Source organism: Durio zibethinus, chromosome 6 (genome assembly GCF_047325235.1).
Source record: "Durio zibethinus cultivar Kanyao isolate XHJ-2024 chromosome 6, ASM4732523v1, whole genome shotgun sequence".
Classification (NCBI taxonomy): Eukaryota; Viridiplantae; Streptophyta; class Magnoliopsida; order Malvales; family Malvaceae; genus Durio; species Durio zibethinus.
The window spans coordinates 26,376,185-26,519,366 of record NC_143167.1 but is presented as its reverse complement, the minus strand read 5'-3'; the positions used below and the strand labels follow the sequence as shown (position 1 = coordinate 26,519,366).

The window sequence follows — 143,182 nt, the reverse complement described above, 5'->3', positions numbered from 1 at the left end:
ATTATGAATCAAGATATATGTATTTTTTCATACACACTATCACATGCATATGCATCACATGAACTCTATACCCAAGTTTTATCCTCTTCAGGAGGGAGTAAAATACATATGCTCTCATGCGATGATAATCTCTGTAATGGCTAGCTAAATACTCTAACTCAAATTGAATCATTTTTGTTTGTAGCCTATGATGGGTGATGATTATAGTGTCTTACTAGTTTGTAATGGATAATAATGTAAGAATAATTTGGGAACCTTTAGATTTAACCTAAACTACATGTAGTAAAACATGAGAAGCCAATCATAGGATAAAGCCATATCTATCCATCATTAGAATGTAACCCTAGTTAGGACATATGAGGGACCTTTTGAGCTTCATTCATATCACTTCTATGACTAATATTATTTTATCCTTATTTATTGCTAAGCTAACATATGTATTCATCCACGTATCATAATAAGACAAACATAGGTACATTTATTCATACATTGTTATGCATACATGCATGTGTTTATGTATCATAGTTTGTTGTGTCAAGCATTCAATGCATTTATTCATTCATATAGGATTCTTTAAAAAGTTAGGTTAATTTTGAAAGCTTTTTCACATGCACATTTAATAACATAAGCATGCTAATTGTGGTATAAGGTTCAAAGATAGCTCAACCATCTAAAAACCCAGTTCAACCCATTCATTATCAATACAACACCAAAGCTCGAGTCAGGCAAATGGAACAAGAAAATGTAACTCGTCTGAAAAAATAAAGAAAGCCTAAGCAAAACTCGAAGAAAAATTGAGTAAAATTTTAGAAGCCTTTAACAAGTTGAACAAAGGAAAGGCCGTAGAAAAAAATGCTAGCCAACATAACCAACCATCACAAAATGTGGCTAACCCTCATACCTTTTTGGTTATGGGCTACATCAAGCTCAGTCTTCACAAAATGCACCACCATTATAATTCACATGCCCTATAAGATATACATACCCTAAAATACTATCAGCTTCAAACCCAAGGCACTACTAGAGTTATGTAAATCCTATCTTTACTGAGAAGGTAGTAGAATCAATATCAATCCCTAAATTGGAAGATCCAAAAGAGAAAAAAAAAGCTAAGACCGAAGGTGGTAGAGATTTTAGAGGGCTCAAAAGTTGAATAAAAGATAAACTTGTTAGAGGAAAGGTTTCGAGTAGTGGAGAAATTTGATTTTTATGGTTTTATGGATGCTGTTGGACTTTATTTAGTCCCAAACATCGTTATTCCTCTGAAGTTTAAAGTATTAAAGTTTAAAAAATATGATAGTAGAAAGCATTCAATGACTCACATTATCATGTACTGCCTAAAAATGACTATCTATGCTAATAATGAAAAGCTACTACTGTACGTATTTTAAGATAACCTTACTTGTTCTATTGCTAGATGGTATGTCTAACTGGACAAGATTTACATCCACTCCTGGAGTGAGATAGCCCGTGACTTCATCAGTCGGTACCAACATATAATAGATCTGGCTCTTAATCATTTTTTTTTATAGAATATGAAAAAAAAAGTGACTGAATCATTTAAAGAGTATACTCAAAGGTGAAGAAAAATAGCTATCAAGTTTAGCTGCCTTTGATTAAGAAATAGACTATAATGTTATTTATGAGCATTTTAAAATCTTCATATTATAAAAAGATGATAGGAATGCAATGAAAAACTTTGTTGATATAGTGATTTCATGAGAAATCATTGAAAATGTCATTAAGAGTAACAAGTTTCAAAAAAAAGAAATCACCAAAAAAGAGAGTTAACTAAAAAAAAAAGAAACCAAAGCCCAAGTTATAAATTTTAATAGGTAACAATTCAAAAGCTATGCTCCATATCCACCATATGTTTATCTTGCTAACTACCTTATAGTTAATGGTATTACACAGATCATTTACCAACTTGTTTCATAACCATCTTACCTACCAATCTATCAACCAACTTTTCAAGTACCTACATATGGGTCTAGTCATATCACTACATCAACTTTAAGGCCTAACAATCAAGTGAATAGTTTAAAGAAATCTCAAAATAACCAAGAAATATCCACATTGATCCTATCCCTATGACTTACACTAAAATATTTTCAGAATTGGTCAAGAATGACTTAGTATCTCTAGTTATTCTAGAACCATTGAAGCTACCCTATCTTATATGGTATGATGCTAATGCCAGATGTGATCGCTATAATGGGAACATGGGTCATTCTATAAACACTTACCCTATTTTCAAACATAGGGTGCAAAGTTTGATCCAAAATAACTTGGTGAGCTTTGACGAATCCAAAATTGCTACCCCTTTTGAGCATATTATTATTAATTTTTTAAAGAATCCCAGCCAAAGATCACCCTCTATACTAGGGCATAAATTTTGGGAAGAACCTATTTTAAAAAAATATATGCAAAAGATCACAAAAGGTCTTAAAGATAATGAGTTAAAAAAATTGAGAAAAAACCCTTTACAAAAAAAAAATGAATGCCACAAATGATTTTGGGCAAAGTAATAAGAATTTTTTTATGAAGAATAAGATGAATGAAAAAAAAAATTAGTGAAATGATGTGGAATGGGGCAAAATGCCAAGTTGCATTATGATGAGAAATGATCCTTTAGTTTGAACCCTTTAAACATATATTTTAAGCCTATTTTATCTATTTCTTTCATAACCCTTAACCATAGCCTATATTGTAATCTTTAAAAGTCTATTTTGATTAAATATGAATGCTCGAATTGAATAATCATATATTGAGCTAAGGTCTACTTGTAATAAAGTAATGAAATTACGCTGTCCTCATGTTTTAGAGATTGATGTGTAGGAGATATCACTAATGGATGAAGTAAAAAAAATAAAAAAGTGAAAAAGTAAAAAATGAAAATGGAAAAAATGTAAAATAAAAGAAAAGGATAACTCAAATTGAAAACCCAAAATGACAATTTGGGTAGAAAAACATTTGAGCTAAGAGTTAGAAGGGCAGTCAAATATATGAAAGATCAAAGACATCTAAAGATTCTTCAAAGCAGAGGTAAAGTTTGATGAGCTCAAAATAATTTTAAAAGTCAATGAAATGAGTTTTTGAAAAAGAATTCTAGATTAATGTTAAGAATTGTCTGAATATTTATTGTTTGGACATTGTTGTACCATTCAATACCATCCCTAGTGATATACTTTGAATTTATTCTTTTGCCCATTTATTTTTTACCAGACTCATTCTTATATTGATTACTTTTCACCCAATTCACCTTATATTCTCTTATTTTTGCATCCCCATAATAAATCGAGAAAATATATTATTGCATTATATTTGTCAAGAATTGAAATGATAATGAATAAATGATAATATTTAGAAAAGATTCATGCATTCTTTTGGAAAAGAAATTCAGGAGGCATAAAAAATGAAAAGATGAAAGAAACCAGAAAAGATGATTTGAAAAGACACATGGGATGCCAAGTGATGAATATGGTGATGAAGCCTATGAGTTGTCATCAGATTATGGAAATAATGAGGATCAATGAATAAATTTTGTTCTAAAATGGTTAGTGCTAAGAAGCTAAAAATAGAAAAGATGAGATGGTAGAGTCTTGAGAATCATATTACTACAATTAATTAGAATTTCGTGATATAAATGTTAGTAACATTTGCATTCCATGCATTGTGTTTGCATTTTTGTTTGAACAATACATATATATAATTTGGTGAATATTTAAAAATTTAGTTTGGCTATGCGCTTGCATCATGTTGTGAATATTGAATCAATGTTTAGAGTATGACTTTTATAGAATCTAGATTGTTACATTTGCATCATTAAGAAAATATTTGCATCATTATCATGACATTCTTTATATACAAAAGTTTGACTTGAATGAAAGATTGAGAATTTTCATGACAATTTGAACTTTTTGAGAAAAGCATTTTAAGATAAGGTTGGGAATCCTCGAATGGAAAATGTTTTATGGGGAAAACATTTAGAATTCTAAAGTTGTGGAGTTTTTTAAATGAGCATTTTTTATGTTAAAAATGATAAGAATCTTCAAGTTTTGAATGAGAATCTTTGAGTTTTAAAAAAAAAATCTTTAAGAAGTTTTGAATGAGAATATTTGAGTTTTGAATGAGAATATTTGAGTTTTAAATAAGAATCTTTAAGAAAAATTATGACAATATTTTAGTTTTAAATGAAAATCTTTGAATGAAATTTTTTGAATGAGAATATTGAGAATTTGTGTGAATCTCCAAAATTTTTTGAATCCAAATCTTTGAAGTATTATATGTGAATCATCAAAAGTTTTCAAATGAAAAGCTTTAAAATTTTGGATGTGAATCCCTAAATATTTTGAATAAGAACCTTTGAATTTAGATGTGAAACTCTAAAATTTATCGAATATGAATATTTGAACTTGATTGAGAAGTTTTGAAATTTTGGATGAAATCTTAAAGTTTTTAAATAAGAAATATATGATGTAAAGCACTAAAATTTTTGAATGAGAATCTTTAAAATTTGGGAAGTGAATCCCTAAAGTTTAAAAAAAAAAATCTTTAACTCTTGGGTGTGAATCTCCAGAATTTGAATGTAAATCTTTAAATGTTGGATATGAGCCTTGCAATTTTGATGTAGATCATTAAATTGAACTTTGGATGTGAATTTCTTAAATGCAAATTAAAATCTTCAGAATCAAATTCTTACGAATCTTTATCCTTGTGAAACTGAAATTTTGGTAATCAAATTCTTGCAAAATTGAAATTTTGTAAATCTAAATTCTTGCGAAGTTGAAAAATCTTGCTAAGCTGAAAAACTTTGTGAAACTGAAATTTTGATAATCAAAATTTTGTGAATCTGAAAATCCTTGCGAACCTGAAATCCTTAAGAATCAAATACTTGCAAGTCCAAAATCCTCGCAAATTTGAAATTTTGCAAATCAAATCCTTGTAAATCTAAAAATCCTTGCGAATCAAATTCTTGCAAAATTGAACGTTACAAATCTTTGAATTGCGAACTTTTGAATTTTGAAATGGTGATTCATTGAATTTAATTTGAGAATCTTTGAGTTTCAACTTGCATTAATAATTGTCATAAGCTCTTGAATATTTCGAATTATGAATCTTTGAAGTTTTGAGATTTTGTAATTATTCTTAAGCTATACCTGAACATAATAGATGTCTATATCTTTGCACAATTCCTATTGCATAGAAAATATACAAAGAGAGACAGCTGTAGACACCTAATCTAGTCCATGATCTAAATCAATTGGGCTCAATTTAATTTCAAGGCCAAAGGCCCAAATCAATTGGGCTCAGATTTGATCCAAGCCTAATTGTCAAAATTATGTTTTTACTTTATTTATCTATATATATTTTTTATTTATCCTTTTTATTTTATTTTATTACTTACTTTATCTTGCTTATTTGTTGTTTATCTTTAATTGTATTTCCTTATATTTATCTAATTTTTTAAAAATGTATCTAGATATTTCAAGAAAAATGGATAATTGAAAAAAAAAAAAAGAATAGCCATAAATTAAAAAGAAATGGTTGGTGATACTATAGTTTTATTATGATTAAATTTAAAGTTAAAATTTTCAAAGATAAATTTTATTTTTTCATGATAATCCTAATTTTTAGAGTTGAAATCAATCTAAAATTCTCCTTATTATACCTTATAAATAGATCTTTAAATCACAGAACAAAAAGACAACAATCAAAGAGCAATTGGAAAGAAAAATAAAGGAAAAAGTGAGAGCAAGAGTTTGATAGTAATTGAGCATAAAATTCCAACGATCAATCCTAGAATCCAGCAACCTACACCTAAGCTAAGTTGAGTCACTTCCCAAGCCTTTCTAGCCAGTTTCGTGCCTGCAGTCGGGCTACACACACCAATTCAGCCAAGCTGATTCCTGTTTTGGTGTTTTTATTTTATTTATTTTATTTTGTTTATTTATCTTTAAAATATTTTTGCATGATTAAATTTTTTAAAAAAATTAGAGAAGAAAATTAAAAATAGAACAAAATTAAAAATTTATAATTTTTTTAGAATAAATAATAATTATCCAATAATGAAATTTTTAAAAATTATAAAAGGTTAATTTCTATAAAATTCTTAGGTGAGAAATTTTTTAAAATTTGTCCCAAATTGTGGAATAATTTAGATAAAATTTCAATAATGATAATTAATATTTATTTTCAATTTTAAAAAATAAAAATAAAAAACTAAATTTTAATAAAAATTTTAAAATTAAATACTAATTACTCAATAATGAGAATCTTAAAAATTTTAATTGGTAAATTTTTTAATAAATTTCTAGGTAAAAAATGTCTCTAAATTTACTCGAAATTATGAAATAATTTAGATAAAATTTTAATAAAAGTAATTATATTCTTTTCTAGACAATAAAAATATAACTTAAAATGTTGGTTGAAAATATTTGATAATTTATCCAAGGATAAGAATCTTAGATATTGCAAATGGTAATTTTTCTAAAAAATCTCCAAGTGAGAAATTTTTTTAAATTTATCTCAAATGGTGAAAAAATTTAAATGAAACTTCAAAAATAATTATCATATTATTTTTTTTTCCAAAGATTAAGAAATTAATAAGAGTTTTTTTCTAAATAGACCCAAATAGTAAAAAATTTAAAAATAAAACTTGTTAAAAATTCTAAATTGACCCAAATTGTGAAAAATTTAGAAATAAAACTTGTAAAATAAAAAAATTAATTTCGACGATGAAATTTTTTGTAATCACAAATGGATAATTATCTAAGATATTTTTGGGTGAGAAAATATTTTTAATTTGGCCTAAATCGTGGAAGAATTAGATATATTTTCAATAAAAAACCAAAAAAATGATTAAATCTTTTTACATCAATGAAGCCTCTTCAAGAAAACAAATAGGATTATGAATACTCTTAAAGTGAGAAAGTATTTTTATGAATTCTACCAGATTGATGGAAAAATATTCAAAATTATTTTCAATATTAAATTTAAGACCATTAGAATCAAGACTTTTAGATAATTTAAAGTAAAATGGTATCGTCCTTTGGATAGGCATATGAGGGTGCTATAACCTTCCCTATATGTAACCGAACTCTTAAACTTGGTTTTAATTAGTAGACCAGAGCCTCTTTTTTAGGAACCCTTAGTTAAGCTTAGGAGCTCCTTTGAAGAATAGATTCATTAAGTGGCTAATCACACCTTAATTAAAGATTAGTGGCAACTCTTTTTGTTAAGTCTAGCTATAGATTTACGAATCTATATGTTATAACAACTCTTTAAAGCTAAGTCAAGTGTCTTGATAGACTTTAATATCTTCTTGGCCAAATAGATTAAGCTTGTAAAGTTCAAGTTCTTGCAACTTTTTCTTCTCCTTTGCATGGCCGAATATGCTAGAGTCTTTGTGCAATTCATTCTCTTCATGGCTAAGCAAAGGAAGCATGTTTATCTTGAAATTTCACCTTGGCCAAATGTGGTGGAGTCTAAATGAACTTGGAAGTGCCTGAATATGGGCCGATATGGGTGGCATTGAGCTTACATGATTCGACTAAATGTGGTCCTTACATGTTTGCATGCATGGCTTGTATGAAAATGAATCTTGAGCTTGAAAAACCTATAGCCATGAAAACAACATGAAAAACATCAAAAATCATCTAAAATTTTAAATTTTAGCACCATTTTGACTTCTAAAAACTCTATATATTTTGATGTTATTACACCCTCACATTTGAATTTTTGCTTGTCTTCAAGTAAAACTTTAAATCAACAAAACTAAAGAACACTATAAATATCCTCAAAGTAAAAAATTATACAAAACTCATATCATGTACTGTAGCATAATACAAAGTTAAAAATAAATATAGAGTTACAAAAATGTCCTTCAAAAGCAAGCTTTTAATATCTTATGCTATTCATACATACAAATCTACTTAATCTTTAATTTATGCATATAACTCAAGCAAATAGTATGTAAAACATTTCATCACATTTTAATTAAAAGATAAAAAAGGCTTCATATGTTCACTTTCTCTATCCTTCTCCACTAATGTTAAACTTATATATTCAACTCAAGATCAAAAGGGTTTTTAGGCTTGTAATATAAAGCTTGGGTTAATGTAGGAAAAAGAAAATTTTAGGCTAAAAAACCTTAAGCTTACTTCTTTTGAACTTTTTTTACTTTTGAACAAGTGGGAGGAGCTCTTTTTGAAACTTAATTTGTAAGGCATCACTTTATTGCTTTTTGTATTTTTGACTTTTTTTAATGAAATACTAGCCATTTTTTACTTTTATTAAGTTTTGTTTTTGACACTTTTACTATTTTTTCTTTTATTCTTTTCTTACGCCTCTCTTTCTCTCAAATACAAGAATATATCCATAATACATAAGTAAGCACAATGGGTTAGATTAACAAAAGAAAGGATAATAATAATAAAATACAAGACTTGTTGGGCTTGTAATGTGGCTAAGATAAACAAAAAAAAAGATTAATATAAAGGCTCAAAGTAAGGTTACTAGGGATACATTTTCATAGTGTGAGCTTGAAAATGGCTCAAATGATCCAAAGAACTGTCTAAATCATCTCTTAAGTCAAATATAGTCTAGGATTTCACCTCAAAGGTTGAGTAAGTGAATTCTAGAACACTTATTCACACCTTAAATCTCATTCAAATCCATATCTTATAATCTTTCACAAAAATCATAGCATTTCATATAAAGAGAATAAAAATATATGCATGATAATCATATCCAAAGTAAAAACATGCTTATGAATTCTTTTCAAGTTTTCACTATATCCATACTTAAACTATATATCATACTTCAGTTAGTTTAAGAAAATATGTGCAATTTCAACTAAATGAATATCATAATGAAGTTTAGTGAGTCAATTTGGTTTAAAAGCAAAGATGGATCAAAGCTTTAAAAATCAAAAAAAAAATTTTCCCCCACACTTAGATAAAATCATGTGCCAAAAACTCAAAGAAAAAAAACACTTCCCAAAATTCTTTAAAGTTAAATATCTATAAGGCATCCGTCTTGCTTTTTTTAATCCCTAAAAAACTCAAACAAAAACATTAAAAATAGACCTATCCTAAAAGAAATCAAAGAAATAAAAAAAACATAACCATTAAAGTAGAAATTAGGTTACCTTCTAAGCAGCACTAGTTTTAGTCAAGCTTAACCATTTCTAAATCTATGTTGAATCACCTTACCCCTTAGAGGGAGCTTACTTCGTTGCTTCATTCTTTGTGGTATGACATAAATAGGCTTAGTTTGAAAAGGTAAACTAGCTTTCCTAGCAGGGATTATATAAACTGAACTTAAATTTTTTGAGGGGTTAACATTACTAGAGCTAGGGTTTGCTAAGTATTTTAGAGGTTCAGGAAGCTTATCTAATATGTTAGACTCTTTTTGGGTTTTAGGAAGCTTATCTAATATGTTAGACTCTTTTTGGGTTTACTTTAATTGCACTAACGCTTTCTTCATATCTTATCACACCATATTTTGCAGATATAAATTGTAACTTATTATGTTTAAGCCTAAGGGTAATGTTAGCTTTATAAACATCTATAAATGTTTTGGTAGTGAATAGGAATGGTCTTCCTAAAAGTAATAGAGCCTCATCATCCTCTATATCTAAGACAGCAAAATCCACAGAGAAGGTATATTTTTCAACTTTCACTAAGACATTCTTTAGTATCTTTTATGATAACTTAATAGAGTGATCAGCAAATTTAATGTTGAACTGAGAAGGTTTTAGTATTTCATAACCTAGTTGCACAAAAACATTCATAGGCATTAGATTTATATTTGAACCAAGATCACAAAAAAGATAAAAAAATTTTAACTTTTCAATTTTGTAAGGCATAGTAAAACTCCCTTAATCAATTTGCTTTTTAGATGAGAGTTGTTAAAGTTTAGGGTTACCATTATCTAAGAATGTGGCCTCTTTTAATTCCTTTAGTAGCTTCTTTTGTATAGGCCTTGGGGTAGGTAGTTTATATTAAAAAATTGCTTATACATTCTGGTAGTAATATTAGGCCTTAATTGAACTTTTTCTTATACCTTTTCTTTTTGAAGATCTTTTTCTAGTATCACATCTTCTTATTGGTTATTTTGGATAGGCTTACCTTAGGCTATCTCTTCATATTCAGGCTAAATGCTTTCTAGTAATACTTTCCCTACTTAAAGCAGTATTTACCCTTCTTAAAAAAACCTTTCAATATAGTCTTCTAGATCTTTTTCATAATCCATCTCAACATTCTCTTCTTTAGGGTCTTTCTCATAATTTTCAACATCTTTAAGGGCCTCTAATGTCATAGGGTTAAAACCTTTCAGGATTCTCTACCAAATCTTAAAATCTCTTCATTTTCCAAAATATCCTTCATTCCAATAAAATCAACTTCACATTGTTTTATAATGCTTGGTAGATTAACTACTATGGGTTCATCATCTTCTTCATCAGAATCATCTATCTTAACATCTTTCAAAGAATATATTACATTACATCACTCATTTTTTTAGCTTTTTGGACTAGTTTTAGTGTTACTAGACAGGGTACCTATAAGATAATTTATCATGGCTTGAGCAAGCTGACCTATTTGGTTTTTTAGGTTTTTTATTGTTGTAGCTTAACTTTGAATGTTAGCATTATTGGCTTGCATCAATTGGGTCAACATATCTTCAAAGATGGGTTCTTTTTCTTGAGGTGGATTATAATTTGGTGGATTGGGACAGTAATTGTTGTTTTAGCTATTGGTGGCTTGATGGTTTAGTTAGTTCCAAAAAAAGTTTAGGTGATTTCGCCATCCAGAATTGTAGGTATTGTTATAAGGATTGTTGCTTGGTTTGTTTTATTAGATGTATTACATTGGTTATATCCTATATTGGCATCTTTTTTAAGAATAGGGCCCTTCACATATGTCACAAGATACAAAAAGGCTTTGTATGACATTTACAAGGTTGGCTTGTGATTGGTTTCCTAGGGTTTCAATCTTTTTTGTAAGGGCAACTAACTGGGAGTTAATGGAAGTAATAACATCAATTTTAAATAAACCAGTAGACTTTTTACTTACCTTTTTTTCCATGCCCTACTGGTAATTATTGGCAACTATTTCTTATATTTGCTCATTAGCTTGCTCAAAAGTCTTACTCATTATAGCCTATTTAGCAGCTGAATCTAAAATGATTCTCATGGGTAGTGTGAGACCATTATAAAATATATGAATTTGAAGCCATTAGGGTAAACCATTATGTAAACATTTTCTTAGAAGCTCTTTAAAACTCCCATATCCATCATATAAGATTTCACCATCAGCTTGTAGAAAAGTAGTGATCTCATTCCTTAGCTTTACAGTCTTTACTAGGGGAAAAAATTTTGCTAAGAATTTTTTAATCAAATCATCCCAGGTTGTAATTGAATCAAGTGGTAAAAAAGACAACCAATTTTTTACCTTATCTCTGAGAGAAAAAAGAAACAATATTAGTTTAATTACTTCATCAGAAACACAATTAAAGTGAAAAAAATATCACACAATTTAGGAAAATTATAAAGGTAGAGATTTGGATCATCGCTTAGTAATCCTCTAAATTGTAGAGAAGTTTGGATCACCTATATAATCGAAGGCTTTATCTTAAAGTTGTTGGCTTGAATAGTTGGCTTTTAATGGATGGTTGAAAACCATCTACATTGGAAATTGCATAGTCCCTTAAAGTTCATTATTTGTATTTGTCATTGAAATACGTATAAGTGGTGTTAATTACTTCTTTTTTCTTTTTCTAAAGGTTCTCTCTATCTCTTGATCAATTGGAGCTAAGTCAATAATTTTGAATCTGCACATGCAAATAAAAAATGCAAAAAGAAAGTAAATAAACAAAATGAAAAAAGTTTACATTATAAAAGCTTAGGAATTATTTATTAATATTGCAAACATAGCTATAATATCCAGCAATAGTGCAAAAAATTTGATTGTTGCTTTTCATATAAAGCTTGTAAGTACACAAATCAAGTAATAAAATAAAAATATCCTAGTATCATTTCCTAAAAGATTAAAGATTATAATGTTGGGTTGCTCACAATTACTAAAGGTGAAAGGCTAAAATCTTATATCTAAACAAATAAAAATTTAAGGTTTTAGGGTTTTAGGGTTACAAGGATCAAGTAAGATTAAAGGCGATATATAGGCAGAGTTCTTAACTTCACCAACTATCACTTGAGAAGTAAAAGACTAATGTCAACATCTAATCATAAAGCAAGAATTAAAAGATTCCAAAGTTAAAGAATTAAAGATTGTAAACAAAAAGTTTTGGAGAATGTCAAATTACTTGTAAAAAAATAAAAATTGCATGAAAGAAATCAAAGAACAAAAAAATGAAAGTAAGCCAAATCTTGCCAAAAAAAAAAAACTTGGATCTTGAAAATAAAAATTGCTTATACTAAAATTAAAGAAAATAAAAATAAGAATTGAATTTTAAAAACAAAAAAAAAAAAAAAGATCTTTGAATGAATACTTCTTGATTGTAAAAGAATTTAAAGAACAAACATTTGTTATTAGCAAATCTATCACCTAAGCCAATAACTCAATTAAAAGAAATAAAAAACTAAGAAACTAAAATTACAAGAGAGAAAAAAAGTGAGGAGTGGGATGGTGGAATAAAGGGAATGACCTCTCTATTTATAAAATGGGATTCAGTAAGGGGGAAGATAAGTTGTTTATCTAAATTCAAATACTTCTTGATAGGCTTAATCTTTATCTTTTAAAGAGGCATGACTAAATGAAACTCTCTTTTTTATGTATGATTGGTTGAATGAGGCCTTGGTGTAGCAATCTTGGCCTTTCATCACATCTTAAAACAATCTTGATCAAGCACACTTCCTTAGATTCGGCTAGGATAGGATTCAAAAGCTAGATTTTGAATTTCATCCAACTTGTGAAGAGATAAAGTCTTCTTTCAAGTGAAACTCGTCAAAGCTAAGTCAAGTGTCTTGATAGACTTCAATCTCTTCTTGGCCGAATGGATTACGCTTGCAAAGTCCAAGTTTTTGCAACTTTTTTTCCCTTGCATGGCTGAAAATGCTAGAGTCCTTATACAATGGCTAAGCAAATGAAGCATGCTTATCTTAAAATTCCATCTTGGTCGAATGTGGTAGAGTCCAAGTGAACTTAGAGGTGCTTGATTATGGACCAATGTGGCAGCATTGATGTTGCATGATTGGGCTTAATATGGTTTTTGCATGTTTGCATGTTTGCATGTTTGCATGTTTGCTTATATGGCTTGCATGAAAAAAGTCATAAGCTAGAAAAACCTAAAGCCATCAAAACAATATGAAAAGCACAAAAAATATCCAAAAATTTAAATTTTAGCACCATTTTAACATGTAAAAACTTTAGATATTTTAGTGCTATCAGCTATTGAGGATGCATACTTCTCTCCAAAGTTTGATCTTCATTATGAAAGAAATACAAAGAAAGTAAAAGAAAAAGAAATTAGTTCAACTGCTCCAAGCAACATTTGGATGTTGTCAAGCAAAAAGCGTTCTAAAAGTGAAGACAGACCAATTACTAAATTGGTTAATTACATAGGCAAACTTGGAGCTACGTATGGTAAGGCTATGAGCCAAATGAAAGGCATTTCAACTTTTTTTAAGAAAAAAAGTCAAGAGTAGTGATAGAAGAATGTCACTTTCAATGAAATAATGCAACTCGAATGTTTCTTGATTGATGAAACGCTCTTTGCTTGTGAGTATATATTGAAAAAAAATCACAAAGTAGAGTTTTTCTTTGCACTGCCACCTATATTTAGAAAGGATTACATACAAAAGTAGTTAAACGAATATAATACCTATCATTCATCCTTTGACTTTCCTCTTCCATAACACATATAGAATACAATATATATTGTCAAAATTCATATCTTATGTATTGTTGATATTCATTTAATTAGTATAAAGAGTTTTTTTTTTTTTTATTGCAAATAGATAGAAAGGTTATAAATTTATTTTGTAAATTAAATTTAATATTTAATCTTATATATATGACTATTTTGATTTTTGTATTACTAGAAAAAAAAAACCATACTTGTGTGAATTATACAATTTCATATTGAATAACTATATATGTAAAAAAAATGAAATTGGTCATGATAGTGTTTAAATGAAACAATTGGGATTGGTATTAATTGAAACAATTATGAAATTTGTAATTAACAATTATACATTCATTTGAAGTACAAAGAATTTGAAACTATTGTATATAAATACAATTGATTGGTTATTTTAAATCTTCTAATAGGCAAATATGGATACGTAATCACACCATTTTTTATGAACTTCTTCAATTTTGTCTTGCATGAATTGTTCATTCTTCGCCCACTATTCTACTTGCCTTGATTGACGAAAAACCTGAAAATGAAATTAAGTTGGTATTTAAAATGATCTTAAATAAATTCAACATGAAAGAATATATTGTACACTTATCGGTAATGTCACCTATTTGAACTTTCTATTTTTATGAACTGAACCCACTCATTTGAATCAACACAAACGAACTCATAAATATAAATACTAATAATTAAAAAAACACAATTTAACAAAATGATCACTTATATGCAAATATAATACCTTTTTATTATAGTGGCAAGCTTGTAGGCATCAAATCTAATTCTCTGGAGTTTAATAAGTAAGGAGTAAATTACTTCATATCAATAACAATAAGCTACTAATAACCCTTGCAAAATAATATGCATAATAATATTAAATGTATTACATGAAAAAATATAGAAGCTTGATATCATATATTATCCAATTATTACTAGGAATTGAATTAACGAGAATTATAAGGCACTAGAAAATTTTAGATTGTTTTTGCAATGCTTAACTAACATAACGAGCACAACTAGTGAGAGAGCTAGAAATCATATTAATAAAATTTAGGTAAATTGTCTCTCCTTCAACTCTTTATACAAGAAGCTGTATTACAAAAAATCAACAATATTGTACTGTTATACACAATATAAGCAAATATTTTCATAGAATATATTTAAATTAAATTATGAGCTAACCATATACGCAATAATTTTAATAGTCGATATCCCCTTCTTTTCACAAAATGCGTCAATCTCTGAATGCCTTATGAACGTCATCAAGGGATAATCAAATAATCCATACTCAACCTCCATAAAAATGCATGCTCATTTTACTAAACACTCATGTGCATAAATGGATAGCGTAATAATGGTAAACCGTGCAGGTGTAATGATCTGAGGCTGAACATCCTATTATAAACAAATATCAAATATTTTTGTAACATAATAAAAAAAACATAAACCAAGAAAAAAAAATAACTTAGTTCACAAAAATAATCATAATGATGATTATTAGAGAAGATGTTTGTTGTAATACTTGATCTGTGAATTCATTTTTGAGTTGCATGTTAGTAACAGACTAACCTTGAACCATGTTAGGTTGCATTGCTATTAATATTACCTCTAATGCTGCAAGTCGTTGTTGTTGCTCATTAAGCCATATCAAGTCACTGTTATTGCTACTCTATTATGGCTTCATATTTAGCACTCTTTCTTAAGCTGAGATTCGCTTAATCTTTGAAGTACTGTGTTAGAGAGACAAATCTCCCAACCAACCAAACATGACTAGATATTATTTTGATCCTAAAGTTAAGGATAAAATATCTTTACCATAACCAATTCGTAGTTCACTGGATTCATATCTCGTAGCAAATTCATCCTGAAACACAACATGATGGTGAGTAACTAAATACACTATTTATTCATGCAATAAAACCAGTTCAGCTTATGTGATATAAAAATGAAATAAACTTACAATCTTTTTAGCCATTTGTTCAATTGCTTTATTCCCAAACGTTCCATTTTTATGCATGTCTTTTTTTTCAAACATCACATCTTGGTATTTTAGTGACCGAACTGGGTGTTTCTTGAAACCATAAATCAATATAAGTTTCAAGTTTTAATTAAATGAAGTTCATAGAGGTAAACCATTAGTATAATAAAAGCATTTGACAACTTACAAGATCATGATTCACATTTGCATAACCTTTTTTTGATGTTTGATGGTGATATATTTGTTGGGCCCATATATTCTTTTATTATTTTTTGATTTTCTACAAAAAAAAAAATCAAGAACATATTAACATACATTTGGATTGAACAATATATTAAAAAACATTTGATTTAGGTATGCATACGAAAAATTTATTTAATAGATGATCTCAAACAAATTGCTACCACTCTGCTTCACTGATAACAACTAAATATGTCGTTAAAGGATGAGATAACATTTCAGAATTATCAGTGAATGGTAAAATATATTTGGTTGTCGATCCACTCTTAAAGTCTCTGAATTTAAACCTAACAGATTACAACATAAGTTTTTTATACTCGAATGGGATGTCAAATAGTTCTTATAAAAAAATATTAAATTAACTCGACACATTGTTTTTGCATTCCATAAACAATTTATTAGTTTGGATTTTATTGAAAAATCTTACCATAATTGAATCTGATATACTTTCTTTCTTATCACTTGGAACCTTTCTCCAACTTAGGTAGTTAATGGATATAGTTTACGAAATGACAATTCCAATATGACTAGCCAACTTTGCACCTCCACTTAACACAAGTTACTCATCTCAATTGAACTTAACATGAATTTTTTCCAATACCTTTAAGCGATTTACCACATCTTCTTAATTTTTTCTTTTTCAAGGCTAATGTGTCAATTGAGACTTCTTTTTTTTTTTTCATAAAAAGAGACATATGTTCTTCTAAAGCCATACTATCTTATGATGTTGATCATAAATGTATTACAATATAACAAACAAACCAAATCAACAAATATATTTTACATGTATAACACGGAACAAAGCAATAATCCAAATCAACAAATCCATTATACATGTTGCAAATACATGTTGCAATTAGGGAACAAAGCATCCAACCATAGATAATCAACAAATGCATAAAAGCATCCAACCACATAAACCAACAATAGGAAAATAGGAACAAAGATCCAACCATATAATGGAAATGTTGATAAATTAATGTTGCAAACACATATACAAACGCATAAAGAGACAAATTAAAAAAAAAACACATTTATTTTTTAAATATTTATATACAAACGCATGAAACCACGACTAAAACAAAAAAAAATTACTAGAGTTACACTACAAACAGTGGTGATGACAAGGGAGACACAGCGACGAGGGTTTACATGATGCTAAGCAACAGTGGTGACGGTGAAGGAGACAATACAGTTAGACCCTGTGAATGGTGGTTTTCTTAAACAGAAGCTTTATATGTTGTCTGAGGGTTTAGGAATATAACAAACAGAATGGTTAAGTGAAAAGATTTAAACGTTTAAAAAAATTTAATTACGGTGTTTATTTAAATGAAACTCCATAATTGAATTAAGTTATAATTTTAAAAAGTAGTCAATTATGGTGTTTATATACAATAAACATTGTAATTGTACAATAAACATCGTAATTGAGTTCATTTAAAAATTTAAAAAACTCAATTATAGCGTTTAAGTAAAAAAAACCTCATAATTAAATTCATTTAAAAATTTTAAACACTCAATTATGGTGTTTCTTTTAATTAAACGCAATAATTAAGTTTTTTAATTTTTAAATGAACTCAATTATGGCATTTATTGTACATAAACATCATAATTGAGTTTGCCCATCTTTTAAAATTTCAACTCAATTTTTGCATTTTTTTATATAAACATCGTATTTGGTACAACTCATCTTTTGGTATTCCAACTTAATTACCTCATTTTTGTATATAAACACTGTAATTAGTGCTATCATAACATATAGATCCGTAAATCTATAGCTAGACTTAGCAAATAGAGTTACCACCAATCTTTTTTAACTAGGTGTGATTGGCCACCTAGAAAATCTATTTTTTTAAAGAACTCCTAAGCTTGACTAAAGATCCCTAAAAGAATGTGTTCGGGTCTACTAACTATAATAAGGTTCGGGAGTTTGATTACATGTGAGAAAGGTTATAGCACCCCCATATACCCATCCGAAGGATGGTTCTATATTATTTCAAATTTATCCTAAGGTCTTGAGTCTAATGGTTCAAATTTTTATGTTAAATATTAGAAATAATTTATAAGATTCTTTCATCAATCTAGTAGAATTTTAAAAAATATTTTCTTACCTTAAGAGTATTCAAGGATTCCATTTGTTTCCTTGAAGAGGCTCCGTCATCAAAAAATATTTATTTATTATTTGTCAAAAATATATTTAATTATTCCTCCATTTGGGCCAAATTAGAAATATTTTCTCTTTTGAAATTTTTAAATTTTTCACCATTTGGGCCTATTTAGAAATTCTTCCCCCCTTTTTTTTTTCTTGAAAAGAAAATAATATAACAATTATTTTTATTAAAATTTCATCTAAATTATTTCACCATTTGGGCCAAATTTAAAGGAAAATTCTCACCTAGAGATTTCTTAGAAATTTACCGTCTAAAATTTCTAAGAATCTCATTATTGGATAATTGTCAAATATTTTCATTCAAAATTTTTTTGATTTTTGATTTTTATTTATTTTTATTTTTTTGGATTAAAAATAAATATTAATTATTATTATTGAAACTTTATCTAAATTATTCCACCATTTGGGATAAATTTAGACAAAATTCTTCACCTAAGAATTTTATAAAAAATTTACCATTTGAAATTTCTATAAATTTCCTCATTAGATAATTAATATTTTTCTCAAAAATTTTTATTAAATTAAATCATGCAAAAATACTAAAAATAAATAAAAACATAAAATAAATAAATAAAATACCAAAAAAAACAAAAAAATGGCTCGGATCAAGACAGAAACAACGGCTTATAGGCGCGGCTTGGCTCAACTCGACTCGACTGAAAGGTTGGCAACCAAGCTCCAAAATTCCAACTGTTCTCTGAAGTTTATCCCAAACCAGAAAACACTCGCCTACAGTTTATCGGTGGCTGTCGTCAACCAGAAGCACAAAATCCAATCGATGTCCACTGCAGCCTTCATTAGTCGTCGTCGTTCGGTGCCAAAGACTACCTCTACTATGCCTGAAAACAATTGATCACCGTCATAAGAGCCAAGGAACTTCCCTTCTCTCTAGCTTCTGCATTCCACATCTGTTTGTTGAATGTGTCTATTTTGGGTTTCGTAGGTTTTGGGTGTGAGTTTGATTTTCTGGGTAGTGAGATTTTTTTGGTTTTGTTTCTATATTGAGCTTTTCGATATTGTAGGAAATTGGTGTTTTTTGGGGTGCAGAAGATGTTATGTTGATTATTGATTTGTTTGGTACTTCTGGGTTACTGACCGATTCTGGGTTAAGGCTTTGGTGAATTTTTTTTCTGCTTGTTCTTGCTTGATACCTCTTCTAGTTTGCATGGCTGTTGAATGTGCTCTTTTTTGCCAATTATTTCTTTGTCTAACTACCAGTTATTGCTTATTGATTGAAGCTTGATCCCTTGTGTTGATGTGTGATTACTGAATCTCTTCTTTGATTACTTATTGGTTTGCTTTTCGACTGATCTCTATCGATTCTTGCTTATTCAATTGCAATTTCCTTTTACCTTCGAGATTGAACTATTTTTCACTGCTAATTGTTTTCCCTTCTCATCATGATCCCTTTCACTAATTTTTTATTTTCTCTGTTTGGTGTGTTTCTCTTTCTGTTTTTTATTTTTCGTGTCTGTGATATATTTATAGGGTCTAGCACAAGTGTTCTTGATTAACCAGGAATCCACCTCTAACAAGACTTTCGTATTACCACAAGGACATCAGATCTATCTAATAGAAATCATAACCAACTTCAACTCTGTCACCATCCATCCATGACACATTTTTTTTAAATAATTTTTTTATGTTACCTGAAAACTAAAAAAAATAGATAAATCAACAAAAACAAACAAATAAAGATCAACCTAAAAATAAAATCAAAAAATAATAAAAAATAAAAGAATGGGCAATTGGGTCTGATAACCTAGGCTTTATTGAGCCAAGCCAATAAGCTTAGGCCCAAACTCTATTGAACCAGGCCCAATGGGTGTGAGCTCGGACCAATTAGGATGTTTATAGGTACAATTTTAATTTTATAAAAATATATAAAATCTTTGCATCATTTGTCATGTTTATTTTTTATAAAACCAAATGAAAGGCTTTTTTCAAGGTTGTTAAGGATATTATGATAAAAATATATTATTTAACAAATATAGAGTCTCTCCGATCAAACACAAAAATTTAAAAATGAAATGCTCTAAAAATCACACTTTTTTTTTAAATAAAAAAATTCACAAATCAAACATCCGCTGAAAATATTAGATAATAAAATAGATTGATACATGAATTAAAGGTTCAAATATTCTATTAGACCATTTTTAGTAAATGTATCATATGGGACACTTTTCAATACCTCAAAAAATTACATAGGATATTATCCATTTTGGATAATATTCCAATGTAAGCTGCAACAATGACAAGAAATTTATGTCAAAAGACTTTCCAAGATTGCAAGCCAAGGGATCATGCTCCATTAACACAGGAAATTCTCTTTTGAAATTTTTTCTAAATTTAAAAATTTTTCGATTTATTTAACCAAACAAGACAATTGGATTTTAGATTTTTAAGTATCTTAATTCGAATGAATTTTTGTTTTAAAATATCTCAACTAAAAAATTGACTATGTAAAAAAGTGAAATGGCGATATTGTCCCTACTGTGCTTCTTACTGGGCTAGTAGGAGTGTGGCGTGTTCATGGTGTCATTGGTGGTCGTCTTGAGCCTTAGCCCAGGCCTATAACACTCGTAGATATTTGGACCATGTCCCTAATTTTCTATTAGTTATCGAAAATGGGTGCATATCATCATCAGGCTTGGAATTTGTGGAAAGAATTAGAAGACAGAAAATTTTATTGCATGGACTTTGTGGATTCAATTTGCTCCACTAAATTTTGTTCTTATGTGCTCAAGGCCATGTATAGCAGATCATGTGATATCCATGCTCAAGTTAAGTATCCGTCGATTGAGTTAGTGTCACAAGTTAGTAAGTGAATTTATGCAAAAAAAAAAAAATCAAATCAAATTAAGTAACATTTGAATATAATATGTTATCTGTATGTATTAGTAATTTCATTATTTATTAAGAAAAGAGAAGTGCATGTTCTTGCTGTTCCCATAAGAAAAAGGAAGTTCTTGTTGTTTAACAGTGAATAGGGTTTAGAGTAAATGAGGGAAGTGATTCCAAAGTAGAGCATTGTGGGTTGGGAGTGGGAAGTTTCAACTTTCATCTCAAAGCATAACAATAATTCTAATAAAAATGATGTTGGAGGACTAAAAGTAAAAGAAAAGAGCCAACTTTTATCATTATCATTTGACGTCATACCCATCTCTAACACCTCACGTGCATGCAACCGAATTCCCATATATATATTTCCTTTCCTAAAACCAAACCAATCCTTCCCAACTTCCTAGTCTTTGGCAGGTATCTGATTTCTTTAAAGACGGAGGTTCGCAGTTTATATATAATAGAAGTATATTTTTTTTATTATGCATGAAAATAAGCTATATGTACTATGTAGTCATGTTTTTCGTATATAAAGGTAATAGAGAAGTATGGGTGAAAAATGCGTCTTGTAATTGAAGAAGAGAAAGTATAATAGAAGCATTCGTTTGGTTTGGTTTGGATCATTGGAATGGTGGGCATGCATGGAAGCATTTCCCAAGGAGAATCGAATCAGTACCACTGTCCTTTCTTTTTGCTTTTTCACAGTTTGCTACAGCCTTCTTTACCCATTCCCCAATAAAATGATGGGAATGAATTTGTCTCTCTGTCACTATATCTGTTTTTCCCTTTCATTTTTTCTTAATTTTCTTTTTTTCCTTCACAACTTCTCTCTTGGATGAGATGGGGGTAAAGAAAATGACAGTGAAAAAGCCATTTGCAGTGAAGAGAAAAAAAGACAAAAGAAAAGATGGTCAAAATTTGAACCTCGAAGACTTCTCTTCCCATCATCAGCTTCGACTATCTTTATCGAAACTCTACCATTTTTCCCTTTCTTTAATTTTGAACAACAAAATATATGGATTGGATTTGGTCATCAAAGGAAAAACTTCTCCTTCAATATTTTCAATCAACAAATCATCAAAGGTTCAATAAATTAATGGAAACTAGCTCATAACGTTCCTTGAAACTATATATGGCCATGCAACTTTTGCTTTAACCTCGGCTCCGTAGTCTTAGGCTATATCTCCATGGAAATGACCAAAACCTGACATGCACGAGTGACATTTCATATATTATACACAAATCTATAATCTATGTGCTTCTTCTCTTCTAGTTAAGTACTTGTTCAATTTTTGGGAAAATGGCCTTAATATCTGATATAGATTTCTTTTTCTTGGAATTCTGGCTGAACCCAAGTTCGATGTCTAGAAATCCTTGCCTCAGTACTAAGATATAGGTGAACATATATCATTGGTTTAGGAAGAACGTTGAAGCGTCCGAGAGTTGAGTTACATCATAATTAAGATATAAAATATTTGCAATTTTTTTTAAATTAACTTAATTAATTCATGTAATCATCACATTTCATAAGATTGGATTCAAATTTTATCCCCTATCATCCTTTATTTTTATCTTTTATTCTTAAATTGTGATTTTTTTTGTAAAATATGTCATCAATTATTATCTTATGTCATTTGTGAATAGTCGAAAATGTTTGACAAATTACCACTAGTATTACTTCTTAAAAGCAAACTGCTATTTTATTAAAGTTGACACTCAGGAAAAAATATTGGCTTGAGATGAGATACAAACTTATGTATATCAAGATTTAATTATTTTATATGATTAAATAGGTCAAATTAATGACACTTATTATAAAGCAGTACGTGTTCTGATCCAGGTTTTGGGATCTCAGTCTGTTTATGGACTGATTTCAATAATAAAATTTCTATTTTGATTGAGCCAAAAAAAAAAAAAGGGGGAATGAGAGATCTCGCTTTTGAACTTTTTAGATGGAGGAAGATTTGCTTAAAGATCTTGAAGTAATGGAAACAAGAATAATTTGGATACCTGGGGGAAAATATTCCACTCCAAAAAAGAAATTAGGAAAAGGCATGATTTTAGTATGGCTAGGCAATTTGGAACCACAATTTGCAGGAATTTTGCTACGTTTATGTCCAAAATGACAGCTTAATCCCTAACATTTTACGAAAATAAAGGGTATTCTCAGAAACCTTTTGACTTACCTGAAAAAAAAAAATGAAGCTCCAAGTACATCAACAACGGAATATTCAAAATTGAAAAGCAACACCAATTTTTTGTTATGTAGTGACTGTTAGGGGATATATATATATATATATATTATTATTGAAAGGAGACATAAGATAAGAGAATAAAGCGGGCGTGGGGTCCTTTTTTATCTAAGGTTTTTAGAGATTTGTTCATTTGTCCTCCTTATCCAATCTTCTCATCACTCAAATACTCAACAGGGAAAAAAACATCAAGGCAACGTCGATCTCCCTGCTTGAATATGATCGAGCATAATTCTGATAGCTAACAAAACAAAAATGAGGGCATGCAGCGGCCCTAATGTGCCACAGTCAAAAAGTTTTTCTCTTTGGTTCATCAAGCGCAAGATTAGAAGGATTGGACGTGCTATAGCTGGCTGTGTTTGGAGGGTTACAATGCGTGCTAAATTTGCTTTATGTAGGGACATGAGCTAGCTGGCGGGGGTTTGACTCTCCTATAAAGTAGAAAACATAGGCAAAGGAATTTAATATGTGAATGGCTGGCGATGGTGGAATGGAACAAATTAGCAGGCAATTAGGCCAAATTTGCATCCATGGAAAGACCAGCTAGTACTGCAGTGCAAGCTCACATGTTATACCATTTTTGGGTATGAGCTAGACTGGAACAGCAACGTATAAAACAGTCTAAATTGCAAGTTATTTCTCTCCCTGCTCGCCTTTTTCTAAGAAAGAAATCAAAATTTGATGTGCTATAGGGTAAATGAATTATATATATGCATTTGATGTAATTTTCTTGTGGATGAACTACATATAAACTCAATGAATTGGATCCCCATCGGTAAATGAGCTGGGGTTTTTTTCCTCTCCAAGAAGACAATTCATAGTTAAAATTTGAAATTTTCAAGTAAATCAAGTTGCTTATGAAGTTGAAACAATAGAAAAATGACGGATACAATTGTCAAACAAAGTTATATAGAATCCTTATATATACAATTAGAATTTGAAACTTAATTTTAGTAAAATTAATTTTCATTGAATTCAAACTTTGAAGGACTAATAAGATTTATAATATACTAGAAGTAGATTCTGATTTATAACATACAATTCAATGAGCCTTCACATATTTCTAAAAAAAAGATTTATGTGTTGGGAGTATAAAGGAAAAGCATGCAGAAAGAAGGGCATATAAGGAAGTAAATAATAGTAAATTGTTTGCATGTGCTCATGCACTTGCCACACCTCTACATGCAACTAGAAGCCCTAAAAAGGAGCTGTAGTTGGCGCTTTTTAAATCTTTTTTTCCCCTTTGGAATCTAATTTCAAATTTCCTTTATCTCTTTTTCGAATTTTAGTTTATTGTGATTCCATTGTTCAAGGAGTTAAAGTGAAGAATACGAAAAAGAAAACCCTAAGCACTCCACTGGCTAGCTACTACTTCAATTCTCAAGGTCTAGTCAGGTATATAAATAACCAAACCCCATATTAAAAAACCACAAGTTTCCTTACAACAGGATTTCTTGTATGTATCTTCAGTGCTACTGACTCTTCCTATCTTCCACCATCTGCATAGCTGCTCTCTCAAGGTGATCAGCTAGACACTATGGATTTTCCAACTCCATTCCCTGGCCTCATTTTTTCTATTTTCTAGACCTGCAACGCTCAGCACTTTTAGGTTTTGATTACAAGTTTGGGTACCATATTCCAAGATTCATTATGAAATTGATGCATCTCAAAGTAGTTTATTTATTATTAGTGCCTTCCATTCTTAGCGGGAACTTATTTTATTACATTATTACTTACTTGTGTGCTCCCTTTGTCTATGAAAACCAGACAAAAATTGTTCTCAATAGTACTACAGCACATGTTATGCTAGTCCAGATCCAGCTCTGTCTTTGTTTGTTATGATGTACTAGCCTTTTCTTTGTTATAAGCTATGGGCTGATTATATTTACGTCTCCCGCTTTTTTTGCTCAACTCTTTTAGAGGAGAAAATATGAGCAGGCCAGGAGACTGGAATTGCAGATCATGCCAACACCTCAACTTCCAAAGGAGGGACTCGTGCCAGCGCTGTAGAGAACCAAGACCTAGCGAGAGAGGTGACTATGGAAGCTTTGGTGGCAGGGGTGGCTCATCATTCGGGTTCAGTACAGGACCTGATGTTAGGCCTGGTGACTGGTATTGCACTATGGGGAACTGCGGAGCTCACAACTTCGCCAGCAGATCAAGCTGCTTCAAGTGTGGTGCAGCCAAAGATGAATCGTCTGGAGGAGGACTTGAAGGTGACATGCCTCGTATGAGGGGTTATGGCTTTGGCAGTGGCAGCTCTAGCCGCTCAAACTGGAAATCTGGGGACTGGATTTGCACCAGGTTGATTTAAATGATTGACACAATTTTTATTTTTGCATCCTTGTATTAAAGCATAAAATATTTTCATACTATTACAATATAAAGTACTTAAGTGGTGACCTATCGATCATAGGCATTACATGTTGATAGGAAAATCTATATTTTTCACTGAAAAGGAAAGTTTCAAAGTTGTGAACTATTTAAAAAAAAAAAATACTATTTTCATTTTATCCTGCATAAACATAAACTTGAACGTGAGAATTGATAAACAGTTCTTGTTATGCCCAAAAAATATCTCAGTTGACTAATTTCTCATTCTTTTTGGGTGGCATTAATTGGACAGGTCGGGCTGCAATGAGCACAACTTTGCCAGCAGGATGGAATGTTTCCGATGCAATGCACCAAGGGACTTCAGCAACAAATCTTCATATTAATAAAATTTTCATTTTTGGGGTATGGGACTTAAATAGTTTTTGAAACCTTTGTCCAAATTTCCTCACAGATTACAACTTTGTTACAACTGATTTCAGGTACTGCAGTCCCAAGAGAGATCACACAAGACACCCCCCAGATGATCACTCTTTTTGCTCCTAGCTTCCTCTCTCTCTCCTTCTTTTTTTTTTTTTTTTTTTTCACTATTTTAGATATTCCTTATCTCTGTCTTCTACTAGGGAACTTTAGATGAATCATGTTTGAAGACTTCAGTTGAAGTTGAGCTAAATTATTTAGCATTTTGTCAGCTTTCTTATAATATCAAAGTATAGGCATGTAATTGATCTATGGTATCAGCAATGTTATATCAGTGTCTTTGTGCCTCAATCTCTTTCTCTTTCTCTTTCTCTTTGCTATATCTATTGTGGAAGACTGCTTTTCGTTTGAAAATGGTCCAAGGAATATTTGAGTATTGTAACTTAAAATCAGCAAACGATCACTTCTGCAAAGGCAAAGGCAAAGTAAAGGGTCATTCTTGGACCACAATAGGTTCTTTTGTTTAAACCAATGCAAGAGAAGAAATGTAGTGCTACTAGTATTAGCATATTTGATTCAAATAATTATGCCTTACGAATATTTAATCTTTTAGCAATTAAGAGAGATTAAGACAATAAATCATGTCCAAACGAGCATCATATCTTTGAAATATTAGATGAGACATTATTACAATAAGATTGAAAATCAGATGCCTAGCTAACTTCAAAGAAATTAATGAAATATTTGCAACATACATACATATATATATATATATTTACATTTGATGTAACTAAAGTCCTTGTCTTCCAAACCTCGCCAAATTGATATATTATTCTTCTCGAATCCTCCAAAATATGCATTAAGTTAGAACAGCATGAGCACTTGGGATTAATTATATACACAATGGGATTTTTGTTTTTAATTAAGGTTAGGTGAATTTCAAATCAATCATTTGTTTTTAAGGTTTTCCGTGGGATTCTATGCCATATTGTTAATTGGATATGGTGGGGATTCTCAAGCTGAAACAAGTCACTTTAAAACCATCCATACAAGCTGTCACTGTAAGTCTGTAACATGGACCATTCATACATATATATTTGTATTTAACAGTTTAATTTTGGTTTCATGGAGCCCTAAAATGCCCTACTAATCATTTTAATTAAGAACTGCTAATTAATTATCATGCATTAATATAATATTATATTAACTAAAAAAGGAAGAGATAACTCTTGGATATTAATTGTACTTTGCAGCATCCAATGTACTAATTCTAAGGAACAATGAAAAAGTTATAGTCAAGATATATAGTCTAATTTTCCATCAAATTAATTATTATTATTATTATTATTAGTTTGCTTTCTTTGATTATCGGATGGGGTTAACTTTGACTAATCCAATACTTTTTATATGTAGGAAATTTTTTTGATGTATAATTCACATAGGATTCCAAAGCTTTTGAAGGGAACCTTTCATGGGTACCCTTATTGACTTCTTGGGTTTTGGGGTAAAAATATATAAAGGGAAATGTTAATTTAAGAGCAAAAAATACATATATTGGTCAAAAAGTAACCACACATACATTCATTAGTGTCTGCTACTACAATCCATTATTTAGCTTTTAGCAAGATTCTTTGCTTCACTTTAAGCTTAGTTTTATGTTACTTCACTTCTCATTTGCTTTTGCTGATGTTAGTGAAGTAGTGAAAGTACTTCCCAATTGCATTATATACAATCATATTTTGGCACTTCTTGCATGCTTATCCATGTTTTTTGCCCCATTTCCACTGCATTCGCTGCCATCATTCTTAATCTATATGTATAAATATATATATATATATATATTCTTTCTCTAGCTGTCTCTTATGTTTTATTATTGCGTCTATTGTGGGAAGGATCGATCCATGATTAGTGTATCTAATTCCAATATGGGGCCATAAGTAAATGAAAATTAATCAACTATATGGCTATTTAAATATGTTTTTTAACTCCATGATTGGGTTAAAAATATGGGGATAACTTTTCTCTTCTAATTAAGCTCTTTGAGAAAATATTATATGAAATAATTACTTTAATATGTTCTTTTATTCAAATCATGTCACATAATTATATTAATAAAAAAATTAATTATTAAGATAAATATTTATTATTTAATTATCTATGCAATAAATAATTGATTTTTTAATAAATGATTATTTAACATGATTTAAATAAATATATATATATATTGATATAAAATAACAGTGTCATACAATCTTTAATAAAAAATAAAAAAGCTCTTTATCCTCAAATGAAAACAAGATTTTTTTCTTTTTAAATGCTCGGCTCAAATAAATATTAATTATTTAATAGGCCAATAACTGAAAAGTATTTGGAAAAAGCAGACTTACATATGTAAACTGCAAATTTTATAAACTCCTGATTGATGGGTTTCAAATTTCGAGCTGACAAATTAAAGGGATGACCAGGCAAAATGCAACAAATTAAAAAAAAAAAAAAAGACAATTGATGAAAAAAGAGCACGAAAATCTTTAATCACGATTTTAAAATATCCGTTGGGGCCCCCAAAGGCCAGCCGAGTTGATATTTAAATGATCGACACTGTGATAGTCAATATTGAAAGCAAAGACAAAAGGATGACTTTTTATCCAATTCAAGGCACCAAAAAATGACAAACTTTTTAAAGTTTTTCCCTTTAACTCTTAACTTTTATAAACCAAGCATGTTGAAACTTGTTAATCCTTTACAAACCATTTACAGTTGGCTGCTGCGTGTTTTGCAAAAAGCTTGAGGGGCGTTTTTCTTATGCAAATCCACACTGGATTTTTTTAAAGTTTTTTGGACATTTCTTTTGGAGATCATATCTGTTCATCGATGCTTTGCGGTGGAAATCTCTTTTCTATCATCCAATCCAAATAAATGAAATACAAAACTTCATCGGTTGGTGATTGAGATCCTTAATCCAGTTTCTATTTTTATTTCTAAGAACCTCATCTTTACCTCTAATTTGAACACAAGCAACTCATTCCATTCAATCAAATTTATAAATCAAATTAATTATTTCAAAATCCAAAGATATATAAGACTTAAAAAATATAATTCTTTAAAATAAATTCTTGAGATAAAGATAATTATTGGATTTATAAAAGTGTTTAAAAAATTTTAAAATTCTTCAATGTATATGAAAGTTAATTAAATATATAAAAAATATTCGAATAAAACATAGAGTATTGACAAACCTATGTATCTATATATCCAATATATACTTAATATAAATATTAAATGTTGCAAATATCTATAACTTTTTCTTTTTTAAAAAAAATTTCTTTTTTATAAATCCTTTAATCAATACAATATTGCAAATATTCAAATGTATACATGTTTTAATTTTTAAAAGAAAGAACAAAATTGTAATCATACAATGAATAAAATATAATTATTAAGAAATAAAAATTGAATTAATATCTAATAAATTATTACAAATATATTTATTTATAAAATATACGTTGATTACTTAATTTACATATATTAAAAAAAACAAATATTAATAAATATAGAAAAAAAAATGAGGGTGCGGATGCATTGGAGTACAATTATAAAAGGAAAGAGACATGGAAGCTTTTGAAATTAGAGCGTCGAGTGAAAGTCTTGGTTCAATTTGATGGTTCACGCTACTAGGATAAGCTGATGAATCAATCGAGAAAGGGAGTTGAGTACAGCAAGCTGATTAAATACCGCAAGCAGAATGACAAGTTTACATGGTTTATTAGTTTTTTCTTGTAAATTTCCTCTTCTAGTTCATCATCACGATCCAGTTGAATGACATGTACAAAAACTCACAAATGAAAACTTCCAAGGCAGCTAAAGGAGCTTTAACAGTTTTTTTACCTGCTAGAATGCCATTTCAAGACGAACAAATGCAGAAGCGAGGGAGGAATAAAAGCAAAAGAGACTAAAACAATAAGGCTAAGCTTGAATACATAGATAAAATGAGCTTGTGCAAACTATCCAAGTCGATGCCACAGTTTCTAGCCATTATGTCAGCCTACCTGCCTGCTTTAAATGTACAAGTAAAGCACAACACCTCTAAAGCTTGACTAATCTTGATGTAACCTTAAGATCTTATTCGTAACCATCCAAGTTCCATGCATGGCATGCAAATCCAGGAAACATTTGAAAATAAAAAGTAAATTTTAAGCAGCAAATGAGGTTTTTGGAATTACATCTACGGGAAAACTTCAGCTGATCCGTTACAAGTGTTCAGTATAAAAGAAAATGTGAAACTTTTCACTCAAGAGAATGGAATTTCAAATTATTTCAGCTTAGATTTGGAAGAGCTCTGAAGAGGCTTTGCAATTGGTCGTGCGGGAGCTGTTCTCATAACTTTCTTCACATCATACTTGATAGATGACAAGGCACAAATTAGTGCAATCAACATTGTTGGATATACGTACACAGCTTTTGTAGTATCAGAATTTGCTGGCTTTCCCAAGATCCCTTCCTTGACAAGACCCCAGATTACCAGTAGCGTCCCAAACATGCTCATCCTTCCAGGTTTTAGAAGGCCAACAAGTGCTCCTGCCACACAGAAGTAGCTTCCCGCCAGAACCTGTACAAGAACCAGATAAAGGAGATGGGATGAGATTACAAGACAATCTTGTTTTTTACAAGATTGGGTTTATCAAAGGACACAAATTTGGATGACTATTTGAAACTAAACCCTTGTGCAGAAGATGCAAGGATGGTGAAGTGTACAATCGCATATTTGACAAGATTGGGCTTATCAAAGGACACAAATTTGCATGACTTTTTGAAGCTAAACGCTTGTGTAGAAGTTGTAAGGATGGTGAAGAGTGTCATGGAAGCGGCCTGCAGCCCATTGTCAGATGTCCATTTTATTTTCTCTTTGGATGACAAATTGGTGACAAATATATTAAGAAAACAGTAAGACGGGTTCTGGGAATAATTCAACATATATGAGTAGGATCGGCAATTTAACCCATCACCAACGGGTTCCGACCTGACCTGACCCTACGAGATCGGTTTTTTTTTTCGAAATTTGGGTTTCGGGTCGGGTCGGATAAGATTATGAAACAATCGGTGTCGGGTTGAGTTCGGGTTTTAGGCAAACTCAACCCGATATTATATAAAAATTTATTTTTTAATTAATTAATTAATTTTTTATTTATATATTTATATAATGATATTTTTAAATATTTTATATTTTAAAAATAATATTTTATTAATTTCGAGTCGGATCAGATCGGGTACAGTTTATATAGTATCGAGTCAGGGTCGGGTTTGGGTATGAAAAAACCAAAAAAAAAATTGGGTAAGGTCAGGTTCGGGTTCTATAACACATAAAGTAGGGTCGGGTTTGGGGCGAGCAAAACCCGCCCCGAACCCGACCCGATGCCAACTCTATATATGACTTTGTGCACTGTCATGCATGCAGAAGTCAATTTTACTTGGAAGGTGATATCAGAAGAGTTACATAATTGCTGGACAAGGTAGTTTTTCATTAATCCAGCCTGTGACAACACAAAATTGCATTCCATGGACTGTATTTTTATTTTGCCACTAAAGACAGATGGACTGTGGTATTTGGTTTTGCAAATAATTTATGTAGGGACCAGTAAGACTATGTATATGCATCACTACAGGCTTCACCACTAACAGAACAATGGATTTCTTCATACTAATACTGAAAATGCATAAAGTGCTAAAAAGTAGAAAGATAAAAGATAAAGATACGAACCTCTAAGCGCTGCAGGTCAGGCACTGCAGAGGCTTCCTTTATACTAGTTAAGTTATAGATGTTTAACAGGTTGTCCCAGCTTGGAACAGTCATGTTCTTGACAAGGCCATTTGCAATGGCTCCAGGAAACAGGAGTGCCTTCACCACAGGTACAGGAAAGATGTCACTTGCAATCAACTGGGAAGATGTGACATGAATTGGAGTTGAACACATTCCAGATCTACATGGAATCCTGCCAAAAGAGAAAAGCTGATAAAGAAGCCCCATTCTGGAATCAGATTCCAGTATAGTTTACTCATCTATATATCTCTCAATCAACAAGACCATGGACAAAGAAAAAAGGAATGTCTACATTTATTTCCATTAATATTTCCAAAAATGATGAATGAACAAAAGCACATATATCCAACAAAGGCAACTAAACTAAAGCAAGCAACTTACGGTTGGAATGCTAGTTCCAAGGCATCCTTCCGAGGGGAATCCATTGAAAGAGAAGTAAACAAAATATTATTTAGCACTCAGCTGTTTAAAACTGCATGATTCACATTCTATGGCAAACACTTTAACTTTCGAGAATGATTAGACTGGCATCTTTTCAGTTTTTATAAACTACAGTGTGTTTCTTTTCTGTTGGAAAAACTGCAGGGTAATTTGACTACCATTATATTTAAAACTTCATTATATTAAAACACTAAAAGAAGCTTATTAACCAATCTCATATCTTCTGAACTGGAGTATGATGTTTTACTCCAAGAAAATGCAGTTCTGAGACAGAGCTTGTCATAGTTCCACACAAATTTAAAGTCTGAAAGACATAGAATACTTCACACAATCTAAGGATCAGCATATTAGGTGCAACATACGAATTGAAAAACATGAACTTCTATTGACAGTCTTTGTGGCTACCTCCAAAGCAATTCATTTTAAATAAAAATATGAACAACAATTCATTCAATTGCTAATCTGCATGGTTGTCCAAACCTAAGGCTTAACTTATAAGCTCAGTTCACATCAATATTATTGAGAGAACTATCCAAAAATAGGAAGAACAGTATTTGTGAGAATACAATGAACTGAAATGAAAATTTCAGCGTTCAATTGAGAAAAAGAAATCATCGATCCAGTAAGAGAATGCAACAAATTGTATTGCACTGAACAATAGATCAGGTAGCAAACATTTAGAGCCACTAAATAAGGATCCTAAAAACAGTAACTCGCAACTTTTTGCCATTTCACATCTGGGAAATAAAAAATCAGCTTATAAATCTTTCCTTACATTCCTTAATCTGTATACACATGCAACACCTGGCATTTCTGCATTTTGCCAACACACTTGCCTGCTATAGTCAACACATTAGTGACGAATGAAAACAAGAATTACTTCTTGCATATTGACCTTTTAGAAACTTGATAGACTCTATTAGTTAGACCAGACAAACAGTCCAGTTTGCTTTGAGACAAAGTCAAAAAGGATTTCTGAAAGCTATCAAATCTTGAATAATGCAAAGTAATTGCGAATCATCAATTCTACAATATAACCTTAATCATCTAAAATAAACAACGATAGGCAAAATAGCTTCATAGGCTTAACATATTTGAAATGAGTTGTATATCAAATAAAATTTAAAACAAAAAAGTGTCTGGACTTGAACAATGTGAAGCAATTGCTAATCACCAATTCTAGAATATAACCATAAAACATCATAGAAGTCTTGATGAGGTGCTCTTTGGTCCAAGACTGATCCCATGTATAAAGAAGGCATTTCCTCGATAGGTGACCGACCTCTCCTCAGGCCCAACACACCATAAGTGGCCTTGCAACTCCAAAATCCCTTTCATACCTGCTGTTTCCCATACAAACTTGAATAACCCCAGAGCCCTGTCCAATTGCTTAAGCCCACTCCAAACCACCTTTTCCTCATTAGAAGTCAGAATTCTTCCCATGCACAAGGTAAACCTATTCTCCGAACCATTCCCATAAACCGCTCCACACAAATCCACTTCAATATCTCTAACCTGTCCATAGAGGTAAAACAATAAAAGTGTGAACAAGCACTGTGATGAGTGCCCCAATGTCTTAGAGAGCTTCTTTTGTACCAGGTTTTCTTGGTGCCTGGCATCCTTGTACCCAATACTATTATCGATTAACACATCCCTGATCTGAGAAAGACCTTCTTTCATTACCTTAATCTTTGTCAAATGATTAGGCCAACCATTTTCACTCTTTAAACAATTAATGAGATCAGTGAACATCTCAAGAACATCTTCCCATTTGCGTGAAGGAGAGTCAACAACTTTTGCAGGTGAAAGCCGCATCCATGAAGCAGAATCAGGGTCAAAAGAAACAGCTGATTCAGCCAAGAACTCAAGGCAGCTAGAAACTATCTGCTGACCCATCTTAGTTCCTTTACTTGGGAATTGGCAATTCAACAAATCAATCTCTAATTTCAATTCATTCAATATTTCCTCAAGGGCACCTGTCCATATCCTGTGTTGTGTAACCTGAGGACATATTGATAGACGCACCAACTTCCTCTGTTGAGCAGTAACATTCAAAACACTGCTCACTTTGCTTAACGAATTCACAATCATGGGCTGCCTTTCACTAAGTTTACTAAAACAGTCAAATGTAGAGACATATTTCTTTAGCATTAGCTGAACTGATGGAGACCCAATAAAGATCCTTGCAAGTGACTTGAAAGTATTCATTTTCTGTTCAATGCGATCATCGATGATGATTGAATTGTCGTTCACATTCAAAAGCCGTCCATCAACTAAATCCACATCTTTTAAGTAGCAGGCCAATCTTGTTAACTTTGGAAATGCCTTTTCATACCATTCATGAGGCAAGAACTCTTGGTGGGATTCACCTGTGCAGTGATATAACAATGAATTGAAATGCAAGGCACCATTACGCTTCGTTTCACGATACTTTGCACCTTGGAGAACATTTCGAACAACCTTAAAAGCCCTCATCAGTTGGCCAATTCTCTTAAAATGATATATCTCCGAAAATCAACCTCACAAGTGATCATAAAACAACATTATTACATGATCCACGCCATAGCAGCAATAGTTCTGACTTTTTATAGCTTCTTCTCAGTGCTTTCTTTCTCATTCACTGTTTCTTTTATCTAATCCAAATTGAAAAACAGATCTCAACAGAGAACACCCAAATAGGCCAAGCACCTATATGAAATAGATTCTATAACTAGTTGCTGAAAACGAAAAGAAGCAACTTAAAAGCAAAAGATGCAACTAGAAACAGATATCGACACAGCTAAAACAAGCACATCCTAAGAAAGAACAGTAGAGCAACAAATCAACCTAAAACGTTGAAATAGCCAAAATCCAAATGCTAAAACACGAAAAAAATAAAATCAAAGAAATACCCAGATTGAGAAACAACTTAGGATATGAGCTTATGAATCCAGGGAGTGTTAGAAATGAGAAGAAGAAACATAAATGGAGTTTGACCTGAAAAGAGGGATCTGAAGAATGATAAGGAAGAAATAAATCCGAGATGACATTGACGAGATGTCGCTCAGCCATCCTCTTGAGGCTGTTGATGATGCAGCCGTAGTTGCCATTCCCAGAGACCTTTGAAAGCACTCGAGAAAGAACCCAGCAAAGAGTACTGAACCGGCCCGGTAGGTCTTTTACATCTTGAAACAGGACACTGCGTTTTAGAATTAGCCGAAACGACGGCGTAGTTAAGTTTACCAACTGTGAATGATGACAAACACACGGTGGCTGGCTTTGCTTATCATTTGTCGACTTCGATTGGTTTTATATTATTTTTGACAAAAGATTGTTAATCGGCCCGGAAGTATTTATTTTCAAATTAAAAAAAAATCAAATTTAAATTCAAATTTTAAAAAAAAATGTAAATACTGATATAAAAGTGTTCAAAATTTAAAAAACCTAAAATAAAAAAGTGGATGTTCAAATATGGAAGAGTATTTTTAATTTATTTTTTAAATGAATTAAAATTTTTAATTAGGTTAAGATAATTTTGATTTTTTAAATAATCCAAAATTTTAAACCTAAGTTAAATGGGAGTTTAACTTCAGCATTAGGCGGTTGAATAAATTGAATCGAGCATTAATGGCATGTTTAGTTTTGAAATTTGAAAAAAATGAAATAACATCAAACGGGTCAAGAATTGGTTAAAATTTTGTTATATTAAGTTTGATTGAATTGATTGATTTGGATTTGATTAGATTTTGATTATTTTGATTATTTAAATTATTAATTACTTTTAAAAATATTTTATAAATAATAGTGTCACGGTCTCATAAAATAATCATGAATTTTACATCGATTATTTATTAAAATTATTTACAGGAGATAAAAGTTTATATCATCTTTAACTTATGAAACGTTTTTTGTGAAACAAAATTATAAGATCAAAAGGATTAAAACAGATAATATTTCACGAGAATAAAAATTGTGAAAAGATGTCATAATCCAAAGTAAATAATACTTTATAAAAATATGAACAATAATAATTAAATTGATTTAAAATATAAAATAAATTTATATCGAAATCTTAAAATTACACGAATTTAAAATTTGAATCTCGACGTGTAACAATAAAACTTGAAGTTTTGAACTCATGTCACTTAACATTTCCTTAACATACTAACAAGTCGAATTTGTTTATTTATTGTCATATTTTATATATTTAATAATAAATATTATATTTAAAATATAATTAATGCTCCAATTAAGCCAATAAATTGAATAAATAAAAAACTCAACATTTAATCTAATCATTAAAATATTATGAAGTTCTATATTTTTTTTTATTATTGCTCAAATCGCATTGAATCAAATCAATTTATTTTTATTAAAAATCATAAATTTTTATTTTAATTTTTTTGAAATTAGAAAGATATTTTTATTTTTATTTAATTAAAGATGAGCATAAATCAATTTAAAAAAACTTGATCGATTATAATTGATTAAAAACAATCAATTTAATATAATTAATTTCAACTAAAATCAATTAATAAAAATAATTTAATTGATTAAATCGATCGATTTTTACGTAACATTTACAACTTATATATACTTTTAAAAATGACAATTACGTAATTTTATCATCATCTAAAAGAAACCCTATCTCTGTCAAAATCGTCCCCAAGCCTGCTACGATCTGCAACCCTGGTCCAATCGAATGCCTTATGTTTCCAAGCCCTGCAGTCTGTAAACTTTGAGGTCTTGTGGGTTGGCATTTGACCAATTGATTGTTCATTAGGATTCAACCAAAACCAATCTCGAGTCTCACCTACCACCAGGAGAGATTTGATACATAGTATTAATTTTAAACTTTCACATTTCATTTACTCTTGAAAAGCGAAAGAAAACAAAAACATGATCATCAAAATGATACTGATAGCCGTCCAAGTTAGTAGAACGGCCTCAATTAACATAAAAACATACACATAACTACATTAATTCGAGACAAAAATTCCTTATATTTGGGCTGAATTTTAGCACAACTTTCAGCAACGAAACCCAACATGGTCAAATCAAATAAAAGATCAAAAACAAAAGTATGTTATGATTCCATCCATTAACCTGTTTCGTTTCATTCTTCCCTTCAAATTCTTCTGTCTTCGCCGTTCCTATATACGAAGCCTGAAGCAAACAGAGATTCTGTGTCACTTGCTGCAGAACCTCCATAGAGAGTTAAAGAAACATGGCAACTTTGCAAAGGTCTGTAGTTTCATTCAGGAGGCAGGGGTCATCAGGTTCAGTCTGGGATGACTTGTATGAGCTGGGGGAAGACGGCTCGGTGCATTATAGAGATCAGCTAAGGGCATGCCAGAGTACCAGAGAGCGTGGCAGCTCCAATCCGGTCCCCAACACTTGCCCTCGTAGCAAGTCAACCATGAATCCATCTTCTCTTATTAAAGTTTTTGGAAAATTATCTCGTCAAGATAATCCTTTTCCAAAACTCCCAACATTGCCAAAATCCAAGTCAAAGAAACACCAGACATAGTTTCATGTTAACAGATATTCGACGCTGTCAAGTTGTTGGGTTCTCTGCTTCTTTACGTTCATTATTCCTTTCCCATTCATCGTCATAATAAACCATATTTTATGCAATCTTTTCGTTAAAAAGTTCTTTAAAATACCATAATGTGAAAAATGTTTGACATGTACAAGATTTATGAGCTGAAAGAGATCTCAAAATCTAACATTTAATAGAATTGAATATCAAATTTCAACATTTATAACTTTTTTTTATATAAATATATATATATACATATATATATATATGTATAAAGGGATCTCAAAAGTTGCAAGTAACACGTGCGCCGATGGGTCCGTGTTTTCAACTTCACTGCCACAAATAGGTTTGCGTGGAGCTGATAAAAGATGATTTCCCCACACAAGCAATAGCCATTAATGGCATTGCCCAACATCACATACAAATTTCTAGCCATTATAATTCACACATATAGACATGAAATTGTAGAAAATAGTACATTGGCGTTAAACCTTTGTCTGTTTTTTCTGGTGAACTTTAAAGGGTTTGGAATGGAGGAAAATCCATTTGATGAAAGGCAGATAAATCCAATTTCCGCAAGTTTGGCTGTGAAGATGACTTTCCGTTGGCGTGAAGATTAAGGGAAAGATGCAAGTGAGGCAGGAAATCCAGCCGATGTATCCAAATAATTGAAGAGGAAAATATAGGAATGAAGGCTCCATTTAGTACAACAGAACATCACATTCAGAAATGGTCTTTTGCCTTTTTTTTTGTGTGTTTCATTGGCCAAAAGATGACAATAGCAATTGATTTCTAGTCAGAGGCTACTTTGCCAATTTGGGAAAAATTATCTTCCGCTCTTTTAGTCTGAAAGACAATTTCTTCCGACATAACTCATCTCTCTGTCTCCCAATAATTAAGCACATTTACAACACTTTAACTTACAATTTTCTTAAATCCAGCGAACAATCTCTAATTTCCTTCTCTTACACCAAATCTCTTTTCTAAATTCACTTTTTTTCTTGATTTCTTCGCTTCCTTTAAATGCAATCAGTCACTAAAAAGATAAGAAACCTTTTAACATTCCCATGAGAGCCAACTAACAAGATCTCCTAAAAATCATTTTCTTCTTCAGAAGCTTTCTCTATTCTTCATGGTTTCTTTTTTCAGTCTTCAATCTCTAAACTAATTTTGTACGCCCAAGTATATTTTTTTAAAAATATTTTTTCTCAAATATTGTTATTTATTTATTTTATTGTGTTTATTTTTTGAGTTTTTATTATTGATGGATCATGATACTTAATTTCGATGAGATCAATTAATATTATATTTTATTTTATTTTTATAAGACTTATTATATCATATATATATTATATGCAAACAGTGTACTAATAATAAAAAATAACAAGCTCATAAAATTAAAAAAAAAAAATTGACAATTTAAAATTAAAAAATATAAATACATCGATTGTTAATCAATAGTTTTTTTTATCAAAACAAGCAAAATAAATACATTTTAAAAAAATAAAATTCCAACTTTTGAGATTTAAAATTATGATCAAAATTTTTATAAAGTGCTTTTAAGATTTGTTTTTTTTTTTAAATACAGAATAACATGAAATAAAAATCTAAGAGTATAGTTAAAAGCGAAACTGAAAAGTTATACGGAGATGAGAAATTTTATTTAGTTACAAAGAAAAGGAAAAAATTGCATTTGGTAATTGGTTAAAATTTTAGAATATTGTTAAGAAAATTAAAAAATTAATTTGATTTTTGTTAAGTTTATGTTATTGTGATTTAAAATTTATAATATTTCTTTTGCTCTTAAAAATATATAAGTAATAATTGATGAATATAATAAATAGAGCAATAACAATATGATTTTAACTTCTTTCAAATTGCAATACAAAAAATTAAATTATAAATAAAAAATCAATAAAATTAACAATTTTAATTTTAGAAGGACTAATTTAAATTTATTTTATAATATATATAGGTATTTATATATCAAGAATGGTCAAAACTTTTGGAAGGAGACTTTTTTTTTTTATAAGAAAAAATTCAGAGATAGATAGGATGTGTCATATTTGACAATTTAAGATAAATGATTGTAAGTTGTGCATTCGAGATGACTCTAATAAATGATCATCAATAATACTCAAATCTAATATCTTTTTATCGAAAATAATAATCTTAATCAATTGAATCAATCATTTATTAATGAAAGAGTCTTAAAAATTGTCACAACCTCGGGGAACAAGCCCACTTATGGTTGATGACGGTCCACCTTTTATTTTTATGAATTAAAAATAGATATGTCGAGTACCTAAAGAAAGATTTAAAAGAGAAAATTAAAGGAAGAAGAAGATGAATGGTGAAGAAAATGTTTACGTTTTTCATTGAAAAAAAATATAAAAATATATATATTTTTAAAGTGATCCAAATATTGAAAAGTTAGTTTTTTGTAAAATATTTCTTTTAAAGGAAAATCTTTTGTTTTTTTGTAAATTATTTTTTAATTATCAAACAGAGCCGAAGTTGCAGTTGGATTTTCTAGTACAGAAGAAAGGGACCATTCATTTGTCAAAGATTTTTAAAGGATTGTTTGTTCAAAGTTGAAACTTATTTGAAGGCTGCCATTCACTTTTGGGACCACTTTGCAGTTTGTACTAGAGAAAAAACAGCTCCCTCTTGCAGCAAGTAAGACTTACAATACTAAAATTCTAACCTACCTCAGTCTGTTTTCGGTTTTGTATCCCTTGTTCTCAATTTTCATTGAGAGCAACCTCACTGCCGAGATTTATACAAGCTAACATTAACCAAGACACTTGAATTGTATTTAGTTGGATTTATACTTGGTTACCTAAAACAAAAGAAAATCAACAAGCAATCGTTCAGCTCAATCAATTAAATTATTAAATATAATCCGATCAAATTCAATCAAATTTAACCGATTAAATTAGTTAAAATCTGCCTATATTCACCTTTAAAAATGCTAAATAACTTTTATTTTTAATTAATTTTTATTTTCAGTATTTCCTAGCAAAGAATGAGTTTTAAGATTAAAGAGTAGCTACCATCCTTTCTTACCTTGGATGCAATCTGTTTAATGAACCATAAAGTGAAGAGAAGTTTGAGTCTAACTTAAGTTAAGCCATTAATTTGTGATAGCCATTGGCATGCATGGTTCCCTCCTCTCTAACTCACTTCCCTTAAAAGGCTAAGAAACAATGGGTAGCTAGGCACAAGTACTCCATTTTTTTTTAACTAGCCCCGGCCTTCAACTTACTTCCAACCCCAGCTAACCACTCCAACTATCGATCATTTCTTCCCCAAAGAATGCAAGAATATGCATATATTTCTTTCTCTTTCTGGTTTTTCATTGCTTGAGAGAATGAGAAGTAATGAGAAGTGGGGGCTCCTTTCAGCCTAAAACAGCTTCAAGGATTTTAGTCTTATCTAAAAGCTCTTGTTGATATCTGTTCTGGACTGAAGGGAGCTCCTAATTCTTTATTTTCTCCCCTACTCTTTCAACAATGTTTTTTTTTTTTTCTTTTATCTAAATATGTGCCTACCATGGATTTTGGCACCAGCTTGCTTCATTAATTAGGTATATATTACAATCCTTCTCAACCCTACTTTTCAAAATTACATTTTTTTTTTTGTAAACATAAATGTAATCTTCCTTAGCATATGTGATGAGTATTGGGACAATTAATTTCGGAAAAATTTATCTTATTAACTCAATTTAATAAGAATATATTCATTTCTTCTTATTGTAAATTTGCAACTAATTTTTGTATAGTTTCATTGTTTAGTTGAAAGTGCATTCACTATCAAGTAGTGAAAAAGATTTTTTTTTTTCATTATTTCTTTAGAGAGAAGACTTAAATAAAAAATTTTAAATAAATTTGATGATATTCTCTATTAAAAATAATCTCATAAAAATTTAAAAATATTATTTATAATCAAAATTTATTTCGTACTTATTTAATGGTGAAAATTTTATCAAAAATTTTAGTAAAAGTATTTATCTAAAAAATGTATCAAAGTTTATCAAAAATTTTTAAAATATTATACACTTGATTTATGTAATAAAACTTTTTAATCTATTATTTTGAATTTTAAATTTTAAATTTATTTAATTATTTTTAATAAAAAAATTTCACCAACTATATTTAAAAAATTATACTTAAATCTTTTTCCATTTTTCACTTTGAGAGAAGGGGATTTGAATGCACTCCTTTGAACGGAAAATATATGACAAATACCATGGAGCCAAATGCTAAGATGTATACATCATTCCACCTTTAAATATATTGAAATCCTTAACTCTTGGTTTAATGGTTAAAAAAATTTTACGAGAACATAAATATCTTAATTTTGAATTAATATTTTTTCCTCTTTTAAGCCTATATTTATAATAATTAATAAATTTAATATGGTAAAAAAAGTTATAATTTAATAATGTTTTGACAATAAAATAAGCATGCCATAATGTTAAAAACCTATTTAATTATGAAATTTAAAATTTTGTTTGGTGTTGTGTAAGATATTTATTTATAAATAATAATACCATGTTAGTCCCATTTTTATTATTTTTAGATATTTTAAAATTATATAATTTTCTTTTTTAGAATACTTAAAATTATATTTTTATATTTTAAAATTATTTTTATGATTTTTAAAAGTTTTTAACATAAAAATTATGAAACATTAATTTTATAAGTCAACAAACTATGTAATATGTTTATAAAATATTAAATTCTTAGTTACAATAATTAGAGTTTAAATTACAACAAATAAAAAAATCGTTAATTTTATAAAAATTAAAATGTTAATTTTAAATACACTAAATCAATATATTTTTAAATTTTTGTAAAAATCATTGAGGAACAAAGAAATAAGGAATGATGGAGAAATAAAGAAGAGATTTAGACATTTACGATTTTGATGAGATGGAAAATATTAGTACAAATAAGATTAATTATTCTAAGTAATGAAATTGATTATTATAGTTATGAAATTAAAACTAATGGTGAGATATTTGTTTGGATAATTAAAACAATAATAATTGAAGTGTAGTAAAAAAAGAAAATATTAAAATAATTATCAAAAAATTAATCTAAAAATATATTGTATAACAAATTTTTTGTATATTTTAATATTATTTAACAGTTAATATCTTGAAAATTTATTCAATTAAAATATTGACACATATATTTATTATTTTAAAAAATAATAATACATTTACACATCTTAAAATAAATTCACTAATATTAATTTATTTTATTATTTATTTTAATTAATTACTTAATTATAAAATGCATATATTTTCCATATTTACTAATAATTTGTTTGATTATAAAATTGATTATTTTTATGTATTTATTACTTTTATTTATTAATTAATTTATTATACAATTATATAAACGATATATAATAATAATAAAGTTATGTGAAAAGCTTTATATAAAAATGAAAAATTAAATAACAAAACAGAGTAAAATAAAAAAAAAAAAGTTATAACTTTAAGTAACCGATTGGATTAGTGTGATTAAGTTCACTATGCTTTTAATTAAATTTAAATGTCAATTTAAATATCAATTTTAATAAAATCAAGTCGATATAAATTTTTTATTAAAATTTTTTTCAATCGTAATTATAATAATTTTTTTAATTATAGTTACAATAAATTTTATTATTATTTTTAATTTTATTATAATTAATCTCATCGTTTATTAAAATAAAGCATAAATAATAAGAATAATTTATTATAAAGGATTTTGTTATTATATAATAAAAATTGTAATTGAAAAATAAAAAATAAAGAAGGAGAAAATTTACTCAGCTTAATCATTACAGTAGAACTATGATAGATTATGCCAAACCTATTGCTCCAACTAGTACTTCATTCCTGTCCCAGTGAGATCAATTAATAAGCCGTCTGTAATTAACTCTTTCATCAAGTCTAAAGCGACACTCGCCCAACAACCGACAGCTTTGTATTTCAAGAAATATGAAACTTATTATTAACAGCTTTTAATGATTTGTTTGAGTAAAACTACGTGAAACACCTTCGTGAAATTTCATCAAATTTTATTTCTAAATTTCCACCCTAAATTTGTTAACAAGAAGAGTCAAAGGGTCTAAACTTTTCAGCCAAGTTTCAAGATTCAATCTCTAATTGAATCTTGAATAAAAATTTTAAAATTTAAATTTATTAATTAATTATATTAATATATAAATATAAAATTTTATATAAAAAAATATCTTTAATGTATTTGTTTTTTTTTTTTACCCGCATCTTTTCATTCTCATTTTTTTTACCTTATCAAGAAATGCATAATACTTGGAAAAAAAATAAAAAATCCTCCGATTTAACTTAAAAATATCTTATTTATTGATCTTATTTCGGTTATTACAATTTGCAACTAAAATGCAAAAAAAAAGTCTATTTTTTTTTACACCAAAATCCATCATACATTAAACACGTGTGTCGCACGTGAGCAATTTAAATATAGAAAACCATAGATATTTATTAAAGGAAAAACCAGTTTTTGCAAAAGCGGAGAAACATGGGCAGCACAGCCAGCACGTAATGTGGTCCCATTACGTTGCATTTTCTTCCTCTTAACTGCCAGTCGTCCGATCAAATCACAATCCAACGGTTCAAGCTCCTCCACGATCACTTCTCATTAACCTTTGATTCGCCAACTTCCTCATGGCTCCCATACGTCCACGCTCCCTCACTTATATCCCTTGGATTTAAATTGAATCCAATGGCTAATACTGTTCTGCAACATTCTCTTTCTAATTTACTCACTGTAACATTAATATACCGCTCTTTTTGTCCACTCCAAAAAAAAAAAAAAAAGACCAGAGAAAATCTCTCAATTTCTTTATTCGTTCTTATAGAAAGAAATGCAAGAACAAGCAACGAGTTCAATTGCAGCTAGTTCTTTGCCTTCTAGTAGTGAAAGATCTTCAAGCTCTGCACTTCAAGTTGAAGTCAAAGAAGGTAAGTTTTTTTTTAAGCTATTTTTACATTAGTGTTTTAAAATTTCAAGCAAAAATGACTTACCTTCGTGCTTGATGAATTTTTTTCTTCCATATTTCGAAAAAGTTTACTAAATTTCCATCTGGTTTTGTGGAACAAGATGGTTTTTCTATGTGGGTTTTGTAAAGTTTTTAGCTTTCTTAACTGGGTATTCGTTTTTTTTTTCTCGAGAAAATCCATTGAGATCAACAGCATTTTCATTTGTTACATTGCTTTCTTTATAAGGAAAGAAGAAAAGTTTCTTTTATCCTTTTGGGTTAAAGAATCAGAACTATTTTTTTAAGGCATGGAAAGTGATGAAGAGATCCGAAGAGTGCCTGAGATAGGTGGGGAAGTGTCTGCAGCTCCAGCTGCCCCTCGAGAAGCCGGTTCTTTGGCCGGTCCGGACCGGGTTCAGCCATCAGGTGAGGTTGTTCAGAGAAAGAGAGGGAGGAGCCCAGCGGACAAAGAAAACAGGCGCCTAAAGAGGTAAGATTTGGACCTAGCGTGGGTTCAGCCAAATGATATTACTGTTTTGCCCTCTTATTTGAGAGCAAGTGGAATTGTTGTTGACTTTGGGTGGCTCGTTTTCTTTCCTGTTGAGAGAAGGTTGTTGAGGAACAGAGTTTCAGCACAACAAGCAAGGGAGAGGAAAAAGGCACACTTGAATGAGCTGGAGACCAAAGTTATAGACTTGGAGAAGAAAAACTCTGAGCTTGAAGAGAGGCTGTCCACGTTGCAGAACGAGAATCAGATGCTTAGACAGGTAAATTACTTTTCTCGCAATCACCACCATCACATAACATCATCATCATCATAATCACATAGTGTTGCCTTCACCTCATAATTGTCCTTTGGACGGAGGCAATCGGATCATTCTCAACTCTAAACATAAATATCAAGGATATAAGTATTAAAACACATGGTTATTACAAATTGGCATGTTATTCAGATGTAAATCTATTGTTAATTTTTTTTTTCTTTGCAAAAAATTGAAAGATCATGCATAATTCATGAATGGGGTATGTGAGGTGAGCCCACATTGCCAGTACCAGATGACTGATTTTTGTTTTGCTTTGGTTTTATATATATATATATATATATATATATATATATATATATATATATATATACACCATAAAATGTTGCGGCTTGAGAATAAGTTGATGACAGTACTCTCTTGAATGTTTGATCATTGATGTTCCTCGAACACTTTTCTGGTGGCCGTCTCGAGCATTTTTTTTCTCCCGATTTTTGGCCTTAAGTAATAATTATTAGCAGTTGGCAAGTGGCCCAGAAGAGACAATCAAAGTTGGTTAGGTCATGACAATACTGGGTGGGCGACATCGCTGTGGTTAGGTCAGGCTTGAGCCCAAGATTTAGGCCAGCCTTGTGCTGTTTCGGGCTCAGGCGTAAGTGTTGGTTTGATAAATTTAAACTCAAATAAATGAAACAATTAAAAAACTTTTTATTTTAATTTGCAGATAGTGAAGAACACAACGGCGAGTAGGAGAGGAGGAAGTGGCACTTCAACCTCAAATACCGCAGCAGATGGAACTCTATGAGGAGTGACTTGAGTATAGAATTTGTGGGTTTGGAAAACATAAACTAATGTAAAGAGATTTGTGCTTCAGAAAATTCTATTACCAATGCAATGAAGCAGCATGACTATAGAACTTTGGTGATCTTAAATCATAAATGATCAAAACTAAGCTTTTTATCATCTCACAGTGATGGCAATGGAAGCTAGCTGTGGTTCAAGACTGGCAAACGGGGTTAGTTAAATTAAGACCACATTTCAGCATGGTGGTTCATCTGTCGAAAATTTGGTCAATGGCTTATACTGGTATTTAATCAAATGGTAGTGGTTGTGAGAAATTATTATGGATTTAGGTAGGCTGTCGCACTGTCGGCAATAACAGCAAACCAGTTGCAAAAACTCCTATAATGTTATTCAAATCATGTTTAGGGTACCATCAATCGTTAGTTATATATGTGACGAAAGAAAAATCTTAAAAGTTTTTAACGAAAGAAAAAAATATCTTCTGCCATGGCTGATAGCCAATTCGTGTCCTTATCCGACAAATAAATTTACAATTGCCAATTCATGTCTTGATCCAACAAATAATTTTACCTTTGATTTGCTTGCATATGGTTTTTCTAGTTAGAATCCCTCTTTCTTTCTCAAAAAATAAAAAATAAAAAAAATCAGCCTCTTTCTTTCTTTCCTATTGTTGTTAATATCCTATTAATTATCAGAAAAAAAAAAAGAAAAACAATATTCTATCGTTTAAACTCGTATATCAATTAGTTATATTCAGGGTAGAAAAAAATTACTATTAGCAATGTTCAAAAATAAAAAAGTGCAGAAATATTTTTAAAACGTTGAAGAGTAATTTACTAATTAGTTGACAGCCTAAAATATAAAAAAATATTCAACAATCATTTAGATTTTTTATATTTTATTACTATCAATTAAATTTTTTTAAAAAATTTAATCAATTAAGTTTTTAATAATTATTTTTATCTAATTAAGTTTTCAATTTCACAATTATTTTTTTCTAATAAAAATTTAATTGATAAAAATAAATATTTAAAAATTTAGAAGTTTATTGAATTCGGGTGATGCCCTTTTGCCTATGTAGTCTAATGGAACATGGAGAAATTGAGTCCACCGACAGCCACTGGAGAGGCAGACGCGAGTACCGGCAATAACCGGTAATTTTAAGTACAGGCTGTTACCGGCGAAGAAAAACGTTTTAGAATGTATAACGTCCATTTCCATGAAAGAAACTGGTTAACTGCCAGTTGAACACGTGTAACAATATAATTGGGTTGTTAAGCGAATAGTCAACAGAAGTAGATTTTTATATCAGCAAACCAATGGTACACTAAGTTCGTTTAGTTTTTGTTCCAGAGCAGCAGTACGTAGCTTAACAGCCGTGGCTAAGCTAAACTGCTAGCTTTGAATATTTATATTTTGAAAAATTATTTGATATATTGAAAATAATTTTTTTTTATTTTATGACATTAAAAAATTGATATATATTATATTTTTTAATTAAAATTTTTTATATATTTTAAAAAATATATGTTATCTTATTAACTTCACTTGAATTTAAAAATTTTATTATTAATATATTTAATAATTTTTTTATTTTTATTTTTTAAATTAAATAATTTTTCTCATATTTTTACTATTAATAATCATGACTAAATCTTTCTCCATGCCTCTTAAAAGCCTTTCTTCAACTCCTCCTTTGATGTCCTATGATAGAAAAGGAAAACCCCTCCACTCTTGCTCTTACTTTCATTTATAAAGACAATTATTTTTTTATTATCTTTTCAACATATATTTTTACTCTAAAAACAATTCCTAATATAAATAAAAGAGTTTTTTTTTGTCTTCATAATATTCTTAATATAAGTTTTTAATCAAAAAGCTAAAATACTAAATGAGTTTATAAACTATATCACTTTATTTAAATAAATTTTATATTTTTATTTTATTCAAATAATTTTTTATTTTATTATTTGTACCAAAATATGCTCTTATTTCAAACAAAAAAAGTGATTTATGTTAAGAATTTACTTATGTATAATTTAAAAGATAATGGCTTATTTGGATGAAAATTAAAATTTAAGAATTTATTTGGATGAAAAAAAAATTAAAAATATATTTAAATATAACAAAAATATAAAAATTTATCTAAATAAAATAATAAAACTTTAGGGGCTTTTTATTATTTTAGCCAAAAGGCTATAATACTAAAAGCCGAGCCAGCCAGCCTTATTGGTTGCGAAATGAGCAAAGCCGAGCACAGTTAGGTAATAGAGGCAGCTGCTAGCAACTGGTTCACCCGGTGAAAATCTTAACATCTCACACAAAGAATAAAGACAATAAAAATAAAAAATAAACAGAAAAAAGAAGTGATAAAAAGACAAGGCATTGAGCCCAAGATCGAGAGATCTGTAATGAGTAGAGAGAAGATAGCGATGGCTTGTTGAACGGGAAAAGATTGCCATAGCCTTTTCTCGGCCCTCCCCACACTTAAATTTTCGTCTGACACTTTTATCTCTCGATCTGGTAAAGAAACAAAAACTCATGGAAGCAAGTGCTGGAATGGTGGCCGGGTCTCACCGGAGGAACGAGTTGGTTCGGATTCGCCATGATTCTGATAGTGGGGTTTGTGTTTTAAGCTTGCCCGTTTCTTATTTCAGTCTCTAGTTGTATTTTTTTTTTTTTTTTTGTTTATTTGACTTGCATTGTGGTGTTAGGATCTGAGTTTATCATTATGGAAGGTGACTTTTCAGCTTAAAAGTTTAGACCCTTTCATTGATTTAGAAAATGGGTAGTCGTTGTTTAGATCTAAATGTCAGTTGGCTGAAAGTTAATTTTCAGTCTTAAGTTCGTTTTGTTTTTTCTTTGGTTGACTGAGGAACTGAAGAAATGGGTAGTGATCATAATCGGATCTTGAGATTTTATTCTTATCTTTGGCCTAGAAACTCATCTGTATAATTCTGTTTGTCTCCCTACAGCAGGTGGTGAAGTTCTGAACTTAATACTTTGTCTTATTCAAAGTCGATAGTTTACTGTGGCTTTGATTTTATTAGATGTTTTACGTGTCTGGTTGATGTTATTTATGTGGATGACTATTTGGGAATGTTCAAATGTTGAGAAGATTTATAGTAGTGTTCATTGTCCTCTTTAAATGCAGCCCAAACCGCCGAAGAATTTGAATGGGCACACATGCCAGATCTGTGGAGATAATGTTGGACTTACTGCTGCTGGTGATGTCTTTGTTGCTTGCAATGAGTGTGCCTTCCCAGTTTGCAGGCCTTGTTATGAGTATGAACGGAAAGATGGGACTCAGTGTTGCCCCCAGTGCAAGACTAGATATAAGAGGCAAAAAGGTTTGTCTGTTTTTTTTTATTGTTTCTATTTTGAATTCCATTTTATCATTTTGCTTTTAATTTTTTTTTATCATGGGCAAATTAAGTGATGTCTGAATATTTCAGGGAGTCCTCGAGTAGAGGGAGATGATGATGAGGAAGATGTTGATGATTTGGAGAATGAGTTTGATTATGCTCAAGGACACAGTAAGGCACGACGGCAGTGGCAGGGTGAAGATGTGGATCTTTCTTCATCCTCCAGATATGAATCTCAACAACCAATACCCCTTCTTACCCATGGCCATACGGTAGGCATTTATGCAGTTCGCCCCACATTGATGTTATGAAGTTTGCATGGTGCTTGCACAGATGCTGATATTTGTTCTTCTTTAAATACCACTCTTATATCTACTGGGTGGTTGAACACTGCTGTTTCAATTCCTGAGTTTCGGTATCCAAGTTGGAAAAGTCAAGTCATCCATTGTGGTTTATCCTAATCAGATTTTAATTGACAATATCATTTCGTGCTTTCTGATTTTGTAGGTTTTATTAGTGTCTTGCTAAATTTCTTTTAAAGCTTTTCACAGCACAGCAGTTATATGCATTGCTAGTGTGCAATTTCTTTTGTTCATTAGTGGTTGAACTCTTATGTATAGCCTGGTTTGATTCAATCTTAAGAAAAGCATTTTGTATTTGGGGAAGTGACTAGCTTTGCTCCTACATTCTCTAGTGATTAATAATATGAGATTGAAGATTCCTCTGCTTTTGTGTTATTCTACTTAAATGCTCAATCATGCTTACTTATAGGTCACCATTTTTAGGTTTCTGGAGAAATTCCATGCGCTACACCAGACAATCAATCTGTGCGAACAACATCAGGTCCTTTGGGCCCTTCTGAAAAGAATCTTAGTTCATCTCCTTATATTGATCCAAGGCAGCCAGGTAATTAAGTTATTGGGTTTGTTTACAAGCTTTTTTCTCACTGGAAGGGGTTTATGATCTCAGTTGATAATGTCATCTTTTCTTATAGTCCCGGTGAGAATTGTGGACCCAACAAAGGACTTGAATTCTTATGGCCTTGGGAACGTCGATTGGAAGGAAAGGGTTGAAAGCTGGAAACTCAAACAGGAGAAAAATGTGACGCAGATGACCAGTAGATACCCTGAAGGGAGGGGAGATATAGAAGGAACTGGTTCAAATGGGGAGGAGTTGCAAACGTGAGTTTATCTTGTCTAGAATAAAACTAAAATTAGTTTACTCTGTTCCCTTGAGTGCTATTGTATATCTTTATTGCCTTACAATTTACATCAAGTTGATATTTCTTCATCTCAATTTTTTTCTCATTTTTTGGTCATTTTATTTTTGAGTGGGTGTTGCTATTTATTATATTTCTATCTCTTGGTGCAAGTTTTGGTTTTGTAGAAAGAATTTATATGATTTTCACTCAATTGCTCTCATCTATGCATTTCATGTGTGCATTTGTTTTTGAAGTTTGATAGTTATTGTACCACAGGGCTGATGATGGCCGTCAACCTTTAAGTCGTGTGGTGCCTATTTCTTCGTCTCACTTGACCCCTTATCGTGTTGTGATCATTCTCCGGCTTATCATTTTGGGTTTTTTCTTGCAATATCGTACAACTCATCCAGTGAAAGATGCATATCCATTGTGGCTAACATCTGTAATCTGTGAGATTTGGTTTGCTCTATCTTGGCTTCTGGATCAGTTTCCAAAATGGTATCCCATCAATCGTGAGACCTTCCTTGACAGGCTAGCTTTAAGGTCAGTTCTATTACTTTGCTGATGGATTTTTTCTTATGTGGATGAAAAACTCTTTTTTTTTCTCTCTTTCTGTGGCTGCTTGTGTTAGTGGTGCTATTGCTTGTTATCATACCACTAATAGTGGTTGGCTTTATTTTCTAGATATGACCGGGAAGGGGAACCATCACAGCTAGCCCCTGTAGATGTTTTCGTCAGTACAGTGGATCCACTCAAAGAGCCTCCACTTATCACAGCGAACACTGTCTTGTCAATCCTTGCAGTGGATTACCCTGTTGACAAAGTAGCTTGCTATGTTTCAGATGATGGTTCAGCTATGTTGACTTTTGAAGCGCTTTCTGAAACAGCAGAGTTTGCAAGGAAGTGGGTGCCTTTCTGCAAGAAGCACAACATTGAGCCTAGAGCTCCTGAGTTTTATTTTGCTCAAAAGATCGATTACCTAAAGGACAAGATACAGCCTTCTTTTGTGAAGGAGCGCCGTGCCATGAAGGTCAGTGTAAAGATACATAATTATGCTTATGTGTGTTGTTGGGTATTTATTAAATGTATTCCAGAGAAGTTCTTTAATTGTCGCATAAGATTTCTGACACTTTTAGATTTTACAAAATTTTATTTTTCTGTTTTTGGTCTGGCTATCCTCAAAAGCATTTAGGTTAAATTTGGATGTTAACCTAGAATTAAATTTCTTTCAACATGATGCAAATGTGGTTTTTATCTTAAGATGAATGGTAAAATATAAGACCATTTGAATTGGTGACAGGGAAGAAAATAATTTGTTAAAGCATAGTGCCTGTGAAACATGGTTCAAGGACCTATTAAAATAGTTATTAGACATGGTAGACCTTTGGATGATTGCTCAAGTAAATGCCATTTTTGCGGGTATTTCTTGGTGAGCTTTGCTCTAAACGGCCATGCCTTCATCCATAATACCTTTGCTTTGCAGTCAGTCACTGCAGAAATTAAATAAATAAAAAACTGAAGAAACAAATCCCAGAGGGCATCAAGAGGGTACTGACCCAAGTACAAGGTTAACTTTTAGAATATTAGATCAATAAAATCTAAAGCGATTTCTCTTTCTCTTACTGCTTTCCATTAATCCAGAAACAAGAAGTGTTTGTCACATTTTCTTAACATGGAAAAGATGAAATTTTCTTTCTACAGAGAGAATATGAAGAATTCAAGGTGCGGATCAATGCCCTTGTTGCCAAAGCTCAGAAAATGCCTGAAGAAGGTTGGACAATGCAGGATGGTACACCGTGGCCTGGAAATAATCCAAGAGATCATCCGGGAATGATACAAGTATTATCCTGCTACTGAGTTGCATTTATATAAATTGGCTCTGTGATTTATTTACTATCATGGTTCCTTCCATTTTCTGATGTATTTTTTGTGGAACAACAGGTGTTTTTAGGTCACAGCGGTGGCCTTGATACTGATGGAAATGAGTTGCCTCGCCTTATCTATGTTTCTCGTGAGAAGCGACCTGGCTTCCAACACCACAAGAAAGCTGGAGCCATGAATGCTTTGGTATGCCCATTCTCAGCACTTTTTCTGTTTCACTATGTTTCCCTTAAGTCATGACATATGTTCTCTGGTCTTGCTGGGGCACTCTGTATGATAGTGTATATCATAAATGCGTCATGTTACCGAAGTGTTTTAGGGCATAATGTTTATGATTAGATGCACACCTTTGCAATGATCCTGCCATAGTCTCTTTGCTAGATATTCCTTACTGCGGAATGTGTCACATAGATATGTATGCCACTTTTTCATCAGGAATATCCTTTTAGATCTTTGGTACACACAACTTTGTAGGGCTAGAATCAATTTCATTTTCTAATCTGGGTTATATGTTGATTCGCAGATCCGAGTTTCAGCTGTCCTTACCAATGGGGCATTTTTGTTGAATGTCGATTGTGATCACTACTTCAATAACAGTAAAGCTCTTAAAGAAGCAATGTGTTTCTTGATGGATCCTGTCCTTGGAAAGAAAACATGCTATGTGCAGTTCCCTCAACGTTTTGATGGCATTGACTTGCACGATCGATATGCCAATAGGAATATTGTGTTCTTTGATGTATGGCGCACTTAATAATTCATCCTTAGTTAGAATTTCTTTCCAATTATTAATTAGTTAATAGATAATGGTAGTTCATTCTGTACTTTTATTTTGCAGATTAACTTGAAAGGGTTTGATGGCATCCAAGGTCCAGTTTATGTGGGAACTGGTTGTTGTTTCAACAGGCAGGCTCTATATGGGTATGATCCAGTTTTGACCGAAGCTGATTTGGAACCAAATATTATCGTTAAGAGTTGTTGTGGTTCAAGGAAGAAGGGGAAGAGTGGGAATAAAAAATATATCGACAAGAAAAGGGCAGCTAAGAGAACTGAATCCACCATCCCTATTTTCAATATGGAAGACATTGAGGAGGGTGTTGAAGGTAGGCTTTCTCCAAAATCTACTGTATTATTTTCTGATTATTATTTACAATAGATTTTCATTTGCTCTGTACCTGCACTAGATCCTATCAATTTGGTTTATTCATGAAATAGCATGGGGACTTTGCTTGTTTGCATGGCTGCTATAAAATTTCATTATATCTTATTTTTTCCAACATCAACATTGTTCAATATCACTCAGAAACTCATTAGTATAAAATTAATTGGATCCTCGATCTTCCATTTTGATTAAGTTGAGGATGAAGATGAAATCAACGACTGGTAGTGTTAGAATGTCCATGCTCCGTGTGGTGTTAACTTAATTCATTGTGTTCTGCAGGATATGATGATGAAAGGTCTCTTCTTATGTCTCAGAAGAGTTTAGAGAAGCGATTTGGTCAGTCCCCAGTATTTATTGCAGCTACCTTCATGGAACAAGGAGGCATTCCTCCATCAACCAATCCTGCAAGTCTGTTAAAAGAAGCAATCCATGTTATTAGTTGTGGCTATGAGGACAAGACTGAATGGGGCAAAGAGGTCTGTTTATTGGCCTTTAGTAGTATCTAAGCCACTGTCCCTTTTTATATGCATTAACTTGGTTTTTTTTTTTTTTCCCTGTAATCAGATTGGATGGATTTATGGTTCTGTTACGGAAGATATTTTGACTGGGTTTAAGATGCATGCTCGGGGGTGGATATCAATCTATTGCATGCCTCCTCGTCCAGCATTTAAGGGGTCTGCTCCTATCAATCTTTCTGACCGATTGAACCAGGTTCTTCGATGGGCCTTGGGTTCTATTGAGATTTTGCTGAGCAGGCATTGCCCCATATGGTATGGTTACAATGGAAGATTGAAGCTTCTGGAGAGATTGGCATACATTAACACCATCGTTTATCCCCTCACCTCTATTCCTTTGCTTGCTTACTGTATGCTTCCAGCCATTTGCCTTCTGACAGGAAAGTTTATCATTCCTGAGGTAAGTGATTATTATAGCTTCGCCTTTTTGCGATAACTGACTTTCCTCTTACATTCTTCACCCTGCAATCCTCCAAAAACTTTTTCCTCCGGTGTTTTAGAAATTTTCAGGCACTAATGTTTTTCCTCCAATTTTTATGCAGATAAGCAACTTCGCTAGCATGTGGTTCATTCTCCTTTTTGTCTCCATTTTTGCTACTGGAATACTAGAGCTTAGGTGGAGTGGTGTCAGTATTGAAGATTGGTGGAGAAATGAACAATTCTGGGTCATTGGTGGGACATCAGCTCATCTCTTTGCTGTCTTCCAGGGTCTTCTGAAAGTGCTTGCTGGAATTGATACCAACTTTACTGTCACTTCAAAGGCATCTGACGAAGATGGTGACTTTGCAGAGCTTTATGTTTTCAAATGGACATCCCTTCTCATTCCTCCAACCACGGTACTCATTGTGAACCTGGTGGGTATTGTGGCTGGTGTGTCGTATGCAATAAACAGTGGCTACCAATCCTGGGGTCCACTTTTTGGCAAGCTTTTCTTTGCCATATGGGTTATTGCCCATCTATATCCTTTCTTGAAGGGTTTGTTGGGTCGTCAAAATCGTACCCCTACAATTGTCATCGTGTGGTCTATTCTTCTCGCTTCTATCTTCTCCTTGCTGTGGGTGCGGATCGACCCCTTCACCTCTGATGCTACGAAAGCTGCTGCTAAAGGTCAATGTGGCATCAACTGTTAGTTTCATTTTGGGATCATTTTGTTGCGTTATATGCTGCCTCTCCATAAAGTTGGCTATCTTGTATATAACAGAAGAAAATCAAGATGTTACAGCCACCTGCATGATATAAGTTGTGACTGTATGCCTGGATGAATTTATATAATGTATGACAGATGGAGACCTAAGACCAAGAACCTTTGTTCCCTTTCATTCTTCTACGAGGTGTTGCAAATGGTCCGAAGATGTTTATGTGATGCGGACCTAAGTTTGATCTTGATGTTGTGTATTTGTATAATTTTTTTTCTTTTTGTTAAGTAGAGATTTTTTTTTCATTCAATCCTGTGAAAAGAGACTTGTTTCTATTCTTTTTCAAGTTCCTACTTCAGTGTCATGGTGGAAATTCTTATTAGATTATTCATATGAGAATGGAGTAAAGAATATATGACTTAAAGTTTGGATTCCAGTGATATTTCCTGCGCATTTCAAGCTCTAACACTGTTTTTGCCGAAGTTGGGTGGTCTCAGAGACAAACTATTAATTTTACAAATTGGGTTGTCAGTTTTTTCGGCCAACCCTTCCCTATTAGGTAAACCCTTTTGATGAAATATTATAATTGTAAGTTTTTTTATATATAATAGAGGTAGCTGTGATAGAGGAAAAAGCTACGGGTGTTGAGGTTTAAGTTTAGGATTTAAATTTTAAATTTTAAATATGTTGGATGTTATTTTTAAAGTAATTATATAAATTAATTACATCAAATATCAAAACTTTGAAAATTTTGGGATGTAGACTTGTTACATTCTAGTAATCTCAAAGATTCAATTACGAGATTTTCATTTTATTAAAATCTTGTTCTGACAAAATTGATTATAGAATTATTGAATTTTAATAAGCTATAAAATGGGGCATAATGCCAATTGTCCAAATCCCTAATTAACATTGTTATGGGTGATGACACCATGCTTCCAGATGGTTATAGATGAAGATTATTTTCTGTCCGATAGAAAAATCAATGACCCCATGGATGATTTTTTTTTTCTCTAGTAGTACCTAATATATATGTGTTTTTATTTCCTGTTACTTAGGACTGTGACATGTTAATTATCACATATGCAATCTTCTTTTGTTATGTAAAATTATTAAGTTGTCAAATATTCATTTTAAATTATCGAATCATTTAAAATTAATTATTCATTATAAAATGGGTCAAATGGGTTGATACAACATAATTTTATATTTGACACGACGTTATAATAGGTCGGATTGACCTAAAACAAAAAAAATATAAATCGTGTCAAGTATAATTTTTATTAAAAAAATCTTGATCTAGCATGATTTATAATTCGATAATAATATAAATCGTATCATACTTATTCATAAATTATAAAATAATTTTTTTTTAAAAATTTTTATATATATTTTTTATTTTAGTGGCATCTTATAAAAAAAATAGGAGACATAATTTACATGATTTTTTACTATGAATATATAAAATTTACAAAGATTAATTAATTAAAAAAATAAATTTTACAAGTATTTCTTCCAATGATATAAATTATTATTTTCTTCCAATGGTACAATTTTTTTTTATTAGTGATATTTGACATTCAACCGATTAATCTTTATGAGTTTTCTAAAAAAATAAGTCAATCCCTTTAAACGTGAATCGATCTTTTTTATCTTACCATAATAAAATAGAGCATTTTATTAGAAAATGAATAGATCTTTTCAAAGAATTAATTGATGTATATTTTTATCAACAAAATATGAGTCGTGCCATGCTAGGCTTATGTTGTGGACCAACCCTTGGCCAATCATGGGTCCGTGCTATGCCAGTCCATGAGCCATAAAATGATCAGTTTAGCACGACATGATTAAGAGGGTCTAATCTGGCTCAACACAATTATTATAGTAAAATGGATTGCGCTAGCACGACCCATAATAGGCTAGGTTGTGTTGTGCCATGGGCCCTCCGCCCATTTTGTCACCTTTAGTTATGCTTCTTTTATGTCTTTCATGGTTTGAGTCAAGGATGTTTCATCTTCCATTCTTAATTGGCTCCTCAGAACTTGTATTCCTCTTTTATTTATTTTAAATTTTTTTTTTTCAGTTTTCTTATTTAAGAGATAATGAACTTCGAAAGAGTCTTTACAACTTGAGAAAAGATAAATTTATACTATTTATATTATTCATGTAAGTAACTGATTGTGTTTCCTGCTTATTATTATTTATTTATTATTTTCAATTTCATTCTTTAAGAAAAACCTATTCAACTAATCTCTAATTGTAAGAATAAATATTTTTTACTTAATTTTTTTTAAAAAAACTCGTTCTTTATATTGGATTTAGGGTTTTTCTCGTTTTAGCCTCTGTCAACAATCTATCAAATACCTTCCTCTTCAACAACCTTTTTGTGAAGAATATTTCATCAAAGGTATATTACTTCCAATTGAAACAGAACAATTTTCCCTTGATTTTAAGAATCCAGTTGAACAAAAAAAAAAAAAAATCTAAAATCTTAATAGAAATCATCAAATTTAAAATTTGTATAATGATTATCTGATCATCCATTTTTCAAGTTATTTACAATCTCTTTTACAATGTAAATACATTTTTTTCTCTCAATTATAAGTATTATATTATTACGTTATAGTTTTGATTTAATATTAAAGATTTTAATGGAAAACATAAAATAAATCTAAATAATTGATTAATGACTTGAAGATGAAACGAGTAAAAGATTTTATTTAAAATTATGGGTTAATTCATAACTTAGTTAAGATTCATTCATCTTTTTTTATTGTGGAAAAAATAATATTTTTTATTTTTACATATTGCAATTTTTTTACTTAAAAAAAATGAAATATTTGAGATGTGTGGTATTCATTTTTATTTTATCTTTCGAAATATTTTTTTTATTATTACAATATATATTAGATAATAAAATGATATTGGGGATGTTATCTTGTTTTATATTTCCATTCCCTATCAACAAACGTTTATTGGGAAATAGAGAGAAAAGGGTCAGGGCAGGCCCAGATAAGCCCAATCTTAAGCAAATAGAAACGATGACGTTTAGGGTGCAAAAAATACAAATTAATACAAGCAGGAAAAACCCCAATAAATAGTAGTGGATTGAATTCAAGGGTTTTTGAGCCTTTGCCTCCCCTTTACCTTGGTGGTGAGAGCTAAGCTGAGCTGACCTGAGCAGATAGAGAGTTAGGGTCTCTAGAAGAAGAAGAATGGAGGGGATAACCGAGGGGGTGAACAACTTGAACATCGCGGATTCATCAGCCTCCAACAACAAGAAGAACCGTATCCAAGTTTCCAATACCAAAAAACCCCTCTTCTTCTACGTTAATCTCGCCAAGGTTTACTTCTTCTTTCCTTTCCTCTATTTATCATTTCTGGGGTTTTTCTCAAATCTCTCTCTTTCTCTTGGTGATCTGTTTGCCTGCTCAGAAGGTTCTAGTATGCTATTTTTATTTTAGTCATAAGGAATGATAGGTTTAATATTATGGTTTTAGAGTCTTCATTTATTTTTCTTTTCAACTGTATTAGGATAATTTTTTTTTTTTTATCATTCTGTTTCATTGCTGGATGTTTGTCTTCTTGATATAAAAAATTACAAGTGTCCTTTTTTTTGGAAAAGTGACAAATAGGAATTGTAAGAACAAAAAAAAAAAAGAAAAGAATAAAAGCAGATATTTCTTAGTTATTGAAGCAGTTTTTTTGCTCCGTTTTGGCAGAGGTACATGCAGCAACACAATGAGGTGGAACTCTCTGCTCTTGGAATGGGTATTCTTTCTTTGCTCTTGCTATTTGCATGCTCTTGTCCGAATGAATTTCGAAATTCAGCTGATTTAATTGATAGCTTCAACTCTGTGTGGTTAACATTTTATTCTTATTAACTTTATGATTTGCAACGTTAACCTAAAGAATTTATAACACTTAGGTAGAAATAGAGCACATCAGCTTGACATACTGACATTCTATGTGTACATCTTTTTTGGCATGTAATTTATGGATTTGTTACAATGCAGATCGCTCTTAATGTAGAATGTTGGAAAAAAATCTCTTGCGCTCTTGCTTTTCTTTACAACTTCTTTCTAAATACCATCTGCAGCTATTGCTACAGTTGTTACCATTGCCGAGATATTGAAGAACAATGGGCTTGCTGTTGAGAAAAGTGAGATTCTTACCCTTAACAAAACTCCTTTTAGCTTTGATCTCATGTTGAGAATTCAAACTTACTATCATGATGTATGCATCATATGCCAGAAATCATGACTTCTACGGTTGACATGAGAGAGGAATCAGGGGGACGGCCAGTTCAAAAAGCAAAAGTAAGTGGCAAATATGATATAATATTAATTTTCTTTTAAGTTACATTCATCAGGTGGCTTGCATTAGACTTAAATCAATGCTTTCAGAAATAGGAGTTCTATTCTTTTGTAAGTCTGTAAGGCCAATCAAATAAATAGCTATGAAATCGAGCCTCTGGTTATTTTGAAGTGATGATACTTGATTTCTATTAATTTGTGGGGTAGTAAAATGGAATGAAACAACAATTTATTATTCTGTCATACTTGCTCATTTCAAACCTACTGAATGGTGTCTGATGTTATTTGTAGGAGTTGGTGTTTGTTGTTCAAGGCCTCCTTGGGTATTAGGATTGGAAAATTCGCTTGTAATCCATAATGGAACTCATGATATTTAGCAGTTTGATCAAATTAAAAGTTTTAGGCCCTAGTGTTTGGAATAATTTCTGTTAATAGGAATGCATATTCAGTTGTTCACATCTATTCTACTGCATGTATGGAAAGGTGCTGCCACCATTTAACTTGTTTAGTTTAATCATTAGTGTAGAGGGTTAGGTCTGATCTGGGTTGATTATTGTATTAGTATGAAGGGCATGGTGAGTTATGTTGGTATAGTAAAAGTCTCCTCTATAAGTTTGGTCCATTTTTAATCATATCGCTCTCTTATATTTTCATGAAATGTTTGACCGAGACCTTAATGTTGAGAGGCTGAAAGCATGGAGTTTATTATTTTGTAGATTGAAATTCTGCTAGGGAAGTCCGAGAAGTTTGATGAGTTGATGGCAGCTGCTGCCGAGGAAGTCTTAGATAATGAGGAGCAGAGCTAAGATGAGATGTTCCTTTACTTTTAGCTTGTGTTTACTTGATTGTGGACACTTTTAACAGTTCTTTTCTTGTTTGGGTGTAAGGAATGAAGCTTACTTACTGTCCTGTGACGATATTTTTAGGAATTTTTGTAAAATACAATGGCCCTTTGTTACTCAAAATTCAAATTTGTTGCTAATTCCTTTGCTTACATGGTCGAACATTTGAAACTTTTGCTCTTCAAGCTTATAGATTGATTTCTGTCTAGATAATTTACGGATTTTCATTTAGTCTTCAGCTTATTCTGGTACAAAAATCGCCATTCCTAGTACCGTTTAACGAGTGGCAATGAAATATGGCCTTTATTTCCTAGAGCTTCTCGTGTCAAAAACTGCGAAACTAGCTGCAGATCCCGGCTATCATGTCAGGTTCAACCAAATTCTTTGGAATTGGCTGAGTGAAACCGTTGCAAAAGGCATTTTTCGCGCCCACCAATCATTCCGGAGCTTATTCTCACTCCATCATCTATTCTCCATTTTATTCCCCCGCTTATACAGTTATAAGTTTTCAAAATACTCTGCCAGCAAGCAAAAAATCTCGACCATGTGCATATATTTCTTCCGAGCCAATTAACACCACAGAGCATCTTTTCTTGCATGCAATTTCCACCCCAATACCTGTCTCAATTCCTTTGCCTGCCCTGTTTCTTTTGTTTCCACCCTAGTCTCTTCAGTTACTTCGAAAACCACGTGCAGCTGATGATTGATCAAAGAACAAGCACATCAATAACATTTTCTGAAAAGTCATTTTCCGCATAATAAACAGTACCTTTCCATATCTTTTGTGTTTTTTTTCCCCTTGTAACACTAAGAACGCAACACAATTTGGAAAGCCTAAGAACATGCTAATTACAATCGCTTCAAAATCGGCTTTTTAACACTTTATTTATTATTTCCAAGACGAAATAAGTAGAACCTAGATAAAGAAGGAACGTAAGTAGATGAAAGTGTTTTTTTAAGAAAGAAAAAAAGCCATGGTGATTGTGGCCACCGTTTTCAAGATGCTTCTAAATTTCCATTGCAGTTTCCCTTCCAGGCAGTCAATGAAATTATACAGTAAAATTGTGAAAAGAGTAAAAATTTCTGTACAGTGGAAGACATGATAAGCTCATGGACTGGCACAAAAACATCAAAACGGTTACCCACTTGAACAAGTTGTAAGACAGTACACTAAAAGTCCATCATTCTTCAAATATAACTTATCTGTCTCATTTTCAAGGCCAAAGAAAACTGTATGCCAATAAACTTACTTTCAAGATCATTTTTAACCTTCCAAATGCCGCTACCTGAACTGAGCTCTCAACAGAAAAATTTCAGCAGGAGAAAAATATCAAAAAAAAAAAAAAAAGAACCTAAAATGTATGCCAGCTCATTCCTCTGTTCCAAAGGACTAGTTTATTCACTTCAACGAGAAAATTCTATGCTTCCTCATCTTTGTCTACCAATATCCTTTTGCATGCTTCATAGCACATGAAAGAAATCCCAGCAGCAGGTACCAACTTCATGCAACTAGGACCCAAACCTTTATATAGACCATGAATCCCTTCTTGTTCAAGAATGCTTGAGAGTGCATGCAGCACATTCTTGTATACCTGTCTTCCATTGAGAGCTCCAACTTGCATGTGCTTGCGAGCCACCTCAAGTGGGAAGGTTGCACTACTTGAAATAGCCCCAGCTAGTGATCCAATTAAAAGTGTTTCAATATTACCAATTTTCTCCTCCTTAAGAACTTTACGGTACACTTTACGTAAAGTATCATATGCAAAATAATTAGTGGCAGCATAAGGAATCACTCCAATGAGACTAGGAGCAAGGCCTCTATAAAGTTCAGCAGGGCCCTCCTTTTGCAGTATTTTTAAGAAAGCATCAAGTACACCATCATACATATTTTTCTGCAAAATTAACAAATCTCGAATATAAGTAAAATGCATTTTTTCTTGGTGAATTAAAAATTTTAGATTATATTTACCTCAATGGTTAATCGAGTCTTAACTAACTCAAGAGGATATGTCAACAAAGTTGAGCTGACTCCAGCACAAGCTCCTGCAACTAATGAGGCAGGAATTGGAATCTTTGGTTCTTCCCCAGGTTTGGGCGACAACTGCTTATTCACAGTATCAAAAGCAAATAACTGCAGTACATAGGGAATTAGTATTTGAACATGTTAGGAATAATTGCAACTTTCATTTTGACTAAAGAAGAACAATATGTTTCTAGATAAAATAAAACATAGAATTGTAACATCCAGAAAGATGCAGCTACTTTCCACTACCATATTGTTGGTCTATTGACTTAAAACAGGAAAAAAATTGTCAGCAATGGCTCAAATCCTGTTTACCATTGAGGCCTTCTATTAGTTCTGTATGATGTCCATAACAAGGAAAAAAAACCTATATATGAATCATGCAAGATGAGATATGAGCATTCATGCGATACATAGCAAGGACGAAACTTGCAAAACTATTCTTTGAAACAACCCAACAACCAAACAACCCTCAGGCTAGTAATAATAATAACACAAGCACAGATGAACTCTTAGAAAAGCTTGCTTAAAACCTATATATGAATCATGCAACAGGGTTCTACCATATAATTGAGTTTAGGAATTAAACTACAAAAGCATAACCAATGATGACAAATTAGTACGAAGCATAGAACTAATGACAGCAATGTTCATCAACAAGTGGTCTATGAAAAATGACACCAATAATTGTCTTCTACACCGCTTTCATCTGTTTAAAAGTTTAATCTTTGAGAAGATAAAAAACAAGAAGGAAAATTGTAGAAGAAAAAGACATACAAAAGCTTGTTTACAACCTAGATATGGATCATAGTACATGTTTCCACCGGACTACTGAACCATTGAGAATTGACATTATACTAAAAGAAGATTTACTAAACAACAAAAAAGGTAATAGGAATTGAAGCATAGAATTGATACCATCAACATTAACCTACATGTTTAGCAAAATTACATCTTCAATGGTTTTGGCCATCTCCTTACACAATTAGTTCATTCTTTAGGAGGATTAGAACCATAAAGGGGACTAACTTTAGTCAATTACATATTCTTTTTTTTAGACTAAAGTCAATTACATATTCAATACATGATATCTAACCAAATAGTAGCAATTGGCAGCACATAGATGTTTGTCAAGATATCTTAAATATAATCAGTTTTTGACTGAAGCATAACTTGTGAGGAAGAGAATGAGAGCAAGATCCAAAAACATAAAGAAAGAAACAACAACAGCAGACATCATTAGCTGAGAATTAACTAAAACATGGAACATTTTTCAGTGAGAACTAACAGAGGATATGGCTTTGAAGGAGCAGAAAGGTGCAAATAAAGACACAATGTTCATTAGGATGAAAGTTCATCTTCTTTTCCGTTCTTCTGCTTAACCAGCCATATGATGACTTGCAAAAATAAAGCAGTAAGATAATGAAAAATCAAATTCCTGGGGCCACCACAATTTTTCACACATTATATTTTACTATTTCAAGGTTGTTCTGTCCCAAATTGGTTGGCACCCAATATACTTACTGTTTCTTTATCAAATTGCTTAGCCAAGGTACATGGAGAAGGGTTTCCCAATCCAATCAATCAGAAAACTACCACTTTGATCTATTTAAGGTAACAATCTATACTTTGGCTTGGACAGAGCCTTATTGTTAAAATGAAATTATAAAGAAACACCAATACAACAATAAAACACAAAACACAAAACTAGCAACTGCAGTAAGTCAGTTTACAAACGCACTAGAGAAAACAGGATATGCACTAAGACACAGTAACAAACATGAGAAAGGCTGACATCAAGAAACATAAAGCTAAAAAGGCGTCCCATACTCGCATTGAGTATATAACTGCATCCAATAATACAGAGAGAACGTTGAAACAATATTAATCTGAATCATTCATATATGAAAAAACCTAGCATATAAAGGAACCAAAATACTTTACTGCAAAAGGAACACCACAAAGCTCAAAACCAAGCAATTAGTATTAACCAACATAGCAATATCCGGTACCACAAAACCACAAGCAAACTGCATAACATTAATAAATATAACAATAAGAATTAGGGGATTTAATACCTCTATCGCCTTGCTTGGTGCAACTCGAATCACATTAACCAAATTACCCCTAAACAACCCTTTCCACCCATCAGTCTGCATTATATTATGGAACACCTCAGTGGTAGAATTCCCACTACTCCCAACCATCAAATGCGTCCTTATAGTCTCCAATGGCGCGACACAAGTCCTTGAAACCGCCCCAGCTATGGCACCGCTTATTAACCTCCTCAATGAAGGATTAGAAACCTTGATTTTCAGTTTTAAGCCAACTTTCTTTTTCTTCTTTAAAGCTGCTTCACCTTCTGGTACTCCAACAACCCGAATCTCATCTTGTGACGGTAAATATTTCACAAATAGATCGGAAAACGGAGCTTTGGTTCCACCATTGTCACGGGCATTTGGGGAGTTTGGCGAAACGCCAAATCCTATTCCCATTTGACCAACGCTTGCAAATAAGCCGCCTGGATAAAAGTTGTTCTGTTCGAGACACCACTGAGACCCCAAATCACATACGGAGAAAAACCCATCTCTCTTATCGTCAAACAACTGAATTCCTCTCTTGCTCATGATGGAAAAAAAACTTTGAAAAGTTTTATAAAATATGTCTTTTTTCTAGGGTTTATTGAATACCCAAATCCGTTTTTTCATTGTTTTAAGAGAATTGTGCGTGTTTTTGAAGCAAAGATCAGTTTTGTACAAATGGGTGCCTAAAAGATTCAGCTTAAAGAAATGAATACAAGAGAAAATCTTTTTTTTTTTTTTGAAGAAATCCAAAGAGAAGAGTCGATGAAAACAAGATACAAATCGAAAATTTAGAATCCTTAAAATGAAAAAAAAAAAAAAAAAAAAAAAGAAGGGAGAGAGAAGAGAGGAGGGTAGGTGAATGAATCTGATTCACTCAAGGTTTCCCTTTTCCTCTTTCCCTCTTTTTAGAAATGGCAGTGACTGTTGTCAAAACTCAATAGGCATATATATATATATAGTAGGGTTGCTTTGGTATGGTGGGTTACAGTGCAAAGGTGTTAGGTTTATCTTGTACTTACAATCCAACAATGGGAGTGAATCTGAAGGTGGTCTCCTCTCCTCTCTCTCCTGTTGCTTTGGAGATTTCAGTAATTTGACGTGCTTTAAACGTTGGACAATGAATGAATATAATAAAATTTTATAGTAATTTGTCTTTGGCTCCCATTGATTTGGCTGGCTTTGCTACCTTTATATTTTTGCAGTGATATTAAGCCAATTTAGAGCTATATATATTTGAAAATAATAGCAGGACTTTTTACGACCCACAAGACCGCTCTATAACGATTATCCAGTTCCAAGATATTGACAAATTCCTCGCTGCTTTCACTTTCCAGTCCGCCACTCGATTTCTACAAGGCAAAGAAAGCATGATCCTCTGCTGGACAATGTGCTGACTTTGTTCATTTTATTTTACTTTGACCTAAACCCAACAGAAGAAAGCCCATTTGCTACCTATGGGAAGTTGGCCCAATACTGAAATTTTGTTTTTTGTATGAAAAGTGAAAACCAAAAACAGTAATTAGCAATAGACTGTAGGAATTTTTCACAAGTGGTAAAAAATTTCATATAGTTGTATAAAAGTTTTGATTTAATCAGCATTTAAAAAATTTTCACTCTTTGAAGTTCTTTACAAGTTAAAAATTACAATTACAATCAAATAATTTTTTATTGGATATAGATTTTATTAAATTTTTATCTCATGCACAATTAAAGTTTTGATAATATACAGTATTTAACTCAATGGTAATATCTGCATCTCACATTTAAAAAATCAAATTGAAATCTCATCGCAAATAAAAAAACAAAGTTATAATCCGAAATAACAAGCAATGAAGATTAAAGTTCAATTTTCAGCAAATCTTCTATTAATTATTATAAAGAACCTGATTGTAAATGAATTAGAAATGAAAAATAAATAGCAAATAACAAAGTATTAGCGGCCATAACAACACGAAAACTTTAATTAAAAGAATAAAGAGGAACTCAACTGTACAATATTTTACATTAAACTTTAGATTTCAAACCTGAATTTAATTGCGAAATAACAGTGTCATAATTCGACGAATTGGAGGAGATGAAGGAACCTTATAAAAAAAGAATTCTACAACAGGATGAGACCAAGGAACAAAGAGCTGCCAAGAATAGAAGCGATATGGAAAGAAGACAATGGCGTTGGACCAGCTGATGATGAAGTTCTTCCACCAGCACTTCTAGCTAAGCCCCCACGTCTTGCTTTTTTGATATGAACTCCGAGCTTCCTAGGTTGAAATGTTGAACTACTAAGGCCATCTTCTTCCGAACTATCTGCCACTTTCTCCCCAGCTTTAACCGGTTGGCTTTGCAGTAGTACTGATCCCCTGGATGGAATCAAGACACCTCCATCATCAACCGCTGAAGTTGGAAGAGATTGAGATGTTAACACAAGCAAGGCGATGATAAGTGAGAAAGCCAATACCAATCTGATCGACGTCATGTCTGTTTAGCACCTGTAAGACTCTTCAATGGAGAGATTGAGATCAACTAGGACATATATATATATATATATATATATAAAGAAAATTGCGGGGCGCGTGGTTGAAAAATCGAGTTAGCCACAAGTTTTAAAGGATCGGAACAGACAAAAAGTCCTGGTCGATCCACCGAGACCATTAAAATACCTCCCTACATTATGAGGTGCCGACTCGATTGACCAAGTTCGATGCTTAGTGGGAAGATGTTATTTAATTAAATGCAATAGCGAGCGAATCCTGAAGGAATTTCAAGTTGCTTTTCATTTAAGTTTTAACATGGAAGCAGGGGACCCTTTGATCCGAATTTTCTAAGATTGCGATGATTAGTCAGCCATTAACGTTGGCAGTCAAATTTGAACCCTATTTGGCAGGTTGAGATGCACTCTGGCACGACAAATTCAAAGATGACAAATTCAGCAGCGTTAATGGGGAAAATAACCTTCCTCAAGGAAATATCAAATATAACCGTATATAATTCAAGCATAAAATTAAAATATTTTAATTAGTGTTCAAAATAAAACGTAAATTGATGATTTGATTTTTACGTAATTATGTCTTTAATTATAGTTATTTTTTTCAATATTTCTTAATACTTAATTTTTTTTTGTTAAGTAGATAATAATTTTTTTATAATTTTATAAAAATTTTGATACGAAAGATCTATGATATTATGATAACTACAAAATATACTAATTTATATCATAAAATAAGAAAAACAAAATGTAACCAAATTATAGAATTTAAAAACACATTCTTATTATTTAACAATAAATATTTTACAAGAGTAATCGGAGAATTTTTGTTTCCTTAAATTTTGAGCCGTGTTGTGACAAGTAGTATAATAGTAACACGTTTGATGATGAGCGATGACTCAATGTTCTGAAACGCGGTGCACTATTTATTTATTTAATCTAATATATAAATTTTGTTCACGGACGAGTAAATAATACATTATCAAGAGAGTGACATATGATACTTCTTTTTTTGTTTTTTAACGAAAATTTTTTATATCTAATAAAAATTTTTTATAAATTTTATATTTTTAAAATAAGACTCTTTATATCATTTTTTTTACTTATTTTAGGAATCAAAGTATTTATAAATAATTAAAATATAATTCATGCAATCATCTATTTGTTATATAAATTTTGTTTATTTTGATTTTTGTTTCATTTTTATTCAAAGTGTCAAAGTGATATTTTTTGTTTCTTTTTTTTTTTTTTTGCCAATATATTTTTTTAATTTTTAATTTAAATAAATTTGTAAATAAATTTTGAAAGTATTTACGTGATAGCTCAATTTGGATTTTTTATTTTATATTTTAATTGCATAAATTTTACAACAAAAAAACTTATAGATAAGGATCACAAAATAATTCGTATCCATTGAATTTTTATCCAACTTAGTTCAATAGGACATGATTTTTCTTCTTTTTTTTGTTTTTTAGGTTTTTTTTTTATTTTTTAATTAGATAAATTCTGTGATAAATAAAATATAAGGTCTATGTAATACTTTTATTTGCTTGTTTCTTTTTTTATATATGTTTTATTAGATAAATTTTACAACAAAATGAGCCATTTGATAGAATAAAAAATAATCAATATCTAATAAATTTTGATCCATATCGATTTGATATGAGCATTTTGTAAAAATCTATAATAAATTTAATCACATCAAATTTTTTATAAAAAATAAGAGTGAGTCAAAAGCAATTTTAAGTTACTTTACCCCTAACCATCCTATTATATATATATATATATATATATCTATATATATACACACACATATTTAATTATATATTTTATAATCTATTTTATTTATTTATTTATATGTAATATATTAATAAAATTATTATTTATACCTTAATTTAAAATTTAATATTTTAAGCTTAATTAGGATGTCCATATAATACATTAAAAAGCTCATTTTTCCTTTTTTTTGTTATTATATTTTGTGCTTTTCATTTTTTTCAAAATTTCTCTTTTTACTTTTTTTTTTCCTTTTATGCTTTTTATATTAAATTAATTTTATGAAAAAATAAAACCAATTAAAATATCCATCTAACACTTTCATTTGACTTTTTTTTTTTTACATTTTTTGTATTTTTTATTAGAAAAATTTTATAACAAAAAGTATCAACTAATAAAAAAGTTAAAACAATAAGTTTCTACATGTTTCAATACGTCATAATTCAATAAGAGTCAATTTTTTAAATCAAAATCACATTAGGATGAATCAAAATTAAAAAAAAAAAAGGATCAAGATGAAAGTGTGTTTAAAATAATTTGACTTGAATATTCTGACCTATATATACAAAGCATATATTTTATTATTAGTTTAATTTTATATTTATATATTTTAAACTTAATTTAATAAATTAATATTTTAAAACTCAACAGGTATCTTAGTGATACTTTTTTTTTTGTTTTTATTTTTATATTTTGTTACATTTTTTATTTTTTATTAAAGAAATTTTATAAAAAATATAAGGTCAATTGAAATATCCATATATCATTTTCATTTGGTTTTTTTTTTTTATATATTTTACGTTTGTTATTTTAATTAAGTAAATTTTATAAAAAAATAATAATAATAAATATGACAAAATAAAAGAATTTTGATCCGCGACAAAACACGGATCGTCAGCTAGTGAATATACAATAGTCAGTCAATCACAAGCCGTTGAAGAAAGACACTATAAAATTCGAGCAGCCGCCCTAAGGGACGACGCGGTGAGGTACGCACTACCTTGAAGCTTCACTGCTACAAATCTGGCTTAAACCAAATACATCCGGTTTATTATGCATTTATGCTAGTCAACGTTTTATTACTTGCTGAAGAAAAACCTGTACCTAAAGTCGCAAATGCCTTTTTTTCCAACACGAACGGAAAAGGGCATGAAATATATCTGAATTGAGCTTTTGCAGCGACGAAACCTGACCCACTAGTTTAGCCAATTATCCAGTCACTCGGTCCATGTATAGCACATAAAGACCATATCTCCTTTCTAAAACTTCAACAGCTTTCCGTGCTTGGAGAAGTGATGTCACTCACTCCTCCAAAAGAACTGCAACGTGTGCAAATGTCACTGTATTTTATCATTTCCTAAAGGTTAGTGCAGCCCAGAAATGCATACCATTTATTACCTCTACCATAGATATAAGATGAGCAGCATTCATCTCCTGAAGGTTTTGCCTATCTTGGGGTAAACCATACCTTAAGCAATGAACAAGCATACAAAATACAAAGGATCGCATACGTTATTATATGCATAATGTGTTCACATTGCATGTTTGGTGCATGCATGATTTGCCAAATACTGCATCAATCCCAAAAACCATGTATGTAAAAGTCGTATGTACTCGTAGTTGATATATTACCGTCGAAGCAAGTATGGGAAATTAATAGGAGTGCAACATTATATGTAAGAATTAAATACTTATAAGCAGAAAAGAGTAGCGATGCATACTGTTGTCAAAGCCTTCATTCATTGACCAGGTTAACAAGAAGTCAGATACCAAAAACTCTTGTCCTGTCACCGAGAGATTCAGGTCAAAACTGAGCTAGTCATAGTACATGGAGGAAATCTATATCCATACCTCAAATCTAAAGCATTGAATGAAATCTAGAGTTGTGTCGTACACACGAACTTTTCGTTGAGATTGCATATGATTCATCAAAAGCTTATTAGACAGCACAGAGGCCAGTATAATTTAGCACAAGAAACAAACATGTTATGATGAAATTTGTTAACAATTAAAACACAGCATGAAATGAACTTTTTTAATGAACAAAACAAAATTTAAGCTAGTAGTGAAACCTCTCTCACATATAAGCAATTGATCAATGCTGTCAAGAGATAACACTCACTCCAGCATTGATCAACGCGGTCAAGATTATCAGATTCGACATATAATTTGCTTTGACAATTTTCCCAGCTCTCATGCTTTGTCAATTGGTAGAAACTCAATGCAGTACATAAAATCACAATATGCAATAATTCCAGTGGAAATCTTTAAATTTGGTTATTAGGGAAAAAAAAGAACTACTCTAATAAATAGAAAGGGGACAAAGCAAAGCATAAGGTGTAAAAATACAACTCCAGGATAAAAATGGAGAAATAACAAATGTTGTTTATGTAACAGAACATAATGCTATTTTCTCAAAAAAAAAAAAAAAAAAAACACATACACACACACACATACACATGCATGCACCATAGCATGATGGTAAAAAAAGGGGAAAAACATACAGCTAAATCCTAGTGAACAAGGAGAAAGACAGAAGAGATAAGCAATCAAGACAATTGTTACAAGATTGCCCAATGTTCTAATTTTAGTTAATAATGATTGTAACAATATATGTTACCAAATTAAAACTAATAAGCTGCAGTTAAACAAAGGTGAAAATTTAGTGGAAAATAAAAACATAAAGGGCTGGATAGGCTAACCAGAAAATACTTATGTTACAAACATGCATTCATGCATAGCGGGAAATGGTTCATCAAATGGATCCGAGAAAAGTGAACTTTCTGCAAGTATAGCTATTCTTTGAGAAACTTAAAGTATTACACGTTGCCTGATGTAGGATTCACACCCAAGCTTACGGAGCACATGTTGAATGTAGAGCTGGGAATTAGTGTCGCTGTGATGTGCCTCTGTAATAGCATGTTGAAAACAAAAATAAATAACAACTGGCTAAAAGGAGAGAAAACAAATGTTCACACTTCTATCATCGGTGGATGCTGATATAATAAGCACAACCAAAACATTTTCTATTTACCAAAGACATAAATGTTTAACACCACAAACTTACAACAGATCTAAGGAGGTTCCAACCAAGACAGACTATTTACCATCTCCTTTTGAGGAAGAAGACATCCTTCTATCCAAACGCATAATTAAGCTGCTAACAACTCCTTCAATGGATTCCAAGTTCTTTCCGATTGATAAAAGATTCTTCAATGCCACTTAAGAATACGCATGTAACGTGAGGAAAACATTAGCACAAGGATTAGACAATCAGGAAACTAAAATCAGTAGAGCAAGCCAAAAAAGTCCCTGATTGCAACACCATAAATGTTGGAAGAAACTAAGGGATAAGATCTTAGAGGAAATATGACAATCAACAGTTATTCATTTACCTTAAATCTCAAACAACTATGCAGATTCCTGATGCTGAATAACCACTGGCTTACACCAGAAATACAATCTTTTCTTTTTCTTAACTTTCTCATTTACTACAAAGAGTTGCAATTTCTTGCAGTTGTCACTACTAAATCTGGGTGACTTAAGTCTTATTTTCAATTCAGTCATTCTCTTTTTCAAAACTTCTCCTTCCTCTAGAACAATTTCAACTTGTACAAAACACTAATGGTAAAAAATATTTATATTTTTGTTTTTTGGAATTTGGTTTCTAGCTCAACAACCTTCCAACCATCCTTCATGTGCAGTCCTTTCTCTATCATCTACTTTTTCTCACACTCCATTACTTCTAATGCCATTTCAACAGGTTCATAAAATAAACTTGGCTTCAAAAATCCTTAAAATTCCAAAAAGCAGTGTTGAGCTATTGACTCACTAAAATATACATGAATCGGGAATGTCTAAATAAGATATGCGTATTATCTACTTCAGAAAGAGATAAGAGACAATAAAGGACAATAGAAGTTTTTCTCCCTTTTTTGACCAACGTGAATTACTGAATTTCATGCCATGTGGACTTCAGGCATTTAATATGGCAAACAGGTACTCAACAGTTATGTCAGCAATGCTTCCAGTTTTATTGGGCTTTTTGCCCATTTGTTAAAACAGGATCACCCGCATAAATGGAAAACTCTAATGCAGGAAAACCTAAGTTATTCAATAAATAGAGACAACAAACCAGGAGGCTCAAATATCGTGGAACTAAGAACTCCATTCCAACTTCAAACTTTTTTTTACTAGTAGAAATATAAAGCTGCCTTAAATTGAACTCCTTGGACTGCCCCACAATCTGAAAACAGAAAATGCCAAGTGCTCATGGGAATTAACTGTCGAGAACAATGACTCAAATCTTATAAGAGATTTGTTTGAAATTAGTTAGATATTATTTGATGGATAAGAAAACTTATAAAAAAAGAATTCTAAGAGAAAAGAGATTCTTAATAGATAAGTTTGACCAGTAGAATTTAAAAGAAAAGATATTCTTAATAAGTAAGTTTGCATGCTTATAAATTAGTAAAGTCTCTATAGAGTTAAGTACGAAAAAAAAATGTAAGAGACTTGTAGGATTTTATGGGATAAACACTCCATAAGATTACTAGAGATTTAAGTCTTATAAGTGTCTATGTTTGTATGTTTGTAAGTAGACTAGAGGAGACTGAAAAAGTTCACATAGATATGCATGAATATATATAGGTTTATGTTTGTTTGGGTTAAGAATATTTTATAGGACTAGAGGAGGTTAAAAAGGTCTTATGAGTATTGATTGTTAAGTGAGGTTGACGATTTGATTGTATGTTTATAATTCTCTACAACTAGTGGATCTTGTTTCTTATCCGTTGACATAAGTCAGTTGGACCGAACCACATTAAATTATTGTTTGATTGATCATTTGATTTTACTTTCATTGGCTTGATTGGATTGAGGCTTTTGGCCTAATAAGTGGTATCAAGGCTATTGTGATCCTAAAAAATGGTATCAGAGCTGAATGTTCAAGATGTGAAAAGAGTTGATGGTTCGAGCCATGAGAAAAGACAAGTCTAGAAGAGCTCGATTCAAGGAAGAAGTTTGAGTTCGTGTTTTAAAGATCGGTTTTGCATGAACCGTGAAGACACACAAGAGAAGATGATTATGAGACTTCCATTACAGGTGGAGCTAAACATGTCTAGCATGAAGATAGATGATTTGATAAAATTTGAGTCAAAGTGAAGATTGTTAAGAATAGTGACTTAAATCCCATAAGAGATTTGTTTGAGATTAGCTAGATATTGTTAGATGGATATGAAAACTTACAGAAGAAGAATTCTGACAAATTTGACTTATAGAAGAAAAATTCTAAGAGAAAATGGATTCTTAATAAGCAAGTTTGTATACTTATAAATAGGTAAAGTCTTTATAAAGTTAAGTATGAGAAAAAGATGTAAGAAAGTTGTAAGATTTCATGGAATAGACACCCCATAAGACTACTAGAGATCTATGTCTTATGGGTGTGTATGTTTGTATACTTGTCAGTAGACTAAAGAAGACTGAAAAGGTCCACATAGATATAAGTGCATGAGTGTATATAAGTTTGTATTTGTTTGTATTTGTTTGAATTAAGAATACTTCATAAAACTGGAGTAGATTGAAAGGATCTTATTATGAGTGTTGATTGTTAAGTGAGGTTGATGATTTGATTATATGTTTGTAATTCTCTATAACTAGTGCATCTTATTTTTCATCTGTAAACGTAGGTCAGTTGACCGAACCATATTAAACTCTAGAAAGATCAGAAGTGATCAGAGCTGTAATTGTACGTACTTGTAAAGAACTCAAACGCGACAACGATATGATAATACGATATGATGACAATGCTGCAGTTATCATTGATCAAAAAGGAAATCCAAAAAGAACTCGAATTTTTGGTGCGATCGTCGGGGAATTGAGACAGTTAAATTTCACTAAAATAGTTTCATTAGCTCCTGAGGTATTATAAGACGAGACCTCAATTCAATATAGTTATAGTATTTAAATTAGAGTATTTAAATGACATAGATTAATTAGTAGATTGTGTCTCACGTATATACCTTTACTAAGTAAAAAAAAAAAAAGAACATGTTGGTTATATCAAAATTCGAGAGCAACAATAATTTTAGTTTACCATGGGTAAGGACACTATTGCTGACATAATAACTTCTATACGAAATGCTGACATGAATAGAAAAGGAACGATTCGAATAGGATCTACTAACATCACTAAAAACATTGTTAAAATACTTTTACGAGAAGGTTTTATCGATAACATAAGGAAACATCGGGAAAGAAACAAATATTTTTTGGTTTTAACCCTACGGCATAGAAGGAATAGGAAAGGACCATATGGAACTATTTTAAATTTACGACGGATCAGTCGACTCGGTCTACGAATCTATTCTAACTATCAACAAATTCCTAGAATTTTAGGCGGGATGGGGATTGTAATTCTTTTTACTTCTCGGGGTATAATGACAGACCGGAAGGCTCGACTAGAAGGAATCGACGGAGAAATTTTGTGTTATATATGGTAATCTGTCTAACATCCGAATTGTATCCGAATCCAAAACTTTCCATTTGTGAAAAAAAAAAGCACGGGTTGTCTAATAGAACTCCTCCTGCCCTACAGTAGTTGATACGTCAAGGAAGTTTTACCTGGAATAAAAGAACAAAAATGGATTCATGGAGGTTTAATTAGTGAATCACGTCCACTCTAGATTCCTTTAGATAATGAAGCTCTGATTCTAGGTTATGTTTCAGGAAGGGTCCGATCGAGTTTTATATGTATACCACCGTGGGATAGAGTCAACAAAAGTGAAGTAAGTGCTTATGATTCAACCTCTAGTGTGTTTGATTGATCGTTTGATTTTGCTTCTGTTAACTTGATTGGATTGAGGTTTTTGACCTAACAAATGATATCAAAGCTATCGTGATCCCAACACTAATCTCAATCTACACTACTGTAGCTGAAAAAATAAAAAAATAAAAAACACCCCGTACCAAAAGCAGCCACAATCTAAATAGGTTAGACATTCCTTTTGTTGATCTTGCCTCCATCAATTGTATAGCTCACATTTGTGCCATCAACAGTCGTGTGACAGTTTTTGGTATCTTATTGGTAATCTGTACAAGAAACAACCAAGGGACTGAGATATCTTAATCTGAAATTAATATTTAATATGCTGTATACCCCTGGATATACAGTCTTTTCGAAGAATCATGACATCCATTTCTATTGTCGAACGGTTTACATAAGCTCCAATGAATAAAACCATGTCATCATTACCAAAAATAAAGTCCACAGCACCAATATTCAAATTTAGATTCCTGAACCTATAAAAATGTATAAAATAAGAAGCAAAGAAGAAACCAAACTATGGATTTACATCTCTTAGAATGATAACAAAAGCCAGAAGAAAAAAAATCACTTTACCGTACTAGTATTGCAAAGCTCCACAAGAAAATCAACCGAAGCCCTAAGCTGCTCTGTTTGATCTTCATCCCTAAAGCCTGTAGTTTTAAACAGAACTATTAATAGTTCAACTTAAACAGAAGAACATCATCTTTGTATATTCATACTGATCAAACGAACAAACTACTTAGGAATTAACAGCCCACGCATCAAGTAATACTACTTTTTTGCAATAGTCAAATCCATTGACATCATACTTTCTTGTCCAAATATAGCAAAGTAACTTAATCATCTAAAATCAAACAAAATACAAGGTGGAACCTTACCTGTTGCCAGAATTCATATAGTAGCGGTCACAAGCCAAGAAACATAGATCGGATCATAGACCATAAAGTATAACAAAGCTAGATCCACTTAAAAGTTTTTTGTACCTAAAGCATGACGTTTTTGAAATGAACCAGCTGTTTTCCTTTTTTTCTTTTAATCGAACTGCAAAGTAGAAAATAGAATCATAAAGTATCAAAACAAACATTGAAAAGAACATAGCTGATTCTAATAAACTGATTAATGATGTTAATGATTTAACCTTGACTTAAAAATCTTCGACGAAGAACATCATTGAATCTAAGATCAGAAGCGTCTCCAAGTCGATTTGGGGTTAATTTCCCCCAAATTATAGAAGAAATAGCACTTGCAAGAAGCGGTTTGAGGGAAAAGATCGCATTGCGAAGCATCTATATATATATATATATAAACCCAAAGTTAAAAGAAAAGTAAATGCAGCATTTAGAGATAGAGTAGAATTTGGAAACCTTCGGCATCCTTGAGATAGTCTCTGAGTCTGAGAATCTCTTGCTTTCGCTCCTTTGCCTAAAACTCAATCAAAAGCAGAGAAATTAGAAGGTCAATTTGGCAAATGTCCGGGGGAAGTAGAAAAGAAAGAAGCAGAGACCTTTCGCTTCCATTTAAGAGCGTCGGATTGAGACGGAAGAGGTCATGGTGTTGGAGAAACTTTGATCGGAGAAGGGAGATGGCTACGGCTAGCTTTAGCGATTCATCTTTTGAAGTATCGGTCGCTGATGATGATGCTTGTTGGAGGGTGGAGGTCAAAAACTACCAAACTCAAAACACGCGGGAGATTTCGGCCTTTTCGGATTTCTTCTTCCTCCTCAGGCTCAATTTTGCTGGTTTTATGACTTGGGCCTGTTTGGGTCTTTGAGATTTACAAGTTTAAAGCTGGCCCCAGTCCATTTCTGTTTGAAAATATAAGATATATATATATATATAATATTTAAAAATAGCTCATAAATCTCACGTTTTCATTTTAAGATTCCAATTTCAAACTCAATATTTTCACTTTAACCATCGAATGTTCCTTTGAGGATGAAATTACATATTAATGTATTATTGTTAATGAATTTCATAATTTATAAAAAAAAGCATATTAATAGTGGCATAAAAAATGAAATCAATGTTGTTTCACTCAAATGCCTTGTTACAAATTCAATTTATGTTAGCAAATGAAAAATAAGCAAAAAAAAAAAAAAAAAAAAGAAGTAAAAAAAAATTGTATAAGCTCGAGACTTGATCTCCAACCTTTACAAAATTTTCATTTCTAACTGTTTATAAGCCTTGGCATCTTTGTAAAAAAATAAAAGAATTTTGTGTCAATGCCTCAATGCATGTTAAAAAAAAAAAAAAAAAACTGCTTTTTCATTTTCATTTATTTTTTACCAATATATATATATATATATATATATATGTTTTCTTTTTCATTTATTTTTTAACAAAAAATATCAATCATAACAAACCTTAAACAAGCAGAAAAAACAACCGAAGGTTTGAGAAGCCAAGCATTGGTGATACGGGGTTTAAAAATACATTGGGTCACAGCTACCACAATTATTGCAGAATGAACTATTCAAGTATTGATCTACAGCTGTAGTAGACGTTTTGTCAACAAGCAAATCATTTCAGAAGCCCCGTTCGATGCCTATAATTTAAGAAATGAATAATTTTATTATCTTTTGGCATTACACGGCGCCTCCCATCCTACTAATAAGTGACAATGCAGTTTTCTTTAAGCCTCGAGGACATCATAATCCTACCTAACTTTAAATTTCTACTGCGGCATGCATACCTCCATCATTGGCTCCCCTCCAAGATGGATTCATTCAAGGCATGGATTCCCAAAAGTAAGTCAGAAGAAATATATCATAACATCACTAACAGATAACAATGACAAGATAAAGGCAGGGATAGAAGAAGACTCCTCATCAGTTGTGGTAAAGGTTAAAAAAAAAAACTTTGAGATTTATAGGACTAAGTTCAACAATAAACTAAATTACTCAGTCAACCAAAAAACAAGATTTATCAAAAGAGGAAAAAACTAATCAAATACAAAACAACTGGATCCCTTCAAGGGTGACCATTTTCCCCGAGAACTTTGGCATGTATTAGCCACACTTGAGGGCAAAAACCACGGCATTAAGATTTGATTTCTTTTTCTCAATAAACATACCGCTATGACCTCGGAGAAATACACAACTCAATAAAATTTTACCTGTCCTTGGCAGCTCCACTTTATCACATAATACAAGTTGCTCGCCTCAAAAAGGGGGGAAATCAGTAAGTGACTTTATATTGAAGTCCATATGCAGAAGTCCTTGTGGATACAGACATTAAAAGTAGCATGCAAAAATTAGAATAGATTCTGACAGGCCTCGACCTCGTATGCCTGCGCATCCAACAGAGCTTGCCCCGAAGGGTTTGAGCTAACGATCCTCATTGCTGCATCAAACACAGCTTTTTGGTACAGATCATCCCCCATCTTCTTGAGGATTTCCTTCACCACCTTAAAATCTAATCCCCCGGCCAAAACCAATCTTCCAATTATTTCTCCAAAATTATTTGGTGCTTTTGGTAAATCAATGCCAATATCATCCAACAAGGCACCATAAACCAGGCATCCAGTCCCTATGTCTCTAGCTGTAAGGACTTTCTTATTAAACGAGTATTCCAGAAGTTTTGAAACTGGCTCAACACAAGGTGGGCTTTCCTCCAAGGCAATGGAGATAGCTTCCTTCACAACCTCAGGATGATATGATGGAGATTTTAGTTCCTCCAGACACTGCAATGCTTCATCCAGCAGTCTGACACTGAAATATTCCTCCAACAGTGCCCGTGTTTTTCTCAGAAGTTCGTCTGGATTTACTCTTGCAGCTGGATCTAGTGGTTTCTCCGTAACTGGAGACACAGCAGTCACAGGCACAGGTTTGGCAGAAATAGAAGGTTGTGCCACAAGCTCAGCACCCAAAATAGAGTAGGATGGCCGAGCAGGAGGGGTTGAACTTCCCTGCAACAGGGCACTTGTCTTGCCACTCATTAGGCCACCACTACCTGGAGGCAACAGCCTTTGATTCATTGAAGTTGATTTATTGATTAATGGTGATGGGACACGCCCTACAGGCTGTATACCAGGTCCATCACCCCTTGGCATTGACCGGTTTCTAGGAACCTCCCAATTATCATTGTCCATTCCAGGCATACCAGGCATTCTCCGAGCTCCCGGCATTCCAGGCATCAAACCCCCAGTACCAGGACGAGTGATAGGAAAACCCCCAGGACCAGCACTCATTGGACCAGCAGAAACAACACGACTATTTCTAATGCTTGCAGTAGCACCTGGACGCAGCCCAAGATTTTTTTCAGCCTCAGAATGGATTTCAGTAATTGTTTTGGCTTTCACCTGCAAAAATAAATATAAAAGAGATGTTGATATCGAAACCCATTAAAATGGACAAGTCAACAACATCTATCTAATCAAACACAGAAAAATTGATGACATTTATGAGTCACCTCCTCACGCCTGGGAATCCAATTGTTTGCACGCAGATCAAGAACATCACGAACCATAAATCTCAGTCTTGGCGCAAGCTGAGGATTTGTAGTCAATTCCTTCAGTCTGCTGAAGTACATATCATTTATGCGTCGTGATTTTGGACTCTCATCAAGCTGCTTACCAATAGTGTTGAAGAATTGACAAATGGCTTCAACATTCTCCTCTGCAGGGCAAGCTCTAATATCAGCGCCCAAAAGTTCCTGTTTGACAAAATAGGCACAAAATGATTTAGCATAATGTACTATAAATCCAAGTTCCACGGACGAGAAAGGATGTATAACCTGCACAATATGATGGACTATCTTCTCAGGTACCATTTTCTGCTTCAGAAGCTCACCAATTAATCGAATGTTACCTAGAGTGCGGAGCTTGACCATCCTTTCTTTATCCCTACGCTCCATCTCTTCCTCAGGGGCAATCATCAGCCCCACTTCTTCCCTGAGTTTGTCAGCTCCCTCAAATGCCTCCTGGCAGTTATTCAAGAGGACTCGCTTAAATGTGATTTCTTTTCCACCAGGTTCATCGGATGGGAATGAGGGAAGCTTATCATTAAGATCAGAACATAAAAGAGCATACATAGGACAAAATGTGGGTTCAAGAACAGCCTTCTCAAATATTAAAGAAATAACCCCCTGTAAAGGTACCAGAGATACCATCAGTGATGTCATCTTATAAATGCAGTAGCTAGAAAAGAACAAAATATTAGATGAAATGTATAAAAAAGTGTGTGTGTATGTGCGCGTGTGTACGTTTATACACACACAGCACACATGAATACATATGTAAAAATACATAGAGAGGGTGAAGTAACGTAAAAAAGAACAACAGAAATGTAGAAAATAGTAACCTTCAAGATATCAGCTGATGTGATACCAGAATCAATAAGTTGGCCTTTCAGAAGATCATACTTCTCAGGAGTCAGCTTGTTCAGTATCCTGCAAAGAGAACAGAAACATTCAGAAAAACCAGTTGTTCATTATTAATTTCATAAATTCGCCACAAAGGGACAGTGGTGAAAAATGCACATGTATCATCTTATTACCCCTTGCCACCATGGCTTCCATTTATAAAAAAACTTGCTGAGTGGTTTTTATTTGGTCGAGTCCTTCCTATCATGCATACTCAACAAAATAAAAACCATTCAGCATGTTTTTTTAAAAAATGGAAGCCATGGCGGCAAGGGGTAATCAGATGATACATGTGCATTTTTCACCACCGTCAAATTCTGTCATCATGAAAGCATCTAAAAGTTCTAATACCAGCCATACTAAAAAATATTTATTAAACTCAGAATTTAAGAACTTGATAGACCACAATAAATTCCAATGCTGTAAGTTCACAGAAATGCCTTGTTTCAGTAACTTAATTAAAAAAAAAAAAACCCACTTCCTACTACGTGGGTTTGCTACATAGATTATTAGGGTGTCATTGTGCTTAATCTAAGACCAGATCCTGAATCAAAAAACAAAAGCAAGATCTTTTTATGTTTTGTCAATAAAAATCAGAGAAGCATATATGATGCAAGAAAACTGCTTTTAGGGTTTGTGAATAGAAATTAGAAAACATATTTGATGCAATAAACATATATTCAATATATTTACCCTTTTACAGTCTTTAAAACACGCTCCTTCTCAGAAAGATTCCCCCTTCTCGCTGACCATGGAACCTCAGCCTTGACCAAAGTTGGAGTTGGTCCTCCCTGGTTCGACACAGGAAACCAAATGTTAATGTCCAATCTAAATGACAGACATAGCTTGCTGCAGGGATAAACTTGGTTCTTACAGGAATAAAAACAAAGCTAATATTAAGACACTATAAGTGGCAGAGTTCCTTGAACATTATCATTATGGAAAAAATAAAGAATCACTAGGATTGGTGCAAGAGACAAGTAATTGATATGCTTCATAACCAATGCACAATAATTCAATGGAACTGAAAAAGATGAGTTAATAAACAGAATAAAAGAAAATCCCAAATGTAAGGTTAGTAATGCAGTTGAATAATCTCCTGATCATACATAAAACAAACTGAAAGAAAATTCAGAGCACCATCACTGGGCAACTTATTGAACCATTGTTCTCTTATTGATATAAATACCTAATATAAATACCTAAAGGGTAAGAGATTAGCTGGAGCGAAACTGCCAGTTCCAGCAATAATGCCTTGCCCAATCTAAATTCTCCAATAAAAGTTTTATTAACAGAGGAATATGTCACAAAATGTTTTGAATACCCACCCAACAATTCCAACAACAAATAAAGCAGCATTTTAATAATTCTAGCAACAGCCAAAGCAAATAATAAACAGCTGAAGACCCAGGAAATATTATATAGAACGAAAGAGTTGTATCGTTTTACGTCTATTACCCCTTGGCTAGAAGAGATCTGTGCCCTTGAGAATTGAGAGTTTAGTTGATCTTGACGATTAAATTGATTATGTTCTGGCTGTCTGGAGTCATATCGGCTTCCCAATTCTCTATCCCGAAGTGATTCCCAGGACCTCTCCTCTCCAGCGGGAGGAAACTGTGCTGAACGGTTACGCCAATCACGATTGTCTGGCTCGGAGTAACGGTTCTGACTCTGATTTGGTGTCTAGCAAAATAAGATAATGGAAAACAAGTGTTAACGAAGAATGATTGCTTGGCAGTAATATTTGAAAATACAGGAATTTCATCAAGGCAGTTAATTGCTACCAAAATAAGTCAATTGAAAAGTAAAAAGCAAAAGAACACTTAGAGCTTACGTTGCTTTCTCCATGACCCCAGTTCTGATCTTCACCAAAGAGTTCCACTTCAATTTCTCGTTTAATTTTGAGAATTTCATCAGCAACTTCTACAGCCTAAAGAGAAGGCCAGCAGCTAATCAGATATTGTATCAAAATATAGTCAAAGTGCAATTGATTTCAACTCAATAAAACAGAAACAGATTACAAACAACACTGAACAATTTGTATGATCAACTCAAAATAATTGAAACAGAATGCTAACAATGTTGAACAACTTCCTTGCATGCAAATAAAAGACATGATTGTTCTTTTCTGGTTGATTTTTGGAAGTAAAATTAACCAAGAATGTGCTGATGCACAGATGAAATATATTACTAAGCACAAGTTTTAAAGTTACCTCCCTAAGCTGTAGAAGCTGGTCCTTAGTGTACCGCACTCGTTCACGACCCTCAAATCGTGTGTCTCCAGCCTACAACAGTAAAGCAATTGATAACTTCAGATTATAAAACCCAAGAATATTTCAATATGCAGCATGTTAACATTCAGATCAACTGTCCAAAGAATAAACCAGGCAACAGAAGATGCAACCTGTAAATCACAACTAAGAACTTATGAGGCATATTCTTAACATGGTTATCAAAAAATAACTTATTTATCCAACAAAAACAAAAAATAAGCTCCAAAAATCCGAAGTAACATCCAAATAAAAGGACATCACATATTTGAAATCTGTAGATTTTGCATCATAAGAAGGTAGTCAAAAGACACGATCTTTTTTACTCCACAATACTCGATATGACTAAGTTACTCAGAGCAAAAAAAAAGTCCATGCACTTGCCAAAATTCAACTCATTAATAGAATTCTTTCCCAATTAGGGGGATCCAAGTAAATACAAGTGGCAAATATAACTATAAATTATTATATTATATTTACCAACAGTGGAGTTTAAAAATCGATAAATGGATTTAATTTATTACCATGTGTCCATTTAACTATACATGTTAACTTAATAATTTAATGTTAAACTTGTGTATTTGTACTTAAAAAAAATGTGACAATCAATTAAACCTGCCTAAAGAGCTTTTAAATTCCACAGCCAATATATCAAAATATCATCCACATATAACCATTGTAACACAGCTAAGAGGATTGACCCACAATAAGGACAAGTCCATTGATCTTTGATCAATGGAACACGTCTAGGCTTTATCTGTATCAAAATATATGAAGATCCTTAATATTTGTAGGTCCTTTATGGGCAAACAAAAACTCATAGAATACCCACCTAAAGCCTACATATTTTTCATTGTCCATATTTATTGCAAGTACACATACTAAGTGTACCGCCAAGTATTAGGATAAAACTAATCACATTCTTCCTCTTTTAAAAGTCTAATAATATCCAACTCTAAATTCTTTTATTGGTTAATAACAAAGACAACCAAGTTGCTACTATGAGCACCAATGTATAAGTTTAGAGCCTTTCAAATGATTATAAAGACAATATTTATCTCAAACATATATGTTAGAAAATCAACAATAACATTATAATATCACATCTAGTGGCTAAGGACATATGTTAGAAATTCAACAATAACATTATAATATCACATCCAGTGGCTAAGGATCAAAGCCTGCTCAGAATTCAATCGCAGAAGAGCACAGTATCCGACAGCTTCTACAATAAATAGCAAAACATATAAGAGACGAACCCAACCCAAATCAATCAAAAACCAATAAGAGAACTCATCAAAAGGGCTAGATCCAGAATAACTGAGATATGGGTTTCGAAGAGAAAGGGATAAAAAGATAGAACCTTAATAGAAAAGGAAGAAGTCGCACCGCCATAGGGACGAAAGACAAGATCAGAAGAAACGGAACCAAAGGCTAGCGAAGAAGAGAACGATGAAGATGATGAAGAAGAAGAAGAAGAAAGACCACCAAGGAGTCTGCTCCCTCGACCACCACCAGGTCTTAAGCTCAACACCGTCTGATCACCCTGCTGCATACCTCGATCCTTTTCACGTGAGATTCAATCTCCACCGGCCGATCAAAAACCAAAAAGAACAAACAACTCAGCGATATGTAAAACGCTGAATCTGAATATAAAAAGAAAACAAAAAGGGATTTTCAATATAAAGAGAACAACAGGATTTGGTTTGAGATAAAAATAAGATTTGTCTCTCTCTTCTGCGTATAGCAAAGAAGAGACGAGAGTATGTGAGGACGGCCTAGAGGCTAAACAAACCCTTCCCTTGGAGAGTGGATTTTTATTTTTTTTCTTTTTGCTTTAATTTTGTTTTTTATAATAATTGTATGAATCTGAAGTATATTTATATTCGTAATTACATCATTGTCCTAGCTGGTTGGACTTGCCTATATTTCATTGGCTTTGATTGACAACTTTGCCCTTCGCTCTTCTTAATTATTGCAACTTCTCATAACAAAAAAAAGGGAAATTAGAATTTATCTTTAACATAATTTTCAATTATAATATTTTTATATATTTTATTATAACACTTACGAAATTTTATGTTTATTTAAAAATAATTTTTCTAATTTGATAATTATGTTGGCTTTTAAAATATTACCTTAAAAGAAATTTGAAAATTTTATGCGAACATTTGAAGATTTTATTAAAATTATCGGTAGATTTGATAATTCATATTTTTGTATTGTATCTCATATCGTGTCATATTTCATACGTGTAATGATATAAATTATTAAAATATAAATATGACATCAATTATAAAATATATTTAAATTTTAAATACGAATATGATATATTTAATATATGTTTACACACAATTAATACATGTATAATTAATTCATTTAAATATAAGATGAATAAACATAAATAATACGAATATACATGAATACAACTAACATGGATAAACATGAATAGATATAACTAATACAAATATATACAATAACACGACTAAAATAATAAATAAGTATAAATTATTCATCATTTACAACTTAATAAATTTGATATTTTAATAATATAAAAAATACTTACATATTAAAAAAACAAAAAAACTTAATACTCATTTAATATGTATTTAATATATATATTAATTTAGATTACATAACTATATAAATTTTTAATATTAAATTCAAAATGATAAACTATTAAAGATTAAAGAATAAAATAACAACGCATAGGACTAATATTAATATTTATATTGTATTTATATTATTAATATAAAAATATAAATTTATAATAATTATTAAATAAGTATCATAATTAAATGTTTAAAATAATTTTTATATGATATTAAATAGCTAATTAAGTATCATAATTAAAATATTAAAAATTAAAATAATCTTTATATGTTTATATTAAATTAAAATAAATATAAAAAATGTGTTAAACATATTAAACATGTACTCGTATAATAAAATTAAATTAAACGTATTATCTGTGTCATGTCACGTATTTAGACTAATTAACACATATACGACACTAATTGTATCATGTCAAAATTCATATCAACATGAATAAATACAAAACACGTTTTTCTAAAATATATATATAATTTTTTTTGTCGTTTTTATGTTGTATCACTGTATTATATTTAAAATTATCAAGTCTAATTAGTGGTAAATCACATGTTAATTTCATCATAACTTAAATGTAAGCAAAATTCAAAAAATAAAAAAATACCTTTTAGTATTTAATTACAAGTGTTTGAATCACAAAATTGTAAATTACAGAGAAAAGTGTGATCCTTATAAAGTGTGATATTCAAGATTTTTTTCATTTTCAGGATATTTCATATTCAAATTCACTATTTGGTTTAGGAGAATCTATGTATATTAATTCTTAAATAATTATCATAAACTCCTTAACATATATGATGATAATTTTTTATTAATTTTTATTAATAATAAATACACAAATGACAAATGATGCATTTAATAGCAAAAAAATAAAATAAATATTTTTATAATTACTATTTTTATTTATAAAATATAATTAATAAAATATATTATGAATTATTTAAGGTGTTTCTGATTGGGAAACGTCTTAAATAATTTCCAATATTTTTTTTAAAATAAAAGAGATTATTGAAAGTGTTTATAGATGAAAAAATATCTTAAATAATCCATTTCATTTTTTTAAAAAGCATTAATTAAAATGATTTTAGATAAAAATACCTTAAATAATGCATTTTAAAAAAGGATGAATATTGTTTAAAGCGTTTTTTTTTTTTTTGTTTATAAACATATTAAATAATCCTCTTTAAAAAAATAAGAAAATTATTTAAGATGTTTCTGGACCAAAAACGCCTTAAATAATTTTTGTTAAAAAATATTAGAGGATTATTTAAAACATTTTTAGATCCAAAACATCTTAAATAATGCTTTTTTAAAAAATTAGTAATATAATTTAAGACGTTTTTTATCCAAAAATATTTTAAATAATGTTGATATATTTGTTAAAAGATATTATTTAATGTGTTTTTTAACCAAAAACACTTTAAGTAATTCTCTTCATTTTTTTGAAGGAAATTATTTAAGACTTTTTTTGTCAAAAAATGTCTTAAATAATCATTTTTAAAAAATGAAAGGTACATAAATGTATTAAATAATTTATTTGTAAAATATAAAAAGGATTATTTTAAATCGTATTTTGTACAAAAATGCCTTAAAATAATTATTTTATAAAATATTAATCTTAAATCCTAAATCCTAAAATATAAAATGATTATTCAAGATTTTTTTTGTACATAAACGCATTAAATAATTTATTTATAAAAATATAAAATAATTATTTAAGGTATTTACAAAAATGCTTTAAATAATCAATTTATCAAAACAGAAAAGGATTATTTAATGTAGTTTTTCATGCCAAACTCTTTAATTACAATGTAAAAAAAAAAATTCGTACAAAAACCTACAACTGAGTTCTAGTTACTTCCAAATATACTTTTCAAAAGGGTAATGACTATTTCATAATTTTTTATTCAAGTTAAATTTGAAAATAAGGTAACTTTTTTCCCAAAAATCCTATAATATCACAAAGAGATGTGAGTTTTTGATTATAAGATTTTGGATATTGTTAAGAATTTGTCACTTATTTTTGTAATTAGATTATCCTGAACCAAACATGAAAATCAAATACTCACCATCAAAATTAAAAAAAAAAAATTTATAGATTTTTCCAAACTAAACGCAACTTAAAACTTTATTTAAAGCACTAATTTTTAGTTTCATCAAATAAAACTTACCTTTTACTCAATTTATAAAATTCTTTAAAGTCATGATCAAAATAAATAATTACTTATAGATAATATATATAATCACATAAACATTCGTTACACCTATCATCTCAAACAAATATACATAATTTTTAATTTTATGTCATATGAGAATAATGTATATAAGTCATCATAAAAGTGTGAATAGATAATCATTTTTATCACAATTTGTGATCAAAATTTATTAATAGTTCAATTAAAATAAAAAAATATTAAAGGAATGATGAGATTAGGCTTATTATATGAGGACCTATACCACGTTTTTAGTTATTTATAGATTTAGTATCCCAACTTTAAAGAAATGATAAATTGATAACTTAATAATAAAAAATATATAAATAGATATGTGGACTTTTACTTGTAATATTTTAATTTATGAACTAACATCTTTAATTTAATATGCCTGTATGATAATTAATAAAATCATATCACGTGTAAATCATATATAAAATAAAAAATTTTAAATAATTTTCAAACTTTAATGTGGATGCCACATGGCAATCCACAGTTGTGATAAAAATATTATTTTTTGGTTGTTTTATTTTTTTAATAAAGAATTTTGAAAAAAAATAGTTTTGCATTAATATTTTTATCATCAATTATAAATGGTCACATGACATCCACATGAAATTTTAAAAATTTATTTAAATTTATTATTTTACATATATCATATGTGCAGCATGATTTTATTAATTAAATGTCACATAAATACGTTAGGTTAACTTTGCTAGTTTATAGATTAAAATATCTTATGATTTAAAGTTCAAGGATCAATTTATACATTTTTATTATTTAAATATCAATTTATATATTTCTTCAAAGTTTCGCTACTAGATTGAAAATAAACTTATTTTTGTGGTATGTTATTTTTAAGATTATAAAAGATAAAAATAGGAGCCAAAGGACAAAAAAGTAATTTGGAAATCAAACTTATCACTAACAGCATCAATGTCGGGGGAATAGCACAAGGACAAAAAAGGTACTTTGAACCGCAATAAAAATTTAAATACCTTTTTGACAGTTTTTTTCTCTTAAGAAAAATTTATGGTTTTTTTTTTTTATATAAAACTCTCTCGCTTGGCGGCCTTAGCCATGCGTTACCAAACATAACACGAGAGAGCGCATGCCTGTCGGTCCGGTTCTTGCCCTAACTTTTACCGCTTACTGCCTGTCTGTTCCCACTCTGTTGTACTCCCCGATCTTAGCCCCCGGATCGCGACAGCAAACTTGGTAACTTACACGTGTCGGTCTGATCAAGCTTCACCTTTCACTTTGGACTGTTGCGACACGTATACCATTACGTCATACTAGGGAATTTGCTAGATTGTGCACTTCCATTGTTTTGGTGAGTTTTGAAGTGGATTTTTTTGTTTTTTTATGGTAATAATTTTTACATCGATGAGAGACCATCGAATGGTATAATTATTTTGCTTTTTGAGTAATGTTAGGAATGATTGTTAAATTATAATAAATATTTATTATAATATTTAAGTTTAAAAATTTTTAATTTAATATTTAAATTAAAAATTTATTAATTAATATATTATTTATTTATAATATAATTAATTTCAAATAATAACATGAAAAAAACAAATAATCTTATAAATATTATATTAATTAATAAATTTATAATTTATATATTATATTAAAAAAATTAAAATTAAAATATCATATTAAATTAAATATTTAATAATTCAAAAAATCATTCATAACATTAATTTACTTGGATTTGAAGGCCAACATTTATTCGTTAAAAAAACCTAAAAAAAAATAAGTTTTTAATTTTTGTATTATTAAAATTATCATATAAGAGAAATTATTTTATTTATTATTTGTAAAATTTTTAAATTTTATAAAATGGTTAATATAATAATACATATCTTTTAAAGTATATTAATTAATTAAAAATTAAAATATGTATTAATTTTAAAAAAATCATTGATAATGTATTAAAAATTGACTCATAAAATAAATCATCAATAATTTTTTAATCCAAATTCGTTTACTGTTAGATTTTAGACAAATAATCTTATTAATTGAACAAATTTATCATTAAATTTGTAACTTATTTTAGTGCGTAAAATTTGGGTTGTTCTCCGTTAAAATAAGGAAATTTGTTTTTCTTTCTTTGCCTAATTAAATCAAGTGTTACATTTTGCACAATATTTCTAAGTGGGCAAATGACAATGAGAATATTCCTACTTGACTCTAGTAGATTTTGCTTGCACTATCGTCAAAAGCAGCCTACACTGCAATCATTAATCGACGGAAGTGAAAGAAACAAAAAAGTTTCAAGTAAATCTTTCTCTTAGATTTTTTTAGGTTACCTTTCCACGTATTGGATCCTTTTTTTTTTTTTTTTTGTTAAAACATATAAAAGTTCTTAAATTATAATTAAAATATTATTTAAAAAAATTAATTTTTTATTACAGTCAATCAATTTATTCAATATTTATTCAGCTAATTAAATTTTTATTTAAATCAATTAAAATAAAATTTCATTTTACATCAATAAAATTAATAAATATTTATTACCTAACATAATTAATATATGTAAAACTTAAAAATTAATTAAACTTTTTTTCTTCTCTATGTTTTTCCTTTTCTCTAAGATTCCTGTAAAATTTATTAATTGTAATTCAAAGATTAATTGATTTAATTTATTTAATGTGATTAAATTTTATCAAATTAAAGATTCAATTAACTTGAAATAAAAAATTAAAAATTTAATTAATTGTGATAAAATATTAAAGATCTAAATAATTATTAAATTATAATTCAAATATATCTTTGATCCTTCAACGTTTTATTTTTGATACATCGGTTAATTTAAGTTATTCAAGTAAAAAAAAAAAGAAAAACTCAGTTATAAATAAGTGGAAAACTATTACAGTTAAAATAAATTTTTAAAAAATTAATTGAGTTTATAAGAATCCAATATTTAGTTTGTAAATTTTAAGTTTGATTGTTATTATTAACCATCCCCTTTTATGAATATGCAATTCCAATTTAAGTTCTCATTAAAACGTGTAGTATGTCTTGAATTTTATAATGTTTTTAATGTTATAACCTTTTATCCTTCTTTAAAAAAAAAAATTGGTTGTTTTTGAGAATTTATTTCTTTTTAAAATACAATTAGGAATACATTCAAATTTTAATTGGATTAAAACTAAAATTAACATCCTATTGAAAACTACATTTCATATTATTAATTAAAATGACATGTTATGTTACTATAGTTGTTAGATATTAATTCAATTTAATACTTAATTTTATAGATTTTGGAGGAAGGTGAGGATATCCACATAGCACCTCACCTTTCCTTCAAAATTTATATTATATTATATTTTTTATTAAATAAATTTTATAAAAGAGGTAATGGGAGTAAGATGATAAAATAATTTATTTTTTATGAATTTTGATTCGTCTCAATTTAATTGATGCATTTCTTTAAATCAATGTTGGGTTTAAATTTTTTATTTTTGAAAAATTAGGACCAAGTCAAAGACCTAAGGTGTTTCGTCTTATATAGGATATTTATTTTATTATTTATTTAATTTTATATTTAAGCATATATTATACTAATAAAATTATTATTTAACATTTTAATTTAATCAATTCACATAATACCTTATCTGACATCCTTTTTTGTCATTTTCTTTTATTTTTTAGCTTTTAACATTTTTAATTAGATAAATTTTATATAAAAAAATCAATGGAAATAGAAATGACAAAATAACTCATATATAATCTAATAAGTTTTAATTTGCTCCAATAGGTATAGTGTGTTTTTAATCCAAGATCGGGTTGAGATTTTTTTTTTAAATTAAATTCAGGTCGAAAGTTTAAGGTATTTCGATTTATCTCAAATATATATAAAAATATATTTGATTATTTATTAAATTATATATGTAGTATATTAATAAAGTTATTACTTAATATTTTATTTCAATAAAAACTATATTTATATATAGTTAAGATGTAATTTATATTAAAAATAATATTTTATAACATTATACTAAATTAAAATTATTGAATTAATTTTAATTAATTTAGGTTAGATACAAGTTATACATACATACATATATACATATATATATATACTTATACAACAGGTCAAATTTGATATCAATAAATAATAACTTAATATTGGATCAAAACCAGAATCAAGTTGAATTATTAAAAAGTTAGATCAATCTGGGTGAGTATAAACTCATCCTAACAAGTTGCCATCTGCGCTATTAATTTGGCTCTTTTGTTTTTACTAGGGTTGTTTTTTTTAGTTTTGGCCTTATTCTTTATTTTAATTATTTATTTTAGTATTTTTTAATTTATGTTTATAAAAATAAATTGGCAATAAAAATGTCCATGTGGTTCCTCATTTGTCTTTTTTTTTTTGCCCTTTCATTTGTTTTTTTAGTTTTTTTCCTTTTTTTAATGAAATAAATTTTGTAAGAATTAGAGTCAATGGAGGTTGGGATATCAAAACAATATGTATTTGATGGATTTTGTTCTATTGATCTAATAAAGATGGTTTTTTTTTAAATCGAAATCGGGTTAAGGTATGATTTTTTTCTTTTGAAGATTATGTTGGGTCAAATACAAGTTTAGGATGTTTTGTCTTGTTTGTTTTGAGGCATTAATTTATATATTATATTAATAAAATTATTATTTATTATATTTACTTAAGAAAATATTATATTTATATATAATTAAGATGTAATATATATTAAAAAATTATATTTTATGAATGTTATATTATTAAATTGATTTATGATTAAGTCAAACCGAATGCGAGTTATATATCTATATGTCAAGTTAAGATTAAGTATAAAAAATAATAATTCGATATCCAATCAAAGTCGGGATGAATATAAATCCAAGAGGTATTTACACATATCCCTATTTAGCTTTTTTTTTTTTTTTTCCTTTTGCTTAGGCCTTTCTTTTTTTAGTTTTATCTTTGTTAATTAAATTTTTTAATAATTTTAAACTATATTTAGAAAAATAAATTTAAAAATTTTTTATATAATGAATGGATTTGTATTTGAATTAATTAAATAAACTATAAGAATAAAACGCATATATTATCTACAAATTAGTTTATATATTTTCTCTAATCATTACTTTTATAAAAAAAATTATAAATGAAAGTATATTCACTAATTTATTAAATTCAATATCATTAACTATAAATGAACAAATTTAAACCTGCAATAAAGCGTGGACATATTGCTAATCCGTACTAACTCATATAAAAATGATCCCTTAAGGGATTTGACTTTGACACCTGTCTTTTTTTTTTTTTTTTCACTAGCCCCCTTAAAGGTTCCTCGCTTAAAACCTAGATGATAGACTTAACAAGTGTAATTGAAATTGATCATCTCTCAACTTTTTCCTTTCAAAACGGCTTCCTTTTTACTTCTCTCAAATGTACTATCTTCTTTGACTTTTTTTTCCCTTACCGATTCCTTTTCCTTTATTTCCCTCCACCTTGCCTTTGATCACCTCCTCAACTCTTTCACTTCCGACGCTGATAAGTTTCTTCTTATCAATCGCACTTACAAGCTTGGTTCCCTTATCTTTCGTGCCGTTAATCACTCCACTTGAAAATTTACTTCGTATTATAACTCCATTGCCTGAGACTTTTTACCTGATATCACCATCAAGGTAAAACCTCAATTTTTTATCAATGGTTGTAATTTGTTATTTATTTCTTTCCTTTCAATCTTTTCGGTGGTTATGTGGGTTTTTTTTTTTATTGTAAGTGTTTCCAATGCTAGATTCAGAGAGTCTTTTCTACGTCGCGGTAACGTGTTTAATGTTTAACAGGCGTGCCATAGATCCTTTGTGCTATGCGAGTATTGACCTCACCACTATTTTGCCCAAGGTTAATAATTCCATTGTTTCCACAATGATGCATGTTTGTGATTTTTGTTTAATTATTGTTGCATGTTTGGTTTTTGTGTGGGGAACAGAGTTATTAAAGAAAAGGCTACATATTGGCTACTCGAATTATAATGAAATTGTCAATTTGATACTGGAAAAAAAATCATAATTAAGTACTTGAAATAATGTTCATTAATCAGCATCTACCTCTTCTTACAGTTTGATGCAGATTATCATTACAAGTTAATTTTGCATTTTGGCTTTTTTTGTGTAGGAGAATCAGAGCTCAAATGGAATAACTGTTAATGGTTATTATGATGCACAACAGAATGTGCAAGGACCGGTATTACATATTTACTAATTTGAATGGATTTTTATAAACTAACTTATGGGGATTTAACTATTTTGATTTTAACATTGATATTTTAAACTAGGGTAATAGTAGGTACGGTTAAATTTGGTGGAGCCACCTCATGATGGTTGTTATATTAATCAGCAAAGCATGCAAGGTCGGGTAAGTTATGTTGGCTTTACAACTATAATAATTAGTTACAAATAAAGGTGATAAAAGCTGACCCAACGAAACAGTCTCCCAACCCGAATGAAATCATATACCTGAATTGATTCGAGAAGTTAATACCCTAAACTCGGTCTAATCTGAATCCAAACAACCTAGCTCAGCTGTTCAAAACTTGATCCAGCATGACCCAAATTGGCTAAAATAAGCAATAATCTAACATGATTGACCCAAAATGATGCACCTAACCTGAACTATCAATCATTAAGGCTTCTTATAATCAGTTATTGTTCTGTTATAGTTTAGGTTGCATTTTGAATAGGTTGGGATAGTTAAACTTTATAGCACACAGCCATGATAGTTTTTTTTACACTCAACAAAGCATGTATGGACTCGTATGAAGTTTTGTAACGCCATTTTTTTGTTGATAAATTTGGTTTTATGAAAATGATTATAATGCTAAAATTTTCTTTATAGTGGTTTCTCATAAAGGGACAATTGGATTATCAACCTTCAGCAAGTTGCAATTATGCTTTGCAGGTAGTTTGGAAAACATTTGTCGAATAATATTTTTGGGCTGGCATTTATTAATACATGTTTGTATTTCCCTATTGCATAGTGGTGTTTCAAGACATCCATGACAAAGAGACACCATTAAGGTACCTGGAACTGCCTTTTGGGACAATTAACAATAGAGTCAGGGTTGTATATAGAAAGAGGAAAAGTGAATCCAAGAAATAGTTTATTACGCTATTATTCACATCAGTTAATTTCACTGATAACCAAAGTAAAATAGAAGTCATCTCACAATTTTTTGTGGTACATTGTGAGCTAAAATCTAGGCCACTTTTGTCTTTGCTAATTTTGATATGCCTCTGCCAAAAAGTTAGGATAAATGAAAATCCAATTTGATTTCATTCTTTTTTAATTTTTAAATCAAATCTCATTTAGTAAGCACTTGATATTTTTTTTAAACATAATTTTTTTAAAAAATATGAATTTTAAAAAATAAGAAGTGTTTATAAATTTGGTGGCATCAAGTTATAAACATTTTTAAATTTTAGATTCCGTTTCAAGTCTGACTTAAATCACCTATTTAATTTATATTTATTATTAAAATGTTAAAATTTTATAATATTAAATGTATTTTAAATTTAAAATTAAATAAAATTTTAATATAATAATATTTTGAATCTATACTTAAAAAAGTTATGCATAAAATCATAAATCTAACCTATAATCCAATTAACTAATAGGTCTACTTCCTAATAAGGTTAAAAAGTTATATTCAATTATGATTTTTTTTTTCTTTGCTTAAATTTTAAAAAACATTCATTAATCAAACATGGATATGAATTTAAAAATACGTATTTTTTAATTTATTTTAATTAACTTAAATTTATTTAACTAACTTTGTAAGATATAATTGATATAAAATTTTTATATTTTTCATATGATAAATAATATTATCATACTTAAAGTGTATGAGATTATTTGGTAAGAAAAAAACAATTGAAATTAAAAAAATAATTTGTGATTTTTTAAAAAAGCCTTATAAGTAACCATAATTTATAGGATTTTTTTATTATATTTTAACTATAAATTAATTTTAAACATAAATAATTAGATATATATGATTTTGTCTTTCTTTTAAAATTTAAAAATTTGAATAACTAATAATTTTTTAAATATATTTATTTGGTAAAAAACATAAAATTAAAAATGATTTTACGCGTTATCATGAAAATAAATTTTTTTACACATATAAATTATTTATTATTACCTTATTATATAGATAACAAAATAATTAGATTAAATAATAAGTAGCTTTTAACTTGCTACATCACTAACTAAATCTCCTCAAATTAAAAAAAGTTTCAATTACAATTGAAAATTAATTGATTGAATAATAATTAAAAGTAAATTAATAAAACAAAATAATTCGTACATTGCACAAGTAACAAACTAATTTTATATATATATATATATATATCATTTCGATATCAATTTTAAATATCTAAACTAGTTTGAAAAAAAAAAATGTTGAACATTTTTTTTTATTAAAAGAGCTTAATGAAATGAATTTAAATAATTTAATTTTTAGCTCAAATCGTATCTCAATTAGGATTGTAAATGATATATTAGTACTCGTAAGTTATTCGACTTTGATTCGAATAAAATTCGAATTCGACTCTATTATTATCGAATCGAATTAGAACTCGAGTAACTCAACTCATTGATTGAGTCGAGGTTAAGCATTTTTATACTTTACTTGAGTAGCTCGTAAGTCTAATTAATCTTTAATATTTAAATATATTATTATTATTATAATTAATAAAATATCTTAAATTTAAACTTGAACTCAAATACAATAATTAAATTTTTGTAATCGAATTTATTTTTACATATTAATAAAATCTAATCGAGTAGGTTTTAATAGTTTCATTTTATTCTGAATTAAGTGAGAATTAAAAAAAATTTAATTAAATTCAAACTGAATTTTAAACTTTAAATTTTATACGAAGCTCAAACTTAAGTTTAATATTATATTAATTCGAACTTGATCTATTATATTTTTAATTTTTATTTAAAAATTAAAATTTAATTGAATTTCAAATAATGAATTTATATCCGAGGTCGAGCTCAAGCTGATTCGATTTAACCGGGTTCGATTGCAGCCCTGCTCACAGCTCACAAAAATTCATAATTTGGTTTTCACTTTTCAGAGTAAGCATATACCCTTTTTCTCGTGTGCCAAATTGGCAAACTCCCATAGCACATGGTAGCACCAAAGCCATGACTGTCGTTGCAACCAGCTTCGCTTTCAAGACCCTCTCAACTAGACCCACTAAGAAGATGTGCCTTTACTTCTTTCCTCCCTCGAATCCAAGCTCTTTGGGATCCATTTCCGCAACCCAAATAGTTACTCCTCTTCTTCTCTTCACTGCTCTGCTGATATAACTGCTCCTTACGGTGGTGATTCTCGTTTTGGGTAGCTTTGTTTCTCTTATTATTTTGATTTGAAGGTGTGTTTGCATGTATAATTTTATGCTGCTATGGTTTAGATCAGATTCTGTCAGGCTTATTGATGAGTAGCAGAATATGGTTAGTTCCGTTGTCTTAAGGCAAATTTGTGCATTATCTTGAGATTTTTTATTCAGTTATCAAATTGATTTAATCTGTTAATCTGTAGGTTTGGGTAGTGTCTAAAAGCCAGGCCATTCAAATGGCTGAAAATGTGGAGCTCGATTTGGTATGCTTTTCTCGGTTGAAAATTGCACCCTTTTTATAAGTTAAATTTCGGTCATTTCTTGCTTTTACTACTTGGTTTTGTAAATTTACTTTTTTTTCTTGTTAAAAAATTGCTTAAAACTAAAAGTAAATAGTAGAAAGAGGCCTTATATTTGATTAAAATCTTAAAAATGAACAAGTTATTGAAATGTACATATTCCAGGCAAAAGTAGAATGTGCATTGCTCTTCACAAAAGTTGAATTTTTACTTTTTAAATATTACGAAAATATTATTTGCTTCATACATAAGCATATCTTTCTTCTTTTACTTTTTGACTGAATAAGCAAGTACTAAGGGAAATAATGGAATGGAGTCTTTGACATTTCCGTGTTCTACAATTGGTTTTATTACATGTCTAAATTCTGTGATGAATATGAATATAAATCTATGAAGTTGCTTAGTGGGGATGGGATGCTTTATGCTTGTAATCTAGCCTCATGCTTTAGGTATCAGTGTTATTATAATTCTTTTGCGGCTACATGAAGGTTAAGCAAAGTTCTTGTTTGAAACCTTCCATCTGTTTATGAGAAGTGGAGGAGGGAAAGATTGATGTAATTGGCTAGTAGACAGCACAAGAAATTCACAACTTTTATTGCATACTTGAGTGGGCATATGATCAGCAACTTGCTTGAGTAGGTACCAGAGTTATTGTAGTTCTTCTTTCTTGGTTTTCGTCAGTTTTAAACATATGCATTCTGGGATTCATTGGTTCTTATTTGGTTTTGGTTTTGCAAATTTTTCTGCTGCTGCATATGTCTCTGGATGCTAGCTTACATCTTTAAACATCATTACAGGTCATTTTAGTAGATTATAAGTGGCTTCAACTGTGCATTGCTGCAGGGCAGTCAATGTTGCCGTTAATGAGAAATTTATTTTATTTTTAATTTTTTGGATAAATAGGAATTTATTTTTTAAGATTATAATAATGGGAAAAAAGGTTATGTAATGAATCCATCTTCAGGTTTTAAATTAATAATTTATTTCAAAAAATGAAAATTCTAATGCACTTTAATTCATGAAGAAGAATGGAGAAGTAGGAAAACTTTATTGATATCATAATAGGTATCTTGAATATCTGTCCTAAAACAACAAATTCGAATAACAAAAACATTAGGATGAGGCAACAACCATAAGAGACATAGCAATTTTCCTAATCGAGATAAATCAATGTAATGATATTGATGACAGCATAAATTTAATTAAATAATTTAAGTGATAAGAGGAAGACATAAAAGAAAAAAGAGACATGTGTAAACCTAAAAATGGGGAAACCAATGAAGAGAAAATAGATTTGTTAGAAATAAGACAGAAGAGCCTAATCGAGTGAAATTGTGATTGCCTGGATATTTTTCTTTCTTAAGACAATCTAATACAAACAAATAGTGGGTTGGCACTGTTATTGGAACAGTGTGTTTGTGAGAGAGAAGCACTGCTCTAATAATAATGTGATGGTACCCTTCTCTGGTATAATAGTATACTTTTGTTTGTCTCTTGAGAAAACTTGATGTCAAAATGGTGAGTAGGAAGAAAATAATATGAAACAATCAAAGGCGTGTTCAAGCTGCAGAATTGTGCTAATTCTGGCCTTTGATAAGGGCACTATGAACCTACAATCCGCTTTGCTCTAAGTGTATACCTTAGAATCATAAGCTTAAGGTTGTGTAGGGACGTCAAGCTGGTATTTCAGTATACTTTCATCTGTTCATTGCCTCTGGTCTTTTTTTAAGCGATAATTTGCTTAAGTAGCCTATACATATTTGCTGAGTAGATCAAAAAACATATTTTTTTTCCTTTCTCTTTTAGAAAGAAAAGGTTCTTTTGAACTTCTTGTGTGTATTGGTGATAATGAAATTTGTTTTGATGCCACTTTTGCAGGTCATATAATTCCCTGATGCAGATCCTCCTGTTGTCAGAATAATGGATTATAGGTATAATATGCTTTATGCTATCTTAAGAGAAATAGTATTAGTCTATTATTATTCATGTACTTTTATGGACTTTATCTCCTACTGGTTTAGAAGAAATGGTTGTGAAATTAAAGCGTCTGCCAAACAGTGTTTTTCTTTTTAAAGTGAAGTTGGGGAAAGAGAGATTTAAGCTTGGAGCAGTCCTTTCAGATGAAAGAAAAGTTCAGTACACTATGGACCCTCTCAAAGTGAAGTAAATAAAGGTTGGGGGAACAATCAGTTGAGTCTAGCAGACTGTTCATCTACATTTTTATGCTAATTAATATTTTAATGTAGTTCTTTATGATAATTAATAACTTAATGTGGTACTTTATCTATTACTCATATACATGTTACTGAACACAGCACTACTGAACTGATGCAAAAAAATGCTAAATCAATAGTCTTAACTTCTATATATCTTTTCCCTCTGAAATTTCTTTTTGAACCGTAGTAATACTTGCTTTTACCTTTTTCTAGGTAAGTACAGATATGAACAACAAAAGAAGAAGAAAGTACAGAAGAAAAAAAGTGCATTTGAATATCCTTTCTCTTAAGAGTTTTCTCATGAGGGAATGCTAAAGTCATATAACATCAGGCTGGTGGCGAAGCGGCTCTTTTCTATTTTAGTATTGTTTGACATGATTCTTTGGACCCAGTCAGTATGACTGTGGATTTAGCACTTCCCTGTATATTTCTATTTGCTTCATGATTAAACTTTTCTTTTTGAGAAAGGATGCTGACTAAACTATGATTTTAACTGCCAGCCAATTGCATGGGTTTGTAGGACCTGAAAATGGGGTAAGTATTTGCATCGTGCTTCTATGTAGTATTTGCATTTAATCTCATAATTTATGGCTTTTGTTATATTACTTTGTTTCATGGTTTTTATAAATGGTCAATTATCATCTATAGTTACAAAACAAGTTTCTCTTGGCAAAATTATTTCATAATCACACTTCATAGATATTTGCTAGCTGTTAAAATTTTCTTTCAAACACCGATGACCCTAGTCTGTCCCCAAATATCTTTTCTCTGGGTGTCAAATTTTTCTTTCAAACAACAATGGCTTGGAAAACGAACTATAATCCTACTATTTAATATCTTGCTTTTTGGTAGTCTAAAAATGAGAAATGTTTTATCATTTTATTATTAATCTGCAGTTTATTTTGTTATGATAAAATGATTAATGCTCTTGGGAGAGAAAGGTGACATGTTACCCTGATACCTCTGGCTCATGAGAAGTGTCAAGAAGCACATGCACAATCTATCCCCGCATAAACACTATACGAGGCTTGCAATTTAACCTATTTTGAGCTGTTATTTGGAGGCCAAGTATTTCCTCTGTTGAATTTTGCAGATTAAGGGAATTCATCAATAAAGGAACAGTGTGATATTAATAGGCTTTAGACTTGCGACTATCTGAATGTACAAGTTTCATTCCATCATCTTTTATTAACACCGGAGGTAGAAAGTTGTGATCATTTACCATGGTTGTGTTATGTCAATGGTACTATCTCAGTGAAGTGAAGAATACTTGGTGTTGAATCCGACTTTGCCTAGTCTCTTCCTTGATGTGTAAGTGCCTTTATTCAATCATATATCTTTTTCATCAACAGGGGTAAAAGGTTGCAAGAGTAACTTATTTGACTGTGGCTTCCTTCAAGAACTTTATTCTAAATCTATAATGAATAGCTATTTTTGAGCTCTTTCTATTGTTTTGGTGTTTCTAAATTGCTTTTGTTTGTTTTAAACAATTATAACATTGATCAACGTGACAAGGTATTTTCATGTTGAAATTCTATTGTTCTGTTCGTTTGAAAGCCGCAAGTTTGTTTCTGAAAAATGGTGACAAGGTATTTTCAGTTTCATATGGTGGTTGCATATTCATACTTGATGTGATACATATAGGCTATGTCATGCTTTGGAGTTCAATAGCACTAAGTAGTTTGATCTATGCTTTCAGGTTAAGGTCATACTGAACTTGAAGGGGTGAGAAAATGAATTAAGAAATATGGCTACGCAGCTCATAGGGTGTTTCCAGAATGATGTTGGGGAGGTACATTCGTGAAGTATCTTTTTCTCTTCCATGAATGATGAATATGCCACTTTTAAGGGTAAAATAATAAAAATAATCATATAGAGCTCTCAAATTTCCAACAGTGCTATATTGTAGATTGTTTTTAGATTAAATCATGAAATGAGCATTATGCTTAGGTGGCAAATTTTAAGTTGCAAACTTGAAACAGCCCAAGTTGAAATGGAAAATGTTTAAGCATTTCCAGAACCAGAGGTGGCATTAACTTGCATTTTGATTTAATCAGGGTAATTTCTTTTAGGTGCTTCTTAGATAACTTCTTTTTTTTTTTTCAAAAACAACCATTTTTTTTTTCTTTTTGAAAGATGTCATCAAATAGTTCCCAGAAGAAGAGTGTTATTGAATGTTCTCTAGCAGATTGGGTAATATGTGCGGTTGGACAACAAGAATGAAAACAGAAGAGTGATCTGTGAACAACGTAGAATAATCAGCAACTGTCAGCTTTGGTTGTGGTGTTTTTCCCCTTCATGCATCTTTATGCTGTTTAGTGCATCTGTTATCGTATTTGCCATTCATATTTCCTTACCTAAAAGCTTCTTTGAACTCTAAATTCTAATCTCCATCCTGATCTGCAGCTTGCAAGTGAGGGAAGCAAAAACTTTCAAGACGGATATATTCATAGTTTCGATTCCAAATAAGGCTGTTGTACAAAAGGCTCAAGATCCAGGAAAGAAAAAAGATAAACCAACCAAAAATGAAGTCTCAGCTGGTCTGCTGGTGTCTGAGTATCAAATCTCGAGGAAAAAGTGTTTATGGCAGTATAATAGTCAGCTGGTAGATTTATTTTCTTCAACAATGGAGTTAGGCCTTGTCCTTGGAAGTCTTGTATGGTATGTTAGTGTGTCACAACTCACAGCCTGTATTAAATGTTTGTTAGATTTTAATAACAGAAGCAACCTTTTTTTATTACATCAAATACTTGTAACATTTTATGGTAACATAATTGAATCTCTCCTAGCCTTCCTCCGTTTTGTTTCAAATGAACTCAGTGATGTGCGACCCAAGTTTGGTTCAGAAAGTTCTGTTATGAGGTCAGTGGTACTTCCTATTAGGATAATATCCCTAACGCTGTGATTGGTAGGAAGGAAAATGGAGTAATGGTGAAGACAGGAAAACAGAAATGGAGTAACGGTGAAGACAGGAAAACAGAAGAGGGAAGGAATGAAGGAGTATTTTTTTTTCCTTCTTCGTGTTTGGTGCAAGATATGGATGCCAAAAGGAAACGAAAGTTGAGGGTAAAATCATAAATCAACATTTGTTTTTTCTCCCACATCCGACGAATTGGATTTTGATTTTTGAGGGAATCGAAAGGCACAAACAAATTTATTAGATGGTCTTTGGGGGCTTGATGCATTGCCCGTCTCTGCGAACATATCCCTTGTATGAGAGTTTTTGCTGTACGCTAGTAAGGTCAAGAGGGAAAACTATGGTGGAGACTGGAGAGGACTATATGCTGCCAGTGTGGCAATGGTCGTGTGGAAGCGACTTCTCTTGGTTCATAGTACGTTATGTGAGGGATGAAAAAAGGATGACTAGCTAGTCTAGACAAGTCTGAGTTCACTGTTAGTTTCATAGTTGTTAGAATTGAATCAAATTGTTGATTTGACCGATTGAATTGATAAATCAATAGTAAAATCGATCCGATTTTATAGATAAATCTTGCTTTAAATTGTTGTGAACTAGTGATCGAGATAATAAATCAATAAATTAAATATATATTTTTTTAAATCAAACTAATTCAATATCAACTAATAAAATTAAATAAAATATAAAAAAAACACTTTAAATATTTAAAATAATTTAATTAAACTCTTATACTATTATTTTATTTAAATAAGCTTGTCAACTCTTTTTATTTTTTTTTTATTATAAAAGCTATTGTATCCTTATATTAATGATATATTATCATATTTTGAGATATGTAAATAATGATATTAAAAAAAAACTTACACATATGTAAAAATAAGTAATTTTAAAAAAATAATTTAATAAAAAAATTTATTAATTGATACCATAATAAAAAATAATTATAAAATTAATAATATATAAAATTAATAAAAAATAAAAATATTAAAAAATGATTAATTATTTGATCATGATCGAAAATAATTAATAAAAGAAAAAATATATATACGTAAAATTAATAAAAAAATACATTCATATAAAAAATATAAAAATAATTTTAATTTTCTTTTTACTAATTTTCATATAAATATAAATATATTCTTTTTATTAATTTTATATATAAATATTTCTTTTTTATTACATAAAGATTAATTATTACATATTAATAAATATAAATAATTATTAGTTATTATTTAATATTTATTATATTTATTAAAATATAAATATTATTTTTAACTATTAAAATATAAAATATGATTTTAATAAAATATTAAATAATTTTATTTCTAAGTAGTAATTAATTGTTTTATAAATTTTATATTTTAAAATTTGTAGTTTATAATATATCTTAAAATTTATAATTTTATGATTAAATTATTAAATTATAACTTTAGCTAAAAGTTCAAAATTTGAAATTTTATAATATTTTTTATAATATTTTTTTATTAAATCGATAATTGATCCGAACTTTAAATGGTTAATATCCGATCCAATTTTTACAAACATGGTTGATTTTAGTCTGATGGCTCTTAAACCCTTTTTTGGACAGCGACTAGCAGAAACCTAGGTATTTGCCATAGCCTTGGAAGATAATTATGCACGTGTTAAGAACAAATGGAAGCTCTATTTTTGATGCATGCAGTGAAACATATTTTTTCCAAGCTTGAAGAAATCTACCTATCTGGCCAGGAAACCAAAAGGGTTGGGGAATCAATCAGAGTCGATAAATCTGCTTTCAAGACAAAAAAATATGCTGGAAAGAAACCATGTTGCATACTTGCATTGCTGTTAGTGTTAAAATCTGATTTGCACGTAACAGGGGCTTGATCAGTCAGTATATAAAAAAGTTGGGGAGGACTAGGCTGTCTAGAAGATGGAGAGATCTCAACCTTATCCACCTAACGATTGGAACTTTAACTTTGGTTTTAAGTTCTTCCATCCCAAGCATACTCCTCACGTTTTTTTCTTTTCTATCACCATTTTCACCACCAATTCAAGCAATAGATTTTTGCTTTTATTGTATTGCATATGACAGGACCTCTCGCTATCCAATTTTACTTTTATTTTCATTCTCTTTCCAACTGCATGAAACGCAGCTGCCTCCTGGATATCTGCTAACACCTACCCTTGACCACAGATTACAATTATTATCAGCCTAGTATAGCAGTAATTGAAGCTTTGCTTTCGAAGAAAGTAATTGACCCTTGTGAAAACATATTTTAGATGTTCAGTTTTTATTGAAAAATCAGGGTCCCCTTTGGTTTGAAAAAATGTTTTTTGTTTTCATATTTTTTTTTCTAAAAAAATATATTTAATGAACGGAAACAAAAATTGTTTTCTAAAAATAAAAAATAAGAAAAAATAAGTAATTATAGAAAAAATTATTATTAATGCTATCCAATTATAAATATATAAAATATATTTATTAATTAATAACTTTCAAAAGTATTCAAATATGAGGTCAACTTCTTAATTTGCTAAATATAAGTAAAAAAGTAATGAACATTTTTTATTTTCATAATTAAAAATATTTTTTTCATATTTAAATTTAAATTTATTATTTTTATTTTTTTAAAAAATAAAAATAAAAAATCTTTTGTTTTCTAAAACTAAATACTACCCTAGTGTCTATTTTGAGGGCAGTAAATTTCTATTGTAAGTAAGATAGTTTTCCCTTTCGAAGAAATCATGGCTGCCAGTATATAGTCATGTCGTGCAAAATTGTTATCTCAACCCCTGTGAGTCTTAACATCCTTTTTTTTTTTTTTTAATACGAAGGTCTTAATTTAAAATTGTTGTAAATGTTAAAATTTAAAATTAAATTTATTGAATATTAATTTTTAAAAATTATTGCACGAATAAAATAAATTAAATTCGTGATTTCATAAAGTTTCACTTTTAGAATCAAACCAAGTTTAAATTTCTACTTCCATGACTGCTAATGCCTTGTGCAATGGTATGACAATCAGTTTTCCTTGATTCATGACCGGAGCATACTGAGTTTGGCTTGAAAATTGGTCTCCTTAGCTTTACACATCTAGACTTTTGCGATGTGAAATATCTGCAAAAAAAAGTTTAGATAAGCAGAGCAACCAAAATAGTAGTGGTTTCGGAGGCGAAGCCCTGCTGCAACCAGAATTTTGATGATTATTATCTTTGTGTCACATCACTTTTGACTATTTCACATCTACACCAATCAAATTTGGTGTTAACCTTCTATGAATTGGTCTATTACTCAATGAAAACACATGGAGTTCCATAATCTATCAAAAAAAAAAAAAATCATTGAAAATATTTTTACAGTACTTGGCTAAAGTTTTGGAAATGGAAAAAGAAAATGAAAGGCAACATTTAATAGACAAAACAAGCATGATTTCTTATGGGAGTAAAATTAAAGATAATTGAGGCAAAGAGGAAACAAAGAAGATTAAAATAGACAGATAGGAGGTCGTTGAAGCTTGAAACTTGTAAAAGCCGGGAAAGAAGGAGCAATGGTAGTTGGAAAAAACAGACGAAATCTTAACTTCAAGGCAATGGAGACTCTGCAACCAACGACACCATCTCTTATGTGGACACATTAGGTAAGAGAGCCACACTTTCAGCTCCCATTCTCCTATTTCTCATTCATAAAACACTTCCTCTCTCCCCTCTCCATTCTCCATTGCCTTGTTCCTCGTTCCTTCCCTCCCTCCAATGGAAGCCAGCGCTGGACTTGTCGCCGGTTCTCACAACCGCAATGAACTTGTTGTCATTCATGGCCATGAAGAGGTATATATACACGGAAAGATAAAAAAAAGACACAGTTTTAAGTAACAGTTTAAACCCATTTTTCTTTTACTTGAGAGATGAGTTTTTATTGTGTTTTTGGCTTGTGCAGCCTAAACCTCTGAAGAACCTGGATGGTCAAGTTTGTGAGATTTGTGGAGATGGGATCGGGCTGACAGTAGATGGAGATCTTTTTGTGGCCTGCAACGAGTGTGGTTTTCCTGTTTGTAGGCCTTGCTATGAGTATGAAAGAAGGGAAGGGACTCAACAGTGCCCTCAGTGCAAAACTAGATACAAGCGTCTCAAAGGTATTGTCAGTAATATGCTTGTTGCAGCATCCATTAATTCTTCTAGGAAGTGAACTCACATTTTCTTTTTGTTCTAATTATGTCGGGAAGGGAGTCCTAGGGTGGAGGGAGATGAAGATGAAGAGGATGTGGATGATATCGAACATGAATTTAACATTGATGATGAACAGAACAAGCATAGGAATCTGGCAGAATCAATGCTTCATGGGAAGATGAGCTATGGAAGAGGCCCGGAAGATGAAGAAAATCCTCAAATCCCACCAATTATAACTGGTGTCCGGTCTAGACCGGTAAGCAAAGTTCTTGTTTTGTCATTAAGGCTCAGTACAACATGAAAATATTTTCCTGTTGCCATGAAAACCTTTAATAATAACTTTTTTTTTATCTGTTCTTGCAGGTGAGTGGGGAATTCCCAATAGGAGGTGCTCTTGCTTATGGGGAACACATGTCAAATTCTTCCCTTCATAAACGAGTGCACCCCTATCCTATGTCAGAATCCGGTATGTTTTTTAATCTTGTTTCACATAGAAGTACTTGATTTTTGGAAATTTTTGCATCAATCAGGGAGGAAAGTTTGTGACCTTCTGCACACGTTCAGCTGATTTCTTAAATGTTAACCACAAAATTACAAAGTCTTAAGTTTTCAAGCTTTGGGTGGTCTAAAAATCAACTTTTCTTTTTATATGACTGTGATCAGTATATATGGATATATGCCCATAAATTTTCCATCCAAGTAGTGCAAATTGGCTATGCAACATATCAAAAGAGAAAAATGATGTCTCACTTTTTGTTTTGCTCTGCATATACACTTGCAAACAAAAGAAAGCGCAAGATGGGATGAAAAGAAAGAGGGAGGATGGAAAGAGAGAATGGATGATTGGAAACTGCAGCAAGGGAATCTGGGTCCTGAAACTGATGACGCCAATGACCCTGACATGGCCATGTAATTCCTTACTGCTGTTAAATGCTAGCACGTGAAAGACTTGTATGTGCAGGAGCCAGTTTGTTAACCAGTATGTGTTTTCTCATGTGAACTTCTTACAGGCTTGATGAAGCTAGGCAGCCACTGTCAAGGAAGGTGCCAATTGCATCTAGCAAGATCAATCCTTACCGTATGGTGATTGTGGCTCGTCTGGTTATCCTGGCTTTCTTCCTCCGCTATCGAATTTTGAACCCGGTGCATGATGCAGTTGGGCTGTGGCTAACTTCTGTTATCTGTGAAATCTGGTTTGCCTTTTCATGGATCCTTGATCAGTTCCCTAAGTGGTTCCCTATTGATCGTGAGACATATCTTGATCGGCTTTCCCTCAGGTATAAAGATTTTGCAATATTCTAATGACGCACTTAAAGTATTGAAGCAGCTTTGATGCAGAACCGTTCATAATTAAAAAAATAGAACAGAATTCCTGATACCAGAAATCAACTTTTACACCTTCATAAGAGTATTTAAAATTAATCTTCTAAAACTACATGCTTTAAGAACATCCTTTATAATGACTGCAATTCATCTACGGTCTAGTTATTTTTTGCCCCATAATCAAACTCATAATGGTCGATGCAGATATGAGAGGGAAGGTGAGCCCAATATGCTTGTTCCTGTTGATATCTTTGTCAGTACGGTGGATCCCATGAAGGAACCCCCTCTTGTTACAGCTAATACAGTTCTATCAATCTTGGCCATGGACTATCCAGTGGATAAGATCTCTTGCTACATTTCTGATGATGGTTCTTCCATGCTCACCTTTGAAGCATTGTCCGAAACAGCTGAATTTGCTAGAAAATGGGTGCCATTCTGTAAGAAATTTGTTATAGAACCCCGAGCTCCTGAGATGTACTTTACTTTAAAGGTTGATTATCTCAAGGACAAAGTCCAACCCACATTTGTTAAGGAGCGTCGAGCTATGAAGGTTTGTATATATGAACTAGACAGCTCAGAGTTTAAGCTGAAGTAAGTTAATTTATTTGAAGTTCAATTCTTCTTGGTTTTTAACAGAGAGAATATGAAGAATTCAAGGTTAGGATAAATGCACTTGTCGCAAAAGCCCAGAAGGTTCCTCCAGAGGGGTGGATCATGCAAGATGGGACACCATGGCCAGGAAATAATACTAAAGATCACCCTGGTATGATTCAAGTATTTCTTGGTCAAAGTGGAGGCCATGATACTGAAGGAAACGAGCTCCCTCGGCTTGTTTATGTATCTCGAGAGAAAAGGCCTGGTTTTCTGCATCACAAGAAAGCCGGTGCCATGAATGCCCTTGTAAAGATCTAATTAAGCACTTAATAACTTCTGTTTCATTCAAGTTCCCTTCGTTTCTAGGCGCTGATGATAATTATGCTAAGTCAATTGCAGGTTCGTGTCTCTGGAGTGCTTACAAATGCGCCTTTTATGTTGAACTTGGATTGTGACCATTATGTGAACAACAGTAAGGCTGTAAGAGAGGCTATGTGTTTCTTGATGGACCCTCAAATTGGAAGAAAGGTCTGCTATGTCCAATTCCCTCAAAGATTCGATGGTATTGATAGGCATGATCGATATGCCAATAGAAACACTGTTTTCTTTGATGTAAGTGCAACAAGAAATTCCACATTCCCACTGTTTGAGATGGCCAAATGGGGCTTTATGATTGTTTAGTACACTATAAGATTATATATAGGGACAAATTAAATGAATCGGTTTTTTTATTCTTTTTCTCGGATTTCTGCAGATTAACATGAAGGGTCTAGATGGTATTCAAGGCCCTGTATATGTGGGCACAGGGTGTGTTTTCAGAAGGCAAGCTCTCTATGGTTATGAACCTCCCAAGGGCCCTAAGCGCCCAAAGATGGCAAGCTGTGGTTGCTGCCCTTGCTTTGGACGCCGCAGAAAGGATAGAAAGGATTCTAAGGATGGTGGAAATGCAAATGGGCCAAGCCTAGAAGGTGTTTGAGATTACTTTTTTCTTGTTTTCAATTTTGAACTGCTTTCCTAGATACTGTTCCTTCACCTTCTTCCCTAGATGCTGTTTCTTCACCTCACCTCACTTCAATTCTTTTTATATACAAACAGCAACAGAAGATGATAAGGAGCTACTGATGTCCCAGATGAACTTTGAAAAGAAATTTGGACAGTCAGCCATTTTTGTTACTTCAACCCTGATGGAACAAGGTGGTGTCCCTCCTTCCTCAAGCCCTGCAGCTCTGCTTAAAGAGGCCATTCATGTAATTAGTTGTGGTTATGAAGACAAAACGGAATGGGGTAGTGAGGTATTGCCAACTTCTTGAAATTTCATGACATTCGACTTCTAATTTAGGAAGAAGAGTAATATTTCTTATTGCTTATAGTTGGGTTTTTTTAAAGTTTAAAACATTCATAATGTGAAGATTTTTGTGCCTTCTGTACGTGCAGCTTGGCTGGATTTATGGCTCAATTACAGAGGATATTCTAACAGGTTTCAAGATGCACTGCCGTGGATGGAGGTCAATATACTGTATGCCAGTGTTACCAGCATTTAAGGGTTCAGCTCCCATCAATCTCTCAGATCGACTCAACCAAGTCCTTCGTTGGGCTCTTGGTTCTGTTGAAATTTTCTTTAGTCGTCACTGCCCTGCGTGGTACCGCTTCAAGGGAGGAAAGCTGAGGTGGCTTGAGCGATTTGCATATGTCAACACAACCATCTACCCCTTCACATCCTTACCACTCCTTGCCTATTGTACCCTTCCAGCAATATGTTTGCTCACAGATAAATTCATCATGCCACCGGTAAATGAATGATTCTTATTTCATCATTTCAAGTACTGACGTTGGAACGCTAACTGAAGATTAAACAGCTTATCTGCTAATTTAACTTGTTCTTGATTCTCTCCTGCAACAGATAAGCACCTTTGCAAGTCTATTGTTCATTGCCTTGTTTCTTTCAATCTTTGCAACTGGTATTCTTGAGCTAAGGTGGAGTGGTGTGAGCATTGAGGAATGGTGGAGAAACGAGCAATTTTGGGTCATTGGTGGTATTTCAGCACATCTGTTTGCTGTTGTCCAAGGTCTGCTGAAGGTTCTAGCTGGTATTGACACTAATTTCACTGTCACATCCAAGGCAACAGATGATGAGGAGTTTGGAGAATTGTACGCCTTCAAATGGACAACCCTCCTGATTCCTCCGACCACTGTCTTAATCATCAACCTAGTTGGAGTTGTTGCAGGCATCTCAGATGCCATAAACAATGGATACCAATCTTGGGGACCTCTATTTGGAAAGCTCTTCTTCTCCTTCTGGGTGATTGTCCATCTCTATCCGTTCCTTAAAGGTCTAATGGGGAGGCAAAACAGGACACCAACCATTGTTGTTATATGGTCAGTGCTATTGGCTTCAATCTTCTCCTTGCTTTGGGTCCGAATTGACCCATTTGTCTTGAAAACCAAGGGACCAGACACCACACGATGCGGCATCAACTGCTGAAAAGTTTGGTTTCCCTTTCTTCTTTGATGCGTGGCTCTCAATATTATTCATGTACATTCTTGATCTTACGAGTATGTGGTATGTGATGTATGAACAAGCAAAATGGAGATGCACTAGAAAGAATAAAATTAGAGTGAAAATTTTTGTATAGTTATATGCATTGTACCAAGTTTTGTCATTGAATTGAAAATAGCTCTACTTTGTGATCCCCTCTGTTTAATTGCTAAGTTTGCATGTTCTCATTCTGGCATCTCAAACTACATAGCATTTCATTTTCTTCCTTCTTTTCTTTGGAACTTGGGAACATCAATCCATTGCCTTTTAAGAAGCTCTTGTCTTGAAGGAATAGCTTAGTTGGGTTAATACCCGATGATCGTGTAGATACCATAGTATGTAGAGCAAATGCCTATAATGCCATTTAGGAGAAAGGGCATGCTTAAGGCTAAGCCATGGCAAATGCTTAAAACAAGCAATCAATGGCTTTGCCCTTTGAAATATTAATAGCATAATTGTTATGCCATTCAAAGTGCATTTCTAATCTACAAGATAAGACTTAAAACATGAAGGCGTCAATCTATGGCGATTCTATCAAGAGTTTGAGATTGAATCTTGCTCTTATTAAGATTGAAAGAGTCAGAAGAGAAGGATGAGGAAAAGTACGTATTTGCATAGTCAACCATTTGAACCATAAAAAGAAAATAGAAGTCAAGATGATCAGTGTTGAGGCTTCCACCCCCCCCCCCCCCCCCAAAAAAAAAAAAAGAAGAATCAAAATAATAACTAAAAAAATTAAGTAATAAATAACTATGGTGTGTTTTACTTAATGGTACTTGGGATATGAAATCTGACGGTAATTTTGACTTCTTACAAAACCACACCACACAACACAAAAATGGTACACACACATAAACCACAAATACACAAGTATTTAAGTAGAATCAAAACTGGTGCTTATTGAAAAATATTACTAACAATAAAAATACATCAATGAAAGTAAGTAACAAAGAATTTTCCTGTTTAAATAACATCCTCTTAGAAGTCAAAATTGCTAGAAGTGTACCTCTTTCATGAAACAGTTACTCCAAGATCTGTTTATGCACAAAATTTCTTCAAGGACATAAGGAAACAGGAAGCATGAACTGATGAAAATCTAAAGATTGCCAAAAGCTTGAGACTCATGTTGAACAACTGAATGGTTTGATTGGTATTCTCCCAGTTCTCTGGTTAGAAAACCAGCCAAATTATAGAACATAGGTATGGAATGTGAAACATAGTGTTAATTGCATTCACTTGCATTAACTTTGGCATAAATGATTCTATCCAAGTCGACTGGTGGCTTTATGCCCAATTGGTTGACAGCACCCAACCTTGATTTGTTGCTTTCTGCAACCCATCTTATTCAATGAACTGAATAGTTATTTCATCACCAATAGTCTCCACAAGAACACACACCATCTTTAAAATGATGGAAACGATTAGCATCCCTAACCACAATGACCCTGTCAGTAATCTTGGATATAAATTTAGTAGCAGTATGGCAATCTACACAAACTCGAAGATTCTTAAAAATCCTAATTTCAGTTCCAGGCTCCGTAGCAATAAGGCCAAAAGCAATGGCCAATTTCTCACTGTGAACATTTATCATTAGCTCCTTCTCTTCCTCTTCTACATCATGCAATGCCATATCAGTCTCGGTCTGAAAACCTGCCTCCTTCATTTTCCTTATTAATTTTTCTAGCATTGCATATATTGCTGATGCTTGAGGATGGGACCGATCACCAGATGTAAAGACAAGTGGGGTTTCACCAATCTCAATTAGAGTGCACCCAGGAATCTTTGCCAGCTTTCTTTTCTTAACATCTTGTCGGACTGAAGCAGCCAGTGGATAGTTCCTCTCAGCTGAGTATAAATTTGACAGTAAAACATAATATCCTACATTTTCTGGGTCCAATTCAAATAGCCTTTCAGAAGCCACACGGGCAAGCTCTTTATCCTTGTGGATCACACAAGCACCAAGCAATGCACCCCACTCAGCAGGACCTGGCTCAACTGGCATTTCCTTTATAAACTTTAAGGCTTTCTCTAATTGGCCAGCTCTGCCAAGGATGTCAACCATGCAGGCATTATGTTCAGCTAATGGCTCAAAGTGATAAACATGGATCATAGAATGAAATATTTCCTCTCCTTCTTTCACCAAGCCAGCATGACTGCAAGCATACAGGAGAGAAAGAAATGTAACACCATTTGGTGCAACCCCAGAATCAGACATCTTAGAGAAGAGCCTAAGTGCATCCTGGCCCTGGCCATGAAGGCCATAACCTGAAATCATTGCATTCCAAGTCACCACATTCTTGTCCAGCATCAAGTCAAACAATCTTCGAGCCACTCTAATGCTACCACATTTTGCATACATATCAATTAAAGCAGTTGACACATAAATGTTAGACTCAAAACTCTTGCTTCTAACTAGGCCATGTACCCACTTCCCCAGACTTAGAGCTCCAAGCTGAGCACAAGCTGAAAGAATGCTTGTAACTGTGACAGGATTGGGACTAACTTTGGACATCTGCATTTCCTGGAAAAGAGATATTGCTGCTTCTGTCAATCCATTTTGTGTGTAACCTGAGATCATAGCATTCCAAGACGCTGGAGTTTTCTCTGAGGACTCATCAAAAAGCAGCCGAGCAGATTCAATCTCATTTAGTCTGCTGTAAGCAGTAGTTAATGCTGTTGAAACAGAAGATTGTGAAACAATACCAGATTTCACACAGAAACTATGAATACAAGTAGTAAGATTTAAATAACCAAAGGGAGAAAAGACAGGAATCAACCCTACAATTGTACTTGAATTGACTTTTTCCCCAGAACCAAGGAGTTGTTTAAAGAGCCTCACCGAACACTCACTCTCACCATTGCTGGTATACCCCGAAATCATTGCATTACAAGAAACCAAATCTGGTCTGCCAATCTCTCCAAACAATAACTTAGCCGCCTCAATCTCCCTACATTTTGAATACAACGAAATAAGCGCGGTAAGCACATGAACATAGGAATGAAACCCGAGTTTTAAAGCCAAACACTGAACCTCCATCCCCAAAGTCAACTCTTGCAACTCCGCCAAAGCCGGTAAAACAGCAGCCACAGTAGTTGAATCCAACCGGATCCCGCCATCTTTAAGCATATCGCCAAAAATCAGTAACGCATCCTCAAAACAACAAATTTTAACCAACCCAGAAATCATCGAATTCCACAGCACCGTATCTCTTAGAGGCATTTTATCAAACAACTTTCGTGCCAAATCAACTCGCCAAATCTTCAAATAAAAATCAACAACAGCAGTACCCACGAATAAATCCAATCCACACCCATCAACAACCGCATGTTCGTGTAACAACATACCCACTTTCTCATCCGAAAGGGTAGAAGCGGATGCGATAGCGAAGGCGTAGGTGAAGTTATCAGGGTTGAGGTGAGTGCATTTCCTCAAATGGGTATAGAGCGAAATGGAATGGACGTTAGAGAAGCCTTTGATGAGAACGTTGAAGAGGAAGAGATCGGGGTTTGGGATGGAGAGGAAGAGGTGACGTGCATAGGAGGTGGCCCTGAGGTCGAAGAGCCTGTGGGTGAGTTTGGTAACGGTTGAGAGGTCATTTTGGAAGCCATTATGGATGATCTGGGCGTGGGTTTGGGTCAGATGAGAAACAGTGATGGATTTCTTGAGGAGGTTTAGGAAAAAGTTTCGACTTCTTGTTGGTGAGTTTGTGCTTGTTATTACGGATTTGATGAACATCTGCCTTCCTCTGTAATTGAGAATTGAACTCTCAGTCATACCTAAGGTAAAATGGCGGGAAGCTGAGATGCATGGCTGCGTGGAGCCAGCTTTGGGCCATATAAACACCGAAGGACTCCATTATAATGATAATTTTGATCGTGGATCGAGTTTATTTTAGTGACAATTAAAATTGTACAAAATTATAAAATGTGTCCAGTTTTTTTTTATATAGTTTTAAAATGTATTTTTATTATATTAGTATCTTTATCGTTTTAATATGCCCTATAAGATATGTTTTTCACTCTTTTTGTAAAATTTAACTCCACGATGAAATAATTTTTTTTATAGAATAATAATTATTTATAAGTATTTGGTCTACGCGGGTTCCATATAATAAATTTGATATGAATCTTTAAAAAAAATCCATGGTTATGATTGTTAATTATAGAATTATAAGTAGTAAAAATAATTAGTCTACAAGTGACTTGAATCCATCAAGGGTGTGTTTAAATCTTAGAATAAGCTTTTTATATAAGAGCATTCGGTAGGGAGGAAAAGGCAACTTTTCTTCCTTTGGGCTTAATGGGCAGTGGCCCCTTTTACAACAAAAATTGTTGAGGATCAACTCCAAGGTTTCAAGCCATGGTCTTCTCCTACGGCTTTGAATTAAGCCTACTTTCATCATCATTAATCATTAAATGCACTTCCTTAACCTTCAACAAAAATTTTACCTTCATTCCTAACTTCTCAATTATTTCAATCAAATATGATTCAAAAAAAAAAAAATTTAGGAATAAAAACGAAACGTTCACAAAAAAGTTAGGAACTAATTGGGTAATGGTCCAAGAATTCGTGGCTGGAGTCACCGTTGTAACAATTCACAACATAGCATTTCACTTTCTATGCTTTTTTATTACAATCTTACAATTCTCTTTAATATAATCTTGCAATTTATGGCCATATTTGCTACATAAAATTATAATAAAATAAAATAAAATAATATTATGAGTAAAATTAAATTAAATAATATTATCTTATGTTATGATATATGCAAGAATTAAAATAAATTATTTTATTTATTGATCAAGATTATTTTTTTTCAAAATTTATATAATTTAAATTATTGATGTAATTTTAAAGATATAATAAAACATATAAATTAAATCATATAGATTAAAAATAATTATTTTCACTTTGAAAGGATTGAATCATTTTATACTAACAGAATAATAATTCTCCTTATAATCTTATTCTTTTCAATTAGATACAAATAAAATATAATATAAGATAATTATTATACTATATTATCCACAATCCTATGCACCAAACATAATTTGAAATTATGATTAATTAATTGTAATACAATAATTATATAATTTCTTTTTTTTTTTTTTCAAATCCTTTGCATTTTCTTTTCATATGCGTGATACAAAAATTACACGTAGAAAAACTGGGCCAATTGCTCTCTATCTTTTGAAAGGGAAAAAATTACCATTTAAGTTAAGAAAAATTTAAAAAAAGGGACAATTTACATTTACTGGGAACTGAGCAGATTTTGTAATTTATCTCACTTAAATGATATATTGGCAGATTGTTAGCATACCAGGTGGTCAGGGCCATGGAAATGCTTTGGTTGCCAAGATTGGCGGCTTCTTGCTCTCCAAAGGTTGTTTTGTTTGAATGAGATGAGACCTAAGGCTGCACTCTTCTAACTGTTCAATACCAACGGCAAAAATATTGTCAAAGATAGTCCTAAGAGAAAAGATAAAGTAAATATATACGTTAGAAAATAGAAACAATACTTTGCAATTGCACAATCTATTTTAGCCAGCTCATATGGAATATATATGAGATGACCAGCTGATATCAGCTACCCAGTTTGATAGTGATGGCATGCATCGGTCACATATATCATGGCGATTAGGATGAATAAGGACTAATGCATGAATGAAGAGAGAATGATGAAGCATTGACAGCCAGCATTAATTGGCTCTAAGCGCTTAAAAATGTAACCAGGTTGGTGTTTAACTTAAGTAGCAAAGGCTAAAAAACATTTATTGAGTTAAAATTACTGATTGTGCATCTAAGTCAAGTAGGGTCAGTTTGAAGCAAATATGGAAAGAGCTGACATACAGTGCCCGTATGGCATGCATGTTTGAGCATCACATCAGCTTCATACCTAAAATTCTTCCCTGTCCCTACTAACGCATGAAACAAAATTCCTTTTCGGCATGATCAACCAGAACTAAGTCAACTAAAATGCCAAATTAAAGCATTTCTCAACAATAAGGTTGGATTTGGCCAAGTGTATCCTACTATCTCATTGCTCAGTATGGGGCAGGAGTTAACTCATCGGTTGAAATTCAAGTTAAACACTTCCTAACTTCTCTCTCTCTCCCTCTAGAAGAAAATAACTGAAAATCTTAACCTCATGCTTTGTCAGATTTCTTATTACATGCACAATAAACATCATACAATCTTAACTTTGGAGGAGCTTAAAAGGTCAAATCTGGAAGAAATATCTCTTTTTTGGGGTATGCTTAGACGTTTTATGTCCATATATTTGGAAGATCTTAAATCTGGAAGCCTAGATCTATTTAATTTAAAGGTAATTAAATAACCCATCAAAATACTATATGTAGCTCCAGAAGTTAATTATGTCATCATCCTATGGGATAAACTTTGATCCATGCAAATGATAGTTTCAGTTCAAAGCAAAAAGACAGCTGATTGTTGTCAATGCAAGTTGCAGTGATATTTAATCCAATAATTCAAGTTCTACAAGCACGCAATGAGTCCTCACCTGCATAGCTGCTGATGAAGACAACAGAGCTTCACATTGGTCAAGCATGTTTTTCTCTTGTGCAGTTATTGCAGCAAGCTCAGAAACCAAATTGTTTATCCCTTCCACCTACAACAAATAAAATATTGAAATAAAGTTAAGCATCTGGACTGAAACCAAAGATATTAAAAGACATCAACAATAGAACGGCCTGATAAAATCAGAATCCAGAGTTTGTCACACATTGGAGCAGCACAGGGCCAAAGTCCAAGTTGCCAATGTGAAATTTTTGGTCATTAGGAGGCGTATATGCTTTCACCATAGCATTAGATGGAAAAGAAGGGTAAGAAAAAAAATCTTTTCAAAATTCAGATATACATTATCTATGTTGAAATTGCAAGAAACACTTGTCTCAATATCTTAAAAGTAAAATAAACAGAAATAAAACTTCTACTTGTACTGAAACAAGCTTTCTCGGAAAATACACCAGCAGTTGGCATCTTAAATTTCAATATCAATAACAGAAAAGATCAAAGGATTCCAGGACTAAGCAGAAGGGAGAAAAAGCAAGATTCAGAGTCACTATTGTGACATGATAGGCATTCAATTAAAAATAGTAGCAGGAAGTAAAGACTACCACATAGATATTTGTTCTAACTGCTTATAATGTCAGCATTTATGCCAAAAAATGGGGAAACTAGTGGCTTAGGAAGCTAAATACCTTTGAGAGTAAAGAACAAATGGAGGATCCCATAGCCTGCATCACGTCAACAGCAGAGCAAATAGCAGCTTTCAATGATTCAATGTCCGCCTGAAGAGTCCAAAATTCAGTAATAATATCAAGATTTCTCTTTTCAGATATCAATCGAGAGTATTTTTCTAAACTAACTTACCCTTGCCCCTCCAGTTACGGGAAGACGGAGAGTGCTCGCCTCCAGATCTTCTACTGCTCCAGCTAAAGAACTTATATGATCTCTTTCAAGTAATGCCCAATTGTTGAGGTATCCCATCTGCGTTAATCATGTACATACATTAATTTAGCCAAAGGAAATCCTGTGGACTTACATACAGAAACTACAAATTGGTATTCGAAAGCATGATTGAAAGTTAAAATATATTTCCCTGAAAACATTATTTCTCTTCCAAGCACAATAGGCATGCTTAAGAATTTACTTCTTTCATTTGATAGATTAAAGATGAAAATGAAAGTTTAATGTTGTTTTCTATTGTCATCAACTACATCCTCTTTTTTTAGACAGATGAAATGATGTCAAAACATCTACAATTTCAATGTACAGCCCAACTTGGGAATAAAGTTCTAAAGACCGTGCTAAAAGCCATAAGTTGTTTAGATGGGAAAGGAAAATATAAGAGTGCTTGAATGCCAATAAAGAAAGTGCTAGGTCGCAATGAAGCATCTCAGACAAGGATAACAGAAAAGAGAGGAAGAAGAGGGCAAAAAGAGAAAAATGATCCTCCATTGCTCACTTGTTATCCAGGTCATAAAATAATAATGATCTAAAAGTGTAAAAAGAAGAACAGCATCAAATTCCAAGCTCCATTTTCATTTAGTATAATATGTTGAAGACGGACAGGTCAGTACAACTTCAATATTCCAATTCAGATATAACTCTAACAACAAATATTGGTACACCTATATTCTACTGCACAATGCTTAGAAGGGAAAGCCTGCAAATTTTTGCTTAGTGGAAAGACTATGTACTGATATGCTGATTGTCAGAAAAGATTCTTTTGTTTTTGCACGTCACAGAATATTCTTGAATGAGTGAGATAGCAAATTCAATTCTTCAAATTTTTAGATGAGATGTTTCCATATGGATGAAAGATATCTCTTTAAACTTTTGGAGACAAAAGCAATTAAGTAGTTGATCATAAGCAATTGTTCCAAATGTAAGACATGAAATATATTATTCATGTAGATAGTAAACTGCGTCTCTCTTCCATCAATTCAACATTAATCACCAGGAAAAAAGTTTCATAAAAAATGTTCATCGAAAATTGCAACTGTAATGTAATTGTAACAGTAATAACTAGAAGAACACATATTAGTTATCAAGTGAAGGCCACTTCAAAGTCATATTGGACATATATCAGAAAGTCAAAGGTACCAGATGCACACTTGACCCCTGGTCTTCTTATTATATACCTTCCATGTTTATGCAACAGAGAGTCAGTTGTTATATTTTGTCACATTTGATGGAAACTTTTTCCCTTCAATATTTTCAGGTCTTAAAATTTTATAGTTTGCCTTATCCATAGAAACTTGCAGAACAAATAAGCATTTTAAATATGGGGATGCAGAATATATTTCAATCTAATAAGGTTCCTAGCACCAACCAAGATGGAAAGTTCAAACACGAAAGAATCTTTAGAGCCGATCAAACTGGAATTACATGTCAGGAGTAAATTACTGGTACTTTCTTCTGATTGCACCAAAATATGGAGTGGATCCAAATGCAGAAGACCCTCTAATTCCTCAAATGCTGAAGCTTGGGCCAAAATGCACAGCACACTGCAGAATGAGCCTCCAGTCATGGGTTTTCCAATATTCTCAGCCATTATAGGACTAGCACGACTAGAAGATTATGATTTACAATTCTACAAGACCTCTAAGTTCATTCTAATCAGTATCTCAGCCAAATTTAAGAAGCTAGGTGGTCCACAACAATGCTATACATCATTACCTATAGCGCTGTGAAAATAAAGTAGGCCCTCTATTCATCTAAATGATGCTTCCAAAAAGCTATGCTGATTATAATATTCTATTACTATAAAATTTAGACCAATAGATTGGTTCAAGGGGTAGCCTAGTGATATCCATCTTTCTTCCGAAAGGAGGATTCCTCCTATCCATAAATGAAACAATTTAGACCTACAGATGAAAGAAGATACATAAGTATGCACTAAATACCTCCCTGTGTCTTCACAAGGAATTGAACAATTAAAAATGCACATAAACTGCTATTATAATGTCTAACTTAATATATAGAAGCATTAGTAACATCAAGATTGTAAGAGGGGAATAAAAGTGTGCTATGAAAAGACAATGTTGTTATGGAGAGAGGCATTACTTGATCATTCAAAACTGAGTTCAGCTTGAGCTCTAACTTTAACTGTTGGAGATTGATCTTTTTCTTGATCATGGCATCCCACAGACTCGAAGTAGCATTCCAAACATTGTACAAAGTTTCCTGCAACAACAGATTAAAATTTTCTTTGATTAAAGATATAACATGCTATATAAGAGGAAATTCACTACCACGCCATTTCTAAAGCTCTATGCACGTGATATGCATACAAGTACAACACTTCCATGAAATTCCTCACAAAAAGAAACTAATCATATGGATCATGATGCAAAAAAGCAAACAATCTGAAGATTTTCTTTATTCAATAATTGGAGAAATGCATTGTGGAAATTAAATTTTCCTATTCAAACCATCAAAGATTATCTTCCTTTCTTTCATAGAAGAAATCTACCTCCACAGTAACTTTCTGAATATACAATACAGCTTCTGCCTGGGCATTAGCAAATCGCCACTGCAAATAACGGTTGTAAAGAAGTCGCAGTTGATGAGCATCCTCTATGTAGCTTGCGCTTTTTCTTCCCTTCTTAAAATCTGCAATAAAACTGAGAACTGAAGTTGAGCTATGGGATTGACTAGATGAAGTGGATGTCCTCATCCGAGATGGACTAACTCCCCTTGGAGTTGGACTGACTCCTCTTGGAGGTGGAGTGGAAGGTCTTGCCCGAGATGGACTGACACCCCTAGAAACAGAGGTCCTACTTGGTGACTGAGGTCGTGATCCAGGAGCAGATAAAGACAGAGATTTGACCCCATGAGTTGTTAATGTCATCTTGTCCAATGAACTTGCAGAAAGGAGCCTTGCAGGTCCAGATACCCGCATAGACTTATCATCAATTGAAATTGCCTCAGACCCTACTCGACCAATTTCATCAAGTGATAGCCTTGCAGCATCACTAGCAGATTCATGTAGAGGTTTACCCAAACTATCAGACATTGGCATTCTCTTCAGTGAAGATAAATCCATTCCCGGAACAGGTGTAGATAAACTTTTAACAATCTTATTGCCCAGATCCACATTTCTGTTCAATGAATTGGAAGATAATTTCCCACCAATTCTACTAGGCCATCGATGCTGATCTATCAATCGGCTAGGCAAACCATCAACTGGTTTTGAATTTTCAGACTGATCAGGTGCATTTTTCCCTTTAAGAGGACTTCTTTTTCTATCTGGAGTAGGCTTCTGTGATAAGTTGGATGACTCTGACTGTTGTCTGTGAGCCAAATTTGAAGAAGGTCTCAAAGTGCGATCCAAGGAAACATTACTAACTGGTTTTTCTTTTTCCTTTTTGCTAACAGGAATAGAAATAATGTCAGACTGAAATGAAACACTAAGACTTCTCATAGTAGAAGGCCATAAACTTTCTGGTATACGGCCAGTTGATAGCCTTCTAGATGATATCTGCACAGACATTGATGAATCATGAACCGGAGTAGATGGACTTCGAGGTGAAGGTGGTGTTGAGGGACGCTTCCTCTCAGCTGATAGAGATCTCTTTTGTACCACCTGTGAAGGTGTAGGGGTTGTTCTAGTGAGGTTTGGAGATGGGCAGCGCCTGGGACCAGAAGGTGTTGATGGAGTGGGTGATTTATACCTCGAACTAACTTCCCTTGTTCGAGGACGTCTAGTAGTGAGTGGTGCATTGTTCTTTTCAGCAGGAACAAGTGGCAATCTTGTGGTAGCCACAGCAGCAAGCTTGTGCAATCGTTGCTCTGATTCACATACATCCATCCAAACTCTCCAAACTAGACCGCATTGATGGGATTTTCCCAACAAAAAGCCAAAACTACATTTAACGGCCTAACTTTTACATGAATCCTACATGTAATTGGAAAAACACCAGCTGCTCAAAAAGAAGATACTCTTCCCTGCAATAAATCTGGCCACAAATGCAGAAACCAAAAGTTAGATGCTTACAGAATCGCAGAAAGCAAAGGAATAATTACAAACAACAGAGAAAAAAAAAAGAAACTGAAAAAGAATACATCTTTTAGATGCCCAGATCTGACTGACGAAGAATTAGAGAATTACAAGAAATGGGCATTGGTTATTCATCAAGAAAAGCCCAAATCCAAGCAGATCAAGCCATCATAACGAGGCTAAGAAGTGATAAAACAGCATCAGGTACAATGGGGGGTCCTTAAGAAATTTCAGTAGACTTCTATCCAACGTACATTAACGGTCATCACTAGATTGTCTTTGTGTTAAATCTCGACAAAAAATTGCAAATGCAATGTAGTAAGGGGTCCTCTATGGGAAGACTTGAGAAACTATACTGTTAAGTCTGCAATGGTTGTTGGTGCCTGGTGGTGGGGTGTAGGATAAGAAGACAGCTAAAACAAAGGTGCGTAGGAGAGAGAGAGACCATTCTCTCTCAAAAGGTCACTAATCTTGTTATGTTAATATTTCTCTTTTGTCCCCCTCACGGGAATGCCATGGTCGGCTGGGCAGGAAAAAGAAAACCACAATGGGGTTCACTGATTCGTACTCACAAAAACAAATATACAGCCCTACTCTCTGGCTTCCTTCCTTTCCTTCTCTTCCCCTGTCCATTAAAAAGAATTCAATGACAATGATCCCAACAAACAATTGCTGCAAAATATATAAAAATAATAATAATAATGTCCTTTCCATGAAAAAACAAAAAAAAAATTAATCACATGAGACTTTTACCTTGGGATCACATGTTTGGTTAACTAAATGACAGTAAAATTAACATAACAATTAACAACTAAAATGCAATTAATAAATTAGGTAATAATGTATGTATGCTTGTTTGTTTGTATCCATATTTGTTTAGTTATTTAAAAAAATTTTAAAAAAAATGAAGTTTTGCAGTGCTAATGTTGTTGAAGATATGGAAAGAGCCATGGAGGACCAAATGCAAGGAAGATCATTGTCCACCCTTAAGAATACCAGTAAAAACTTGAAATAATAGTTAAAATTCTATTTACACAAAAAAAAATTGTACTATAAATAATACAGAAAAAAAACATAGAGTAATTCCTAGAAATATAGTTTTTGAATTGATCATCTGGGTATTTTTTTATTTTGCGTTTCCTGATTGAAGAACGAAAATGGATGGAAACCACAGTAACGATTAAAGCTTTAAAATTTGATTAAAATTGAAATAATTAAGAAGGGTTTTAAATTTTTTTTAATGATTAGAATCCAAGATCATTATATTGTCTGTATTAGACAGGGTTACGTCCCTAAAATTGAAGACAAAAAATACAGTGATTAAAAAGAAGTGTTTCATGTAAATCTCTTTGTAAGAAAGTTGCAGAGATTGTTCATTGAATCCAACTGCTAAAAATAGCAACAAAAAAGATTACTTTAAACTAATTTAATGTTAAACTGCCTTTTTTTAAAAAAAAATTGTTTTATCCTAATTCAGTGATCGACAAAGCAAGATCAAAGCAGGAAGCAGAAAATTAATTGAAATATAAACTCAGATTAAAAAAGAAAGAAAAATATTTTATACAAAAAAATCTCACCTTTATCGATCTAAAAAATCTTCCAAATGATTCAATCACAAAAAAAAACCCTAAGAAATTCGTCAATTCTTTGAAATTCGAGATACAAAGGAACCAAGGGGGTGATCGCCGGAGAGGAAAAGACAGATCGCCGAGGGCTGTTCGGAGATCGAATATTCAGGCGGGAGATGGAAACCGATTGGATTTTTTTATTTTAATTTTGTTTTTTTAATAAGAGAAACGAGAAGGAAAGAAAGGAAGGGTAGATGAATAAAAAAGAGAGAAACAGAGAAAGAGTAAGAGATAATTTCGAGGAAGAAAAGAAATAAAGAGAAGGGATAATTACAAGGGAAAAGGAAGGAAAAAAAAAGTTTGAAAAAAAGATGAGGGAAAAGAAAACGGTTTTTCAGTTGAGAGGGGATTAAGAAGGATGTTGTTTTCGCGCCACCTACTTTATTGTATTTTTCAGTACTTAAGGAGAAGAGAAGTTTTCTTTTGTCACGTTAACCTTTTTTTAATAAAAAAAATTGTCAATTAATTACAACTTACTAGTTTCTTTTTTCTTTTTTTTTTTTTTTAACGTTTTTGTTATTATCAAGTAATTGCTCATCAATATTTGGTTTAAATGATATATATATATAGTTTATATTTGTTATATTATCAAAGCATACATTTTATGTATTATTTATGAATTAAATAATATTATTTCATTAATAAAAATTTAAAAAAAATCAAGTTTTATGTATTTTTTTTAAAGATTAATTAAAAATTATGTTTAATCATTAACGAAACGACACTATCTGATTTATTAATAATATATAAAATTTATATATGAATAAGTAAATCAAATATAAATTCATATATACATATAAATAAATATAAGAGGAAGGGATCAACTAATATCAGTATAAAATTTTTTAGTTTTATATATATTTTTTAACTATTGATTTCAATAAATTTAAAAAATAAAAGAAATAAATTAAAAAAATTTAATCTCTTCCATTGGATTGAGGGAATAAAAAAATCAAAAAATTAAAAATTGATTCAAAATTATAGTATTTAGTTCGATTCGGATCGATTTTTTTCTTATTTGATTTTGATTAAGTTTGGATATTAAATGTATATATATTAGGTTTTAATTAAATTTTAAATTAAAAAGTAAAAAGTAAAAAAAAATCGAATTTAACCAAATTAGATATTTTTATTAGTTTTTATATATTTTAAATTTTTATAAAAAAATAATTATTTTATATATAAATATATTAAAAATTCTATTAAAATAATATATAAAAATAAAAATTTAAAAATCAATTAATCAAATTAAAATGATATAATTCAATTCAGATTGAATTCGATCGTAAAAAATTCGATTCGAATTCGGATCAAATTTTAAATTCATAATTTTATACATTATTCAAAAAATCAAATCAAACTATATTTGATTTAAACCATTATCATACTTACTTGAATCTATTGAATTAATAATTAAAAAATAGATAAAACTAAAAACTTTTATATTAATATATATATATATATATATACTTAAATAATCAAATTAAAAATTTCTTCTTTATATATGCATCAACAATTGATTAAATTTATAATGAATCAATATTTCGCTTGTAATGTTTAAATTCAATTTTGACGCTAACAATTTTTTTGATAGATCATTTGTAAGTTTACGTTGACACTTATGATGTGTTCTAACTCTAAAATGAAATAATATAATTTTTTCTATATAATTTACCTTTACTTTCTTTTTTCAACATAAAAAGGAAATTCAAATGATATATTTTTTAAACAAAAATCATATATTAATTAAGAACTAATTGCTACAATGCACTTTATTTCCACTCTTATTTCTATCTGACTTCATGTAACTATCATTTTCATAAAGGTCGATACTTTTTTTTTTTTTTTCAAGTTATGACTTTTTTCTAAAAAAAAATATTTTCCATTTTTTAGGTTGTAGTCTGAAGTTTGAACAAGTGTAAAAAAATTTTTCTTGATTTAAATCTCTATCCTTTTAAGAACATAACTAAAATATGCTGCAAATTAATTTACATTATTTGCTCATAGCCTTTAATTATATGCCAAGAAAATTTCAAAGAGAGATAAGGCACATAAATTGGTCAAATGGAGAAGATTTCAAATATCATTAGGTCATGGATTCAAGTTTAAGACATGTGGACTTTTTTTATTTTTACTTTATGTTAAATTATCTCTATGTTATTGATTTCTTCTATTATACGTAATTGTTTTATTGTATGTTTCAATTATGTTGTATATAATAAAATTATATATTTTATTAACGAACGTTTTTAAGTTGATTTGATAATTTGTGTTATTGTATCATATTTTGTGTTAGACTCAATTTTAAATATTACATGAATAATTTTGATATGAACTTGACATGAATAACTTAAATACGAACATGACACATTTATTATATGTATTACATGCAATTCAACACGATTAATATATTTAAAATTAATTATACCTAAATAACATAATACCACATGACACGATTAATACTATTATATACGAATAACACCATTAGATATTATTAATTCATTTATTTAAATAAAAAATCATTTAAATTAGTATTTAAATAAAAAATTATTTAAAAATAAAATATTTATAATTTATTTAAACACTAAAATGATGTGATAAATATAATTATTAAATTATTTTTTAAATAAATTAAAATAAATTTTAATTTTTTATGCTATGAATAATACCATATATTAAGCGTATTTTTATTGTTTGACATAAATACGACACGAATAATATTGTGTTTTAACCGTGTTGATATAATTAAGACATAAAATACAATTACACTAAAACCATACATGATTTCTTTATATCATTTTTGTATTATGTCATTTTGTTGTATTTAAAATTACCAAGTCAACTTTTAAGACACTTATTAAGTTAATTAAATTATTATTTATAAAAATATTTTATGATAAATAAATAATTAATAATTAATTTAATAAAATTTAATGCATTGAAAATATCAACTTTCCTAATATAGTAACATAATTATAATTTCAACTTATACATGCAATTTCATAAAAGAAAGTTTCTTTTTCATATATATATATATATATATATAAATACAACGTATTGAATTGGAAAAATTGACAAACAAAAGATTTAACTCTAACAAGAAGTCCAAGTTTTTTTATTGGTGATTAAGAAAATTATTTGCTTATTAATGGTCTCCGTAACACTTTCTTTAAACAGCTTATGGAATAATTTTACTAATTTCCTAAAACAAAGAGAATTCACAGCACATCAAAACCGCCACCAGCAAACATTAAAATCGTTGCTAATTATAACATTACTTAAAGTTGCATTAAAATCATCAGCTATAAACATTGAAAGCATTAACCACCCATATTGATCAATTTCCAGCTGAACCAAAACCAACCGTCCCTAAATTTATGATAACTTTTGTTTCTTACAGATAGTTCCAAATCTTGGAAATGAATTTCATGTTCATTTAAAAGATGTTAAAAAAAGTAAGACTCTTCAATGAGTTGGAAACCTTTTGATTTGGATTTTGAAACCTCTTTTAGGAAATGAACTTCAGCAAGTAACCTACGCAAATGGTTGGCATTTTAAATTTTCTATTAAATTGTTGTTATCAGATGGCCGTTCAAGTACTAAGAGTACTGATTTTTTTCCTTTTTATTTTTTTGAGATATTACAATCGTCAATAAAGATGGTGATAGATTAGGTAGAGATGGGATTTTACTCATTTTGAATCTGATTGATTTTTAAAATACTTTACTCGATTCCAGTACGATATTGGATTATTATTTTATATATCAAATTCCGATTTAACACCTATGCGTATCACGTCCAATCCATTATCAATCCAAAATTAATTTAATGATTTTAATTTAGTTTTATATTTATAAAAATATTATTTTTTAAAAAATTTATTTTTTAATTATATATAAATACAATATTTTTATTAAGTTAATATTTTAAATTTATGTATTAGATGATATTTTTATTAATATATATACATATGTAAATATAAAATTAAATTGTAAAATATATATTTTATATATCTCAAAACAGATCGAGATGAAATATTTTAAAATATAATTTTGAGCCAATCTTAATTTTATTTTTTAAAAAAATACTCAATCAACTTTTAATTCAATCTTCGATGTAAAAAAAATTATCTTTATTAAAATAAAACGAACCAAAACACATCGATTACGAATTATTTTATCATCTCTAATCATTAATGATTAAAATATCCCTTTTAATGGACAACGAAGGTTTTCACCTTACACTAGAGTATCTGCACATCATACAACTTGAGTTGAGACTAAGACAGATTTATCAAAAAATAAGATAAGCTTATCTTTTGTCCAAATCTACTAAATAAATGTAGAAATAAGATGGATTAGAATAAGAAGATTGTGTTCACACTAGCTAGAAAAAAAGAGCATGAATATGGATGTGATTATGGTCAAATTCATTATTATGTAATCTGCAGGAGTAAATGAGTTCAAATGTAAATCCCTTGATTTTAGGCACGATTCTAATAATGCAATCTAAAAATTTTAATGCTTGGTGGGATGTTCCTAGTTTATATATTTTTTTATTATTCTTTGGTAGAAAGAGAATATGGTTTTTTTTATCCTTAAGCAATCTTTTAGATTATTTTTTAAGTTTTGTATCTTTTAAGTGGATTTCTTAGAGTGGTGAACTTTTATTATTTTGTATTATTGATTAGAATTTTTAGAATGATATTTCTGTATCCCTTAGTTTCTAATATTGGTGGTGAACTTTTATCCCTTTTAATCTAATAATCATATTCTACCATTATTTAAATTCTTGTAAGTTATCTTTTTTATGAGTTTTTCTATTTGTAATTAATCTTTGCATTTCAAATATCAATTCTCAGCATCAAATTAATATCAGAGCTATGCCAGGTCGTCATCGTCAAGCACCAATAGAAGAGATTGAAATCAACATCAATGTTACAGCAACTATCAATGTTTACTCAAAGGATGCCTTCATAGAGGAGATGCGATAACAGATTTTTCAACTATAACATCTGTTGCATATAAAAGAAGAGAGAGAGAGAGATGAGATATAAGATAATGAGACAACGAAAGAGGAACGAAAAAGATGAAAAAACCAATCTATACAATAAAAATAACAGTGATTCTGGTGATAGCACTTTATCTCACTCATGGCAAATTAGAGACTACCTATGTAAAAACCAACTTCAACCTAGTATATTCAATTCAAAGATAGAGATTTTTATTCGAGGGGAAGATGTAACCTAAAGAATTCTTAAATTGGCTACACATGGTGGAATGCATATTTGAATACCATGATGCCTTTGAATATCACAAGGTGAAGCTAGTGGCCATTAAACTTAGAAAGCATGTATCTTTTTAGTCAAAAAATTTGAAGAACCAAAAGAAAAGAGAAGACAAAAAAAATTGTAACTTGAGAGAAGATGAAAAGAGAGTTAAAGATAAAATATCTTCTAGACAACTTTCGATAAGATGTCTTTCTTAGGCTTCATAAATTTACACCTAAAGAAATAATGAGCTATTCCCAATAAACCATAATTTAGTGCTGTCAATACTCAAACTTAAAGAGACTTAATGTGCCAAAAAGTTGGGTATATAAATTCTAAGTGTTCAAATCTCAAGAGAGTTATGTTGGTTGAAGATGAAGATCTTGAAAATGCTAATGGAAAACCTATTAAAGTACCCCAGGATTTTGAAGAAGATGTTAAGAAGACCTATAATGATCTTGAATCTTTACTTGTTACATTTATAGCTTAAGTGATATGTATGTAAAGAAAGGAGACTGGTTGCACAAGAATAAATTTTACACTAAAAACACTACCTATGATAAGGTATGTGATGTTATAATTGATAGTAAAAATTTTAAAAACGTTGTTTTCATTTTTATGGTGCAAATATTAGGCTTTAAAATAGTGGATTACCCTCAATCATATAAAGTATCTTGGCTGTAAAAAGAGAATTAAATCAAGGTTAGTAAAAGGTGTTTGGTTCCTTTTTTCATAAGAAAAAATATCAAGTAATGGGATCTTGTTTTATCTCAAATAGAGTTTGCTTGCAACTGGTCACCAAACCAAACCACTGGTTACAATCCTTTTGAAGTGGTATATGGTAAGAATCTAATTAGTCCTCTAGATTTAGTTTCTTTTCCTACTAATCAGCATTTTGATTGAAATGTATAAGAAAGAGCCAAGAGTATCAAAATATCTCATGAACAGGTTTAGAATAAAATTTAACAGAAAAATGAGAAATATAAAAAGGCAATAATCATGTATCAAAGACATATGAAGTTTAAAGAACATGATTTGGTGTGGGAATATTTGCACAAAGAAAGGTTTTCACAGGAAAAGTTTGACAAATTACAGCCTAAGATAGGTGATCCATTTAGAGTTATCCAACGATTTGGGATAATGCTTATAAAATAAAGCTTTTTGACACTTATAGAGTATTTTTCACCTTTAATGTTGTTAATTTGTCACCCTATTATGACAAAAATACTAGTACAAACCTAAAGATAAATCTTTTCAACCAGAAGAGATTGACACCAGAGTGTCTACACATCATACAACTTAGACTGAGATTTATCCAAAAATAAAATGGGTTTATCTTTAGTCCAAATCTACTAAATAAATGTAGAAATAAAGTAGATTGAAATAGAAAGATTGTGTTTGTATTAGCTAGAGAAAAATAGCATGAATATGGATGGATTATGGTCATATTCATTATTATGTAATCTACATGAGAAAATGAGTTTACATGCAAATCTCTTGATTTTAGTTACGATTCTAGCAATGCAATCTGAAAATTTCCATGCTTGGTGGGATATTCCTAGCCTATATATTTTCTATTATTTTTTGGTAGAAGAATTGAGATTTCTTTATCCTTAGACAATTTTGTAAATTGTTTTTCAAGTTTTGTATCTCTTAGGTGAATTTCCTAAAGTGGTAAACATTTATTATTCTATATCTTTGATTAAAATTCTTAAGGTAATGTTTTTGTATCTCTTAATTTCTAATTTTGGTGATGAATTTTTATTTCTTTTAATCCAATAGTTATATTTTATCATTATTCAAAATCTTATAAGTTGTCTTCTTTGTGAGTTTTTTTATTTATAATTAATCTCCATATATCAAATATCAATTCCTGATACTATCACCAAACTGCAGCTCCCAATACGAAAACTCGTCCAAATGAGACTTAAACTAGTGCATTTCTAGTTATCATGCATTGGAACTTTTAAACTTCATAAGGGGCTTTAAAAGAACTGTCTCATGATCAATATTCGGGTAATCATAAATAAGGAAATTAAAAAATTATCATATCTACCTATTTGAACATTTGAATTCTGTGAAAAATAAAAAATTTCATACTACAATCAATTACTTCTAACTTTCTAGTTAAATAGACAATTAAAAAAATATACTATACAATTTTTTTTAAGAATAAGGTTAACCAATATATCAACTAATCCATTATGTATGATTAAATTGAATTACTTCTAACTTTCTAGTTAAGTAGACAATTAAAAAAAAATACTATACAATTTTTTTTTTAAGAATAAGGTAAACCAATATATCGACTAATCCATTGTGTATGACTAAATTGAATTGCACTTTATAAAATTTTTGTGCTGTGATCGTTGGATGTGACATGCAGCGGAAAAGCATTCAAATTTCGTTTCTTTTCTCAAGTCTCAAGAGCCGAATTAACTCATTTACACGTGGTTTGGTTTTATTTTCGTTTTTTAGTTTTTTTAAAATTTAAAAATAAAAATATGTTTGATGGATTGTTTTTATTTTTTGTTTTTGAAAACTAAAAATAAAGTTTTGATTAATGTATTATTAATATAATATTTATTAACATATTATTTATATTAATATAACGTATTATTAATAATATATTAATATATTATTAATATAACATTTATTATGTTATTTATTATTAATATAATAATTATTATATAATATTATATATTTTTAATAATATATTAATTAATAAATAATATATTATTAAATATTATTATATTATTGATAACAAATGAAGTTTAAAAACTTTAATTACTTTCTTTTACATGTTTTTGTTTTTTTTTTTTTTAACATTTTTAAAACAAAAACTTTTTATCCAAACATATTTTCAAATTCAATAAATTAAAAATAAAACAAAACAAACTTTTTAGAAGTGTAAAATATAAAATATAAAATACACAACAATATCATACGACCCCTTAACTTGTTGTTTTGGTCTCAAATTGTAAGGTGAAATTGGAGTATTGCTCATAGATGTATTCAAATTGCATTTTAAGAAGAGTAATAGCCATGAGAATAACTTAAATTTTAATTTAATTAATTTATATAATTATTTTTATGAAATAATATTTAATAAATTTAAATTTTAAATTTTAATCCTTATAATTTTTTATTCTATTATAAAACTACAATTTTTTTTTTAATAAAAAATAGCTATAGGAGCGTATGCTAGAAGCTTGCATCATAAAAAAATCAACATGGAGCTAGGGCAGCTCTTAAAAATACAGATCTACATGAAATGATTATGGCTACATATATATAATAATTGAGTATGTTACATTTATGTTCACCCTTAGCTAATCCTTTAATATTGTTTACTTCGTAGGCATCTATCTTTCAAATCAAACTACCCAACCTGACCCAACTTTTACTATATGAGATCGATAATGGCTTACTTTTGGGAATTGAATTAGGCATACCTGTACAACACCATGTCCAAGTTTTTTTTTTTTTTTTTTAAATATAATGTAATTAATTATGAGTCTAATAAGTAATTAATTCAAATAGATACTCTCAAGTCTCAAAGATTCGATCGGAAATATACTTGAATTCAATTTTTTTGCTTGTCGAAATTTACTAATGTACTAAAAAAATTAATTAATACACAATTTTTATTTATAACTTGAATTTTTTTTATTAATTTTTTAATTGAATTGATATCATTTAATTATTTATAAGTCGTGACATTAATTTAATGAGAAAGTTTATAAATAATTACAAATGTGGATTTAGGTATATCAAAAGTGTTCAGTCCCGAAGCAAAACAAGAATTAGCAATATATATCATTTGTTGTGATTAAGAGATGAAATTCTCATTGTTTCTTGGGAAGCAATTCTCCTTGTCTGTTTGTCTAATTCTGGTTGTCCAAACCCCAAACCTGTCACAAAGTTAGGTGAATCAATCAGTGTCTTGCGTTGCATGCCCAACTTTACCATTCGAGATATGTCATAGGTAGCCCTAGCTAGAGCTTTTTTTTTTTGGGGGTGGGGGGGTGGGGAGGTGGTTCCTAGTACTTTCCCTATAAAATTTAATTTTGAAATCCTATAAAACTAGATTAGAGGTAAAGTCACTTCAAATTGTAATTAACTCCTATCGACAATTCATTGTCATATTTTCAGTTTTAACCTTGAAAGCTCATTTTTAACTTTTACAAATGTTAACCTTATGTTTTGAAGCTTCAATTTGAATTTTATTTGTTATATAAGTTATGCACATAATTAAGAGTCAGCAAAAATTCAATATACCTAGATATTTAAGAATGTATAAGATAATATGAATATATCATTAATTTTAACTATTACAAATATATTTTAATATTTTAAGTTGTTAAAGTTTGAATTTTGATTATTAAAATTAAAAATTTAATATTTTACTAATTGACTACATTATTGTTGATATGAAAAATATGTTTTGTTTGTTTTTATGAAATATGAAATGTAAATCTTTTTAAATTTAAGGAATTGAGTATTGCTTAAATAATATGTATATTGATTAAACTCTTGAAAATTATGAATTTGAGATAATTTAATCACGTAATATGTGAGTTAGGTAAACATGGATTGAGAGATTAAATATAGATTAAGGATTAAAAAATATATATCTTTTTAAATTTGTTTTCAGACACAATTTAACTCTTTTCTCCAATTCCCATCCCTTTGTTCATCGTCAATTCTTTAAAAAAATAAAATAAAAAAGAAGCTTAAAAAAAAAGTCAAACATGTACTAATTGGACAACAATCAAAGATTAGAGATTAAGAACTGAACATAAAGTCTATGCACATCAGCCAAATACTTTAGAGACATATCCAGAATTGTTAATTTTAAAATTTTTTGTTCAAGATAAAAATACTAAATACTAAAACCTTATTGAAACGGTCATTCATGCAATTGAGTTTAGCCGCCTGCAACTGTCGTCAACCAAGCAACAACTCAAATTTATTTCCAATAATTTTCCTAACCTTGATTTTTGGTGGTAGAAGTTTGCGTTGGGTTTGTTACGTGCAGGTGGACCACATAGTAACATGGCAGGGACCAATTGACTTTTCTCTGCACGTTCAGGACTTGTCGAAGAGTTGAAATGTTTAGTTGGCTAAGGTTGAAAATTGAGCCCACTTTTAATATGTTTTAGTATACATTTCTTTTTTAATCGTTGCTATCCCTTTCCTATAAAAAAAAAGTCATTTAACCTTCTTGTAGTAACATCAATCGCTGAAACAAATTTTTTTCAACTTGGGAGAGAATTGAGGAATTTAGCTTGTTTTAATTAAATTTCTTATGTTCGGCGGCTTCTTACTAATAGAAAGTTGAAGAATTGTCACTAAATTTATCAAGTACAAACCATTGAAAGTTGAGTAGTATAAGATAATAAAAAGGACAATCTTAAATAATGATGTTATGGAAGTGTAAAAAGAAAATTAAAGTTGTTACAACTATAAAGAAGAATGCTCACAATTTGAAGATAAGGATTAGCTTAATTGGTAATGAAAATAACTGTTTTTTTATTTTTTCTGTCAATTAGCGTTTAGACTTTGTGAGAAGCATATATTCCGATAGAAAAATATTGAATGTATTAAATTAACATGAAAGTGTATTTTTTATGATTACTTACAAGAGAATTAAATCTAGACAAATTGAAAATAACCTATTCCCATTATAAATTTTTTTTTGAATATATATGAATGAAATTGAATGATTCTAAATTTAACTCAATTGATTTATATAATTATTTTTAAAAAATAATATATAATAAATTTGAAAATCAAATTTTATCAATTATAATATCTTTTTTATTTCCGAATTACTCTCTCATTTGTTAAAATAAAAAAATAACCCTAAATGATGAAATTGAAATAATGTAAAATCGTGTTGAGAAGGTGCACGAAACTCATAATAATAGCTAATTGAAGACTGTGAAACAAAAGCCAAGCAATATGGTTGCGAGCAAAGGCATATACGCACTTTCTTTTTGGGAGCAAAGGCATATACGCACTTTCTTCACATCCAACTTCTTTTCTTTTTTTTTTTTTTTGTTTTTTTTCCATTACATGAAAGTGAATACTACCAATTGATTATTTTGCTTCAAGAGTGCCCATTTCTAGCTTTGAACTAACAATCAATGGCAAAAATTAAAGACAAACATCATTTTCCATTGCCAAATGCATCATTTTGCCATTTTACTTTTGCCTTTTTTATTGTTTATTTTGCTTTTTTTTTTTTTTTTTACTTTTTAAGCAATAGAAAGTGGTTTCACAATTTATTCTAATTAAGCGCACGAGTCTATATGAATACATGTAGATTAAATTTGCCTATATGATTCATAAGTTTTATATTGTCAATAAGGAAAAGATTGATATAAACAATAAGTCATATCTATAATTGTGTCTTATTCTCCTTTTTTTTTTTAACTTATAAACCACCCTATAAGACTTCATTCTCTAACTAACATTTATAATCATTTCTATAACTCATTCAATAAAAAATCTTTAAAGTCATCATTAATTGTCGCATTTTAATATTAGTTTTACATTTTTTTGGCTAATGCTAAATCATTTATGATTTAATTTCAAAATGACTTAATGATATAGTAAAAAATTCTTTTCATTGACTATTCAAATAAAGTCTTAATCAAACAATTTAATAAATAAAGAGCAAGCATATTGATTCAATTATAAGATTTCAACTCAAATTTATTAAAAAAAAAATGATCTCAACTCAAATTCCTACACATAATCAAGTAGATAGACTATTAATTTTATTGTTTTTTTTAATACACCCAATTATTATCCATATGTTTGGGATTTACAATTAATGATAAAAACTCGTATATGTAAATGATAATAAATGTATTAAAATGAAAGGAACGAAAAAAATTGAAGGATCTAAATCTCTACACTTACGAGTTTTAGCCAACTATCCGTGCCACCATATGAACCCGTTTTTTATTTTTATTTTTATTTTTATTTTATTTTTAAAAGGAAGCAAGCAAATGTGGAAATGTATAAGAAAGACGCATTTCTTATATTATTTTGGATGCATGGCATTGCCAGGCCAGGCGCAAGGAGTTATGGAATAAATGGTAGGTCCCTTTTTTTTTAAGGCCGAAGGATGGATGTTTCCTTAAGGGCATCATGGCACATGACATGACATGGGTCCTTTTCCCCTTTGATGGTGGCTTTTTCACAGTTTTTTTGACCACCAGCTGAAACTCGAAAGAAGAGGTTGTCCATTTTACAGCTATTCATCATTATTCCTTTAAAGCCTACCTACATACGACAATGAGCTCACTCATAACATACTAGGTGGAGGCTGACCCGGCCCAAGTCAAGCAATTTCCCAACTAATTACTAATTAGCTAGGTATATTAATTTCACACTCTTTTTTTTTTTTTTTTTTTTTTTTTTCTTTTTGATTGTTGAGTTCGTTTTTGGAGCTATCCTAAGATATAGTAAACAAATAAAAAAATAATTAAAAAAAGTGAGATATGTGATTTTTAAAAAAATTTTGTTTGTAGAGTTAAAACTTTCATTATCATGATATCAAAAACGAATTCATAAAAAAAAATTAATCATAAATCACGACTTTAAACTCCACTATAAATGGATGTCATAAAATTTTTTTTATCCACAAGATATATACAGCTCATGAAGGACGAGCATGGAGATCTTAGTTTCAACCCAAAACCTCAATATTCTCTAAAGCCTCCTAACCACAAATTCTCTTGAATATTTTTGTCTCTCTTTTAGTTTTTTCCTCTTTAATTTTTTTCAAAAGGGGAATGAAATTGTATTATTCAATTATTCACTTAAAAAGTTTGGTCTATTTTTTTTTCTTAATATATATATATATATTATTCTCTCATGACCATTAAAATTCAATAATATGAAATCAACAAGATGCAAGAGGAGTCAAACTCTTCCCAATTAGTGATTGTGAGTGAGATTCAACTAATCCTTAAAAAAGTACTTGAAAGTGCAACTTCACCTTAAAAAGTACCAAAAACATGACAAATTATGGTCAAGACTAAACACTCAAGATTGAGAGTTCTATTGGTTGAAAGTTGGTAGGCTCAAATTAAAAGGAGATCAAGACAAATGCAGCCAGGAAATGGAGCTGTCTTTCTCATCTTTTATATTTTCGTCCCATGGAAGAAGAATGGATGCAAACAAATTAGATCCACTTGTAAACCTACATATAGAAATTCCATGGCGTGTAGAGGAGAGGAGAGGACCCATGATTCTTTTTTTTTTTTTAATGCAATGAATCTCATAACACAAATGCTTCCAATTTTTTTGGTGGTCAGAAAATGGTTCCAAAATTTGACCTCTACACATCACTTATCATTAAAGATTTGAGGCACAAAATTATTAGCAAAGTTTCCAGATTTTTGCCGCATGTGATGATCCTGTCTCGTAACTTTCAGCTTCAAATGTTGGTCCTTGTCCCATTTCTTTGGGTCCCTTACTTTTATAAATCTATTTGTATTAACCTTTTAATTTTGTTTATGAAATTAAAAACAAATAAAATTAAAAAAAATTTACTGTTAATATATAAAAAACAAAACTAATATAATATATACACACATATTCATAATATTTTCATATGCGTGACCATAACACATTAAATTCTGTCATCATTGTTTAACTTATGTACTATTGTTATTAATAAAATTGTTGAAAATATTGTGCCCTTTTCCAGGTTAACTTGGGTTATCTTATTTCTTTTAATTTGAGATAAAGCAAACTTAAGATAATGACTTTATGATTATATTAAAAAAGCTAAATTAATGACTATGGATGCTATTTTATTTTATTTTTGTTAATTATGGCGTCCATATCACATGGCACATAGATGTAATTAGAAGATTATGGATGAACTTCTAAATATAAAATAAAAAAAGTTATGACAAATTGAACTTGGTTGGTATTAGATAATGGGTTTACAACATTTGTATTTGTATTAGGGCGCAAACATATATATAAATTATAATTATAGTTATAATTATATATAATTTGGGAATATAAAAAATAGTAAGTATTAAAATTTGAATATTAAATTTGTCAAATATTACTTTTTAAAAGTGATTGTATTAATCAATTAAATTAATCTTAAATTTTATAACGGATTCTGGTATTTAATTGATATCATTTTTTTTTTTTTTTTTTTGTTATAAGAGAAATTGATTTCATTCAAAGCAGTTTTAAATAAAACTAATTTGTACCATTGAATTGTAACACAAAAGGCAGCCAAGCTAGTTTTGTATCAAATGTTAAAAGGAAATACTTAAAAATAATTTTAAATATAATAATAAAGAAAAATAAAATTATATATATGGTGGAGAATCATATGATATGAATTGAAAGAACTTTGTGAATGAATGTACAAACGATGGGCAGTCATGTGCAAGAATATGCAACACAAACACGATGATAAAGCCCCATGCATATGCCATGCCCCTGCATGATTTGCCAGTACTGCTTCAACATGTCCTTTTTTCATAATTCTTTAAGATTTATTTTATTGTTTTTCCTAAGAAACAAATCTGATACAAGGTGTCCTACTTGTTACTTGTTTTTTTTTCTATGTTTTGTTTTATTTTGCAATTTAATGTCAATCTCTTCAATGGATATTCATTGTTCCTACAAGAGGGTAAAATTTGAATTCAAATAATACTTGAGAAAAAAATTCTAACCCAATTCTTTGAACATAAATCATGCATTAACCATTCATCAAATTTCTTTGATTCAAGCATTACTTGTACGTTACAAAACTGTATAGAAAATATGAGTTTATTTATAGCAGAATTATCATAACTTCAGAAAATGTTACTTTTGAATATTTGGTTTAATAGTAGATGGAGATTGCTCTCTATTCAAAAAGTGAGATTCAAACTTTCATTTTCCAAAAATCATACTTAAAAAAAATTATTTTCAAGAAATAAGAAAGGTGAAATGTTGATCATGAAAACTTGATGCCCACCGATTGTTTTTTGTCTTATTCAATGGATTAATATGTAGGGATGGCAATGAATCAGATCAAAGTGGGTTTTTGCTCAGCCTGAATCTGATCCAAATTTTTTTTTATTTTTTAATATTCGAACTCGATTTAATATTGTATAAACTGTATCCGATTTGATTCGAAATTAATAAAATATTATTTTTTAAATATAAAAATAAAATTAAATATATATAAATAAAAATTAAATAATTAATCAAAAAATAAATTTTTTATATATATTGGCTCGGGTCGGGTTGGATTTACCTAAAACCTGACCCTAGCCTGAATTTGATTTTTTTTTAATATTACCCAATTCATCGCAAAACTCGATTTAAAAAAAAAATGACCATATGAAATTGTATCGGGTCAAAATCTGTTGGGGACGGGTTGGGCTGACAACCTTAATTTCACATATGATACCATGGCGGCAGTCTCCAAAGAGGGACAGGAAGAGTATGGAAAAGGCCAGCGATAAGCTGTGAATAAAATTACTTGGCCTCTCCCTGTCTTTGAATATATCATGGAATTTATTCCAAAAGTCTGACCAAAGAAAAAATTAAGAAAAAAAAAAATCAGATCATGAAATTGGTGAAGAAAAGGATAAGGATTTTAATCATTTAGATATGGTAATTAAAAAATTAACAAGTGATAGAAATAATTAATTCTATGATTAAAATGTGAAATTGAAACTAATAAATGGCTGCAAAAACCAATAGCTGTTTTGCATAAATGTGTACAAACAAAACACAAAGGCTAGTAAAACATGCAGTTTATAGCCTTGTTGAATTAGTCTAGCTACAATTATTTCTATAACCTGCATGCGTGGTTATGAATTTTCCTTGTAGTTTTGCTTCCATGGCCACTCTCAAGGTTCACTTTAATATGAATGCTGAAAAAAAACACACCAGTTGAACACGCTCATGATTAGCAGGATATAAGAGGCACAACAATCTCTGACTGACTGAAACTGAAAGGCATCCTTCAATTCAATATGCCGCCTTACTGAACAACATGAGGCAGTTTTGACTGCTCTACAACGTGGATTTACATTGAGAATCTTATCCTTTCGTCTAGCTGCGTATGCATTAAAATGAGACAAGTGCAAATGATAAGAACCACTTTTTGGCTTTTAATTAAAATGTATGACGAATCATACTTACAGTTCCAGAAATAAAACTGGAGTTGCATTTGGAGTCCCCTCATCATCACCCTCAATTTTGTGGAGCTCTAAATGATAATGGAGCATGAACTCATGTGAGGTGAATTGCTTATGAAATCAAGTGGAACAAATCCCTTCTAGTACTTAACCAATCCAGCATTCTGTGCCTTTCCTAAAGCTGACTCGATGTCACTGTGAAACAAATCAAAATTTTTTGCCACATAGAAACCAGTATGCATGACATCAACAGCTGCTGCATTTACAATCCCACCAGGATAACCTGCTCCTTCACCAACTCAGTAGAGCCTCTTAAAGACAAACTCTCATAACTGTCACTGTAGCGTGGAATCTGAATCAGATAGCTAGTTATAATCTGAAAGAAAGAACAGAATTTTACAGAAATTGAAAAAGACAATTGATACAAAGAAACTGCGAGTCAATAGAATTCTGTCCTAAAATAATATGTCAATCGCATAAATAGGAGCATCAATGAGCTAGAGAGACATGTAACTTCTTAGACAAAGTCTCTTTGGATCAACAATATTACATTCTCTAACTTCTTAGACAAAGTCTCTTTGGAGCAACAAAGTCTCTTTGGATCAACAAAGTCTTTTATTTTAAGCATATCTGCAGAAAGCCAGAGAGTATGATATTAGACCGGCCAAATGTGAAGAATATTCATGTAGTTATTAAAACACTTGGAAATAGGTGAAGAGGTCTAACTTGAATATAGAACCATAGCAAAACTCAAAACTTAATAAATACAGGATAATATCACTTAACACTCCCCTCAATCCTAGGGATGTTAGGATAGAGCATTCTCTGTCCCTATTATCGAATTTTTATATTATATTCATCCCCGTATTTATATCCAATGAGTATTTAAAAATTTATTCCTGTTCTCATCTTCACGAGCCAAAGGTATTTAATGGGTATGGTAATCCTCGTACCCATAACTTTAAAAAAAATAAAAACCAAAATTTATTGTTTTAGTTTTTTTTTTATCTTGTATATTTTGATAATTTTTTTATAAATATATATTAATATATATATATTTAATAAAAATACATTAATTCTAATTAATCTAAAATAGTAATTTATATTATTTAATAAAAAATTTATTTACTAAATATATATAAATATATGTATAAGGTATGATATTAGGGCGGGTGCAATATTACCTATTCCCATCCTGTTCGCAATAAATATTTAATATCATCTCCATCCCCATCATCTCCATCTTTATATTCATAATGTAATATCTATCTTTATTCGAATAAAAAGTCATATTTTTTTTTGGATATGAATAAAATTGACATACTTCCTTAAGTGTAACTCAATAAAGGCTTGCATGTGTACCTCACAAGGGGTAACAACTGAACAAAATATGGGTTCTAATACCATGTTAAACATATAAAGCTAAAATCAATTGGCAACCTCACATGGCATAACAATTGAACAAAATATGAACTCTAATACTATGTTAAGCATAAAAACCTAAAATCAATCGGTAATAGGTGAAAAGGTTCAACTAGAATATATGAATACAGGAAACTTAAGACTTAATAAACGTGGAATAACTAAAATTTATGACAAGATATATTCAACAGATTTACATGAT

At 30.7% G+C, this 143,182-nt stretch overlaps 11 protein-coding genes, 3 long non-coding RNA genes, 2 other non-coding genes and 1 pseudogene across 39 annotated transcripts; 8 read left to right on the top strand and 9 right to left on the bottom strand.

The window, feature by feature from the left end:
* The first annotated feature begins 11,247 nt into the window (after positions 1–11,247).
* On the top strand, positions 11,248–11,354 carry LOC149518516 (small nucleolar RNA R71). The gene has a single exon (XR_016343388.1). It is a non-coding gene; the product is annotated as a small nucleolar RNA R71 (small nucleolar RNA).
* A 13,424-nt stretch (positions 11,355–24,778) lies between these two features.
* LOC111286145 (RNA-binding protein involved in heterochromatin assembly dri1-like) lies at positions 24,779–26,481 on the top strand. 2 transcript variants are annotated; one of them, XM_089763354.1, is made up of 4 exons: positions 24,779–24,882; positions 25,283–25,666; positions 25,989–26,098; positions 26,176–26,481. In XM_089763354.1, the coding sequence occupies exons 2-3, from the start codon at positions 25,293–25,295 to the stop codon at positions 26,077–26,079; spliced, it is 465 nt and encodes a 154-aa protein (XP_089619480.1). In that variant the 5' UTR covers positions 24,779–24,882; positions 25,283–25,292; the 3' UTR covers positions 26,080–26,098; positions 26,176–26,481. The 2 variants fall into 2 exon arrangements, with proteins under 2 accessions (XP_089619480.1, XP_022731698.1); XM_022875963.2 differs by lacking the exon at positions 24,779–24,882 and having other exon boundaries at positions 24,979–25,666.
* Positions 26,482–30,213: 3,732 nt separating this feature from the next.
* On the bottom strand, positions 30,214–35,479 carry LOC111286055 (uncharacterized). Its single transcript, XM_022875827.2, has 3 exons — positions 35,346–35,479; positions 31,869–32,100; positions 30,214–30,719 (listed from the first exon to the last, which is right to left on the bottom strand). Exons 1-3 carry the CDS (start codon positions 35,456–35,458, stop codon positions 30,423–30,425), a joined length of 642 nt encoding a protein of 213 aa, XP_022731562.2. The 5' UTR covers positions 35,459–35,479; the 3' UTR covers positions 30,214–30,422.
* Positions 30,214–35,484, bottom strand: LOC111286054 (exosome complex exonuclease). Of its 2 annotated transcripts, none has more exons than XM_089762425.1 (3): positions 35,346–35,484; positions 31,869–35,002; positions 30,214–30,719 (listed from the first exon to the last, which is right to left on the bottom strand). In XM_089762425.1, the coding sequence occupies exon 2, from the start codon at positions 34,842–34,844 to the stop codon at positions 33,570–33,572; it is 1,275 nt and encodes a 424-aa protein (XP_089618551.1). In that variant the 5' UTR covers positions 34,845–35,002; positions 35,346–35,484; the 3' UTR covers positions 30,214–30,719; positions 31,869–33,569. The 2 variants fall into 2 exon arrangements, with proteins under 2 accessions (XP_089618551.1, XP_089618550.1); XM_089762424.1 differs by having other exon boundaries at positions 31,869–35,057; positions 35,346–35,483.
* Positions 35,485–44,345: 8,861 nt separating this feature from the next.
* Positions 44,346–46,634, top strand: LOC111285350 (transcription factor HY5-like). 3 transcript variants are annotated; one of them, XM_022874760.2, is made up of 4 exons: positions 44,346–44,890; positions 45,214–45,397; positions 45,518–45,674; positions 46,393–46,634. In XM_022874760.2, the coding sequence occupies exons 1-4, from the start codon at positions 44,794–44,796 to the stop codon at positions 46,471–46,473; spliced, it is 519 nt and encodes a 172-aa protein (XP_022730495.2). In that variant the 5' UTR covers positions 44,346–44,793; the 3' UTR covers positions 46,474–46,634. The 3 variants fall into 3 exon arrangements, with proteins under 3 accessions (XP_022730495.2, XP_022730496.2, XP_022730497.2); XM_022874761.2 differs by having other exon boundaries at positions 44,738–44,890; positions 45,155–45,397; XM_022874762.2 differs by having other exon boundaries at positions 44,743–44,890; positions 45,160–45,397.
* A 2,237-nt stretch (positions 46,635–48,871) lies between these two features.
* LOC111284741 (cellulose synthase A catalytic subunit 1 [UDP-forming]) lies at positions 48,872–56,169 on the top strand. Its single transcript, XM_022873626.2, has 14 exons — positions 48,872–49,094; positions 49,627–49,822; positions 49,928–50,109; positions 50,623–50,743; positions 50,832–51,018; positions 51,315–51,581; positions 51,723–52,068; positions 52,740–52,877; positions 52,980–53,105; positions 53,443–53,655; positions 53,755–54,019; positions 54,358–54,554; positions 54,643–54,993; positions 55,136–56,169. Exons 1-14 carry the CDS (start codon positions 49,014–49,016, stop codon positions 55,721–55,723), a joined length of 3,258 nt encoding a protein of 1,085 aa, XP_022729361.2. The 5' UTR covers positions 48,872–49,013; the 3' UTR covers positions 55,724–56,169.
* Positions 56,170–58,836: 2,667 nt separating this feature from the next.
* Positions 58,837–61,039, top strand: LOC111284630 (uncharacterized protein At2g34160-like). Of its 2 annotated transcripts, none has more exons than XM_022873409.2 (5): positions 58,837–59,073; positions 59,452–59,500; positions 59,829–59,891; positions 59,984–60,048; positions 60,337–60,743. In XM_022873409.2, the coding sequence occupies exons 1-5, from the start codon at positions 58,945–58,947 to the stop codon at positions 60,373–60,375; spliced, it is 345 nt and encodes a 114-aa protein (XP_022729144.2). In that variant the 5' UTR covers positions 58,837–58,944; the 3' UTR covers positions 60,376–60,743. The 2 variants fall into 2 exon arrangements, with proteins under 2 accessions (XP_022729144.2, XP_022729143.2); XM_022873408.2 differs by lacking the exon at positions 60,337–60,743 and adding an exon at positions 60,762–61,039 and having other exon boundaries at positions 58,842–59,073.
* A 1,003-nt stretch (positions 61,040–62,042) lies between these two features.
* LOC111284629 (adenine nucleotide transporter BT1, chloroplastic/mitochondrial-like) lies at positions 62,043–66,584 on the bottom strand. The gene is made up of 3 exons (XM_022873406.2): positions 64,989–66,584; positions 62,857–63,018; positions 62,043–62,779 (listed from the first exon to the last, which is right to left on the bottom strand). Exons 1-3 carry the CDS (start codon positions 65,535–65,537, stop codon positions 62,306–62,308), a joined length of 1,185 nt encoding a protein of 394 aa, XP_022729141.2. The 5' UTR covers positions 65,538–66,584; the 3' UTR covers positions 62,043–62,305.
* Positions 66,585–70,088: 3,504 nt separating this feature from the next.
* LOC111284392 (protein MULTIPOLAR SPINDLE 1-like) lies at positions 70,089–78,776 on the bottom strand (annotated as a pseudogene). Its single transcript, XR_016342583.1, has 9 exons — positions 78,771–78,776; positions 77,583–77,743; positions 77,443–77,500; positions 77,217–77,364; positions 77,062–77,119; positions 76,657–76,728; positions 72,360–72,473; positions 72,076–72,161; positions 70,089–71,036 (listed from the first exon to the last, which is right to left on the bottom strand). The product of XR_016342583.1 is annotated as a protein MULTIPOLAR SPINDLE 1-like (transcript).
* A 134-nt stretch (positions 78,777–78,910) lies between these two features.
* Positions 78,911–85,500, bottom strand: LOC111286749 (eukaryotic translation initiation factor-like). Of its 2 annotated transcripts, none has more exons than XM_022876922.2 (9): positions 85,073–85,500; positions 83,653–83,724; positions 83,274–83,369; positions 82,898–83,122; positions 82,133–82,230; positions 81,379–81,466; positions 80,813–81,163; positions 80,489–80,731; positions 78,911–80,378 (listed from the first exon to the last, which is right to left on the bottom strand). In XM_022876922.2, exons 1-9 carry the CDS (start codon positions 85,262–85,264, stop codon positions 79,332–79,334), a joined length of 2,412 nt encoding a protein of 803 aa, XP_022732657.2. In that variant the 5' UTR covers positions 85,265–85,500; the 3' UTR covers positions 78,911–79,331. The 2 variants fall into 2 exon arrangements, with proteins under 2 accessions (XP_022732657.2, XP_089618549.1); XM_089762423.1 differs by having other exon boundaries at positions 82,898–83,110.
* Positions 84,492–84,596, bottom strand: LOC149518515 (small nucleolar RNA snoR103). Its single transcript, XR_016343370.1, has one exon. It is a non-coding gene; the product is annotated as a small nucleolar RNA snoR103 (small nucleolar RNA).
* An 8,353-nt stretch (positions 85,501–93,853) lies between the features above and the next one.
* On the top strand, positions 93,854–95,806 carry LOC149518514 (uncharacterized). The gene is made up of 5 exons (XR_016342949.1): positions 93,854–94,190; positions 94,353–94,410; positions 94,684–94,752; positions 94,855–94,923; positions 95,419–95,806. It is a non-coding gene; the product is annotated as an uncharacterized LOC149518514 (long non-coding RNA).
* A 1,765-nt stretch (positions 95,807–97,571) lies between these two features.
* Positions 97,572–103,178, top strand: LOC111284834 (uncharacterized). 9 transcript variants are annotated; one of them, XR_016342948.1, is made up of 9 exons: positions 97,572–98,031; positions 98,120–98,179; positions 100,094–100,146; positions 100,274–100,404; positions 100,645–100,798; positions 100,932–100,965; positions 101,525–101,742; positions 102,131–102,223; positions 102,838–103,178. It is a non-coding gene; the product is annotated as an uncharacterized LOC111284834 (long non-coding RNA). The 9 variants fall into 9 exon arrangements; XR_016342945.1 differs by adding an exon at positions 98,704–98,850 and having other exon boundaries at positions 97,606–98,031; positions 100,645–100,965; XR_016342944.1 differs by adding an exon at positions 98,704–98,854 and having other exon boundaries at positions 97,606–98,031; positions 100,645–100,965.
* A 3,869-nt stretch (positions 103,179–107,047) lies between these two features.
* LOC111286588 (cellulose synthase A catalytic subunit 7 [UDP-forming]-like) lies at positions 107,048–112,101 on the top strand. The gene is made up of 13 exons (XM_022876625.2): positions 107,048–107,155; positions 107,265–107,460; positions 107,551–107,750; positions 107,858–107,960; positions 108,283–108,403; positions 108,505–108,771; positions 109,022–109,367; positions 109,454–109,717; positions 109,811–110,023; positions 110,166–110,379; positions 110,507–110,703; positions 110,846–111,199; positions 111,312–112,101. Exons 1-13 carry the CDS (start codon positions 107,081–107,083, stop codon positions 111,891–111,893), a joined length of 3,132 nt encoding a protein of 1,043 aa, XP_022732360.2. The 5' UTR covers positions 107,048–107,080; the 3' UTR covers positions 111,894–112,101.
* A 719-nt stretch (positions 112,102–112,820) lies between these two features.
* On the bottom strand, positions 112,821–115,861 carry MEF29 (Pentatricopeptide repeat (PPR) superfamily protein). The gene has a single exon (XM_022876626.2). It carries the CDS (start codon positions 115,720–115,722, stop codon positions 113,317–113,319), a length of 2,406 nt encoding a protein of 801 aa, XP_022732361.2. The 5' UTR covers positions 115,723–115,861; the 3' UTR covers positions 112,821–113,316.
* Positions 115,862–117,132: 1,271 nt separating this feature from the next.
* Positions 117,133–125,477, bottom strand: LOC111286750 (AUGMIN subunit 8-like). Of its 9 annotated transcripts, none has more exons than XM_022876925.2 (8): positions 124,229–125,477; positions 123,541–124,100; positions 121,949–123,434; positions 121,540–121,659; positions 119,341–119,457; positions 119,169–119,258; positions 118,469–118,576; positions 117,133–117,377 (listed from the first exon to the last, which is right to left on the bottom strand). In XM_022876925.2, exons 3-8 carry the CDS (start codon positions 123,284–123,286, stop codon positions 117,276–117,278), a joined length of 1,875 nt encoding a protein of 624 aa, XP_022732660.2. In that variant the 5' UTR covers positions 123,287–123,434; positions 123,541–124,100; positions 124,229–125,477; the 3' UTR covers positions 117,133–117,275. The 9 variants fall into 9 exon arrangements, with proteins under 9 accessions (XP_022732660.2, XP_022732665.2, XP_022732659.2 ...); XM_022876930.2 differs by having other exon boundaries at positions 117,133–117,417; positions 125,053–125,477; XM_022876924.2 differs by having other exon boundaries at positions 125,053–125,477.
* A 15,582-nt stretch (positions 125,478–141,059) lies between these two features.
* LOC149518513 (uncharacterized) lies at positions 141,060–142,533 on the bottom strand. The gene is made up of 3 exons (XR_016343343.1): positions 142,109–142,533; positions 141,563–141,934; positions 141,060–141,476 (listed from the first exon to the last, which is right to left on the bottom strand). It is a non-coding gene; the product is annotated as an uncharacterized LOC149518513 (long non-coding RNA).
* Between the last annotated feature and the right edge of the window lie 649 nt (positions 142,534–143,182).

Excerpts from the sequence above, each read along its gene's own strand:
- LOC111286054 (XM_089762425.1), bottom strand. The coding sequence starts at position 34,844 with ATGAGGGCTTTTAAGGTTGTTCGAAATGTTCTCCAAGGTGCAAAGTAT.
- MEF29 (XM_022876626.2), bottom strand. The coding sequence starts at position 115,722 with ATGACTGAGAGTTCAATTCTCAATTACAGAGGAAGGCAGATGTTCATC.
- LOC111286145 (XM_089763354.1), top strand. The coding sequence starts at position 25,293 with ATGAGCAGGCCAGGAGACTGGAATTGCAGATCATGCCAACACCTCAAC. Across the intron at positions 25,667-25,988 it reads GGGGACTGGATTTGCACCAG|GTCGGGCTGCAATGAGCACA; the intron begins GTTGATTTAAAT and ends TTAATTGGACAG.
- LOC111286588 (XM_022876625.2), top strand. The coding sequence starts at position 107,081 with ATGGAAGCCAGCGCTGGACTTGTCGCCGGTTCTCACAACCGCAATGAA. Across the intron at positions 107,461-107,550 it reads TAGATACAAGCGTCTCAAAG|GGAGTCCTAGGGTGGAGGGA; the intron begins GTATTGTCAGTA and ends TATGTCGGGAAG. Across the intron at positions 107,751-107,857 it reads CTGGTGTCCGGTCTAGACCG|GTGAGTGGGGAATTCCCAAT; the intron begins GTAAGCAAAGTT and ends CTGTTCTTGCAG.
- LOC111286750 (XM_022876925.2), bottom strand. The coding sequence starts at position 123,286 with ATGGATGTATGTGAATCAGAGCAACGATTGCACAAGCTTGCTGCTGTG. Across the intron at positions 119,458-121,539 it reads ACTCAGTTTTGAATGATCAA|ATGGGATACCTCAACAATTG; the intron begins GTAATGCCTCTC and ends TGATTAACGCAG. Across the intron at positions 119,259-119,340 it reads CCGTAACTGGAGGGGCAAGG|GCGGACATTGAATCATTGAA; the intron begins GTAAGTTAGTTT and ends TGGACTCTTCAG.
- LOC111284629 (XM_022873406.2), bottom strand. The coding sequence starts at position 65,537 with ATGAGCAAGAGAGGAATTCAGTTGTTTGACGATAAGAGAGATGGGTTT. Across the intron at positions 63,019-64,988 it reads CACCAAGCAAGGCGATAGAG|TTATTTGCTTTTGATACTGT; the intron begins GTATTAAATCCC and ends TATGTACTGCAG. Across the intron at positions 62,780-62,856 it reads AGACTCGATTAACCATTGAG|AAAAATATGTATGATGGTGT; the intron begins GTAAATATAATC and ends TTAATTTTGCAG.
- LOC111284630 (XM_022873408.2), top strand. The coding sequence starts at position 58,945 with ATGGAGGGGATAACCGAGGGGGTGAACAACTTGAACATCGCGGATTCA. Across the intron at positions 59,501-59,828 it reads ACTCTCTGCTCTTGGAATGG|CTATTGCTACAGTTGTTACC; the intron begins GTATTCTTTCTT and ends TACCATCTGCAG. Across the intron at positions 59,892-59,983 it reads TGGGCTTGCTGTTGAGAAAA|AAATCATGACTTCTACGGTT; the intron begins GTGAGATTCTTA and ends ATCATATGCCAG.
- LOC111286055 (XM_022875827.2), bottom strand. The coding sequence starts at position 35,458 with ATGGCAACTACGGCTGCATCATCAACAGCCTCAAGAGGATGGCTGAGC. Across the intron at positions 32,101-35,345 it reads CTTCAGATCCCTCTTTTCAG|GATTCCATGTAGATCTGGAA; the intron begins GTCAAACTCCAT and ends CTCTTTTGGCAG. Across the intron at positions 30,720-31,868 it reads CTGACCTGCAGCGCTTAGAG|GTTCTGGCGGGAAGCTACTT; the intron begins GTTCGTATCTTT and ends GTTCTTGTACAG.
- LOC111286749 (XM_022876922.2), bottom strand. The coding sequence starts at position 85,264 with ATGCAGCAGGGTGATCAGACGGTGTTGAGCTTAAGACCTGGTGGTGGT. Across the intron at positions 83,123-83,273 it reads GGGGTCATGGAGAAAGCAAC|ACACCAAATCAGAGTCAGAA; the intron begins GTAAGCTCTAAG and ends TTATTTTGCTAG. Across the intron at positions 81,164-81,378 it reads CATCAGCTGATATCTTGAAG|GGGGTTATTTCTTTAATATT; the intron begins GTTACTATTTTC and ends GTACCTTTACAG.
- LOC111285350 (XM_022874760.2), top strand. The coding sequence starts at position 44,794 with ATGCAAGAACAAGCAACGAGTTCAATTGCAGCTAGTTCTTTGCCTTCT. Across the intron at positions 44,891-45,213 it reads TCAAGTTGAAGTCAAAGAAG|GCATGGAAAGTGATGAAGAG; the intron begins GTAAGTTTTTTT and ends TATTTTTTTAAG. Across the intron at positions 45,398-45,517 it reads GAAAACAGGCGCCTAAAGAG|GTTGTTGAGGAACAGAGTTT; the intron begins GTAAGATTTGGA and ends TGTTGAGAGAAG.
- LOC111284741 (XM_022873626.2), top strand. The coding sequence starts at position 49,014 with ATGGAAGCAAGTGCTGGAATGGTGGCCGGGTCTCACCGGAGGAACGAG. Across the intron at positions 50,744-50,831 it reads TATTGATCCAAGGCAGCCAG|TCCCGGTGAGAATTGTGGAC; the intron begins GTAATTAAGTTA and ends CTTTTCTTATAG. Across the intron at positions 53,656-53,754 it reads GGAATATTGTGTTCTTTGAT|ATTAACTTGAAAGGGTTTGA; the intron begins GTATGGCGCACT and ends TTTATTTTGCAG.